Genomic DNA, 144,179 nt, shown 5'->3' with positions numbered 1-144,179 from the left:
GGAAAGAAAATGTCTTTCTGTTTCACCTTGAAAACACAACTAGCATGATTATAATAAGTGACAGTTAGGCCAATTTATTCTTTTGGACGGGGATATTTTATTTGGATGATGGGTTATTTTTTAGATATCTCAGTCGTCTAGTGGTTTTTAGATTCCTTAGTTCAGTGTTTTCATACTTTTGTAAAGACAAAACAAAACTCTGCATTAACCCTAACTTTATGGAATTTTATTTTTGGAAATTATATTTAATCAAAAGGAAAACATCTGCTAGTCTTATGAATTAGTAAAGATTGAATGATAATGCTCTCTGATGAACTATTGTCTCTTTTACTCAAGAGATGTTTTTGTTTGAAACTAATCTTTAAGGATTTAAGTGGTCTCTATAACTTTATTCCCCAACTTAACACATATCTTGGTTTTTATTCAGAATGGAATGTATCTTTAAAACATACAGGTTGGTTTAATTTAGCAGGGCTTTTTTATTATCTAGTGTTTACCCACACTTGTTGTTTCCTTTTTATTAGCATTTAAAAATTTAAGAGTTAATAATCTATTCTGTAACGTATCTCTGCAAGCCTTAATACCCCTTTTTGCTAACTGAGCATATAATTTAAGATGCCTGATGAAGTGTTAATCTAATTAATCTTTTTCAAGCCCAAAACAATCTATAAAATGATTTAAAATCTGCTTCCTGCTACATGGCATAGAGCTGAATATGTGGATTGTGCCCTATGTACCTGTTTAATACAATGCACACCTGAGAAATCTCTGCAAATCAGAAACTCCTTTTGTCCCCTGGAACTAAGCTTCACTGGATAACACCATTGCAGCTAGTGGCACCACCAGGTTAAAAGCACTCTACTCAACTATCGCTCTACCAGGTCCTAAACTATTTGTAATCTTTATAACACAAACAATAGGAATGCAGTATTTAGAAGTTCTAGAAACTAAACCCTCAGTTTTCTAATCTCTCTTTCCACTGTACAACAAAAGCAGGGCCCGTGTGTGTACTCTGGACAGAGATACATCCAGCAACATATCCTTCCATTCCAGGCCTTCAGAGTCTCCCCTTCCCCAGTATTTCCATACACAAAGAAGCTCAGAGAATAAGGGCCACTGCCAACATGAACCACATGGACCAACATAACTACAGTCTAGCTCATGGTACTTTCAAGTCCCACCAGAAATGACAGTTCAACAGACCTGCTCTGAACACCTGCCACTCATTACGGGATAGCTTATGGTCTTCCTTACCACTCCCTACAGCAGAGACAGAAGAGAATTATGAAAAGAACTCACAAACTGTCTGCCACTAGTACTCTTGATTGCTAACCCTTCCCAGAATCCCTCACTGGCAAGGGGCACCAAGCTGGGTCTCTCAATATTAGCAGCTCCTCTACAGGAGGATCAGAGATCAAATGACTCAGACAGCACAGGCCTTCCATGTCTGCCCTTCCAGCCCAGCAGACAGGGCCCCAGTTTAGACAGTTTGTATTTAGTACACATTTTCCCACTCTCCTAGAGCACATCCTCTTCCTCATCTAAAGCACAGGGTCCTCTGTGTGCACATTCTGTTACATAGTTACTTTCCAGTGCAGTCATTCATTGGCTCAGAGATGGGAAATCCTAAAGACACAGGTCACATTCATATAGTAACTACTGTTACTGTGTAACTATGGTTACTTTGTAATGGTTGTTAATGAAAAACAGATCAGGAATTATAAAACAATCCAGGCATATTAGGGCATGGAGACAGCAAGGAGAATGTAAATAGGATGTAGTTGTTATCACAAAAACTACTTTGAAAACTTAAAATAGACTTTATGGTCATGTACTCCAGAGACTAGGGATTTGTATTAGAGCACATTAAAAATTTCTCATGTATTTTCTCTAAAGATCAATGTCTTAATAGAGAAAAGTCCTGTTAAGCAGGGCCACAACTTCTATTTTATATCAACTACTATAAATATAACAATTAGGTTTAAAGATAAGGTCAGTCCCTTTCCCAGATTCCTTGTTGCGCTGGTCTGTGGACTGCAAACAATGGTCAATCAGGACACTGATAGAGCATCTACAATTAACTACCTGATTCCACATAGCTAACTTCAACTACTGTTGAAGGGGAAAAGTTTTTACCCTCAGTCCAGCCTCTCCTTTCTGCACTGTGTCTCCAGGAGCTTCAATAAACTCTTCCTCCTATTATGGTCTGAGGACAGATGTAATGCTCCATATGCAAATCCTTTCCCTGCAACTGCATTGCATAGTTAACTACATGATTCAAATGCATAATTTTAAAACTGTGTGGTGGTAATATCATTTTTTTTTAGAAATTTTGAAAGTGTAATGTACAGGAGAGCAAGATCATTGCCATGGACAGCAACAGAGCAAGGCCACTTGAGTCAACATAAGAGAACTTGTCTCAGAAACTATTTTTTTAACAGGATGGAAATACAACTGTTCTAGAATTAATATACCTTTCCATTGAGAAATCACTTCACACACTTAGGGTGCCAACCTGTAATGCCTCCTTGAAAGGCTTGCTTGAGGTTGTTTTTTGATATGGGGATGTGCCTGGTGTCTGGTTTCAAATCAGTGGTGGCTTCTTTGTAATGGTTTGGGGCCAAGTATCTGAACAATCCAGTTGAACAATGTGTACCCTAACATCCTAAACTCTAACAGCCCTGATTAAAATACATTTAACTTTTGGGTGATTTAGAGGCAGTCCTTCCTCAGCTAAATTCTACTTTGTGAGAATGAACTCTTTCCAAGGCATTGGCAAATCCTTTGTATCAGCAATTCTACTCTTCTATGTTGCAGCTTAGAAGTGCAGTGCTACCCAACAGGTGAGATGCCTTGATATCATCCACATAGTTAAAGATAAGTGGAGATTGTACGTAAGGTTAAATGCAAAGTGCTCAATATCGAGAAGTATATATAAACTTGTATAAACTAGACTTCTGCGACTTTGGCATATTGTAGTTGAGAAGAAAGACGTTTGTACACACAGCACCCTGCTCCCAATTCTCTAAACCGATTAAGCCAAAAGCGCAAAGTTATTCACAGGCCTGTCCCTAGGTCTAGGAATTAATAGGACCACAAGGGACTTAACAATGCAGGGAATCTGGCGGCACATGGATCCCAAAAGGACACAAAATCCTGTCTCCCGCACCTCACCCTCTGCTCCTCCCCATCTGGAGACAGCATTCCCCCCGCTCACCAAGCTGTGGTTCCTCATCTTGCCAAAACTCTCAGTTCATCATCTCCCTGCAGCAATAACTTCACAGCAGCACACGAAACCACTGGCGCCAACTCCTCTGCAAAGTCCGGTCTGAATGCGGAAGCCCGGAAGAGCCCTGCGTGACTTCTGACTGGCAGGTCACCTGGAGGGCCTGATTGGCTAGTGCGGCCTGAGTGACAAGAACAACTCCGCAGGGCTGAAGTCTAGTTAAAGAGACAGCACAGAGGTTTGACTCGTCCACCTGAGTCAAAGATCTTTTCTTGATTGGCCGAGATATGCATTTCAATAGCACTTGCCCCTGGCTATAAAGCAGAAGCCGTCAAAATCCTGCACTCCATAGGAACTTTCCCTTATTCTTCCAGGACACAACGTGGCCAGCTAGCTTGTACAGTGCTCTGTGCTGTGCTAGGTGGGTGCAGGGATTCCCAGTACCACAGGGGAAATGCCCAGAATATTAACAGTTAAAGACAACTTTGAGGTCACAAAAGGAGATGTTTGTGCTGTGGCTTCATGCTAAGGTCAGATGAACTGAAGGTACTTTTTACAAGGTTTTCACAGAGATTTCACACAACAGAAAAGAGAAAAGCAGGAGCCAGATCTCAAACAAGAATATTGGTCTTTCCTTCATCAGAAGGCTGGATGATGGCTCCTTTGCTTTGTGGGTTTTATTACTGAAATTCGAAGCAAACTTCAGGAAAATGAATAATAATAAAAAGAGTAGTGTTCATGGAAATGTGAATATGTAGAGATCATGGAGCTAGAAGGAATATCTTCATGAGCACTATTGTTAGCCAGCACATCTTTCTCCATGGTCAGGTGAATAAAACATACAACTGCAGTATTCAAGATTCTATACATGAACAGGAGAGGTAGAATGAATCTCAACATGTATGTAAAAAGTGGGCTTATTATTATGTCTCACAAGCTGTGTTTCAGGTTGTCTAAAAACATCTTCTTTTAAATGACAATTGAAGAATCCAGTAGATTGTTTCTCAGCCTTTTCCCAAAGATCAAGAGAAGAATCCAGTAGTTTTTCAGCTCACGAGGCTTGATGTCTCAGCTGGTTTTAAGTATTCACCAAAATTTCAAAGAAGTAGTCTCTAGTACTCATAAAGGAATGAGCTTGGTAGGCAGAGCAAGGTGACAAAAAAGAGACTTTTCTACTTCAATACACTTTATATGTAAGTGCTGCTGCCAGAAGGTAAGAAAATTAAAGTTAGATCATAGTCTTGTTTGATTCAGATTTTCTTGTTTTGGTGATTTCAAGACTGGATTATTCTGTGTAGTTGTGGAACTCATTCTGTCGGCCAGACTGGTCTCAAACTCAGAAAACCCCAGTGCCTCTTGTTTTGCCCAGATTATGATCCCCAGAGAGAGACCACTAGAGAGGCCCAGACTGTAATCAGCAAGGTTTAATCAGCATAATACAAACATGTTTGGAACTCATCTCCATCCCCCTTACAGCAAGGTAGAGAGGAGTTGTACATCCTCTTGGGGTAACCTTTAAAGACATAACAACAAAGAGAATCTTTGAAGCTGTTTTGGCATGGGTACAAGGACTTTTGCTCCCTCCCATTCTGTTCTTGAGTTAGGCCATCTTTATCAGCCTGTACCTGTACCAGGTGGCTGGCTGGGTTGAGCTAAGTGACCTTGAGATCGGAATCTCTTTGGTGGGAGAGGGGAAGGCCACTATCTTCCGGGAAAACATTCTGCTAAGAAATTTCTTCTTGCCCCTTTGAGAATAAGGGGTGAGGATTCCATACCTCTGGCTGTTGAGTCACAGTGTTAAAAGTGTGCATGTGCAGCTAAAGGTGGGTCCTATTATCTCAAACTATCCAGATTAATGGAGGATTTTCCCATTTCAAAACCTTTAAGTGAAATCTCTCTCAGGTATGCTTTGTGTATTAGTTAATCCCAGAGGTAGTCAGTCTGACTACCAAAAATAGCCATTTCAACAGCCAAGACAAAAGAAATGAGAAAAAATTATTGCTTGCAGGAGGCACGGAATGCATGGAAGAAATTTTCAAAGCAGTGTTTTCTGTAAACAAAGGAAGAATGGGATTTTACTTAGGGTGTCTGAACATGCGCATGCAATGTTTTCCCTTTTCTTAAGCATGCTCAGTTAACAAATCCACTTCTGATCATGGTCACAATATAAAAACAAAGATATTTAGGGACAAAGATATTAGGAACCTCAAAGTCATGTAGGAATATATGCAAATTACACAAATGATGGAAAGAAATGCCTCTGGCATGTCCACATTGTACCATAAGGTCTTAGTTGAAAATCAAGTAGATGACACTGTGAAAAACTGATTGTCAGTCTTGATGTTTGATCTAAAAGATAACTGTACCAACACCATATATCTCACAGACACAAAAGATAGAGAACACAAAACCAAAAAACTTCAAGAAAAAGTTATCTAACAGCCCTCTATACAGTGCTGCTGGATGAACAGTTATGATGATCTCTATTACTCTCAGAGCAAAGCTGGTTTTGCTCTGAGCAGGGTGACAAGGCAAAAGGCCACAGTTGCTTCCATGAAAGACAAGTAGGAGTCCATTTTAACTAGACCTGGCTTGCTGTCTGTCTCAGGTTCGGGACATCACTGAAGAGAATTTCATTCTTTTCTTTTTCTAACCTTAAAAAATCTTTAGTTATGTGGTGTTTTGCTTTCATGTGCCTATGCACAGTACCTACAGAGGGCAGAAGAAGGGATGAGAAACCTGGGACTGGAATTAGAACAGATGGTGAGTTAGCATGCAGGGTCCAGGAATGCAGTCAGCATCCTCTGTAAAAGCAACCAGTGCTCTAATTGCTGAGTCATCTATCTAGCCCCTCTTTTTAATTTGTAGTTAATCTTTTAAAATTGTTAATCAAAAGACAATACATCACTTTTTTATCTCTTTATTCCATCCCTGCCACAAATCCCTTCCAACTTTATCCTTGTTAAGTCTGGGTAAATAAATATGCTGAAATACATGCCCAAATCTGCGAAGTCTCCAAAAAGCTAACAAGGAGATCGAGTACTATATATAAAAGCAAAGAGCCTTTATTTTATGCAAGTTTGTAAACTGAGTCTCTCCGCATGCCCAGCATAACCTGAATAACCGGAGATGGGGATGAAGGCTTTCTGAGGTTCAGGACCCCTGATTGGCTGACATTTGCCTAGGGGTGTGCTGGTGAGTGTGTGCTGGCGAGTGTGTGCTGGCAGGTGATCCTATATACAGCTGTTGGAATGTTAAGCATTTCCTTTGGATGGTCTATTTTTGGGTGGTGCTCGGGTAATCTCAGTTTATATTGATATGAATTTTTGTATATTGATACAAATTTAGTTATTTTGTTAGAAAATTATATATAAATACATATAAATATGTTTCTAATCTTGATCAAAGCATTGTACCTATACAGCTTATTTAACAACTTAATGTAAATTTGTAGGCCTTGAAAGTTATTATTATCAACTAATTAGAATATCATGAAATATAAATCAGTAGTCATCAATTATAATTCATCTTGTAGTTATATTAGATATATTTTCAAGGTCAAGCTGAGATATATTTTAGATACACATGTTATCTTCAGACACTTCTGAGATCTGGGGAATATGACAGATGTTTTAATAAAATAGTTTCTCCTTTTATGACAATGAGACATGTTTTTTCATGTTAGCTCCAATTTACTTTGGAGAAGATGATAGTTATTGAAAGAACATCGTGGGGAATTTACTTTCTTTGTGACAAAAGTAAGCCAGTGGACAAGAAAGTACTCTTGTCTCTACTGCTGACAGTGTCGAAATTGGACAAGGAGGACACAAAAGATAGTGACTGCCAAAGCTTACCAAGACAAGATGAGACAGTCCTTCATTAATTTTGCTTCATGAAAATGTCTGCCAAATATTCTAGGCCTATAGGCAAAAGTGGACGTCCCAACAGTGGTGAGGAACCTTGGGTGACTGTCCATGCACCCAGCAATTTCCGTCATTTCTTACATGTTTTGGAAGTTGCATTCTTACACATCCTGTTTACTTAATTAACATTATTTCTTTCCTGGAACTCTGAGGGAGTTGAAGACTACACAGTTATTGTCATAGTTTACTATTTTTTTAAAACCAGACTCAGAAAAGAAAATTACTACAGTGGTATAAATTGTATAAGGTTTAAAGACATCACAGATTGTTTTCGATAGTAATGTTAGTTAACATATAAAGTGAATTAGGTATAAGACTTTGGATTCACCAAAGATAAGACAGATAGTACAATGTTTTCTCTGAATCTGTCAAACAAAAATGGACCAGACATTGTTGATTTACTTATTGTCTGTATATATTACACATTGTTATTTTACTTATATAGCTTTTTAATATTAGTTACAAACTCCTTTTTGCTATTTTAGGAAAAAAGGGAAATTTCGGGATTTTTTTTTGTGATCTAACAAGCAAACCTTGCCTGAAGATCAGAGTATGGTCCTAAACTACTAGTTGTCCATAGAATCCAGACATTGGTGGCACACACCTTTAATCCCAGAAATGGGGGTGTTAGAGGCAGGTGGATCTCTGTGTGTTCCAGGCTACCCTGGGCTACATGTTATTGATCCAGTCTAAAAGCAGAACATAGTCAGGTGGTGATGACTCACATTCTCATACCTTTAATCCCAGGATTTGGCAATCACACACACTTAATTCCAGCACAAGGAACATGGATACAAGAAGGGATATGACTTGGTAGAGTGAGGAATATATTGTGGGAGAGGACAGAAGCCCATGGCATTTAATCTGAGTATTCATGGAGACAGGAACTTGCCCATTTTATTCCGAGGATTTGATAGACATAAAAGATCTTTGTAGTGTTTGACTCCTTTATTTCTCTGATCTTTCAGCATTTATCCCAATATCTGACTCTGTCTTTTGATAATTAAGAACAATTAGACTTTGTGGTACAGTGATATGTAAAATAAATTTCATTAATTCATTTACTTATAAAAATCTCAAAATTTGCATATATTGTTTTTTATTTTTTATTTTATATTTTTAAGAGATTTATTTATTATTTATACTGTGTTCTGCCTGCATGTTATGACTGCAAGCCAAAAGAGGGTACCACATCTTTTTACAGATGGCTGTGAGCCATCATGTGGTTGTTGGGAATTGAACTCAGGACCACTGGAAGTGCACTCAGTGCTCTTAACTACTGGGCCATCTCTCCAATCCCATGTATATTGTTTCTTAGAGTCTAACATCATAATTAACACTTACTTTTAGAGCTTTTAAATTCCAATTTTATACATTTAGGTTTAGCAACTGAAGCATGCAAAAATACCTCTGAAAATCCATTAAGTTAGGATGATAATAGCACAAGATACCTCCAGTTTGAAGGTGATGTTGAATTTAATTCAGTATGTTAAATTTATTTATTTTTCTTTTATGTGCGTTTATGCTTTTCATTCATGTATATCTGTATGATAGTGTCATATCCTTTAGAACTAGAGCTACAGACAGTTGTGAGCTTCCATGCGGGTGCTGAGAATTGAACCAAGGTCCCCTAGAAGAGCAGTGAGTACTCTAAACCACAGTACCATCTCTCCAGCCCCATCATTCAACTACAATTCAAAACATGACTTTAGAACTGGAAACAGAGTTTAGTTTCTCATTCTTGGTGGTTGGAGCTTTGATGGTGGTATTTCTCTTTTAAGCATCAATTTACTTAATTTTTGAATTCTAATACACCTAAAGAACAAATGACTACAAGATAAAACTAGTAGAAAAATAGCTTTCCACTAATAAATACCTATCAACTTGAACAAAACAAATAACCAACTCTTACTGTTTTTATAAAATCTAAAGACTTTATTAATATTTCATCAGAAATAGCACTCAACACTATGCTTCACTGTTTCCCATATTATTTCTTATTACAGTATGAAAGATTATTGTCTTCAAATGTTTATAATGTGATATCAAAGTATTTGCAAAAAGTGATTCAGATGTATAGTTACAGTATAAATAGAAAAATTAGGAACTAAAAGTTTAAAATTTTAATTGAATGAAAAATCACACAATATTAGTCAGGGTCCTCTAGAGTCCACAGAAATTATGGATTAAATCCCTATCCATTTGTCCATGCATCTATCCCTCTATCCCTCTAACCATCTGTCTATCTATCTATCTATCTATCTATCTATCTATCTATCTATCTATCTTTTTATCTATCTGTGTTTATATGGGGATTTATTAGAATAGCTGTGGTCCAGGTAAATTAAGAATAGCTGCCTACCAATGGCAATTGAAGAATCCAATAGATTGCTACTCAGCCTTTTGTCTGAGTGAAGAATCACTCAGTGAAGAATCAAGTGAAGAATCCAGTAGTTGTTCAGCCCACAAGGCTTGAAGTCTAGGCTGGTTTTAAGTATTAACCAAAATTACAATGAAGTAGGCTCTAATGCTGGTAAAGGAATGATCTTGGCAGCCAGAGCTAGAGCAAAAAGAGACTTTTCTTCTTCAAAATACTTTATATGGATCTACTTTCATTTTTTTACAGGTTGACATCCAGTTATGCCAGCACCATTTGTTAAAGATGCTTTCCTTCTTCCATTGTATACCTTTAGCTCCCTTGTCGAAAATTAGGTGTTCATAAGTTTGTGGGTTAATATCTGGGTCTTCTATTCGATTCCATAGGTCGACTTCTCTGTTCTTATGCCAATACCAAGCTGTTTTCAATACTGTAGCTCTATAATAGAGTTTGAAGTCAGGGATGGTAATGCCTCCAAAAGTTCTTTTATTGTATAAGATTGTTTTGGCTATCCTGGGTTTTTTGTTTTTCCATATAAAGTTGATTATTGTTCTCTCAAGGTCTGTGAAGAAGTTTGATGGGATTTTGATGGGGATTGCATTGAATCTATAGATTGCTTTTGGTAGAATTGCCATTTTTACTATGTTGATTCTTCCAATCCAAGAGCAGGGGAGGTCTTTCCATTTTCTGGTATCCTCCTCAATTTCTTTCTTCAAAGACTTAAAGTTTTTGTCAAATAGGTCTTTCACTTCCTTGGTTAGAGTAACCCCAAGATATTTTATGCTATTTGTGGCTATCATGAAAGGTGATGCTTCTCTGATTTCCCTCTCTGCTTCTTTATCCTTTGTGTATAGGAGGGCCACTGATTTTTTGGAGTTGATCTTGTATCCTGCCACGTTACTAAAGGTGTTTATCAGCTGTAGGAGTTCTTTGGTAGAGTTTTTGGGGTCACTTATGTAAACTATCATATCGTCAGCAAATAATGAAAGTTTAACTTCATCCTTTCCAATACGAATCCCCTTGATCTCCTTATGTTGTCTTATTGCTATTGCTAGAACTTCAAGCACTATATTGAAGAGGTATGGAGAGAGTGGACAGCCTTGTCGCGTTCCTGATTTTAGTGGAAAGGCTTTGAGTTTCTCTCCATTCAGTTTGATGTTAGCTGTCGGCTTGCTGTATATTGCTTTTATTATATTTAGGTATGATCCTTGTATCCCCAGTCTCTCCAACACCTTTATCATAAATGGGTGTTGAATTTTGTCAAATGCTTTTTCAGCATCTAGTGAGATGATCATATGGTTTTTTTCTTTCAGTTTATTTATATGATGGATTACATTGATAGATTTGCGTATGTTGAACCAGCCCTGCATCTCTGGAATGAAGCCTACTTGATCATAATGGATAATTTTTCTAATGTGCTCTTGGATTCGGTTTGCCAGTATTTTATTGAGAATTTTCGCGTCGATGTTCATGAGTGAGATTGGCCTGTAATTCTCTTTCTTGGTTGTGTCTTTGTGTGGTTTTGGTATTAGGGTAACTGTAGCTTCATAAAAGGAGTTAGGCAATGACTCTTCTGTTTCTATATTGTGGAATACGTTAAGGAGTATAGGTATTAGCTCTTCCTGGAAGTTCTGGTAGAATTCTGCATTGAAACCATCTGGTCCTGGGCTTTTTTTGGTAGGGAGATTTTTGATAACAGCTTCTAATTCTTCGCGACTAACAGGTCTATTTAGATTGTTCACCTGTTCTTGGTTAAACTTTGGTATATGGTACTTATCTAAAAAAATGTCCATTTCTTTTACATTTTCCAACTTTGTGGCATATAAACTTTCATAGTAAGATCTAATGATTCTTTGAATTTCCTCTGTGTCTGTGGTTATGTCCCCCTTTTCATTTCTGATCTTATTAATTTGCATGTTCTCTCTCTGCCGTTTGATTAATTTGGATAGGGGTTTGTCAATCTTGTTGATTTTCTCCAAGAACCAGCTTTTTGATTCATTGATTCTTTGGATTGTTTTCTCTATTTATATTTTGTTGATTTCAGCCCTCAGTTTGATTATTTCCAGTCTTCTACTCCTCCTGGGTGAATCAGCTTCTTTTTTTTCTAGATCTTTCAAGTGTGCTGTTAAGTCTCCAATGTGTGCTTTCTCCGCTTTCTTTAAAGTAGATCCATATCTATCATCATGCACAAAAATCAAGTCCAAATGGATTAAAGACATCAACATTAATCCGTCCACTTTGAACCTGATAGAAGAAAAAGTGGGAAGTAGTCTACAAGATATAGGCACAGGAGGCCTCTTCCTAAGTAGGACCCCAGCAGCACAGACAATAAGAGAAACAATGAATAAATGGGATCTACTGAAACTGAGAAGCTTCTGTAAAGCAAAGGACACTGTCAGTAGGACAAAAAGGCTGCCTTCTGACTGGGAGAAGATCTTCACCAACCCCTCATCAGACAAAGGTCTGATCTCCAAAATATACAAAGAACTCAAGAAACTAGGCACTAAAACTCTAATTAACCCAATTTAAAAATGGGGTACTGAACTTAAAAGAGAATTCACAACAGATGAACTTCGAATGGCCAGAAGACACTTAAGGTCATGCTCAACCTCCTTAGCGATCCATTAGCGATCCATTAGCGATCCTTAGCGATCCATTGTTGGTGGGAATGCAAACTTGTGCAGCCACTGTGGAAATCAGTGTGGTGGTTTCTCAGGAAACTGGGAGTCAACCTCCCTCAGGACCCAGCAATTCCACTCTTGGGAATATACCCTAAAGATTCCCTAACATACTACAAAAGCTTTTGTTCTACTATGTTCATAGCAGCATTATTTGTAATAGCCAGAACCTGGAAACAGCCTAGGTGCCCCTCAATAGAAGAATGGTTAAAGAAGGTGTGGAACATATACACATTAGAGTTTTACTCAGCGGTAAAAAACAATGACATCTTGAATTTTGCATGCAAATGGATGGACATAGAAAACGCTTTACTGAGTGAGGTAAGCCAGACCCAAAAAGAGGAACACGGTATGTATTCACTCATTAGTGGATTCTAACCATATTTAAAGGTCTTTGAGCCTATTATTCGTGATCCTAGAGAAGCTAAATAAGAAGATGAACCTGATGAAGATTATTTAGCTATCCACCAGGAGGTAGGAAATAGACAAGAGTCCCAGGTAACCTCGGGTGCATGGGGGGGTGGGAGGGTTGATGGAAGGGGAGAGTGTTAGAGAGAAGGGAGTAGGGGAGGAACGGGGAATGCTCGGTGGCCTGGGATGGGGGGAGAGGGAGGAAGGATGAATATGGGATCAGGGAAGAATATATTTCAACTAAGGGAGTCATTTTAGGGTTTAAAAAAAGAAGAAGAAGAAAAAACAAAAAAAAACAAAAACAAAAAAAAAGAAAAAAAAGAAAAAAAAACAAAAAAAAAAGAAAATACTTTATATGTGACTGCTGCTACCAGAATGTAAGATGCTGATTAAAGTTGGCTCATAGTCATTGTTTGATTTAGATTTTTTTGGAGATTTCAAGACAGAATTTTTCTGTGTAGTTGTGGAACACATTTTGTAGGCCAGACTGGTCGCAACCTCAAAAAATCTCACATCTGCTTATTAGTGATGGTGTTATAAGTGTGCACAGACACCAAGCAGTATAAGATGGGTTCGATCATCTCAAATTATATAGGTTAATGGCGGATTTTCCCATTTCAAAACCTTTAAGTAAAATCTCTCTCAGGTATAAACAATTCTTTGTGTACTAGATGATCCCAGAGGTAGTCAGTTTTGACTACCAAAAATAGCCATTTCAACAGTCAAGGCAGAAGAATGAGAAAAAATTTCTTTCCTGCAGGAGATACAAAAAACATGGGAGTTGTTTTCAAAACAGTGTTTTACCTCAACAATGGAAGCATGGAGATTTTACATAGGGAGTCTGAACATGCTCATGCCATGTTCTCTCTTTCCATAAGCATGCTCAATTAACAAATTCACTTCTAACCACAATGACAATGTAAAAGCAGAGACATTTAGGGACATTCTCACCTCAAAATTATGTAGGAACAAATGTAAATTAGACAAATGTTGGAAAGAAATGCCCCTGGCATGTTTATATTGTACCATAAGGTCTTGCTTGAAAATCAAGTAGATGACACTGTGAAAAGTCAATTATCAAACTTGATGCTTATTCTAAAAGATAACTTTACCAGCAACATAATTTTCACAAACACTAAAGATAGAGAACACAAAACCAGAAAACTTCAAGGAAAAGTCACCTAACAGCCCTCTATACAGTGATTCTGGAGGAACAGTTATGATGATCTCTATTAATCTGAGACCAAGCTGCATTTCCTCTGAGCAGACTGACTAGGCTGAAAACCACAGCTGCCACATCGTCTACAAACAAAAAAAATCACAAAACTCAGAAAAATAAGAAACCTGAATAACATACCCAGACACAGGAAGACACAGGAAGAGTATCACATGTACTCACTCATAGGTGGTTTTAAAAATAAAGCAAAGAAAGCCAGCCTACAAACCACAATCCCAGATAACTTAGACAAAAACATGGATGCTATGAGAGACTTACATAGATATAATCTACATGGGAAGCAGAAAGTAGAAAAAGACAAGATCTCCTGAGTAAATTGGAAGCATGGGGACCTTGAGTGGAGGCTTGGTGGGGAAGGGGAGAGGCAGGAATGGGAGCAGAGAAAAATGTAGAGCTCAAAAATTATCAATATAAAAATATGCAAGCACATGCCATTAATTCAATTCACTGAGAAAAACTGAACATTTGACAGTGGGTCACTGAAATTACTTGGCACAAGAGACAAGTGTTAAGTCTGGAGCTTAGCCTCCAGCCCCTGGCATCCATCCCAGCCCCCTGTGCCTGGAAGTTGCATTAGCCTGGACTCCAAATACCAGCATGCCAGGTCCTGACCCGCCCTACAGTTTATTTAGGTGGGATCCTAGAGGAGAAACAGGTTGTTCTTGGTTTGCATGGGCTCCCTGATGTAGTGTCTCCCCCACATGGGATCTGCCACCAGAGAGTGCTCTACTTAATAAAATGATGAGCATTTTGGTTTTTTGATTTGGTTTGATTACACCTAATTGGACTTTGTTCTGGCAGAGCTGTGCCTTCTTGGGATTTCTTCTTAACAAGAAAGAAACACAGAACACACAACAAACAGTCTTAGGAGTTTATTAGAGGGGGTGTGCACTGGCCTGGGAGGTCAGTGTGCAGAGAAAAGGAGGAAGATGGCTCACCAAGCTTTTAAAAGCTGCCTATTGCATGCACACAGGGGTTGAAATGGTTGCATCATATGCAGATGGGGCGCATGCAAGCAGACAAGACCTTAGCTGAGTCATATGTGGATCATTCAGGAGGGCACCTTTAACATCTTCAGGTGCCTGAGTGTTTGTCTGCCCCTGCATGACCCCTAAAACCTAGGAGTATCAACCATATGTGCCTTAAATCATTACAGTCACCACCTTACAAATGATGTGAAATGCCCATCGTGAGGTGGGTATTACTGGATTTATCATGTTATAAAGTAGGACATTTACAGCTGCAACCTCTTATCAAATGGAAGTGGTATATTAGAGATCAGGACCAAGTAGGTCCTGAAGACACAAGGAAGTTACATGAAGAAATGGCCCACTTCCAATGGTTTCTGCTCCTGTTACAATGCCTTCTGCTGTCAAGCATACACCTATAGTCTATTCCCTATGGTTGGTTGAATGAAAAAGAGATGAGTAGGCCCTGGCTGTTGGTTCAATACATCATGCACGAACCACCTAGAATTAGGCAGCTGCAGGGTTACAATCCCTGTCTGGGACAACCCTGAAAAATGCTTGTGAAAGGAAATGCTCACAGTGGGCAAAAATTCAAACAATAAACATTTTAGTGTGGTTTATCTGGAAGGAGAAATGGCCTAATCTACAACTAGCAATGCACTGATTGATGAACTTTATCCTGTGGTTTGACTGGATGTTGAGGGACTAGTAAATGCCATGATTAGAAAATTGGTGAGATAAGACATCTGAGGTAGGAAAATGTGAATAATCTCTGTAAATGGGAAAAGAGTATAAAGATCCTTGTATTTCATGTAAATGCTGATCAAAAGGTGAATTCAGCTGAGGAGGAGTTCAGTACTCAAGTAGACAGGATGACTCTTCCATGTACAGTCAGCCTCTTTTCCCAGTTATTCATGTCAGTGTCCAATGGGCCCATGAGCAAAGTGGCCATATTGCCAAAACAGGAGATAGGCATGGGTACAACAACATGGAGTTGCTCTCATCATGGCTGACTTGGCTACAGCTTCTGCTGAGTTGCCATATCACCCACCAGCAGAGACCAAAACTTAGCCCCATATATGACACCATTACTAGAGTCACCAGCCACCAACCTACTGGCAGGTTGACTACATTGGAAAACTTCGTCGACTAAAAGGACATTTTCCAACAGACTAAAGAAAGAATAACAACCTTAGGCAGGGTGATATATCCAGATTATCATCGAGAAATTGAATAGTCTCTTCAGTATAGAGATAAGAAGGATAATACGTCTGGAATGCAGGGGATCTTTTAGGGCATCTGCTTGTAATAACAGGTCTTGCCATTAAGATAAATGAGAAACAAGAACAGTATAATCCAATAAGTATGACAAAGGTCACATATCCATCAGGAATGAAGGCATGGGTCACTTCTCTAGGAAAAGACCCAAGATCTTGTGAAGTGCTTACAAAGATTGTGAGAAATACAGAATGGGCAGCAGAGTATGGCAGTTCTAAATACCATCTAAGGCCACATGACTATTGCAGCAATGAGAACTCTAATGGATATGAGTGCTTCTGTTGTGTTTTATTGATAATCTGTTTATAAAGTTATTTCTATGCCCTTTAAATTTCCTCATCATATGTTGCAACATTGAGAGAATATTTGCAGTTATCAGAAGTGAGTTTGAGATACTAGAAAGATCCTCCAAGAAACGTTGCCAATATTCTAAATATACAATTATTTGTATTTGACATACTTATGTTATGTTTACTCATAATTGCCACCCGCTTATTGATTTTCATTTGGAAATTAATAAGGTGATATGATTGTATGCCAAGTTAACAATGAATTGATTATGATAGTTGCTCTTGGTTGTCAACTTTATTATATCAGGAGTGAACTATAATTCATAAATGGAGGGCACAGTTGTGATCTGGACCTTCAGGGAAGAGGACAACATGCCATTGATCCAAATAGTAAGGACGGGTGACACTAGACTTTGATCTAGACCTTGAAGCTAGAAAGCACAGCTTTAATTTGTGTCGCACCTTTTGCTGGAAGGACAATGGAAGAAAGATGGGGTATTTTTTTCTCTCTACCAGGGCACCTTGAGTACCAGCCTCGGTACCCCCAGTGTGCTCAAAATTGGACATCTACAGCAGGCAAGGATCTGAGTGTAAAAGTTAAAAAGTACATTACCCTTGCATCTTCTTTATTTTTCATGCAAGGGGAAAGAAATAAAGTGAAGGGTCACAGAGAAGAAGGAGGAGGGGAAGGGACTAAGAGGAAGAAAATGTAGAACAAAGGAGAGTAAGGGGAAGAAATAGAAGTAGTGAGAAGAAGAGAACTAACAATAAGGACTGATCTCCATGAGGTTTCTAGTTTTTCCAGACATAGTAGGAATATTCCACAGGCAAGGACAATGATAATAGGCAAATCAGAATGACAAAAACAGGCAAGTAGAACTTGACAAAGCAGTACTCCTGAAAAGGTGACCTGACCCAGGAAAAAGCCAGCATTCAAGGGGAAGTACCTGACATTCCAAACCATTAGAAAAAGTTAGTAAACACACCTGAGTCCTGGTTTCACCCATTCTCCTTATCTAATCTCTTTGTTATAACCAGTTTTAGGAATGTCAAGATTTGTTTTATAGGAAAGGTGGGGCATGCTGCCTTACTGCTCAGTGCCTGTTTTCTATAGAAATTTCTATGTGGTCTGTTAGAGGATAAATTTGTGAGATTGACAAATGTAAATTTGACTGTTAGAAAAAGAAATGTATGTTATCACTCTAAATCCCACTGGTGTTGGGAAGCAAGGCCACACCATTGCCCTGCAGAAGTCACACTGTTGAGGTGTTTTGGGAACAAATCCCTTTTCAAAGGGAAGAATCATGGCTTCACAAAGTTAACACAGGTACGACAGTGATTTTTCCAAAAGAGATATGTTCCCACAGTGGAGCAAAATGGGTTGCTCCATGTAGAGGTGGATGTATACACTTCCCATGGATCTGCCTAGTGCTCTATCAGCTGTGCATTCCCTGTATAGTCATGTGGGCTCTAACATTCTCGCATTTCTTCACCTTGTCAGCACAGGTATTCCTTCATTGTCATTGAACTCTGCTTCTTTGGGATTCCAGCATATATACAAAACAGCTGAGATACACAGTCTTGTGGGTCTGAGCTAGATTCTTGAACTTTCCATTCACTGACAGCCAGTTTTGGACTAGAGATAGATAGATTTGTAGATAACTAGCGAGAGAGAGAGAAAGAGAGAGAGAGAGAGGGAAGGGGGGGAGAAAGAGAGAGATACATACATACATACATACATACACTGATGAATGGAGAGAGATTTAGTTCATAAGTTCAATGACTCTAGAGAACCCAGAGTGTGATTTTCAGTCAATTAAAATTTTAAACTTTTAGTTTCTAATTTTTCAGCTAATACTCAAACTACACATCAGAAACACTTTAGCAAAAAGTTTAGTATCACATTACAAACATTTTAAGATAATAACCCTTTATACTGTAATAAGATAAAAATATGTGAAACAGTGAAGTAAAGGATTGAGTGCTACTTCTTACAAAAAATATAAAACAGTATGAGGCATTAGATCCATGGCAAGATTTGGTTATTTGTTTCAATCAAGTTGATGGGTACTTGTTAGCAGAAAGCTGTTTATCTATTAGTTTATTCTTGCAGTCACATATTCCTTAAGTCTATTAAAATTCAAAAATTAAGTAAATTGATGCTTAAAAGGAAAATACAACCATCAAAGCTCATACCACCAAAGAATGGGAAAATAAACTCTGTCTCCAGTTCTAAAGCCACATTTAGAATTGTACTTGAATGATGTCACTGGAGAGATGGTACTGTGGCTAAGAGCACTGCCTGCTCTTCTAGAGAAACTTGGCTCAATTCTCAGCACCCACCTGGAAGCTCACAACTGTCTATAGCTCCAGTTCTAGAGAACATAACACTGTCACACAGACATCCAAGAATGCAAATCAGGCATGTACATAACATAAAAATAAATACATTTAACATACAGAATGAAATACACCATTAGTTTCTAAATGGAGGTCTCATGCTAGTATCATCCATACTTAATGTACTTTCAGAGGTATGTGTGCATGCTTCACTTGATAAACCTGAAGGTATAAAATCGGAATAAAATGCTCTAAAAGTAAGTGTTAATAATGATGTAGACTCCAAAAAAAGAATATACACAAGAAACTTTGGTCGGATTTATGGAAATGAATCGTTTAATGAAATTTATTTTACATATCACTGCAGTACAAAGTCTAATTGTTCTTAATTATAAAAAGACAGAGTCAGATATTGAGATAAATTCTGAAAGTTCAGAGAAGGAAAAGAGTCAAACACTATAAAGATCTTTTATGCCTACTGAATCCTCAGATAAAAGTGGGCATAATCCTGTCTCAATGAATACTCAGATTGAATGCCATGGGCTCCTATCCCCTCCCACAATATATTCCTTGATCTACCAAGTCAATTTGAGCAGTATAGGTATTGACTCTTCTTTGAAATTCTGGGAGAATTCTGCTCTGAACTCATTCGGCCCTGGGTTTTTTTTTTTTTTTTTTTTTTTTTGGCAGGGGGACTGGAGACTCTGATTTTCAAATCACAGTAAAACATATGTATCTTTACATAGGCAGAGCTCAGTTACTCTAAATTTTATGTAAATCACAGACCTTGCTTACAGTACATGATGTATTAATTTATGTAATGGAATATAATTTTGAGATGTGCTACATGCATTTATGCTGTAAAATATTTGTTCAATGATATGAAGATGTATTGCATTAATTTTTTTAAGTTTGTTTAACACTATAAAGTTCTATGTGCCTGCCTAAAACACCTTATTAATCAAATATAGAGCTTAGTAGCCAATAGCTAGATAAGAGAGAAAAATATGTGGGTCTGGTGGGCAGAGAAAATAAAGAGGAATATTTTTCTAAAAAGGCAGAGGAGTGATAAATGAAGGAGAATAAGAATCCATGAGCAAGCTATTCAGCCTTCCAGTGAGCTACAGAGTCAGAAGGAAAGAGATATATTAAAAAAGTAAAAGTAAAACATCTCAGAGGTAAAATGTAGTTAAGAAGAAATGGGATAATTTAGTTTAGAAAATTTGCCTACTAACAAGCCAAGTTAAGGCTGGAAATACATATTAAAAAAAAGTCTCTGTGTATTTATTTGGGAACTGGGTGTGGGTCTTCAAAGAGTAAATAAAAACAAGTTTAAATTTATGCACATGAAAAATTCCAGATATAGTAATTATTTCAGGATTAAAACATAAAAAATCAGTGAATATTTATTAACAATAATAAATAATAGTATAAATAATATAAAACATAAATATAAATAATAAAACAATAACAAGCTTTGTTTGTGAGAGAGAACATAGTAGAGATTGTGTGTTGAAGATTTCTAAATTATTTTACATTTTCTAAGTAAAATAAGACAAAATTATATTTTCTTCATGATCTATGAAATAAAACTTGCCTGAAGATCAGTGTGTGAACAAAAGTCCAATAGACAAAGGTAAGACTTGGGATAGAAGAAAATGAAAATTTATGTATTATCTTATTGACACTAATTTTATGATTCTGATTTTATTTTAACTAGTTAAAGCAGTTCTTAAGGGATAAATATCTCAAAATTGATGAGACTAATGTACACACACACACACACATGTTTTAAACTTTTTGTCATAATATTAATGTTCATATTGAAGGCTAACCTATTCTAGGAAAACACTTCATCTGCCTTCCTCTTCATGATATCAAATTTTCTGCAGTGAATCATGTCCATGCCTAACAGTAAACTTAAAGTCTCCAAAAAGAAGGTGGGTCTCCACAATGATGATACCACCAGGACTAACACCACTAACCGGAAAAAAACACTACCTTAAGATAGGATTTGAAATGTAAATTGATCCGGAGGATTTCAAGGTGGCTAGCTGATATGACCCAGTCTCACAGATTACTCTAGCCAGAACATAAGATAAACCCTGCACTGTCCCATTACACAGAAAGTGAACAGCAAACAAAATAGCTCACTCTTCGGGATTTGACAATTTACCACATTTTTTTTTATTCAGGATTCTGTAAAGATGTTGTCACCACCAGATATCAGACAGTAAATTTAAGAACAAAACATTCACATTCCCAAGCAGTGAGGAAACATGGGATGTCCTTCTGTATGTGTTACTTTTATTGGTTGATGAATAAAGCTGTTTTGACCAAAGGTTTCACAGAGTAATTTCAAGCAGAAAAACTGAACAGAGATAGAGAGTGTAGGGAGAGTTAAGCAGACACCAGCCAGGAGCCAAGGAAACAAGACATGTAGAAAATGAAGTAACTCTGTGACCAAGTGGCAAAACATAGACTAATAAATAGGCTTATTTAAGATGTAAGAGCTATCCAAAAATATGCCTGACACATTGGCCAAAGAGTGTTATATTTAGTATACTTTCTGTGTGAATATTTAGTTCTTGGTGGCTAGAAAGATCTCTCTGTCTGCTTCTCTATCTCTTCTGTACAGGAAGTCTACTGATATTTTTGAGTTGATCTTGTATCCTGCCACATCACTGAAGGTATTTATTAGCTGTACAAGATCTTTGGTAGTGTTTTTGGCGTCACTATTATATCATCAGCAAATAACAAAAGTTTGACTTCTTCCTTTCCAATTCAAATCCCCTTGATCACCTTGTGTTGTCTTATTGATATTGCTAGAACTTCAAGCACTATGTTGAAGAGACATGGTGAGAGTGTACAGCCTTGTCTTGTTCCTGATTTTAGTGGAAGGACTTTGAGTTTCTCTCCATTTAATTTGATATTTGCTGTTGGCTTGCTGTATGTTGTTTTTATTATATTTAGATATGGTCCTTGTATCCCTAACCTCTCCAAGACCTTTATCATGAAGGGGTGTTGAATTTTGTCAAATGCTTTTTCAGCACCTAATGAAATGATTTTATGTTTTTTTTCTTTCAGTTTATTTATGTGATGGATTACATTGATAGATTTTCATATGTTGAACCAGTCCTGCATCTCTGGAATGAAGCCTACTTGATCTTAATGGATATTTTTTTATGGGTTCTTGAATTTGGCTTGCCAGTATTTTATTAAGGGTTTTTGCATCGATGTTCATGAGCAAGATTGGTCTGTAATTCTCTTTCTTGGTTGAGTCTTTGTTTGGCTTTGGTATCAGGATAACTTTAGCTTCATAAAAAAAGAGTTTGGCAATGACTCTTCCATTTCTATTATGTGAAACACATTAAGAAGTATAGGTATCATCTCTTCTTGGATGTTCTGGTAGAATTAAAACCATCTGATCCTCAGCTTGTTTTGGTTGGGAGGTTTTTTTATGACAGATGTTATTTCCTCATGATTTATAGGTCTATTTATATTGTTTACCTAGTCTTGACTCAATTTTGATATATGGCATTTATTTAAAAAAACAAGTCCATTTCTTTTATATTTTCCAACTTTGTGGCATATAGGCTTTTGTAGTAAGACCTAATGATTCTCTCAATTTCCTCAGTGTCTGTTGTTATGTCCCCCTTTCTTTTCTGATATTGTTAATTTGTGTGCTCTTTCTCTGCCTATTGATTAGTTTGGATAGGGGTTTGTCTGTCTTGTTGAATTTCTCAAAGAACCAGCTCTTTGTTTCATTGATTCTTTGGATTGTTTTTTGTGTTTCTATTTTGTTGATTTCAGCCCCCAGTTTGATTATTTCCAGTCTGCTACTCCTCCTGGGTGAGTCTGCTTCTTTTTTCCTAGAGCTTTCAGTTGTGCTGATAAGTCTCTAATGTGAGCTTTCTCTGTTTTTTTAATGTGGACACTTAGTACTATGAACTTTCCTCATAGCACTGCTTTCATAGTGCCCCATAGATTTGGGTATGTTGTGTCTTTATTTTCATTGAGTTCAAGAAAGACTTTAATTTCTTTCTTTATTTCTTCCCTGATCCAGGGATGATTCAGTAGTTGACTGATCAGTTTCCATGAGTTTGTAGGCTTTCTGGGGTTAGAATTGTTCTTAAATTCTAATTTTATTCCATGGTGATCTGATAAGACACCAGTGGTTACAAAATATTTTTTGTATCTGTGGGAGTTTGCTTTGTTACCAAGTATGTGATCAATTCTCTAGAAGGTTCCAGGAGATGTTGAGAAGAAGGTATATTATTTCCTATTGTCTTATCCCAGCAGGGAGACCTAGCCCCAGGGAAAAATGCAAGCTACAGGAATGCCTGAAGGCTGTTTTGGGTGTGGTCTTATGGGACATCAGGTCAACTGTCATCCTGATAAAAGAACAAGCCCTAGAACTAGAAAATAACCAGGAATGTGTAGGAGATGCAGGAGAGGAAAACATTAGACTAGTGAGTGCAGATCAAAAAGGGTTGATCTAGGAAATCTCCTTTTGGGAAATGGATTCAGGGGCCAGTCTCAGGCCCCATGACAAATTTATGGGGTAATCCAGCAATCTGCACCCTCACAAGGCAATCTATACAAGACCTTTTCATGGCCATACCAAGACCTCAGTTCAATCATATACATGGTTGTAACACCTGAGATGAAGATGCAAGCTCTCCTCCCAGGGTTATATGGGCCTTTACCAAAAGGCAGTGTACAATTACGGCTAGGGAGAAGCTCAGTTATGCAAAAGATCTGTGTGGCTCTGGGAGTCATATATGTCGAGTTTGAGGGAGAGATCAAAATGATGATTCATTCACCAAATGGAGTTTCTGTAGTTAAGGCATGTCAGAGGCTTGCAAAAATTAATCTTACTTCCAGCTGTGAAAACCAAAAATCAGAGGAAGAAAGAAAAGAGTGGGAAAGATGAATTTGGTTTGTCTGATGCATTTTGGGTACAGACAATAGGTCCTCAAAGATCAGAACTCAGTTTGTTTATAAATGGAAAAAGATTTTCTGGCCTTCTAGATACTGATGCAGATATTTCAGTTGTAACCGCCAGCCAGTGGCCTTCTAAGTGGCAAAAAACAGAGATTATTACTCAGCTACAAGGAATTGATCAGAATAGAAATCCTGAGCAGAGTAGTAATAAATTGCATTGAAAGATGAGGAAGGCCATAAAGAATCTTTTTTTAAAAAAGATTTATTTATTATGTATACAGTGCTCTGTCTGTCTGTATGCTTGCTGGCCAGAAGAGGGCACCAGATCTCATTATAGATGGCTGTGAGCCATGATGTGGTTGCTGGGAATTGAACTCAGGACCTCTGGAAGAGCAGTCAGTGCTCTTAACTGCTGAGCCATCTCCAGCCCCATAAAGAATCTTTTAAGCTGTATATTTATCCAGAATGAGAGTATATTTATATTCTTCAAGCACAGCTCTTACTAATCAGATGTTTCAACAAGGATTATTACCTAATCAAGGTCTATGCAAGGATAATAAGGGAAAGGTTAATCCTGTTTTACCAGACAGTAGACCTGCTAGAAGAGGATTATAGTATTTTTAGGAGAGATCACTGAAAGACCTTCCCTCCATGCAGACCCAATAATATGGAAAAGTGATGAGCCTGTATGGGTGAGTCTGTGGCCTCTAACACAAGAAAAACTGCAAGCTGTCCAGCAGTTAGTGCAGGAACATCTGGATAGTGGACATATTTCCACCATCTAATTCACCTTGGAACTTTCCACTTTGTGTTATTAAAAAAGAAATCAGTAAAGTGGAGATTAATTCAGGATTTAAGGGAGGTTAATGCAACCATGCATCCAATGGAAGCATGACAGCCAGGGCTCCCATCTTCAGTAGCCAAACCAAAGGGCACACGTAAAATTATCTTAGACTTGAAAGATTGTTTTTTACCATTCCTTTAGTGCCACAAGATTGACAAAGGCTTGCTTTTAGTATTCCTTCAGTTAATTTCAGAGAGCCAATGAGGAGATATCAATGGAATGTTTTATCCCAGGGCATGCTAAATAGTGACACTTTATGCCAGAAGTTTGTGACTCAAGCTATACAAAAAGTTAAAAATCAATTTCTACAGGTTTATGTTATTCATTACATGGATAACATTATGCTGGCTCATTAGAGATGAGGATATTTTACTAGAGACATATGGATTGTTAAAACAGAGCACAAGCCATGCAGGGTTAATTATTGCTCCTGAGAAATTACAGAGGCACCCACATTTTCAATATCTAGGTCATATGTTATACCCCAAAGAAATTAAGCCTCAGAAGATAGAAATTTGGAAGGATGACTTCAAAACTCTTAAAGACTTCCAAAGGTTGTTAAGAAATGTACAATGGCTAAGGCCTCATTCAAGGTTTGCTACTTGAGATCTTGAGTCTCCAAGTGAAATCCTTAAAGGAGATAGTAATCCAAATTCCAGCAGGTAGCTTTCAGAAGCTACCAGAGAGACAATCTCACAGATAGAAAAGGCTATTCAGTAACAGCAGATGTGCTATATCAATTACAGCCAAACATGGCAGGCATGTATTTTACATACAAGACTGGCTCCTACAGCAGTTTTATGGCAGATCAGACCCCTTCTGTGGCTGCACCTTCTTATAGCACCAGTTAAAGTATTAAACCCTTATTTTGAAACAGTAGCATGCTTAGCACAGAAGAGCAAAATAGAATCTAGGAATTATTTTGGCAAAGAACCAGCTGTATTCAATGTTTTTACACTAAGTAGCAAATTGAATGGTTATTTCAAAATAGTGATTCTTGGGCAATTGTGTTTGCTCAGTTTCAAGGTCAGATTAATAATCTTTTCTCAGATGATCAGTTACTGCAGTTTACTCAACAGCATTTATTCATTTTTCCTAAAACTATAACAAACAATCCCATAAAGAATGCTTTGTTGATTTTCACCGATGGCTCATCGAATGGAAAAGATGCTTATGTATTCAGTGGTGAAGGACACATGGTACAGATAGAACCAACTTCAGCTCAAATAGTTGAGCTGTGGGCAGTAGCTCTAGTGTTTGAGAATTTTGCTAATAAGGCTTTTAATCTATTTACTGATAGCCAGTATATTTATAATGCATTGCAAGTCTTAGAAAAAAGTGCCATATATAGGAACTAGCAATAAAAAAATTAAGATATTGTTTCAGCAGATTCAGGAAGCCATACAGTGTAAAAAGTTATCATGTTTTTGGGACATTAAAGTCTTCCTGGTCCATTAGCTGAAGGTAATGCTCTAGCTGACAAACTTACAACAATAATTGCTCTATCTCAGATTGAACTTGCACAGCAATCACATGCTTTGCAACATCAAAACAGTTTAAGTTTAAGAGAGCAATGTAAGCTAACAAAAGAAGTTGCTCATCAAATTGTTAAACAATATAAAAGATGCCCACAATATCTACCTGTGTCTCATTTGGGGGTAAATCCCCAAGGACTGCTTCCTAGTCACATATGACATATGGATGTACCTCATGTTACTACATTTGGAAAATTGAGATATGTGCATGTGACAGTTGATATGTATTCAGGATTCATGATGGCCACAGCATAAATTGGGGAAGTCACTGATCATGTGATAACTCAATGCTTGAAATACTTTTCATACATGGGAACCCCAAAAGTAATAAAGATGAACAATGGGTCCGGGAATGTTAACAAAGCTTTTCAAAGATTTTGTACTCAATGGAATATTGTTCATAAGACTGGTATTCCTTATAATTTTCAAGGGCAAGGAACTGTGGAGCATGCACATAGCTCCTTGAAAACACAACTCCAAAAATGAAAGACAGGGGAGTTGTATCCTCAGACAACACACAATGCATTAAATCATGCATTGTTTACATTAAACTTTCTAAATATGGATGTCCATGAGCTATCAGCAGTGGACAGATTGTGACATAATGGTACAAAAACCACATTTGCTAAAGCAAGGTGGAGGGTCCCTTGCCCTGGAATATGGAAGGGGCCAGATTCCATATTAATATTGGGTCCAGGGCATGTGGGTGTTTCCTCCCAGGATGAAAATCAAGCCTGATGGCTTCCAGAGAGACTGGTGCATTCAGCAGAAGAACAAAAGACCTGAGGACAGCTTTGCTGACTACAACCCAGCAGGAGAAACAGAATAAGAAGAGCTCCAGGAGGAAGCAGTAACCCAGCTTTCCCAGCCCCTACCAAGAGGAGAGCCTGGTTTGGACTGGCAGCTGCCAACATACTAGCCTGCAGGGTGCCATTCTGCTACCAGAGACTTTGGACAAAGAAACCCTGCTGAGATGAAGCTGACTACAATGTCTGCAGCTGGCTGTGGTTTGAACCTGTTTGCTCTAGACCTAAAATACAGACTGAACATTAGAGTGTTCTCAGTTCCTGGGACACAGGACTCATTTTGAATAAAATATTAAGCCTAAGAACTAAGACCTAAACTTTCCCCTCAGAGAAAGAAAGACTCAAAATAATGAATGACTAAAACCCCCCCAAGAGGGCAGACCAAGAGCTTAACAGCTGCTCAGAGACTGAAAATGGTATTTGATAACAGCAAATGGTATTATACTCTTACTGGTAATGACCTTATATTTATAACTGCATATAAGGTGATGAGAAAAGATTTGGTATTTACCAATGGTGCTAAATACATCAGTACTGACGGAAAAGAAATTTTAAAATTTCAGTCGGTACTGACCAAAAGAATATGATATTATGATACAAAAAAAGAGAGAATTGGAGATTCAGTGCTGACCGACAAAATATGAAACTAAGATATGGAAAAAGATAATTGGAGATTTGGTATTGAGTGATAATGTGAAAAAATTATGACTGTGACTTGTTGCTATTGGCAATTACTGAAAAGAGGTTGTGACATGGTGAATGTTGAGAGTTGATGCATATGCTAAGAGTGTTAGATCTAAGTGGTGCTCTGAACCCACGGAACATTTTCAACTTGGGTGATTCTATTTCTCCTTTAAAATAGGAGACTATAGATTTGAAAAAATGGTTATTCATAAATCATTATGATTTATCCTGACAAAAGGTGTGGCTATTGAGAGACAGGTCCTGAAAATATATTTCTTTCCAGTAATCTCTTTTCTTTACAGAGATCAGCTGTCAATGTTGGGTTTGAAGCTTCTCCTCCCCATTTGTCTAAGACAGGAACTTGTATATGACAATGCCTGTTTCCAAAGGTGGGAATATTTGGGTAATGGAAGAAGACTTTGCTCAAGGCAGGTGTGATCTATCTGTTCTGTTGCAGAAGCACAGGGATTATTAAAATTTCATAAGAGAGAGTGGATTGTGGGCCTATATTTCATACCAGGCAGCTGCAATCCTGACAAACAAGCAAGATAGCTACCTAACTGGTGCGGGAGAATTGTCTGTATTCTGTCAATCATGTTTTAAATAAATGCTGATTGGCCAGGCAGGAGGTGTAGGTGGGAAAACCAGACAGGAAGTGGAAATGATGCAAAGAGAGCAGGAGAATTCTGGGGAAGAGGAAGCTGATTACTCCCACTCCTGCCCAGACCACCGAAGCAGCAGGATGCAAGCTGCCCCACTGAAAAATGTACTGACCCACATGGCTAACATAGATCAGAAAAATGGGTTAATCAAGATGAGAGAGTTAGCTAATAAGTAGCCTGACCGAAAGGGCCAATCAGCTTTATAACTTACAGAGATTTCAATGCGATTTTTCTCTGGGACTAAATAGCTGGGGGGCCGGACAGGACAGAAAACCCCTAACAAGCAGGCTCCCCTCGTGTTACAGAATGGTGCCCACGTGGATAACTGAATCCACAGAAAGCCTGGGAATGCTTGGGAAAGATTAGAGTAAAGCATTTCAGTTTTCAGCTGTAGCAGGAAAAAAGCTGCACTGTTTTAAAATTCTGGCTTTCTGGGCTGTCCTGCCAGGGAAAACTCTGACTCTTTCAAGCAGGCAGTCCCGACTATGGACACAATGTTGCAGCTTGCTTCCTGGCAAGGTCCTTGAAAAGCCTTAAGAGTTTTTGAGTGTTGTTTTCTCCATATTCCTTAGCAAATTAAAGACCCATGTGGTCAGAAAAAGAGAGATATACAGTAAAGAGAGATTCAAAGAGTAAGAAAACCTCTAAATGGTTTACATTGTGTTAAAAATATATACAGGCTAAAGGTTAAAGTTCTCAGAAAAAAAAAAAGAGAAAGAACGAGTAGCCTGGGAGGCAGAGACAGATGGATCTCTGGGAGTTCAAAGATAGCCTGGTCTACAGAGGTATTCCAGGACAAAGATATGCAGAGAACCTGTCTCAAAAAGCCAAAAGTTAAAAGTAAAAATAAAAGAAATAGAGGTTAAAATAAAGCCTCATAAAGATGGAAAATACACGGAAAATCTTGATACTGTTTACTATTATGCTCTCTTTAAATTGTTTAAATGCTGAGGAAGGAACAGCAGCTGCTAAAAGATGTTTGCTTATAAATGCTGCAGAATCAATCCAAGAAAGGTATTTTGAAAATACCTTGGCTTCAAAATTGAAGTCAAAACATATGTTACTTTGGAGAAGAGATTTTGCTTTTGTTTCCACAGAAAACGAGAGGCTCTGGATTTATTCAGAGTTAAGAAAAATCATCTTTGACCAAGGGAGACCACCTGAGAAATCTCCGGTAGGAACAGATGGCCCAGATGTCTGAGTTCTTCATCCAGAACAGATTCAAGACTGCTGCCTTAGATGATCAAGACTCACAAGATACTTCAGTCAGGAGTTGATCATAACTCTAATTTTTCTTTAGGTCCCCATAAGATTCCAGCTTCCAACCAGCAGGAAGTAGCCTGGAATACTACGCCCACATTCCCAAAAAATGGACTATGGATATTTTCCTTTATTTTTTTTAAAAAAAGAGGGTGAAGTGGTGTGGGAGAATTGTCTGTATTTTGTCAATCATGTTTTAAACAAGTGCTGATTGGTCAGGCAGGAAGTGTAGGTGGGAAAACCAGACAGGAAGTGGAAATGATGCAAAGAGAGCAGGAGAATTCTGGGGAAGAGGAAGCTGATTACTCCCACTCCTGCCCAGACCACCGAAGCAGCAGGATGTAAGCTGCTCCACTGAAAAAGGTACTGAGCCACATGACTAACATAGATCAGAAAAATGGGTTAATCAAGATGAGAGAGTTAGTTAATAAGTAGCCTGACTGAAAGGGCCAATCAGCTTTATAACTTACAGAGATTTCAATGTGATTTTTCTCTGGGACTAAATAGCTGGGGGGCCGGACAGGACAGAAAACCCCCCAAAAGCAGGCTCCCCTCATGTTACACCTAACAAAGGTCAGAATGTATTGCTCCTTCTCCTTTGTTAAAAATGTAGATCACCTGGGAAGAAGTGTTTTCCAAAGCTGTTGACTCAAGTTGCATGTATTTCCCTAGCCCCATGTCCCCTGCAAAGAGAATATTAATGAGTATCCACTTTGGTTTACCTGGGGGATAAAAGGTGTTTTGGATAATAAACATGGGTAGATCTTCAGGGTGGAGGACGCCTGACATGCCCTTTTATGATGTAAAAAAAGAACTCTCTGTTTAAAAATGGAACCAAAATGGTTGTCAAAAATTTCCATATAAAGTCTGAGAATGCTTTAGAAAAGGATTCTAGAGAGAAAAGAACAAAGTCAAACATAATTTCTTGGTGGTAGCATATTTTATCATGACGACTCTGCTAGAGACAGAGGAAGATCTCCTTTAAGAGATGTTTCCTGACTCAGGATTAAAAGCAGAAAACTTGTAGCTCTTTTAAGAAGATCTACAAAGAAATATTTAAATTGTCTTTATAAGCAGTCAGCTGCAGACTTCTTGATGTCTGCATGGACCTAGAATCTCAAGAGTTGTGATAATAAGCATGTCTCTCTTCAGTACCTCCTCAATGAAGCTAGACTCTCAGAAATCTATGTAATGCAATGGAGCCAGCCAACAAAGATGCAGCTTTAAACCAAGCCACGCAGCTCAGCAGATTAAAAACTCGTATGCAGACCTCAGAGGAACTCTAAAGTATAGGCTGAGAAGACACACAGTGGAACAAGATGTGAGTGAGCTTCCAACCCACTAGGCACCCATTCATCAGACCCTTGGAACCAGGGCAAAACCCTGGTCCCTTCCCCCACCTGCATCACCTTCTCTAGTCAGCCAGCAGGTGAGATTCCTATAGGTATCTATATTGCACCCTGTAAGCTACCAGTCCCACTCCACCCCCAAACAATTACACATGTTTTTATATTATTTAAATAGTTACTTAAATAGTATTTCTCCTTAAAGGGAAGCAAGAGTATACTTTTGGAATTAAATGGGTTTATTTCCTACATGATTTAACCTTCACATTGCAGAATTTGTACAAAGATATTACATTTGGCAGTGGTGCATGTTTAAGAAACATATAAGTTTCAGCTGATTGCTTTTAAATCACCAGCAGTCATCTCCTAAGGAAGTTTTTTTATGCAGTCATTTCAGACTACCAACTGATTTGCAAGCCTTTGGGAGTTCTTGCTGTCTTACTTCAATCCCTTGCCTAAACTTAACGAATGTCTTTATATGTACAAGTACACTTTATGTCACATTGTGAAGACTAGTGAGATCATTTCTTTCATGTGCACATATTCTTGGATACATGCACTTATTCATTCATGTACCACACTAGGTTGTGGGTGGATTTAATTGGCTAGTCAGAACAGCCCCATTGTTTTCATTTATTGGTGGCACCACCTTGTGGCATCAGTAATCACTTTTGAAGGCTGACATATCAAAAATTTCTTTTATCCTGATTTTTATTTATAGACCATAATTAACCATCATGCATTTAACTAACTCACCATATTGAACTATCAATAAATTGGCCTCAAAATTAGAAGTGAAAGAAATACTATTCCACAGTAGAAGTCAGCAACCCTATCTTTGGCCCCAGAACTTTGTGGTAAATTTCAAATAGTTATACTGAATGTAACCAAGTAGGTCAGTGTACTGACTAAGGACATTTCTGGAAAGGATTTGAAGGTAATTCCCCATAATGGTGCCCAGAAAGTATTCAAGAGGCAGCTATATTGAACAAAAGACCAGAGAGGGGCAGCAGCCACATGTAAATTAATGGCCTTCACACCAGAGAGAGTCTGTCTTAGAGAATCAAATCAGACTCCACACATTCTTTCAATGACAGAAATACAGGGAGAGTGGCCAGCAGGATCATAGCCTAGTCCCTCAGGACAGGTGGAGAAAGAAGACACATAATCAGTAAACGTAGGATCTCTTAAAAGAGCTGCTCTATTTGTCACCAATGCTGAGACAGGAAGCATTCTGCTAAAGGAGGCAAGCCTCTGGTCACTGCTAGCAAGCATAGCCCACCAAAAAAAGGCACTTACAAAGAAACTGCATTTGACAAAGCTTTTTAGGTGTTTAGAATCTTTTTCCAAGTTAGTTCAGATTTTATATGAAAATTTTGCCTACACATTGAAGCATCATTTTTTATCTATTTTTATTGAGCTCTACATTTTTCTCTGCTCCTCTCCCCTTCAACTCTCTCCCAATATCCCCATACTCCCAAATTACTCAGGAGAACTTGTCTTTTTCTACTTCGCATATAGATTAGATTTATGTATATTTCTCTAATTGTTTTTGAGGCACTCTGGGATTATGATTTGTAGACTGGGTTTCTTTCTTTAATGCTCTAAAACCATTTATGAGTGAATGCATGTGATAACTTTATTTCTGGGTCTGGGTTACCACACTCAAAATGATGTTTTCTAGTTCCATGCTAAAATATCACACAAAGAGCTGGGAGGTGGGGACACACACCTTTAATCCCAGCACTCGGAGGCAGAGGCAGAGTTTGAGGCCTGCCTGGTCTATAAGAGCTAGTTCTAGTACAGGTAGGACTGTTACACAGGGAATCCCTGTCTTGCAAAAACAAAAACAACTACAAAAAATCAAACAAAAGACCTCAGGTTTAATGTTTTTATTGTGTTTATTTTCAACTGAAATCCTATGATCTCAGTACCCACTTTCTGCAATTACATTTTCATTTTCCTGGTCTTACAAAAACAGTTTTTTCTGACTCTCTCTTACTTTCTTTTTTAATTTCTCTTTCACTTGTTCCTTTGGTGTATAGGTATGAAAAATTGTAAAATACAGAAAAATAACTTGAGATAAATCTACAATAAATAGCTGTAGTTGTTAGATTCATTGACTATGACAAAGATACCAATGAGAACAATTCAAGGACAGAAAAAAATCAGAGGTTCATTAGGTCCAGTCAAAGATTCTGCTAATACAGAAACCCAACTCTACTGTGGAGGACTATCTTTGAACTTCATAGGAATTCTGTGCAGGGGTGACGTGAGGTTGAACTCTTGGTGACATGCTTGGCAGGCCAAGTAAGGAGGAAGCATACCCCCTTCATTAGTAGAATGCCCTGCCAATAGTCAGTCCTTGCGTACACAGAATTGCACTAGAATTCACTCGCTATGATTAGGTTATGCTTTTTCTCCTGATGAAATGTTTGTATATATTACAACTAAAGATATTCCCATGACAACAGGCTTCTTGTTTAGAATAACTAGGACACAAAACTCTTGAAATAATTTGTAACAAAGTTGGTAGTTTCTGTAACTCTTTCAAGTATTATGAGAACCTAGCTTGGACAGAGATTTGAGTATTATTAAAAAGCTCTGGCTTTGCAATAAAGTATGCAGTAGTATCTTCTACCCTGCATCCCTTATGTTCTGATTTCTGTGGCACTACCCAGAGTCATCCATAATGGAGGTAGTTGGGAGGGAAACCCAACTATTGGTGCCTGAAACAGGGACCCTGAAAGAATGTCAGGAGTGTTGGATAATAAGAAAAATAATTACAGAGTAATGGGACAAGGTAACTTTTCTCTGTTTCTGTCTATGCCTAAGCATCGGTTGGAAGTTCATGGCACCCATGTATCTATATCAGACTTAGAGATGTGTCTTGAAACTATCAAGGAATATAATCCTTGGTGTCCCTCAGATGATAATTTAATGGATATGGAAAATTGGGATTGGATTCAGATAAATATAGAAAGAAGGTTGCTAACTCAAGGACATGAATGACCTTGTGGTCAGATACTGACTGACCATTTGAGCTTTGCTTTGTTCTGTATTTAAGGAAGTTCTGAAATAAACCCTGGGCTGTTTGGCTGCTGCTTCAGCATGACTGGACACACCTCCCAATTCTATCCTGTCTTCTGTTTCTTCTGACTTTTCTTTGGCCACAAGAATCCCCTATCCAGGAACCCTAGCTCACCTTGTAGGATCAGCTCCTACATGTAACATCCAGCTGTGCAGCTTTCTGGGGAGGGGTGTCTACATAGGGACAACGCAAATTCCAATGGTGCTCTGAGGTGCAGTAAGAATATCCCGGGAGTATCAGCAGTTGTAAAGTGTAAATATAAAAAAGAGGTTAGCTGCACAGCATGAAAAAAAGTAAGGAGTAACTCGAGTATAACTGTAAAATAAGTAATAGTAAAATAAGAAGTATTTTGTATACAATTTTCAAAAAGTTAAATATAGGCCAAGAAAACAGCAAACAGCTGTTTGTGCATTACTTATAGATATTTTAAAGGTCAGAGGTACTAAGGAAGGACAACAATAATTGCTTCAGTTTTTGAAATGTATAAAATGTATGTGCTCCCATTTCCTCCAAAATGAAGTATACATCTAGACTTTAAAAATGTTGTGTGTGATTGAATGAATGAATGTTTCCTTGGTCTGTGTTTTGACTATTACTACATTGCTCTTTTATGTGATTATGTTTCTTAAAATGTTAAGTGGTACCAGTACCTGCTTGTCTATCATTACTGTACATTTTTGTGTATTCACCTTCTTTTTCTTCCTGAAAGAGATGAGGCAGGCAACCTCTGCATTTATGCTTCTAGAAATTTTTATTGGATCAGTTCCAGAACTATGGGTCCCAAAAGAAAAGCTTCTCTAAGGAGAGGCATGACCCTGACCACCTTCCTTCACTATTCTCTGGACCACAGCCTGCCGACAGTTCTGGAAAAGGAAAGGGGTGCATGCGCATGCTCACTTGGGCAGAGATTCTACAGAGAGACATGCTCATGCAAATGGGGCAGCAGCAAAGAATTGTCTGCTTACAGTTACGGAGCTGCAGGCATGTTAAACAAAAAATCTTTGACCGTGGCTAGAGAAGTCAAAAGTGATCCATCACATGTGGGATGAGCTCAATTCTCATAAGGGTTTCCAAACGAAAGTAACAATTGTATGTCAGCACAACTCAAGGAGCTTTTGAAGCATTCCAGTGAAAGAATGTAGTCACACAAATCTCCAATCCAGAGATTTATCTGAGAGGGAAGAAACCAAAACCATAAATACCCCTGCCAGTGTGGAATGGGGCAGCTGCATACTGAATTTGCATATGGCTCATATAGGGCTTCGTAAAACCAGGGGGCATCAAAGGAGATTTTGAAGGAGGGAATTTGAAAGACTTTAAATCTTGATCCTGAGGAAGATCAGAGATGGGATACATTTTATACTGAGAGATCACATACATTTGTGCTGACTTGGAGAAGTGTAGAGTGTGGGGCTTTTTGATTTTGTTGTGTTTTGACAGTGTGTTTCTTTCACTGGCACTTTTTAATGTTGGGCTGTTTTCAGGGAGATATTGTGTCTTTAGCCAGTTCTATATTCAGAGAAAAAGCACTTTCCTTTGGCTGTTTTCAGGTCTGATGTGTGTTTCATTGACAAGCCTTTTCTCCCACCCAGAGGCTCAAAAAATGATTTTATCCATTAGTTTTCTGGTTCAAACAAAATAAAGAGATATCATAGTGCATGAACAGATATTCACGCTATCCATTTTTTTCTACAAAATAATTGATGATGCTTAACTGACTGTACGTCTGTTGAATTAAGATCTTTAAAAAATAAGTTATAATAAGTCCTCGGTTTCTTCCACAGGCCCAAATGATTAGGGTAATATGTATATGCTTTATCAGATTGATTACACACAAAAGTCATACTCCTGTACGATGTACAAAACATTAAAACACTAAATTCACTTATAGTTTCACTATAGTATGATTTTTCATGGTTTTATGGAATACACACATTAAATTCATAGAGTTTTTTGTAAGATGGTTTATTTTATGTATTTGAAGATGATTGTGACGAAGGATTCACCACAGATTCCATTCACTGTTATCTCTCCAGTCTGTGTTCTTTTATGCATTTGAAGATGAATAAGATGTGAAAAGACTTTCTTACACACATATACATTCATAAAGTTTCACTACACGTTGTGTTCTTTTATTACCATGAAGAGTACAGTGGTCTCCAAACGCCTAACCACATTGACTACATTCATCATGGTTCTCTCTACTCTGTGATCTTTTGTATATTTGAAGATGACTCTGTTTTGCAAATGCCTTACCAAAATGATTACAATCATAGGGTTTCTCTCTAGAATGTGTTTTTTATGCAATTGAAGACAACTGCAACTTGCAATGGCCTTATCATAGTCATTACATTCATAGGGTTTTCTTCTCTCCAGTATGTTTTCTTTTATGCAATTGAAGACTAGTTCGATATACAAAGGTCTTACCACATTGATTACATTCATAGGGTTTCTCTCCAGTATGTGTTCTTTTACGCAATTGAAGATGACTGAGATGTGCAAAGCCCTTATCACACTGATTACATCCATGGGGTTTCTCTCCAGTATGTGTTCTTTTATGCCTTTTCAGATTACTGTGAGCTGCAAAGGCCTTACCACAATGATTACATTCATAGGGTCTCTCTCCAGTATGTGTTCTTTTATGCTTTTGAAGATTACTGTGCTGGGTAAAGGCCTTACCACAATGATTACATTCATAGGGTTTCTCTCCAGTATGTGTTCTTTTATGCCTTTTCAGATTACTGTGAGCTGCAAAGGCCTTACCACAATGATTACATTCATAGGGTCTCTCTTCAGAATGTGTTTTTTTGTGCTTTTGAAGATTGCTGGGCTGGGCAAAGGTTTTACCACATTGATTACATTCATAGATTTTCTCTCCAGGATGTGTTCTTTTATGCTTTTGAAGATTACTGTGCTGGGTAAAGGCCTTACCACAATGATTACATCCATAGGGTTTCTCTCCAGTATGTGTTCTTTGATGACTTTGAAGACTACACTGATGGGCAAAGGCCTTACCACAATGATTACATCCATAGGGTTTCTCTCCAGTATGTGTAATTTTATGCCTTTGAAGACTACACTGATGGGCAAAGGCCTTACCACAATGATTACATTCATAGGGTTTCTCTCCAGTATGTGTTCTTTGATGACTTTGAAGACTACACTGATGGGCAAAGGCCTTACCACATTTATTACACTCATAGGGTTTCGCTCCAGTATGTGTTTTTTGATGAGTTTGAAGATTACTGTGTTGTGAAAAGGCCTTACCACATTGATTACATTCATAGGGTTTCTCTCCAGTATGTGTTCTTTGATGACTTTGAAGACTACTCTGTTGGGAAAAGGCCTTACCACATTGATTACATTCATAGGGTTTCTCTCCAGTATGTGTTCTTTGATGACTTTGAAGACTACTGTGTCGTGAAAAGGCCTTACCACATTGATTACATTCATAGGGTTTCTCTCCAGTATGTGTTCTTTTATGCAATTGAAGTTTACTGTGCTGGGCAAAGGCCTTCCCACATTGATTACATTCATAGGGTTTCTCTCCAGTATGTGTTCTTTTATGCAATTGAAGTTTACTGTGCTGGGCAAAGGCCTTCCCACATTGATTACATTCATAGGGTTTCTCTCCAGTATGTGTTCTTTTATGCAATTGAAGTTTACTGTGCTGGGCAAAGGCCTTCCCACATTGATTACATTCATTTGGTTCCGCTCCGGTATGTGTTCTTTTATGCAATTGAAGACTACTGTGTTGGACAAAGGCCTTACCACACTGATTACATTCATAGGATTTTTCTCCAGTATGTGTTGTTTGATGACTTTGAAGATTACTGTGTTTTGAAAAAGCCTTACCACACTGATTACTTTCATAGGGTTTCTCTCCAGTATGTGTTCTTTTATGCTTTCGAAGATCACTGTTTTCATCAAAGGCCTTACCACATTGATTACATTCATAGGGTTTCTCTCCAGGATGTATTCTTTTATGACTTTGATGAGTTTCATAAAGAACAAAGTCTTTATCATCTTGACTGTATTCATAGGGTTTTTTCCCAGTGTGCTTGCTTTTAAGCACTTGATGATTACTGTGATAAGCAAAGGCTTTACCACACTGCTTACTTTTAGAGCATTTTTGCCCAATATGTGTTTTTTCATTCTGTAGAAGGTGAGTGTCATAAGACAAGGCTTTAACACAGTGAGGATACATGGAAAGTTTCTTCTCACCATTTGGATTCCTTTCAATCCTGCAACAATAAGTGGCACATTTAAAAGATTTACCTCATTCAAGGCACTTTGAACCATATATCTAAATGAATTAATTTTATAACTTGATCCAATTATAAAAGGAATTAGGTATTAAGATTTCATAACTCTGTTTAAAATCATGTTTGCTTTTTAATTAGGGGTCAGGTTGCATCTAGGAATATGAGTATAATGATAAATTCCTTTGTCAAAGTTTACCTTTTCACATTTACAAAAACATTTTACAATATATTATTCACACTTTTGAAGACAACTGAATACACTGAGAGATTTACCAACTTTACTGCATTCATAAATTTTACTATACTGTGAATCATATATATTTGCTAAGTGAACTAGGACATTCATAAGTATTTGCACAAACCTAGAACTCATGTGGCATTTTTGTAATGTTTATATATTAATAATGATGTAGAAAACCATCAGTATTGTATACTTGATTCAAATTCAACAAGTATACTCTACATGGGAATGATTGCTGATCTTCTTCTTTTTCTCAAGTAGATGTATGTTAAATCTTTCCACATCCCTATGCTCATAAGCTTATATACACATAGGAAAGAAAGAATAATTCACAGATATGAAATTGAGGTATATGGATTTATGAGGATTTAATATCCATCTATGTACTTAAAGCTGTGCTCATTGCATTGTTGCTTTTATTTAAAAGTTCTAGGAAAAATTACAATTTCATCAGAGGCATATTGTTATCAACTTGTACATGAAAATTACCTTGCATGTCTTCTAGAACATTGCCAATATTCTTCAGTGTTATGGTCTTCCCAACTATAATCTGAAATACAGGACCAGAATATATGTCATATCATTTAACAATGTTCAACATTTAGCTTATTATCTTAAGTACACCTAAGAAATATGACTGCTTTATTCACCTCATTCTTCTTTCTAAATCAAATTGCAGAACAACACCCTTAACCAAGGAAAAGTTGTTTCCATACTTTGAACATAAAGGAAATTCAATTTTACCTATAGAAATGAGGTTCCTGTAGGTCTCCAGCATTACATCTTTATAGAGATTCTTCTGGGAAGGATTCAGCAAATCCCACTCTTCCTGAGTAAAGTTGATATACACATCATCATAGGTCACTGCCTTCTAAAATATACCACACATGTTAAATTGGAAAGTATGACAGTGATAAAGTTGGAAATGCATACTTCTTTCAGAGTATAGACATATGATTCTGGTGTTTCTTATTCCATGACATAGACAGTCACTTATGAAGGAAATTGAAAAGCAAAGTAAACTCTGTCATTTCTGTACTCTTTATAAGGGATATCTCCTCTGAAGAGCAATGTCTATTGGCAGGAAGAGACAACAATAAAGATCAACAGTATACAGTATGCATGAGAAAATTGTATGAAGAGTTACAGACCACACAAAAAAGTAATATGGACACATTGGGTGTATTGTGTCTTTAACCACAACACTCAGAAAACAGAGGTGGATATATTTGTCTCTAAGTTGAATGTCAGTCAAGCCTATGCAATCAGGTCCAGGACAGGTAGAAGGACACATTAAGACACTGTCTCCATTGCAAAATCAGTGAAACAGACAAATGGAACAGAAAGAACTGAAAGACATTTATTGAAGTTCTTACATGTAATTTTGCATTCGTTCCAGTTCTATATTCATCTTCCAGCTATCTAAGTGCCATAATTTAAACTGTAATTCCAATAACATTTTGTAGAATGGAACTTCATTTAAAAAGCAGTTAAAATGGACAGATGAAAACACTAGAAATATAAACGTTGGTCATTAATAATCAACACAGGGCTGGTGAGAGGGTAGAGTATTTCAGAGTTCTTGCTGGTCTTGAATGGCGGTGAGCACATTTTCCAGTACTTACATGGGGATCACTAATTTCCATTGTGCCATGATCAGGAATTCTGAGATCTTTTGATCACCTTGATGACCAGGTACCCATGTAATGAATATCCATGCAGACATATAAAATTGTCATATTGATTTTACAAAAAAAATCAAGTCAAGAATAACAAGCCAGACGAATTTCATGTACTTGCAATTAAGTGACTCAGAATGCTCAGGCAGTATTAATGTCATAAATACGTGACATCCTGGGAATCAGAGTGAAACCCTCCTTGAAATTTTAAAATTCAAGATACAAATGAAGCTCAGCACAGCAGCATATATTTGTCATATAAATAACATGTATTCCATGGCTATCACCCTATAATATAAAAATGAATAGAGCCAGAAATGATGCAACGCTTTACTTTCAGGAATTTGGAACCACACAGTAAGGGTTACTTAGACAAGCAAACAAAATAATTAAAGTAGCAGGTTGCCAAACTCTGTAAAAGCAACTGTTTCTGTTACATCTTATCTTTACTTATAGAATATAGGTAAGATATAGAATATATAGTTCAAGCCTATTATGATAGCAAAATCATTTCAGTATAAGTAAAAAATTGTCAAATTAATCACAAACACAAAACAGTAGATATAAATGTCAGGAAATAGTTGAGGGTATTGAGACTCACCACATACAGTGAGAAATTTCATCTAGACAGGCTTCTCCTACTAAAGATTCACACTTGTCTGCATTTGTCTTTATTGCATACCTATAATTGTTTACTATCCAGGGATGCTTTTAAAATTTCTAAGCACTTCTTAAAAATGTAAGCTGCATCATTGCTAAGGGAAATACAGCAGAGCCTGCTTTCCCCACGGAGTCCAGCATGGCGGAGATGCTTGCTGCATATAAGCTGCATGCACTGCCTTACTTCCATGCACACAGCCAGTACATGCAACCAATATGCAAGCTTCAGCATGCTCCTCACAAACCCCATCCAAATACCTGGTCTCATGAAAGAGCTAGAATGCATACTAGCAGCACGACCCAGAAATTCTACATGTCAAAATGGTGCATCTTTTTTTCCTGCTGCTGCTGCTGAGTCAGGAAAACCTCTCTTAAAGGAGGTGTGGCATGCCATCAGCAAAGAGCAAAATGCTGTGTTAAACCTCTCTATGTTTTTTTTTTCCTGGAATTCCTTTTCAAGCCCTCTCAGGTTTTACATGGATTTAGTTGGCTATGTGGCTACCAATTTGTTTCAAAAGAAGGGCCACTTGTCCTTCCCAGCCACCCAGCTAGCTTAGATCCAAAAATAATTACAGAGAAACTATTAATTACAACACTGCTGGGCCCATTAGCTCTAACTTCTTATTGGCTAACACATACTAATATAACCCATCTCCATTAATCTGTATATCACCATGAGGTCATGGCCTACCAATAAATCATGTCTAGTAACTTTATCTAATGGTTTGGAAAGTCAGATATTTTTCCCTTGAATGCTGGCACTTTCCTGGGTCAAGTCACCTATTTTGGTGTACTGCCTTGTCAAGGTCTACCTGCCGCTTTTGTGATTTTGATATGCCTGTTATCATTTTCCTTGCCTATATGTTTTCCACCTAAGTCTGTAAAAACTAGAAACCTCACGGAGATCTGCCCTTACTCTTACTCTTCTTTTTCTTCTCCTCACTATTTCAACATCTTCCACTTACTCTCCTTTCTTCTGCTTACTCTCCTCCTTATTCTTTCTCTTCTATGTGCTCCCTTCATTTCATTTTTTCCTCTTGCATGAAAAATAAAGAAGACACAGAAGTAATGTACTTAAGTTTAATTTTACATTCAGATCCTCCCCTCCTGTAGATATCCATTTCGGGGCTCTATGGGGGTACTGAGGCTGGTAATCAAGGCCCCCTAATAGAGACAGAAATGACACCCCCACCTTTTTCTCTTCTATTGTCCTTCCAGCAGATGGTGTGACACAAATTAAAGGTGTGCCTTACAGCTTCAAGTTCTAAAAGAAGAGTCATCCTGTCTACTTGAGTTTTGAACTCCTCCTCAACTGAAGTCACCTTTTCATCATATTTGCATGGAATACAAGGATCTCTATACACTTTTCCCATTTCTAGAGATCATCCACATTCTTCTTCCTCAGATTTCTTGTCTCACTAATTTTCTAATCATGCCCTTTACTAATCCCTGACTATCCAGCCAACCCACTGGATAGAGTCCATCAGTCAGGGAATTGCTATTTGCACATTAGGTCAATACTCCTTCCAAATAAACTGTATGAAAATGTCTTCTTTTTGAACTTCTGCCGACTGTGACGATTTCCCTTTACAAGTATCTTTCAGTGTTGTCCCAGTAAGGGGTTGCAATCCTGCAGCTGTCTAATTCTGGTTGGTTCCAGCATGATGTATAGAGCCATCAGCCAGGCCCTAGGCTTCTCTTCCATATTCAGCCAATCATACGGAATAGGCTATAGGTGTGTGTTTAACAGCAGAAGGCATTGTAACAGGAGTAGAAATGATTGCCATCTGGCCACTTCTTCATGTAGCTTCCTTGTGCCCTTGCCTCTGCTTGGTTCTGATCTCTTATATACCACTTGCCTTTGATAAAAGATTGCAGCTGTACATGTCCTACTTTCTAACTTGATGGATCTGATAATACCCAGCTCATGATGGGCATTATAGGTCACATGTTAAGGTGTTTACCCCTGTCAAATATTCAGTTTCTCCCAGAGACTGGAATTAATGGCATGTGCTCATGTTTGCCTATATTTATTTTTGAAAGTGATTATTTGGGCGGCAGTAGCAGACACTTGCAATGCATTTAAGAGATCCTTTATTGTTCCAGTTTTCCAGTGATCCTTTTCTTGTAACTCAGTTTTCTTCTTTTCCTGTGTGTGTGTGTGTATGTGTGTGTATGTATGTATGTATGTAGACTATGGATCAAAGACCATAAATTGCAGTGATCTTCCTGCCTCTGTGTCAAGATTACTGGTACTAAAAGAATGTACTACCACAATGTCCAAGGATGCCTAGTCAGGGTCAGAAACCTAATTTTGATTAAAAAGTAGATTTCTCCTCCATTTGACAGAATTAGTCTTAGGAAGAGATCAGCTCCCTAACGGTTTATCCAATGAAAAGTAGTCAGTCCATTATTCTTACATATACAACCAACAAAAATGGAAGCAGTGAATTGTATTCATATATCAGCATACTTATTCACCCACACATAACAAGGATGAAGTTGTAAGAGATTTGTGGCAAGGATGAAATGAACAAATAAACCCCAAAAGTAATGTAACTTTATTTTTAATTTTTTTTATTTTTTTGTAACTTCTTTTAATTAACATTTTTGGGGCTTAATTTAAATTAAAAAGAGCAGCTAGATAGTTGGCTCAGCAATTAGAGAACTGGGTGCTATTACAGAGGACCCTGATTGCATTCCTAGACCCTGCAGGCTAGCTCACCATCTGTTCTAAATCCAGTCCCAGGTATCTCATCCCTTCTTCTGCTCTCTATAGGTACTGTGCACAGGCATATTCATGAAAGACACCATATAACTAAATAATTTTAAGGTTAGAAAAAATAAAGCATGAAATTCTCTACAGTAATGTCACAACCCTGAGGAAAGTAACAAGCCAGGTCTAGTTAAAATGGACTCCTTGTCTTCTATGGAAGCAGCTGGGGCCTTCTGCATTGCCACCCTGCACAGAGCAAAAGCAGCTTTGTTCTGAGATTAATAGAGATCACCATAACCATTCTTTCAGAAGCACTGTAGAGAGGGCTGTTAGGTGAGTGACTTTTACTTGAAGTTTTCTGACTTTGTGTTCTCCATCTTTTGTATCTGTGAGAATTATGGTTTTGGTACAGTTATCTTTTAGATCAAACATCAAGATTAACAATCAACTTTTCACAGTGTCATCTACTTGATTTTCAACTAAGACCTTATGGTATCATATGAATGTGCCAGAGGCATTTCTTTCCATCATTCATCTAACTCACATATGTTCCTACAATACTTTGAGGTAAGAATGTCCCTATTATCTGTTTTTACATTGTATTCACGTTCGGTAGTGGATTTATTAACTGAGCATGCTTAAGAAAAAGGAAAACATTCTCTGAGGAAGTTCAGACATCCTAAGTAAAATCCCCATTATTCCTTTGTTAACAAAAACACACTGGTTTGAAAATTACTGCTGTGCACTTTGTGCCTCCTGCAAGCAATAATTTTTGTCTCGGCTGTTGAGATGCTATTTTTGGTAGTCAAACTGACTACCTCTGGCATTAACTAATACACAATTAATTAATTATATCTGAGAGAGATTTTACTTAAATGTTTTGAAATGGGAAAATCCTCATGGTGGCATACAGATTAGTAGGTATGGGTTAGTCAAGATGTGAGAGTTAGCCAATAAGAGGCTAGAACTAATGGGCCAGGCACTGTTTAAATGAATACAGTTTCCATGTAATTATTTTGGGTGCAAACTAGCCAGGGAGCCACCAGGAACACAGCCCACCATTCCTTTTTGCAACAGCTTTCTAGACAAAAAGGCAGAAATGTTACTGAAGTTCTTAGCAATTCCATCATTGACAGGAGACCAAAAACATCAAAAATACTTTAGGAGCTATGACCTTTGTTGCTAAGTGATTCTGGGGTCCTTAGGAAGCAGGAAAGTTTAAAGTGGTACTGATGGCCTGTAAGGAGAAAAGAACCCTTCATTAATCTCTATTCTAGGTGCAGACCTATCATTTCAATGCGGCTATGTCAAACCCCTGGCAAAGGAATCTAGTCTGTGGAGATCAAGAAATGGCAACTTTTCTATTAGAAATAATTGTTAAACTAATTTCACATTAGCAACCACAACTAGAAACAAGCTAGAAAATTTTAAGCTTCCTTTCTACCCCTGCTTTCTAAACTGTGATTATGATTTCTTGAAATATGTGGACAGTAAATTCTGGGCCCCTCAATATTAGCAGCTACTCTATAGGAGGATCAGAGATCAAACGACTCAGACAGCACAATGCCTCCAGTTCTGCCATCCCAGTCCAGCACACAGGGCCCTAGTTTAGAAAATTTGTATTTAGTACACATTATTCCACTCTCCTAGAGCACACCCTGTTCCTCATCCAAAGTACAGGGTCCTTTGCATGCACATTCCATTGCACACTCACTTTCCAGTGCAGCCATCCCATTGCACCAGAGATGGGAAATCCTAAAGACACAGGTCACATTCATAATGTAATCACTGTTCCTGTGTAACTGTGGTTACTTTGTAACTGTTGATAAAGAAAAACAGACCATGAATTAGAAAACAATCAAGATCATGTTAGGGCTTGGAGGGAGCAAAGACAACGTGAATATGATGTAGTTTTAATCTCAAAAATTATTTTGAAAAATTGAAACAGGCTTTATGGCCATGTGCTCCAGAGACTAAGGATTTGTAGTAGAGCACAATTAATACTTCTCACGTATTTTCCCTAAAGATGAATATCTTAATCCAGAAAAGTAACAGTCCTGTTAAGCAGGGCCACATTTTACCCAGATCATCTAGTTTGGATGAACTATTGTAAATACAGCAATTGGGTTTGAAGATAAGGTCAGACCCATACCCAGATTGGCATTGTCTTTGGACTGAAAAAAAAAAAGGTCAATCAGGACAGTCATACAGCATCACAATTGACTGCTGATTCCACATAAGTAATTTCAGTTGAAGGAGGAAAGCTCTCACCCTCAGGCCAACCTCTCACTTCCTGCACTGTATCTCCACCAACTTCAAAGTTGGTCAATGAGTTCAATTCCTATACCAATCCCTCTTCATTTCCAAGTCCCCAACAAAAGCCAGAAAGACCTGCAGACACTTATTTACTGCTCTATTTTTCTTTCTCACTGACTAGTAAAGGACAAACCTGGAAGGAGTTGGAGGACTCTCTTTGCACAACAGAGCAACAGAGGCAGGATTAGGTGTTCAAAATAATTCTCAATTACGTAGCATGAGGCAAGCCTAAAGTATAGGAGACATTGCTCTACATAGGAATCAATATAATTTGAAAGAAATGAAATGAAACTATCAATGACTTAGAGACATTGAAGAACAGAAACAAATAAAGATAAGAGCAATACACTTAAAGAAAGTATTTGAAACTGATACCAAAATGTGATTTTTAAAGTGATGATAATAATGCAGTTTTAGCTGGGCAGTGGTAGCACACGCCTTTAATCCCAGCACTTGGGAGGCAAAAGCAGGTGGATCTTTGTGAAGTTTGAGGCCAGCCTGATCTAGAAGAGCTAGTTCCAGAACAGGCTCCAAAGCTACAGAGAAACCCTGTCTCAAGACACCAAAAAAATGCACTTGTAAGATTAAATAAAATTTTCTATATTGACTTTAAGGAAGAGTAGGCCCTTCCCTAGGAGAGGGGATGTAATTAACAAGAGATAGATTGATGGTGCCCATATATATATATGTTGACTGCTGAGATCTGTAACCTAACACATAGAGTTAGTCAATGCCCTGTTTATCAAATCTCTGAGCTGACATAACTCTGTCAAGCAAGATCAATCATATGTCTTACCAAAAGCAATCTACAGATTCAATACAATGCCTATCAAAGTCCCATCAAAATTCTTCAAAGACTTTGAAAGAATAGTACTCAAATTCATATGCAAAAACCATAAAACCCAAGATAGTCAAAACAATCCGACACAATAAAAGAACTTCTGGAAGCGTCACAATTCCTGACTTCAACTTTTACTACAGAGCTACAGTACTGAAAACAGCCTGGTATTGGCATAAGAACAGACAGGAGGACCAATGGAAGGGAAAAGATGACCCAGATATCAATCCACATATCTTTGAATATCTGATATTTGACAAGGAAGCAAAAAGTTTCAAATGGAAAAAAGAAAGCATATTAAACTAATCGTGCTGGCATAACTGGATATCAACAATTAGAAATATTAAAATAGACTGATATCTATCACCATGCACAAAACTCAAGTCCAAATTGATCAAAAACCTCAACATAAAGCCAGCCACAGTGAAACTTATAGAATAGAAAGTGGGAAGCATACTTGAAGTCATTATCACAGGAGACCACTTCCTAAATATAACCCCAGCAGCACAGACACTGAGAGATACAATCAATAAATGGTACCTCCTGAAACTAAAAAGTTTCTGTAAAGCAAAAGAAAAACAATAACCTATAGAATAGTAGAAGATCATTACTAACCCCACATTAGACAGAGGTCTGATCTCCAAAATATACAAAGAACTCAAGAAATTGGACATCAAAAGAACACATAATCCAATAAAAAAATGGAATAAAGACCTAATCAGAGAACTCTCAAGAGGAATCTAAACAGGCTGAAAGACACTTAAGGAAATGTTCAATATCCTTAGTTGTCAGAAAAATGCAAATCAAAACAACTCTGAGATTCCATCTAACACCTGAAAGAATGGCCAAGGTCAAAAACACTGAAGACAACTTATGCTGGAGAGGTTGTGGGGAAAGGAGAACACTCCTCATTGCTGGTGGGAAAGCAAGCTGGTACAGTCGCTTTGGATGTCAGTGTGGCAATTTCTAAGAAAATTAGGAAACAACCTTTCTTAAGACCCAGTAATACTACTTTTGGGTATATAACCAAAGGATGCTCAATCGTGACACAAGGACATGTGCTCAACTATGTTCATAGCAGCTTTGTTTGTCATAGTGAGAACCTGGGAATAACCTAAATGCCACTCAACTGAAGAATGGATAAGAAAAATGTGGTACATTTACACAATGGAGTGCTACACACCAGAAAAAATAATGACATCTTGAATTTTGCAGGACAATGGGTGGAATTAAAAAACACTATTTTAAGTGAGGTAACCCAGACACGGAAAGATAATTATCACATGTACTCACTCATAGGTGGTTTTTAAGCATAAAGCAAACAAAGCCAGCCTACAAACCACAATTCCAGATCTTAGACAAAAATGAAGATGCTAAGAGGGACTTAAGAGTTCTAATCTACATGTGAAGTAGAAAGTATAAAAAGACAAGATCTTCTGAGCAAATTGGGTGCATGGGGACCTTGGGAGAGTGTTGAAGAGGGGAGTGGAGAGGCAGGGAGTGAAGCAAAGAAAATTGTAGAGCTCAGTAAATATCAAAAAAAAAAAAGATTGATCATATCTACAGAGGATAGTTGCCTAATTGCAAATTCAATGTTCCTTGACTCAAGATAACCTTCCTAATCTGGACACCCACACAATCTGGTCTGTGTTCATTCACATGACATTAATTTACACATGCTGGGCAATAACAAACCACTCCTGCTACCACAATCAGGCCATTTTCATAGCGGTGGCTCCAACAGCTGATTGCATATGCTGTGCCCCTTGTCTGAGGACAGAAGAAATGCTCTATATGCAAATCCTTTTCCTTCAACTGCATTGGGCAGTCAATTACATGGCTCAAATGCATTATTTTATATTATTTTATTTCATTTTTTTGAGACAGGGATTCTCTGTAGCTTTGGTGCCTGTCCTGGAACTAGCTCTTGTAGACCAGGCTGGCTTCATACTCACAGAGATCTGCCTACCTCTGCCTCTCAAGTGCTTGGATTAAAGGCATGCACCACCACTGCCCGCAAATACATAATTTTAAAACTGTGAATTGGTACAGTCGTTTAAGAACTTTGAAGGTGTAATATAGAGGACACGCAAGGTCACTGTCCAGAAAAGCAACTGACAGGGACCAAGGCCACGTGAGTCAACAGAAGTTGTCTCAGACACAATACTTCTATCAGGATGGAAATGCAGCTCTTCTAGAATTAAAATGCCTTTCCACTGAGAAATCACAACACACACTTAGAGGATTAATAAAGAAAAGTCTCTTTAATGATGTCATGAATTGATCTCTGTCCAATGCTCAAGGCGAGCTAGGTTAGATAGGTTTTGCATTCAATATATGCTGTTATCGATAAGTATCCCGTAGGATAATGGTCCAGATTATACTTTGAACAATTGAAATAGAAACAGGCAACTTACCATTCTAAATATTTAGGACAAAACATTCTCAGAATACTTTCTTAGGTATGCCAGTGACCTGTTACAGCAAGTTGTTCTTCACTGACAGGGTTCTAAGGTGAAGATCACAAGGGAGGAGAAAGGCTGGACTGGACAAGTACAAGGTAAAGAAGATAGGGTGGGGAGGTGTGGCAGAAGATAAGTCCCATGCCTAGTAAGCTTCATAAGGAAAATAGCTTCTTAGCCTAGCACTGGTGGGGCATGCCTTTAATCCCCACCAGCAGATTTCTGTAAATTCAAGGCCGGCCTTGTCTACCAGAGCTAGTTCCAGGACAGGCTCCAATGCTACAGAGAAACCCTGTCTTGAAAAACCAAAGAAAAAAAAAGGAAAAAGAAAAAAAGCATCTTGTCAGGTGATGGTGGCATATGCCTTTAATCCCAAGACACAGGGAGAAAAGCCCTTTGCCTCTCTGTGAGTTCAAGGCCAGCCTGGTCTACTACTTCCTATGGGGGAAATGAAAGAATTATATGAAGTCATCAGAAACTATCATACAATGAGGCAAATATAGAATGAGGATAGACTAACAATTCTATGCAAAGGGTATATAGGGTATTTCAAAATCTTTACTATGTACAGAGCGGCCTTGGTACTGATAACCATAGCTCCATATGGTGGGAAGGAATGGGTTGTCAAGATCTGAAGCAACCCCTCCACAAAAGCCTGGCCACCAGATCATTATGGGCTCTCCAATACATATTCCTGATTTTAAAGAAGGAGCTCTGTTTTATTATCAATACATCAGGTACTTAGGGAAACTCACAAGGCTTAGGTCCCAGGCTGTTACTAGGTCTGCAGGAGTATCCCTCCTCCCTGCCTGAAGTCCTAAATGAAAGTCTTGATTGATCAGGTGAGTCTGTCCACAACAGTGTTTTACATTTCCAATATATGTCACCTGCTGTTCATATTGCTCATCTGACAGAACTATGCTTTTCTCAAAAAAAAAAATGAAACTTTATGGCATGCCAGGCCTTAAGGTTGGTTGTGACCCTGTAATGCCTCTTTTAGAGGCTTGTTAAGAGGTGTGTTCATTGATATTTCAATGGGCCTAGTGATTTTTTTTTTTTGAGACAGGATTTCTCTGTAGCTTTGTGGCCTGTCCTGGAACTCACTTTTGAGATCAGGCTGGCCTTGAGCTCACAGAAATCCACCTGCCTCTTCCTCAACTGTGCTGGAATTAAAGGCGTGCACCACCACCACTTAGCAGTGAGTTTTTATTTTTAAATCAGTGATGGCTTCTTTGAAATGGTTTACAGTCAAATATCTGGACAATCCTGGCCTGGGCATTCTAATCTCTACCAGCCCTAATTAGCATATGCTTACATTTTGAGTGTTTTAGACGCAGTTCTCCCTCTGCTAAATTCTACTTTGTGAGGCTGAATTATTTTTTAAGCATTGGTAAATGTATTGTATTACCAATTCTACTCTTCTACATTATAGTACAGTAGTGGAGAGCTATACGACATGTGAGATGCCTTTGACAACCTGCACGAATTAAAATATCAATTCAGATTATATTTATAGCTTAAATGCAAAGTGCTAGATATCGAGAAGATATTGGAGAAACTTAGCTTCTCTGAGTTTGGCAACTCGTTTCCATGAATACATCAACCCTGGTGAAGTTGACTAGGAAGGTGTTTGTACACACAGCTTCCTGCTCCCAATACTCCAAGCAGATGAAGCCACAGAACAAAGTTATTCAGAGGCCTGCCCCTAGGCCCATGAGATAGCAGTGACCATGAGGGAATTCACAGGGAATTCACAATGCGGGGAATATGGCGGCAGGATCCCACCCAGACCCATGGAGGTAAAACCATGGTGTCTTCGGCACCTCGCTCTCTGCTCCTCCCCATCAGGAGGCAGCATTCCCTTACTCACCATGTTGTGGTTCTCCATTTTTCCAAAGTTCTAGCTCATCGTCTCTCTGCAACAGCAACTGCACCTGAGAACAGGAATCCACTGGTGCCAACTCCTCTTCAAAGTCAAGACTGAAGGTGGCTGCCCGGAAGAGACCTGCACTACTTCTGACTGGCAGGTCACCTGGAGTGCATGATTGGCTAGTGAGTCCTGAGTGGCAAGAGCACCTACCATAGGGCTATAGTGTGCTTAAAGAGACAGAATACTGGTTCCTGTCTATTCCATTCGCCCCAAACAGAGAACTTCTCCAGATCTGAGAATATATACATTTCAATAGCACTTGGCCCTGGCTACAAAAGCAATCAATATCATCTTCTTGCGCTCCGTAGGAATTTTCCCTTTTTCTTCCAGCACACCATATGACTTGTGGGGTGCACTGTGCTAGGTGGGTGGAGTAATTTTCCTGTCCCACAGATGTAAGGATGCCTAGAATACTAACTAAGGAGAGTTTTAAAGTTACAAATGAAATATTTGTTCTGTGGCTTCACTCTGAGGTCAGATGAACTGAAGGAACATTTTACATGGTTTTCACAGGGATTTTACACAACAGGAAAGAGAAAAGCAGGAGCCAGGTCTCAATGAAATGATTGGTCTTTCCTCTATCAGAAAGCTGGATGATGGCTCCATTGTTTTATGGGTTTGGTTCCTTAAATTTGAAGCAAACTCCAGGCAAGGAATAATAATAAAAAGAATAGTGTTCATGGAAATTTGAATATGTAGAGAATAATGGAGCTTGAAAGAATGTCTTCATGAGCACTATTGTTAGCCAGCACATCTTCCTCCGTAGTCAGGTGAATAAAATATACAGCTGCAGTATTCAAGATTCTCTACATGAACACGACTGGTAGAATGAATCTTACCATGGATGTAAAAAGTTGGCTTATTAGAATGTTTCACAAGCTGTGGTCTAGGTAATTTAAGACTAGCTAACAACCAATGGAAATTGAAGAATCCAATAGCTTGCTTCTCAGCCTTCTGTCTAAGGTCTAGTGAAGAATCCAGTAGTCGTTCTGCCAACAAGGCTCTGTGACTCAGCTGGTTTTAAGTATACACCAAAATTACAATGAAGTAGGCTCTAATGCTAGTAAAGCAATGATCTCGGTAGCCAGAGCCAGAGCACAGAGGCAGAAAAAGTCTGCTATTCTTCAAAATACTTTATATGTGACTGCTGCTCCCAGAATGTAAGATGCTGATTAAAGTTGGGTTATGGTCTTTGTTTGATTCAGGATTTTTTTTTTTTTTTGGTGACTTCAAGACAGGAATTTTCTGTATAGTTGTAGAACTCATTTTGTAGGCCAGACTGGTCTCAAACACAGAAAATTCCACAACATCTGCTCATGAGTAATGGTGTTAAGACTGTGCACAGACATGGGCTGTAGAGAAGGCTCACTGGTTAAGTGTGCACAAACAGCAAGCAGTTTAAGGTGGGTCCTATCATCTCAAATTATACAGATTAATGGAGAATTTTCCCATTTCAAAACCTTTAAGTAAAATCTCTCTCAGGTGTAACCAATTCTTTGTGTATCAGATGATCTCAGAGGTAGTCAGTTTTATCTATTAAAAATAGCCAGCCATTTCAACAGCCAAAACAGAAGAAATGAGAAAAAATTCTTGCCTGCAGGAGGCACAAAAAGCGTGAGAGTTGTTTTCAATACAGTGTTTTTTCTCAACAAATGAAGCATGGAGATTTTACATAGGGAGTTGAACATGTTCATGCAATGTTCTCCCTTTCCTTAAGCATACCCAGTTAACAAATTCACTTCTAACCACAATTACAATGTAAAAGCAGAGACATTTAGGGACATTCTCACTTCAAAATCATGTGGAAACTAATGTAAATTAGACAAATGGTGGAAAGAAATGCCGCTGTCATGTTCATACTATATGATAAAGTCTTGCTTGAAAATCAAGTAGATGACACTGTGAACATTTGATTAATAGTCTTGATGCTGATTCTAAAAGACATGCTTACCTACAGCATAATTTTCACAAACACAAAAAAATAGAGAACACAAAACCAGAAAATTTCAAGGAAAAGTCACCTAACAGCCCTATGGAATTACCTACAGTGCTTCTGGAGGAAGAGTTATGATGATCTCTATTAATCTCAGAGAAAGTTGTTTTTGGTCTGAACAGTCTGACTAGGCAGAAGGCCACAGCTGCTACATAGTCTACAAACCAAACAATCACACAACCCAATATTTGTAATTATCAGAAGTTTTAGATACCAGAAAGATATCCTCCAAGGGACATTGCCACTATTCTAAATATATAATTATTTTTATTTGACATAATTATGTTATGTTTAGTCATAATTAGAACCCAATTACTGATTTTAATTTGGAAATTAATAAGTTGATATGATTGTATGTCAAGTTGACAATGGATCGATCATGATAGTTGTTCTTCGTTGTCAACTTTATTATATTAGGAATGAACTACAATGCAAAAATGGAGTGCAGAGTTGTGAGCTGTTCCTTAAGGGAAGAAAACAACAGGCCAATGATCCAAATAGTAAGGATGGATGACACTCAACTTTGATCTAGACCTTGAAGCTAGAAGGCACAGCTTTAATTTGTGTCACACTTTCTGCTGAATGGACAATGGAAGAAGAAAGATGGGGTATTATTTCTCTCTACCAGGGGGATTGAGTATCAGCCTCAGTACCTGCAGAGTGCTTAGAATTGGATGTGTACAGCAGGCAAGGATCTGAGTGTAAAAGTTAACCTTAAGTATATTACCTCTGCATCTTCTTATTTTTCGTGCAAGGGGAAAGAAATGAAGTGAAGGGTCACAGAGAAGAAGAAGAAGAAAAAGAAGAAGGAGGAGGAGGAGAAGGAGGAGAATGGGAAGAGGAAGGGCAAGAGAAAGGGCAAGGGGAAGGGCAAGAGAAAGGGGAAAGGACTAAGAGGAAGGAAAAGGAGAAGAAGGGAGAGTAAGGGGAAGAAGTAGAAATAGTGAGGAGAAGAAGTGTAAGTGTAAGGGCTGACCACCACAAGGTTTCTAGTTTTTACAGAGCTGGAATATTCCACAGGAAAAGACAATGATAATAGGCATGTCAGAATGACAAAATCAGGCAGGTAGAACCTGACAAAGCAGTACTCCTGAATAGGTGACCTGACCCAGGAAAGAGCCAGAATCCAAGGGGAAGTACCTGACAGTCCAAACCATTAGATAAAGTCAATAAACAGGCCTGAATCCTTGATTCACCCATTCTCCTTATCTAATCTCATTGTGATAACTAGTTTTGGGAAGGCCCAGATTTGTTTATTTAGGAAAGGTGGGGCATGCTGCCTTACTGCTCAGTGCCTGTCTTCTATAGAAATTTCTAGGTGGGATTGACTAATGTAAATTTGACTGTTAGACAAAGGAATGAATAGTATCACTCTAAAGCCCCCTGATGTGGGGAAGCAAGGTCACACCATTGCCCTGCAGAAGTCACACAGCCAAGGTGTTTTGGGAAAAAAATCCCATTTCAAAGGGAAGAATCATGGCTTCCAAAGTTAACACAGGTACAACAGTGACTTTTCCAAAAGAGAAGTGTTCCCACAGCTCAGCACAATGGGTTGCTCCATGTGGAGGTAGATGTGTACACTTCCTGTGGATATGCCTAATCATCTGTCATAAGTTCATTCCCTGTATAGTCCTGTGTGCTCTAACATCTCTGAATTCCCACACCTTGTCAACAGGGGTATTCCTTCACTGTCATTAAAGTCTACATTGGGATTCCAGCATATACACTAAACAGCTGAGACTCCCAGTCCTGTGGCTCTGAGCTAGATTCTTGAATCTTCCATTCACTGAAAGCCATTTTTGGACTGCACTCTGAAAGCTATTCTAAAAAATTCCCATATGATCACAGATATATATATATATATATATATATATATATATATATATATATATGAATGAAGAGAGATTTAGTCCATAAGTTCTATGACTCTAAAGAACCCTGAATAATAAACTGTGATGTTTCAGTCAATTAAATTTTTAAACTTTCAGTTTATAATTTTTCTATTTTTACTCTAAATACATATCAGAAACACTTTTAGCAAAAAGTTTAATATCACATTATAAATATTTTAAGACAATAATCATTTATACTGTAATAAGGTAAAATAATATGTGAAATAGTGTAGCAAAGGATTGAGTGCTATTTCTGACAAAAAAATACAAAACAGTATGAAGCATTTGATCTTTGCCAAGATTTAGTTATTTGTTTTAATCAAGGTGATAGGTACTTGCAAGTGGAAAATTATTTCTCTATTAGTTTATATTTGCATTTATGTGTTTCTCACGTCTATTAAAATTGAAAAACTAAGTAAATTGATGATTACAAGGAAAATCAAAGCTTGTACCACCAAAGCATGGGAAAGTAAACTCTGCCTCCATTTCTAAAGACACATTTAGAATTGAACTTGAATGATGGAGCAGGAGAGATGGTACTGTGGTTAAGAGCACTGCCTGCTCTTCTAGAGGAACTTGGTTCAATTCTCAGCACCCACATGGAAGCTCACAGCTGTCTATAGCTCCAGTTCTAGAGGACATGACACTGTCACACAGACTTCCATGAATGCAAAGCATGAGTGCACATAACATAAAAATAAATGAATTTAACATACTGAATGAAATTCACCATTACCTTTTTTTGGTTCATGGTTTTATTTTTTTATTAATTTATAAAAGTTTCCACTTTCACCCCTCCTCCCAATACCCAACCACTCCCCCCACTCCCTCTCCTCCTCCCTCTCCAGTCCTCAGAGCAGTCAGGGTTTCCTGCCCTGTGGGAAGTTCAAATTCCTCCCCTCTACCTCCAGGTGTAGGAAGGTGAGCATCCAACCAGACTAGGATCCCCAAAAAAGCCAGTACATGCAGAAGAAAAAAGTACGAGAGCCATTATCAATGGCTTCTCAGACAGTCCCCGTGTCAGCCACATTCAGAGAATCCGGTTTGATCACATGCTCGTTCAGTCCCAGTACAGCTGGCCTTGGTGAGCTCTCATTAGATCAGTCCCCTTGTATCAGTGGATGAGCTCACCCCTCACGGTCCTGATTCCCTTGTTCATGTTCTCCCTCCTTCTGCTCCTCATTTGAACCTTGGGGGCTCAGTCCAGTGCTTCATTGTGGGTCTCTGTCTCAATCTCCATCCATCATCAGCTGAGGGTTCCCTCTGATCCTGACTTCCTTGCTTACATTGTCCCTCCTTTTGCTTCTCATTTGGACCTAGGGAGTTAAGTCCAGTGTTACAGTGTGGGTCTCTGTCTCTATCTCCATCCATTGCCAGAGGAGGATTCATATTCCTCTTTTTGAGTCTGGGTTACCTCACTCAGTAAAGCGTTTTCTATTTCCATCCATTTCCATGAAAAATTCAAGATGTCATTTTTTTTAACTGCTGAGTAAAACTCTAATGTATATATGTTCCACACCTTCTTTAACCATTCTTCTATTGAGGGGCACCTATGCTGTTTCCAGGTTATGGCTATTACAAATTGTGCTACAATGAACATAGTAGAACAAATGCTTTTGTGGTATGATAGGGCACCTCTTGGGGATATTCCCAAGAGTGGAATTGCTGGGTCCTGAGGGAGGTTGACTCCCAGTTTTCTGAGAAACCACCACCGCCACACTGATTTCCACAGTGGCTGCACAAGTTTGCATTCCCACCAACAATGGATGAGTGTTTCCCTCACTCTACAACCTCTCCAGCATAGGCTATCATTGACGTTTTTGAGTTTAGCTAATCTGACCAGTGTAAAATGGTATCTCAACGTTGTTTTAATTTGCATTTTCCTGATCGCTAAGGAGGTTGAGCATAACCTTAGGTGTCTTTTGGCCATTCGAAGTTCTTCTGTTAAGAATTCTCTGTCCAGATCAGTACCCCATTTTTTAAATAGATTACTTAGAGTTTTAGTGTCTAGTTTCTTGAGTTCTTTGCATATTTTGGAGATCAGACCTTTGTCTAATGAGGGGTTGGTGAAGATCTTCTCCCAGTCGGAAGGTAGCCTTTTTGTCTTACTGACAGTGTCCTTTGCTTTACAGAAAAGAAGCTTCTCAGTTTCAGGAGGTCCCATTTATTCATTGATTCTCTTGTCTATGCTACTGGGGTTCCACCTAGGGAGTGGTCTCCTGTGCCTATGTCTTGTAGAATACTTCCCACTTTCTCTTCTATCAGGTTCAAAGTGGACAGATTAATGTTGAGGTCTTTAATCCATTTGGACTTGATTTTTGTGCATGGTGATAGATATGGATCTACTTTCATTCTTCTACAGGTTGACATCCAGTTATACCAGTACCATTTGTTAAAGATGCTATCCTTCTTCCATTGTATACCTTTAGCTCCCTAGTCGAAAATCAGGTGTTCATAGGTTTGTGGGTTAATATCCGGGTCTTCTATTCGATTCCATAGGTTGACTTCTATTTTCTTATGCCAATACCAAACTGTTTTCAATACCGTAGCTCTGTAATAGAGTTTGACGTCAGGGATGGTAATGCCTCCAGAAGTTCCTTTATTGTATAAGATTGTTTTGGCTATCCTGGGTTTTTGTTTTTCCATATAAAATTGATTATTGTTCTCTCAAGGTCTGTGAAGAATTTTGATGGGATTTTGATGGGGATTGCATTGAATCTATAGATTGCTTTTGGTAGAATTGCCATTTTTACTATGTTGATTCTCCCAGTCCAAGAGAAAGGGAGGTCTTTCCATTTTCTGGTATCCTCCTCAATTTCGTTCTTCAAAGACTTAAAGTTCTTGTCAAATAGGTCTTTCACTTCCTTGGTTAGAGTTATCCCGAGATATTTTATGGTATTTGTGGCTATCGTGAAAGGTGAAGTTTCTCTGATTTCCTTCCCTGCTACTTTATCCTTTGTGTACAGGAGGGCAACTAATTTTTTGGAGTTGATCTTTTACCCTGTCACATTACTAAAGGTGTTTATCAGCTGTAGGAGATTTTTGGTAGAGTTTTTGGTGTCACTAATGTACACTATCATATCATCTGCAAATAACGAGAATTTAACTTCTTCCTTTCCAATTTGCATCCCCTTGATCCCCTTATGTTGTCTTATTGCTATTGTCAGAATGTCAATCACTATATTGAAGAGGTATGGTGAGAATGGACAGCCTTGTCGTGTTCCTGATTTTAGTGGAATGGCTTTGAGTTTCTCTCCATTCAATTTGATGTTAGCTGCCGGCTTGCTGTAAATAGCTTTTATTATATTTAGGTATGGTCATTGTATCCCCAATCTCTCCAACACCTTTATCATAAAGGGGTGTTGAATTTTGCCAAATGCTTTTCCAGCATCTAATGAAAGGATCATATGGTTTTTTTCTTTGTTTATTTATATGATGGATTACATTGATAGATTTGCGTATGTTAAACCAGCCCTGCATCTCTGGGATGAAGCCTAGTTTATCATAGTGGATAATTTTTCTAATGTGTTCTTGGATTTGGTTTGCCAGTATTTTGTTGAGGATTTTCGTGTCGATGTTCATGAGTGAGATTGGCCTGTAATTCTCTTTCTTGGATGTGTCTTTGTGTGGTTTTGGTATCAGGGTAACTGTAGCTTAATGAAAAGAATTTGGCAATGACTCTCTTGTTTCTATATTGTGAAATACATTAAGGAGTATAGGTATTAGCTCTTCTTGGAAGTTCTGGTAGAATTCTGCATTGAAACCATCTGGTCCTGGGCTTTTTTTGGTAAGGAGGTTGTTGATAAAAGCTTCTATTTCTTCGCTACTAGCAGGTCTATTTAGATTGTTCACCTGTTCTTCATTTAACTTTGGTAAATGGTACTTATCTAAAAACAAGTCCATTTCTTGTACATTTTCCAACTTTGTGGCATATAGGCTTTTTTAGTAAGATCTAACGATTCTCTGAATTTCCTCTGTGTCTGTGGTTATATCCCCTTTTCATTTCTGATCTTATTAATTTGTGTGTTCTCTCTCTGCCATTTGATTAATTTGGATAGGGGTTTGTCAATCTTGTTGATTTTCTCCAAGAACCAACTTCTTGTTTCATTGATTCTTTGGATTGTTTTCTGTGTTTCCATTTTGTTGACTTCAGTCCTCAGTTTGATTATTTCCAGTCTTCTATTCCTCCTGGGTGAGTCTGCTTCTTTTTTTTCCAGAGCATTCAGGTGTGCTGTTATATTTCCAATGTGTGCTTTCTACATTTGTAGAGTCACCATTATGAAATTTGGTATGATTTAGATGGTTATGGGATTTTGTCTTTTCCCAACACGTATAGATCCATGCCATGTAATGAAGTCAGGCTACATTTCTGTATATAATGTGGGAAGATTAATTGAACCAAGTAATATGTAATTTCCAAGACGGTGCTCTCATATACACATATTTTCTAGCTTGCTCTCGTTGTTTTATCCATTAGCTACAACTGCATATTTCAGGTGACAGGTCTCAGCAACTAACATAACATATATGCACTGGGTAAAGTTCTATATTATTAATGCCATTCCCTCTGCCAGGGAATGATTTTCTCTTTTGCAAAGTCAGTTTAGCTATGTGCTTTTTTTTCAGTTATATTTGTTCTTTTTTTAAAAACAATTATGAGTTTCAGTTTTTAAATTTGAAGTCCTTTAAATTTATCCTTGTTCTAATTTCTTATTTCTTTCTGTTCCCCATTGCTTCCAGGTCATTAAAATTTTCTTGTTTGCTTAAGTTATCCTGATTATTTATTTCTGTTTAGAGCAGTGTCTCCTGCTTGCCTTATACTAAACAGTTTGAGAATTCCATTGAACTCACAATCCTGCTTCTGCTGTCCAGTGCCAGAAAGAAAGACCTGCAACAGCTTCAAGGCTGGGCCTTATCTGGGCAGTGAGAAGGAAAAATAGACCTGTAAATGAGTGACGTCCTGTGTAAGAGTGGAGTTCAATGGCCAAATTTAAAGCATATTTAGTCCCACCAAAAAAAGTATAGACAAGGAGTATAAAAAACTTCCCTCTTTTAAAAGTAGTGCATATTAGAAATAAGTAGTTAAATTGATTGATTGAAGTGTAATCTCAATTAGTATTATTAGTAAAATTCTAGAGTCAGATATTGGAGTAAAACTGACATAACACAGAAGTAACCAAGCAGCCACAATAAAAATAAGGAGTTAAGTTCATTGATTGAAGCATGATCCTAATTAGTATTACTAATAAAATTCCAGAGTCAAATATCAGGGGAAATCTGACAGAATGACAAGCAATCCAGCAGCCAAATTCACTTGTTAGCTCTCCAAATCCTTGGACCAAATGGGAGATGAGATCCTGTCCCCACCCATCTTATCTTCCTGTGTTCATCAACCAAATGCTGGAATTAAAGGCATGAAAAACTTCCTGCCAGATCCTCTGGTCCGCTAGTGGTTACTCCTACCTCTAATCTCCAGGCAAGCTTTATTTGTTTGAAAAAACACAACTTATCATGTAGTAATTGATAAATGTCCTGACTGTTCATTTCTTGAATCCTCAGACCAGGAAATCTAGATCCAGGAAAAAGAGTAGAACTTATTTTATGGAACCAAATTACTGTAGATACACTAATTTGAACAAATATAACTGGATAAAATGGTATCACTCTACCTAAAAGAACTTTTATTTTACAGGTTTAAGATGAACATCCCAAGAGAAAATGACTGAAACTTGGTGTGCTCTATTATAAATCTTTCAACTTAGCACTATATGGCCATAAAGCCTATTTCAACTTTTTAAAATAATAGTTGGGGATAACAATTGCCTAATTTCCATCTTCTTTATTCTTCTAAGCCTTTCCATAGACTCTGTATTGTTTCCTAATTCATGGCCTCTTTTTACTCTTAAAGTAATCACTGTTGAAATGTGACCTTTCTTTGGCAGCAGAATTTATGAGTTGTGATGCAGAGACTTGCCTGCTCTGGACATTGGGCGTGTAATGAAATATGCACTCAAGAGGCACTGTATCTTGGAGAGGAACAGGAAGTGTACTGAGAGACTGAAAGAGTTCCTATTGAAATACAAATTTACTTGATGACAGTCTTGTCTTCCTCTAGGGTGAAAGGCCATAGCTGGGAAGGCCTTTGCAGTCTAATCTTTGATCTCTGCCCATCTAGTAGGGGGACTGCTATTATCCCAAGGCCCAGCTGGGTGATTTTATGGGGCAAAATTGGGAGGTTGGGAGGTATATTTTGGGATTTTTCTAGATTTCTCCTCTTAGGATGCTCTGGGGAAGTGTGAGGGAGATCATAAGTCATTCCATGGGAAGTGGAGGTACATTGCCTTCTGAATAGCAGGAGAAGGTTTGCTGAGTTGTCAGATATTCTGGGAGTTTGGTGGACCATATCATAGACAATGGTTCTGCTCATTAATGTGTTGACCTAGGCCATTCACCCAGGACTCTAAACATTCTTGAGTGTGTATTTGGAAAATGTAAAGAGACATAGAAAGAAGACTGCAGTATAGTATAGTATAGTATAGTATAGTATAGTATAGTATAGTATAGTACAGTATAGTATAGTGACAAAGAATACATTGTTATTTTCACCTAAAACATTTAACACTTGGTATGATTTAAATGAGAAAACAAACAATGAAAATAATGAATGATCCATAATTTAACAGGGAACCTGAGTGTGACATGAGATTGTGTAGTATCATGGGAAATAAATTCTGATATCAGTGAATTGGGATTACCCACAGATATCAACTAAAATTTAATAACAGCATATTGCATTGTTAGAGTTGATGTAAAATTACACATATTTAGTGTATTTATTTTGATACATTTGGATATTACCCCCAGGGGCCAGCACCATTACAACAGGGGGCACAGTAAATTGTAACGCCCAGAAGTTCTCTTTATACCCAGGTGTTTATGTGTCTTCACAATATACAGAGTAGTACTCATGAAATGACATAAATTACTATAGATCCCAGCAATCACTTAAGTATATTTTCCATATTATTAAAATTAGAATTAAGAAGTATTGGATTCTCATGCTTATGGCAGTTATATTCATGGTGTTCTAAATATAAAAACAACCTAAATGTTCACTTCTAGGAAAAAAAGTGTTGTCTCATGAGGTCACTGTGCTAAAAAAATAAATGAGGACAATAACAATGGTCAAAAGCTCAGAAACTCATAAGGACTGTCACAGTTAGTACTGTGTCCATCATAAATAAAATGTAATTGCAGCTTAGGGTATGTCAACCCATCTATTTCTACCATCCGTTTCTAGTCACAACTGTGCTCTCATAAATCATGTGGAAGTGAGAGCTTCAGCAATAAAAAATGAGAATCTAAGGTAACAATAAAAAATGAAGGACAAAGAATGAATCTAGGTGAGGCAATCACTGTTAAAGGATTATTTTAAAGTTCATTAAGTTGGTATGTGGAGGAAAAAAATATCAAACTTTTTAAAGCAAGAATTGTTATGAGATGCAAATGTACTATTATAGCATAAAAATGCCAAAAAATTGCTTTATTTTGTTAGTCTGAGAACTTTTGTCAATAGTCATACTACACCAAAAGTAAAATTAAAGTGAAGAAATAGACTGCCTTGTTGTGTTTCAATTTAAATAATGACAATACATGGTAGTTTCCAATAGTTTATGCCCAGATGAATAAGCCTTCATTATTTCTAATCTGAACTATTTAGGAACTCTTTGTACAACAACAAATTGGTGACCATAAGGCTAGATTCCTCACTATTGCTGGGTCTCTCCAGACCCCTATCTAGTGAACAGTTATGTTTCCCTAACTGACAGCTCAAAATTACCACACAGGAGCTTTTATGATTTTAAGAATTGAAAATACTTAACCAAAAGATCATAGTTATTACTAACCTGCTCTTACATTTATGTTAACCCATATTTCTTATTTAGTATCTCCCATTGGTAGAACATTCATCAGCACGGCACATTCATGTTGTGATCCCTCAGCCTCATGCCCAGCTTCTGGCCAGTCAGTGCTTTAATAAACTAATTTAAATGACTAATCATTTGAATATAAAAGAGAATTTTTCCAACACAGACGTTACTTGGAAATGGGATTTGGCTTACCAAATATTCAAAACCTGGGTACTCATGAAACTGTGACAGCATTTTAATGTAAACCCTACTCAATAGCTGGGAATTTCCAGGTTACAAATATAAATAGGTGTAAATAAACATTTAGAAAGCTATACAAGCAAAGTATTTGTATGTATATCTGTTTGTATGCTCCAGTGCATATCTGTGTGTGTATGTTTGTGCATGAGTGTCTATACATATTTGTGGAGATATATGTATGTGTGTGATTTTGTGTTTGTCTGTGTGTGTGTATACCTGTGGAAGACAGAGAAGAAACTCTGATGTTATTCCTCTGATTTTCTCAAACTTATTTGTTATTTCTTTTGAAATATGGTCTGTGATTGCTCTGTAACTTTCCAAGTAGGCTAGGTTATCTGGCCAATAAGCCCTAGGTACCCAATATTCTGTGTCATAGTGCTATGTTAAACGTCCCTGTGACCATATTTGTTTTTCTTTTTCTTTTCAGCATGAATTCTGGGCCTTGAATTGAGTTCCTTAAGCTCACAAAACAAGCTCTGCTGTCTTCTCAGCCACACTCAATTCCAGGTTTTTTGTTCTCAGTGTTTGGTTTTAGTTTAATTTTTGAGAAAATACCATGTAACCTAGAGACTGGGCCCCCAAATGCTGTATAACATGTATATGTGAAGTCCAGAGTTGATATGAAGGGTCTGCCTCAATCCGTCTCTCTCTCTCTCTCTCTCTCTCTCTCTCTCTCTCTCTCTCTCTCCCTCTCTCACTGTCTGCTCTGACTCTCTCCCCTTTCTCTCTCTATATATACTGTTTTGAGACAGAATTCAGCACTGAAGCTTTTTGATTCTCCTACTCTGGCCAATCAACAAATCCCAGGGATCCTCTTTTCTACACCTTATCTTAGCTGGGATCACAGGCCTAGCCATCCATAACTACATTTTATTTGGCTACTGGGAATACAAAATCAAGTACCCAATTTTTGCACACAAGACTTTAACACTCAAAGTCCCAAAGACATTTTCTAAAAAGCAGGTTATAGGAATATTGTTCTTTAGGTTGGGAAAGTTTTCTTCTTTAATTTTGTTGAATATATTTTCTGGGCCTTTGATTTGCAGTTCTTCTCCTTCTTCAATCCCTATTATTCTTAGATTTGGTTTTTTTATTGTGTCCCAGATTTCCTGAATGTTTTGTGAAGACAATTTGTTGGATTTGCCGTTTTCTTTGACCAGAGCATTTATTTTCTCTATGGTATCTTCAGAATCTGAGATTCGTTCTTCTATCTCTTGTATTCTATTGGTTATGCTTGATTCTGTAAACCGTTAATTTACCTAGGTTTTCCATATCCAGCCGGTTCTCGGTTTGAGTTTTCTTCATTGCCTCCATAGCTATAACACTTGTATGTATATCTGAACTTCCCAAAAAGTTTGGATACTTCCCCCAGAGTTGTAACACTTTGAAGTATAGCCTGACTTTCTGAAAAGTCAGGAACCCTTTACCTCTGGAGCTGTAATATTTGTAGTGCACATACATCAGTATTATCACATACACACAATCACACTCATGATTTTCTTTAGGTCCCCATAAGATAACAGCCCTCAACCAGTAGGAAGAAGTCTGAAATATTACGCCCACATTCCCCACCAAAAATGGACTATGGATATTTTTCTTTGTTTAAAAAAAATAGAGGGAAATGGTGTGGGAGAATTGTCTGTATTCTGTCAATCATATATTTTAAAAATGGTGATTGACCAGGCAGGAAGTAGAGGCAGGGCAATGAGAATAGGAGAAGGCTAGGGAGGAGGAAGCTGCCTCCATCACTCCTGCCCAGATCACTGAAGCAGCAAGATGTGAGCTGCCTTGCTGAAAAAGGTCCTGAGCCTGTGGCTAAAATAGACCAGAAAAATGGATTAATCAAGATGTGAGCATTAGCTAATAAGTAGCCTGACCTAATGGGCCAATCAGCAGTATAACTTATAGAGATCTCCTGTGTGATTGATTTCATTTGGGGCTTTTGGACTGTGGGGAACTGGGCAGGACAAAAAGCCCAACAAGCAGGGCCCCTCATGTTACAGATGGACACACTCAAACTCACCCAGAAAAAAAAGTACAAATTCTGAGTAGACTTTTGTTCTGATTATTTGTCCATCCACTTGACCCTAGCTAGAATTATTTGGGAAGAGAAACCTAACTGAGAAAACACCTGCATCAGATGGACTATGGACAATTCCAAATGGCATTTTCTTGACTATAAGACCCAACAAAGATTTAAATCACCATCAATGAAAACAAGATATTCCATGAGAAACCCAGATTTAAATGATTCTTATTTACAAATCCTGCCATACAGAAAGTAATAAAAGGAAAACTCCAACCCAAGGAAGTGAATTATACCAATAGATAACCTCATACCAACAAACCCCAAAGAAGGGAAACCCAAGAACTACTACCAAAAATAACAGGAATTAGTAATCACTACTCATTAATGTCTTCTAATATCAATGAACTCAATTCACCTAAAAAACACACAGTCTAAGAGAACAAAAACAAAAGCAGAATACATCCTTCTGCTATATACAAGAAACACACCTCAACCTCAAATACAGGCATTCCCTCAGAGTAAAGGGTTAGGGAAAGATTTTCAATAAAATGAACCTGAGAAACAAGCAGGTGTAGCTAACAAAATTGACTGCAAACTAAAATCAATCAGAATAGATGGGGAAGTACACTTCATACTCATCACAGGAAAAATCCATCAAGATGAAGTCTCAATCCTGAACATCTATGCCACTAATATAAAAGCACGCGCATATGTAAAAGAAACATTGCTAAAGCTTAAATCATACATAAAACTCCACACATTAATAGTAGGAGACTTAAACATCCCACTCTTTCCAATGGACAAGTCAAACAGACTGAAACTTAACAGAGAATTAAGACAACTACAGATGTTATGACTCAAATGGACTTAACACACATCTACAGAATATTCCACCCAAAAGCAAAAGGTTCTTTTCAGCACCTCAGGGACCTTTCCCAAAATTGACTCCATATGTGGTAACAACGCAAATTTCAACAGACACAAAGAAACTGGAATCACCCCAAGTCTTATCAAATTATCATGTTTTAAAGTTAGACTTCAATAACACCAATCACAGAAAGTTTACAAAATCTTGGAAAGTAAACAGTGCTCAGTTGTATCACAGTGGGTCAAAGAAGAAAGAAAGAAAGAAAGAAAGAAAGAAAGAAAGAAAGAAAGAAAGAAAGAGAAAGGAGAGGGAGGGAAGGAGGGAGGAAAGAAAGAATTAAACACTTTCTATAATTCAACAATAATGAAGCACAACATACTCAAACCTATGGGACACTGTGAAAGCAGTGCTGTGAAGATAATTCATAGCACTAAGTGCCTAAATAAATAAAGTGGAGAAATCTCACACTAGTAACTTAAGAGAACACCCGAAAGCTCCAGATCAAAAGAAGAAGTCTCACTCAAGATGAGTAGATGAAAAGAAATAATCAAATTTAGGGCTGAAATCAATAACATATAAATAAGGAAACAATACAAAGACTCGATGTAACAAAGAATGGTTCTTTGAAAAAATAAAGAAGATAGACAAATCCTTATCCAAGTTAACCAAAAAGCAGAGAGAGAACATCTACATTAACAAAATCCTAAATGAAAAGATAGACTGTTTGCAGAGGTTTCTGTCCTTCCTGGTTCCTGCAGTCTTTAAGTCCCAAAGAAATCACAAAATGATATACATTAATTATAAACTGATTGACCCAGTATCTAAGGTTTCTTATTAACTCTTATAACATGTATTAGCCCACAATTCTTGTCTGTGTTAGTCATGTGATTTGGTACAATTTTCAGCAAGGCAGTCACATCTTGCTTGCTCTGGGTCTGGCTTCTTCTCTGTCTTGCGTAATGACTGCCAACTTCTTCCAGAATTCTCGTTGCCCTGGCTATACTTCCTGCCTGGCTACTGGCCATTCAGCATTCATTTTAAAATAGAGGTTACAGGGTACAGACCATTGTCCCACACCAGTAGACATAACCTAAGACTCTGAGGAAATCCAGAGAATCTTTATGTTATACCTCAAAACCTGTATTCCACAAAATTGGAAAATGTAATGTAAATAAACAATTGTCTGGATAGGTACCACATACAAAAATTAAATCAGGACCAGGAAAACAATTTAGATAGACCTATAACCTGCAAGGTATTAGAGCAGACATCAAAAGCTCCCCCCCCAAAAAAAAACTCCAGGGTTGAATGGTTTCAGTGAAGAATTCTAGCAGAACTGCAAAAAAGAGTTAACACCTACATTCTTCAATTTTTTTTTTTACAGAAAATACAATGAAAAAGAAGATTTCCAAACTCTTTTTATGAAGTTACAGTTACCCTGATAATAAAACCACAAAGAGACTCAATCAAGAAAGAAAATTACAGACCAATCTCCCTCATGATCACTGGTGTAAAAATAGTAAAATACTTGCAAACCAAATCTAAGAACACATCCAAAAATTTATTCACCATGGTGAAGTCAGCTTCATCCCAGAGATGCAGGATGGTTTAACATATGAAACTCTGTCAATATAATCCACCATATAAATAAATTAAAAAATATCTATGATCATCTCATTAGATTCTGAAAAAGCAGTTGACAAAATCCAACACCCCTTCATGATAAAGGTCTTGGAGTGATGAGGGATACAAGCAGGGTATCTTAACATAATAAAAGAAAGAAACAAAAGGAAATAGTACACATCAAATTAAATGGAGAGAATCACTAAAATGAGGAACAAAACAAGGCTGTCTTCTCTCAACATACCTATTAAACATAGTTCTTGAAGTTCTAGTTAGAGTAAAATGACAACAAAAGAAGACCAAGGGAATCCAAATTAGTAAGGAAGAAGTCAAACTTTTGCTATTTGCAGATGACATGATATTATACATAAGTGACCCACAAAACTCTATCAGGGAACTCCTACAGCTCATAAATACCTTCAGTAATGTGTCAGGATATAAGATCAACTAAAAAAGTCAGTAATCCTACTATATACAAATGATAAAGAAGATTAGAAAGAAATCAGAGGAGCATCACCATTCAAAATAGGCACAAATAATATAAAATATCTTCGGGTAACACTAACTAAAGAAGGAAAAGACGTTTGTCTTTAATGAAAGAAATTGAAGAAAATACCAGAAAATCGAACATTGCTCTTAGATAGGTAGGATCAACGTAATAACAAAGGCAACCCTATCAAAAACAATCTATAGATGTAACGCAATCATCTTCAAAATCCCAACATGATTCATCACAGACCTTGAAAGCACACTACTCAAATTCATAGGGGAAAACAAGACACCAAGGAAAGCCCAAAATGCTGTACAGTAGTAGAACTTCTGGAAGTATTACCACCTCAGCTTATAGAACTATAGTGATGAAAGCCAATTGGTATTGGTATAAAAATAGACATGTTAACTAATGGAATCGAAACAAAGACTCAGATATGAATCTACATACCTATAAAAACCTGATTTTTGACAAAGAAGCTAAAATTATATAATGGAAAAAAGAAAGCATCTTCGACAAATGGTGCAGGCATAACTAGATATCAACATGTAGAAGAATGCAAATGATCTGTATCTATTCCCAGACTCAACTATTTGCACAAATTCAAATGCAAATAGATTAAACACTTCAATGTAAACCTGGGCACACTTAAATAGGTAGAGAAAAATGTAGGAAGTAGCTTTCAATGCATGGGCACAAAAGACCACTTCCTAAATATAGCACCAGTAGCCAAACACTGAGAGCAAAAATAAGTAAATGGGAATTTCTGAAACTGAGGAACTTTTGTAAAGCAAAGGTCACAGTCAATAAGATAAAAAGGCATCCCACTGAAAGGGTAAAGTTCTTCCCAACACCAGATCAGACAAAGGACTGATCTCGAAAATATATAAACTACTCAAGAAATCAAACATCAAATTCCAAATATTCCAAATAAAAGTGAGATACAGATCTAAATAGAGAACTTTTAACGGAAGCATCTCAAATGTCTGAAAGATACTTAAGGAAATGTTCAGCATTCTTAGCAATCACAGAAATACAAATCAAAATGACTCTGAGATAGCATCTTTCACCAGTTAGAATGGCTAAGATTAAAACCACCAATGATAACTTATGGTGGAGAGGATGTGGAGTAAAGGGAACACTCCTCAAATGCTGGTGAGAATGTAAACTTGTACAACCCCTTTGGAAATCATTATGGTGGTTTCTCAGAAAATTGGAAATGAACCTATCTCAAAACCCAGCAGTACTACTCTTAGGCATATACCCAAATGATGCTCAATCATAGTATAAGGACATCTGTTCAACTATGTTCATAGAAACATTATTTGCAATAGGCAGAGCTTGGAAATAACCTAGATGATTCTCAATGAAAGAATGGATAAAGAAAATATGGTACATTTACACAATCGTACACTCAAAAAAAAAACCCATAAAAAAAAAACAGAAAACAGGGTGGGAGGTAATAGCACATGCCTTTAATCCCAGCACTCAGAAAGTAGAGGCAGGTGGATCTCTGTATGATCGAGTCTAAACTGGTCTACAAGAGCTGGTTCCAGGATAGATTTGAAAGCTAAAGAGAAACCCTGTCTCGAAAAACCAAACCAAACCAAACCAAAACAAAACAAAACAAAAGCCACACACAATCGAGTACTATTTAGTGGTAAAAAAAAAATCTTGGAAATTACATGCAAATAGATGGAATAGGAAAATACATCCCAAATGAGGTAACCTGGACACAGAAAGATGAACATAGTATATGTACTCACTCATAAGTAGATATTAGCTCTAAAGCAAAGGATAAGGAGCCTACTGTCCACAATCACAGAGAAGATGAATAACAAGGAGAACCCAAAGAGAAACCTATGTAGATCCCCCAGGGAATGGAAATATCATTTTGAGAAATTTGGGAGTATGAGGGTGGGGGAAAGGAGTAGGGCAGAAGGAGAGAAGGAGATGACAATGTGAGAGGTGTGGAGAAGTGAAGGGAACAGGAAAGGTGAGATGAGAAAAGGAGAGAGATGGAGAGCTAGGAAAGAGTTATCTTGATTGAGGGAGCCATTATGGGAATAGCAAGAAACTTGACATGAGAGAAATTCCCAGAAAGCCAGAAAGATGACCCCCCCCAAGACCTAGGACTGTCTTCAAGAGACAGTGCCTAAACTGATTTTTTATGTATTCAGATTGATGACTATCTGAAACAGAAGCTTCCTCCAGCAACTGATGGAAGCAGAGACAGCAGACCACTAGACTGGCTGAAGAGTGGGAAAGGTAGGGATGTGACTGAGCTGAGGCACACCGCTGGGAGATTCTGCAGGATCTGCAGCCCAAAGCATCTGATTGGTGAACTCTTCAACTCTTCGATTTTTTTTTTAAAATGGCCTTCAATAAAACTACATTGCAAAAAAATAGGAAACAAACAGAACTGAAAGAGTAGAAAAGTGGAAAAGGCAGAGCCAGAAGAATTTGTGGTAGAAAAATACTGGACCTGTGTGTAGTGAATGGAAAGGTGGAGTTTTTCCTCAAGTAGAGAGGGTTCACAGATGCTGATAAGCCTTGAGAACCAGAAGAAAATTTAGATTGTCCAGAATTAATTGAAGCATTTCTTACTTCACCAAAAGCTGATCAAGAAAAGGATGGTGCAAAAATGAAATCTTTATCTGACAGTGAATCTGATGATACAAATCAAAGTAAAAAAAGAGATGCCACTGACAAACCAAGGGGTTTTGCCAGAGGTCTTGATCCTGAATGAATAATTGGTGCCACAGGCAGCAGTGAAGAAATAATGTTTCTTATGAAATGGAAGGACTCAGATGAGGCGGACTTGGTGTGGCAAAGGAGGCAAATATAAAGTGTCCTCAGATTGTCATCACCTTTTATGAAGAAAGGCTGACTTGGCATTCTTGTCCAGAAAATGAGGCACAATAATTGTTTGCATATATATATATACATATATATATGTATGTGTATATATATATATATATATATATATATATATATATATATATAAATCTGCATCTTAAATTTTGAATTACTAGTGTGGAAAAAATAGTGTTCTAATGAAAATCGAGTTTGATACGCTGGTTTTGAAAGTACTGACAGTAGTTGAGATATTTTTGGGTTTTGTTCTGCATCAAAAGGCACTGATTCCTTTGAGCAAATAAAAGTTTTCTATAGTTGCTTCTTTAAACAGTAGAATATTTGATACCATGTTGTACTTTCTCAACTTTGAAGAACAGCTTTTCTTAAATGCCGGGGAGACTTTACAGTCATTACTCAATCAGTACTTATTTTTAACTGGGACACAGAAGGACCATTCTGGGTTTTTTGTTTGTAAGCTTGTGTGTGCATAAGACCCTTTTGAAACTGTTTTTCATTTTGTCTTGTTTTTAATATTTAAAAACTGTAGATGAAAACACATGTTGAGATTCCTCCCTTGTGAACATTTTCCTGAAACCATAACATTTCATATCAAGTAAACAGTTGTGTACTTTACTAGATAGTTTTAAATCAACCACAACAGAATTTATCTATTATCACATACAGTAGTTTGTTTACAAAATTTTGTCTTTACAAACTACCCCTTCAGAAAATGGAATTAGACAAAGTAGCAGTATGACTTAATAATAACAAGACTTAATGCTGGGTGTGGTGGCATATGTCTTTAATCCCAGCCCTTTGGAGGCAGATGGTTCTCTGATTTAGACTAGATCAGCTGGGTCAATTGATTTTCTGGTTAGCCAGAGATATACAGAGAATCCCTGTCTCGAAAAACTAAGCAAAAAGACAACTGGGCATATAAGCTTCCTCTGGTGAACCATTCCTTTGTAGAAAGTTGAAATCTACTAAAAGGTTATGATGTGTGGAATATCTGTTTGCTGTGGAAATAGAATAATGGTTAGAGATGATGTTGGCAATTTCAGACCTGCTGACATAAATGAACAAAATTTGGTAATATAAACTAATGACTTGCACGCTTTGTCCTTACCCTGTCTCATTCCTTATTGATAGGATCAATCTTTTCAGTATTTGGGTTCTGGTTCAATGAGCCAGAAAAGTAACTATGTAGTATCAGAATGTCTTCCAACTGTGTAACATGAGGGCCAGCTTGTTGGGGTTTCTGTCCTGCCCAGTACCCCAGCAAGCCAGCAAGTCCCAAGGAAAATCACATGGAGTCTACATCAGGTTATAAACTGATTGGCTCATTAGGTCAGGCTTCTTGTTAACTCTTATAACTTATATTAACCCATTATTCTCATCTATGTTAGCCATAATGGCTCCATACCTTTTTCAGCTGGGCAGGTTACATGCTGTCTCTTCGGTGGTCTGCACAGGATTGGCTGAGGAACCTTTCTCCTCCCTAGCCTTATCCTATTCTCATTACTCTGCCTCTACTTCCTGTCTGATTGACCCGCCTATACTTCCTGTCTGGCCAATCAGCATTTTATTAAAATACATGATTGACAGAATACAGATAATTCTCCCACACCATTTCCCTCTTTTTTTTTAAACAAAGGAAAATACCCATAGTTCATTTGTTGGGAATGTGGGCGTAGTATTTCAGGCTACTTCCTGCTGGTTGGGGGTGCTGATAATCTTATGGGGACCTAAAGAAAATTTAGAGTTATAATCAAGTCCTGACTGAAGTATCCTGTGAGTCTTGATCATCTCAGGCAGCAGTCTTGAACCTGTTCTGGATGAAGAACTCAGACATCTGGGCCATCTATTCCTGTTCAGGTGGCCTCCCTTAGTCAAAGGTGATTTTCTTAACTCTGAATAAATCCAAAGCCTCTCGTTTTCTGTGGAAACAAAAGCAGAATCTCTTCTCCAAAGTAGCATACCTTTTGACTTCAATTTTGAAGCCAAGGTATTTTCAAAATACCTTTCTTGGTTTAGCTCAGCAGCATTTATAAACAACAGTCCTTTAGCAGCTGTTGCTCCTTCCTCAGCATTCAAATAATTCAAAGAGAGCATAATGGCATACAGTATCAAGATTCTTTTTGTATTTTCCATCTTTATTTTAACCTCTATTTCTTTTATTTTTACTTTTATCTTTTGGCTTTTTGAGACAGGTTCTCTGTATATATCTTTGTCCTGGAATAACTCTGTAGACCAGGCTGTCCTTGAACTCACAGAGATCCTTCTGTCTCTGCCTCCCCAGTACTGGGCTCAAAGGTGTTTGCTACCACACCTTGAACTCACAGAGATCCATGTGTCTCTGCTTCCCCAGTGCTAGGATTAAAGGTGTGTGCTACCACACCTTGAACTCGGAGATCTGTCTGTCTCTTCCTCCCAGGCAATGGGATTAAAGGTGTGTGCTACCACACCTTGAAGTCACAGAGGTCAACTACCTCTGCCCCTTAAAGTCTCAGAGGTCAATGTGCCTCTGCCTCCCAGGCATTGGGATTAAAACTGTGTACCACCACACCCTATATCTCCCTTTCTTTCTTTTTTATTTTTAATGACTTTAACCTTTTAGCCTGCATATATTTTTAACACACTGTAAACCATTTAGAGGTTTTCTTCATCTTTGAATCTCTCTTTACTGTATATCTCTCTTTTTCTGACCACATGAGCCTTTAAGGAGAGGACTAAAACTGTGGCTTTTATGGCTGGAATTAGCCCATACCTTAGCTTTCCACCCTCATGGCTGAGGTACCAGCCAGAGCTGTGTACACTGCCACAACTCTATGGTGTTTCAAGGTCCTTGCTAGCAAGCAAGTTGCAGCATTCTGCTCAGAGACCACACTCAGTCAGACTGCCTGCCTGAAAGAGTCAGAGTTTGCCCTGGCAGGACAGCCCAGAAAGCCGACATTTTAAAACAGCACAACTTTTTTTCCTGCTACAGCTTAAAACCGAAAAGCATGCATTCAGCTTTTCGTCAACACCATTTAAGTGTTTTGTGGCATGACCTCTTAAAAGAGCCGCAGGGTTTTGCAGCTAAAGCTGAGTCAGGAAGCCTCTCTTAGATGAGAGCCTTGCTTGCCTCTACCAAGCAAAGTAGACTCGAGAAATTGCTGCTACCAAGAAGACATGCTTTACTCTATTGTTTCCCAAGCTTTCTCAAGCTTTCTGTGGATTCAGTTATCCACGTCTGGGTGCCATATGTAACATGAGGGCCAGCTTGTTGGGGTTTCTGTCCCACCCAGTACCCCAACAAGCCAGCAAGTCCCAAGGAAAATCACACGGAGTTTACATCAGGTTATAAACTGATTGGCTCATTAGGTCAGGCTTCTTTTTAACTCTTATAACTTATATTAACCCATTATTCTCATCTATGTTAGCCATAATGGCTCCATACCTTTTTCAGCTGGGCAGGTTACATGCTGTCTCTTCGGTGGTCTGCACAGGAATGGCTGAGGAACCTTTCTCCTCCCTAGCCTTGTCCTATTCTCATTACTCCGCCTCTACTTCCTGTCTGGTTGACCCGCCTATACTTCCTGTCTGGCCAATCAGCGTTTTATTAAAATACATGATTGACAGAATGCAGATAATTCTCCCGCACCACAACTGTATATTTATTTTATTGTAAATAGTGGTGAAGAGTGGTCAATAAATAGTTTTATATTCCTTTAAAAAAAGAGTGGGAAAAGTCAGAATATGGGCAACAAGGTCAAGACTATGATGGGGATACCCACTGAAACAGTTAACCTGACATAATTGGAGACCACCAACTTCAGACTGATGGGGAAGGAACAAGCATAGGATGAAACCCAACTGTCTGAATGTGGATGACAGTTATATAACTGGAATAAACTGCAGGGCCACTCACTGTGGGACCAGGATTAGTTCCTACTGCTTGTAGTGGATTTTAGGAACCCATTCTCTTTGGATGGATACATTGCTCTGCCTGGATGTAGTAGGGAGGGCCTTGGTCCTTCTTCAATCAATATGGTAGACCTTATTGACTCCCAACATGGGAATCTTTACCTTCTTTGAGGAGTGGGTGAGATGTGTGGAGCAGAGGTAAGGGAACTGGATGAGAGGAGGGAGTAGGAACTGGGATTGGATTGTAAAATGTGAAAAACAAATTTAAAGTAAAGTAAAGAAATGCACAAAAGAAAAAATACTTAATATGCTTCAAAAAAGACAAACATCTATGGCAAAGCCAGATTCAGATGGAAATACATATGGTCCAAATTGTTAAAAAGTTTTTTAAAAAATACATGCAGGCTTGGGAGAAAAGAGAAAAAGGAAAAGAAAGTCCTTTAAACCAAATAGATTAGTCAGGTGTGGTGGCACATGCCTTTAATCCCAGTAGTTGGGAGTCAGAGGCAGGAGGATCTCTGTGAGTTCAGTGACAGTCTGGGCGACAGAGTTTGCTCCAGGACAACCAAAGGTACATGGAGAAACTCTGTCTCAAAAAACAAAAAATGAAGAAAATAAATGTAAAAAATAGAGTAAAAAAACCAGCAAAATAAAGGCAGAAGTCTGGGTTATGTATATTATTGTGTTTTCTATGAATTTGTGAACTGTGCATGAGCTAATTATACAAAGACATTTTATTGTATGGGCTCCTAAGCTAAACCAACACATATATTTAAAGGTATCTTGACTTCAAAATTTGAGTCTAATGATATGTAACTTGGAAAATATGTTCTGCTTTTGTTTCCACAGATGATGAAAAACTATAGATTAATTTCAGGCTAATGGGATTTGATGAAACAAGATCCCTGGAAAAGTCTCTATGAACCCTAAAAATACTTTGCCCCCCAAAAACAGAAAGCAATTTGAAGAAAATAATGCTCAAATCTCTAAAATGATTATTTATAAATGTTTATTTCCATTTAAATTGGGTTGATTATAAAGGATTAATGGTCAGAGCCAATGACTCTCTACTAGAGAAAAAAGGTGGATATAATATTGAGATAAATACATTAGTATGACTTTGATCTATTGAAAAAAATTCAAGGTCGATTGTATTACACCATATGTGTGTGTGTGTGTGTCTCTGTGTGTGTGTGTGTATGTATGTATACATACACTCTATAGTCAATATATTATATTCTATATCTATTATATTATATATTCTATATATATATATATGTTTCTACTCTTTTTTAAAGTAATCATCTTTATTTTATTTAATTTTTTTGGTGGTGTTAGGAATTGAACTTACTTGTTGACACAGTAGCAACTTCTACCATTTTTCTTTCCTCAAAGCTGTCTTTATAAATAATAGTTGTTATTTTCTGTTTCATGGTCTGGAGTGTAAGGTTGAAGTCCTATGTATTACTAGACTGTTGTCAAGGCTCTGATGGCTGCCACTTACTGAGTGCTGGGTAGAGTCCTGAGACCACTTTCTTAGGTAAATTAGACATTAGCGTCTAGAATTTTAAATTTTTAGGTCCAAAACTTCAGAAACTTAAAAGCAAATAAATACACTGTTTTTTGAGATTTTAAAGATCATTTCCTTTTCTCATTGACATAATTTTTGAAGCTATTTGCCTTTCCTGACTCAGCATTTACTTATAGTAAACTTAAAGTTCAAGAACATTTATTCTTGCTTCATTATTTGTACTAATTTTACATGTGGTTACATTAACAACCAGGTATGAGAGTAAGCTCAGTGGAGTCTCTCTAAACTACAATATCCTTGGTGGGAGCCACAACTCAGGGCAACCAAAAAACAGGCTGTTAACAGGATCTGATATTATCTGACTTTCACTGTGGCAAAGGTTTGCTCTGTTAGGATTGCAGAATAGTCTGTTCATTTCTGTAGAAGTCTGTTAACTTACTGTTTTGTTTTGGATCTAACATTTGTTATACCATTTTAGAAAAATTTCATGTTTTATTCACAAGACATAAATTCCTTTGAGTATATCTTAAATACATATTTAAAAACATGTTCTTTGTTTTATTAGATGAATGCATATGTGCTGATTATTTCAGTATTTATAGAATTAGAGTCTTACTAAAATTTGCTAAATGTCCTCATTTAGTGGATTTGCTCATTTAGTGCTAGCATCCTAAACAGCAAAATACAATCTAGGCCATGTTTTTTAGATGTCACCACAACTGACAGAAACCCCACTCAATAATTTTGTAAGCTTTGTAATTCAGTATAGAAAAGTTTGACGTTATAATAAAAATTTTTGTATGTATAGTCTTTTAAGTAGCCCTATCCCTTTTAAAATAAACTGAGTAAAATTACCTTGAACAGATCTGTCATTTGAAACCAAATAAAATAAAAAAAATTCATTTAAAAAATAAAAAAATATCAAGTCCAAATGGATCAAAGACCACAGCATAAAGCCAGGGACACTGAACCCTATAGAAGAGAAAGCAGGAAGTATGCTTGAATGCATTGGCACAGGGAACCACTTCCAAAATAGAACCCCAGCTGTACAGAAACTGAGGAAAACAATTAATAAATGGAACCGTTTAAAACTGAAAAGCTTCTGTAAAGCAAAGGACATGGTCAACAACACAAAAAGACTGCATACAGAATGGAAAAAGATCTTCACTAACAGCACAACAGACAGAGGTCTGATCTCTAAAATATACAAAGAACTCAAGAAATTGAACACCAAAAGACCACATAATCCAATAAAAAAGTGGAGTACAGACCTAAACAGAAAATTCTCCATAGAGGAATCTAAAATGGCTGAAAGACACTTAAGGAAATGTACAACATCCCTAGTCATCAGAGAAATGCAAATCAAAACAACTCTGAGATTTCATCTTACACATGTAAGAATAGCCAAGATCAAAAACACTGATGACAAATTCTGCTGGAGTGGTTATGGGAAAAGGGAACACTTTTGCATTGCTGGTGGGAATGCAAGCTGGTACAACCCCTTTGGAAGTCAGGGTGGCAATTTCTCAAAAAAAATGGAAACAACCTTCCTCAAGACTCAATAATAGCACTTTTAGGCATATATCCAAAAGATGCTCAATTATGCCACAAAGACATGTGCTCAACTATGTTCATAACAGCTTTGTTTGTCATAGCCAGAACCTGGAAACAACCTAAATGCCCCTTGATAAAATGAATAAAAAAAAATCAAACCCTGTGGTACATTTAAACAATGGAGTACTAAACAACAGAAAGAAATAACAACAGCTTGAATTTTGCAGTAAAATGGATGAAATTAGAAAATATTATTTTGAGTGAGATAACCCAGACACAGAAAGGCAATTATCACATGTACTCACTCATGGGTGGTTTTTAAACATAAAGCAAAGAAAGCCAACCTACAATCCACACTCCCAGAGAACTTAGACAACAATGCAGACACTAAGAGTAACTTACATTGATCTAACCTACATCGAAAGTAGAAAGTATAAATAGACAAGACCTCCTGAATAAATTGGGAGCATGGGGACATTGGGGGAGGGTTGAAGGGAAGATGGGTGATGGGAGCAGAGAAAAATGTAGAGCTTAATAAATATCAATTAAAAAAGGAGAAAAGAAAAAAATAAATAATAAAAAAGTAAAATGAGGTAACTCCATGACAGCTGGGAATTGAACTCAGGACCTTTGGAAGAGCAGGCAATGCTCTTAACCTCTAAGCCATCTCTCCAGCCCCTGTGGATAGTTTTTGTTCATTTATTTTTTCCCCAAGAGAGAGTTTCTCTGTGTAGCCACTCTGGCTGTCCCAAAACTTTCTTTGTAGAATAGTTTGGCCTCAAAGAAATAACTAATAAGTTTGGGAAAATCAGAGGAATAACACCAGAGTTTCTCCTGTATTCCACACATATATACATGCATATTGTGAATTAGCTCGATATAGGAAATAACCAGGCCACCTTAAGGATAACAATTATGTTTTTAATGGTTACAATGGGAAACTCACACCGCAAGAATGGGAAGTCCAACATTCTCCGTGTCGTCAAGAATTACGCAGAGAGAGCAATCACCTGGTAAGTCCCAGTTTTCTTCCTGGGTTCCAGGTAGCCATGCCTTAACTAGGCATGATTGGTTATTAGAGCTTCCACATCATATGCACATACACAATCATATGCATACATACATCTTCACACAAATATACAATTGCAGCTACAAACATAAATACAAATCAATACTAACTTTGCTTGTGTAGTTTTCTAAATGTTTATGTATGCCTATTTATATTTCTAACACGAACATTGCCAGCTATTGAGTAGGTTTTACATAAAAATGAAGTCACTGTTCCATGAGTACCAAGGTTTTTGGTAAACTAAATCCCATTTCTAAGTAACGTCTATGTTGAAATTATTCTCTTATGTACTCTAAAGATTTGTTACTCAAATGGGTTCAATAAAACTCTGACTGGCCATAAGCTGCGCATGAGACAGAGGGAGGAAGACATAAATGTGCCATGCTGATAAATGTTCTACCAATAGAAGATACTAAATAAGGAATATAGGTTAATTTAAAATGTAAGAGCAGGTTAGTAATAACTATGATCTTTTGGGTAAGTATTTTCAGTTCTTAAAATCATAAAAGCTTCTGTGTGGTAATCATGTGCTGGCAGTTAGGAAAGTTGTCAAACTCTCTTGACAAATGGCATTCCAATGTGTAGCCAAAATTTTCACATAAAATCTAAAATAACTTGGAAAAAATTCTAAACAACTGAAAACATAGACAAATGCAGCGTCTTTGTAACTGCCTTCTCTTTGGTGGGTTATGCTTGCTAGCAGTGACCAGAGGCTTGCTTCCTTTAACACAGGACTTCATGACTCAGTTTGAAACTGAGGTGCTACACTCATTTAGTTTAAGATTTTTGAAGGTGTCATACAGCACAACAATGTCATTGCCCTGGAGAGGAAAAGACTGGGACCAAAGTCACTTATGTCAGGGTAAGATAGCTAGTCTCAGAAAGGAATTTCTAAAAGCCTGAAAATATGACTGTCTAGAACTGATAGGACTTCCCCAGAGAGAATTCACTCTACACATTTGAGAGATTAATAAAGAAAATCTCTTTAATTATATGTTACACCCATCTCTGGCTACAGCTCAAAGAGCAGCCAGGCTAGAAGAGATTCTGCATTCCACGTGTTGTCATCCTTGCATCTTTTAGGTTCAGGCTCCATGCTCTGAACACTTTAAATAGGGACAGAAGACTGCGAGTCTACCCACTTAGGCAGAAGGGAGACTTGCAAGGTAAAATATTCCTGGAAATATTTCCTACATACACTGGTGACCTTAACCAGCAGAACTGTCCTCAGTGACAGGATTGAGAGACAGAGGTCCACAGGATGAGGAAAATAAGAAAAATATAAGGTAGAAAAGAAATCAAAACTTTTTTGGAGAGTCTTGCAGAAACTATGTCTCATTCCAAGTAATTTTCTTAAGAAGAGTAACACTGGGCTGGAATGATGGCTCAGTGGTTAACTTCAATGGCTGTTCTTTGAGAGCACCTGAGTTGACTTCCAGCATGCACATTGCAGCTCACAACTGCATGTAAATTCAGTTCCAGAGGATCTGATACCTGCACACCAACAAATATGAAATAAAGTTGAATAAATCATGAAAATAGTTTAAAAATAAAAATGAGACCACCTTGTATACTACCTTCCAGGAAGGAAATGGGGGACCTCTATAAAGTCAGCAGAGAGTATCATATAATGCCCAAAACTCAGGACGAGGGTAATCAAGCAAAGCTGTATAAGGGGAACACAGGTATTTTCAAGAACATTACAGGGCTGGAGAGATGGCTCAGCCATTAGAGGCTAGGCTCACAACCAAAAATATAAGAACATTACTGACTAAGCCCATAGTTGTCAGTGGGACTGATACATGTAGCCCCATTAGGTAGGAAGAATTTGATTTTCAAGATCTGAAACAATCCCTGCACAAACATGCTGGGCCGGAACAGAGAGAGACAGAGAGAGAGAGAGAGACAGACAGAGAGACAGAGAGACAGAGACAGAGAGATCTTTTATATTCTCACACCTCAGGCTCTAAGTGAAGTGGTGGCTCCCAAGGCTCAAGTTCCAGGCTACTTCTGTCTCTGCCAAGGATATCTTTTTTCCTTGTGTGAGGGTCTAAAGTGAAAATCTTCTTGATAGGGCCATTCCTCAACATAACAATGTTTTCCTTTACAAATACTTGTTACCTTGCCCATCTATCAGTACTCTGCTTTTCTCAAAAAGAAAAGTGAATCTATGGTGCACCAGGCTTGAATGTTGGTTTTGACCCTGTAATGCCTCCATGAGCAGCTTGATAGAGGCTGGTTCTTTAATATGGAGATGGACCTTGTGGGCAGTTGTAAACCAATAATGCCTCCTTTGAAATGGTTTGAGCCATATGTCTAGATGATCCTAGATAACCAACATGCATCCTAGCAACTTAATCTCTAGTAGGCCTTGTTAGCAAATACTTATCTTTGGGGTATTGCTGTGGTATAATCCTCTTGTACACTGTAAAAAAAATTGCCATTTGAACTGGTTTGATAAAACACTGATTTAGGCACAGACTGTGCAGAAAGTCAGGCTGGAAATTCCAACTGAGGATGCTAGGGAGGAGAAGGTGGAGTCAGGTGCATGTGGAGAATGCCATACTGAGAGAAGTTAACAAACTACATGGATAAACATAAATAATAATTAGAGGTAAATTTCAGTTCAAGAGCTAGTTAGTAATAAGCCTAAGCTACTATTTGTAACTAATATTAAGCTCCTGGGTCAGTTGTTTGTGAAGCAGCTGCTACATGCTTGTGAATTTCTGGTGGGGCAGAAACATCCGCCTACAAAAGGCCCCCAAAGAAATGATAGGATAAACGTGTAGATTATTGAATCTACTTTACAAAGAATAAAGGAGGTCAAAGATATTATAAGATAAAAGGGGAGATTGTTGAATCAACTTTTAAAAAACAACTACTTATTTTAAATATTTTACATTGATATGGATGTTTATAGTTGATAAAAACTTGAGATTATTTTTGTTGAAACACGCTGTCCATACATTTATATTCTTGTCCAAGATATTTTACCAAATACAACTCACTTTACAATGTAATGAGAATTTCTAGTCCTTGAAAGTTACTATTACCAACTAATTAGGACATACAGAAATGAATGTTAGTAGTTAGTCCCCTATTTCCATTGAAATTATACTCATGTTAGGTATGTTTTCAAGGTCATACAGAATGTTGTGAGCTGATTCAAATGTACATACTTTAGAGGAAATGTTTGATGAAGTAAGAAATTTTTGCCTCATTGGGGATTACAGGTTACTTTTGAAAAAAGTGCAAATACAAAGAGGAGATTCTATTAATAATCTAGGATATAAAATACTTCTACCTTCAGGTGTTCACTGTAATTAGTGTCCTCTCTGCAGGTGTTTCAAGTCTGTTTAAAGGTCATCAGTGCTCCATGAACCCTTAAATCTTGGATTGTCCATGAAAACCCCAAGGCAGAAGAATCCCCAGCAAACTCCCGGAGAGTTTGTGTTCTAACCAGATAGCAAGCAAGGGTAGTTCCTATTTTTTCAACCTGATTGTTGTTGATTCTACTATTAACATAATCATACTGTATCCACAGTCCAGAGGCAGAGAATGATAAATGGCCCTGGTCCTTATTACAAAATCCAGTACCTATTTAATGTACTAGTGCTATCAATCCTGGAAGGAATAAGGGACTTCTCATCTCAAGGAACTTAATATACAAGCTAATCTCTCATAAGCACACCCCAGAGAATAACATGATCTAGGTAAGCCCTCAAAGGTGGGCCTAGAAGAGTCACCCTTGCCTGAATCTAGGTCTTATCATGTTGAAAATCAGTATCAACCATCAAACAAAATTAATAAAATTTTCTGAACAGACAGAAAGAAAACCTTGCTTTTTTAGTGATATTTCAAATATCAATGAGCCAGGTTAATCAAAGCAGAGGTCCTGAAATTCAGACTATGTCTCTTTTACTAATTTTGGGTGTCATCAATTGATCCCTGTGAAAATAGCTGAATATGGCAGTAAAGCAAAGAAAATCTCATTGAATTCAAGTCAGTGTACACAACTACTGCCTGATTTCTAGGGCAAACTAGTGGGGTTATGGGGAAAAAAGGTGTGTGCCACCACTACATGGTGAGTATGGCTGATCAGTGCAACTGCTTTACTCTCTGATCTTCAGGCAAGTTTTATTTATTAAAATACAGATGATCTATCAGCACATCTATTAACTAAATGATAGTTGCTTAAACTGGAAATTTTACAAAAAGCTGACAGGAAAGTACTGGAAATGTGACAGTGGGCTGATTTTCAGAAGTATTACTACAAAATTAAGATTCAAACAGGAGTGGGAAACTACAAAAGCATGACAGCATGAATAATGACACGAGTTTTTGAAATATTTTGTATTCCTTCAAAGGAATTCATTTAAGAGCCTCTAACATTCACTCAAATAAAAACTAATTCATTTGTCACTAAGGACAGGTCTAACTACTGAAATCAGTGAACTCAATGAAAATATGATGAAATAGAAGACAACTTGGTTTACCATGTTTCAATGAAAAGACAACATAATAGGTGCTGTAGATGAAGCTTGCCAAGTTGGTGGAGAATTTGCCCTGCATTCACATCACCAAAAACATGTGTAGCAGCTGTGGTAGTGGTGTACACTTTGAATCCCAGCAATTCTGGAAACTTAGAAGGATCAGAAGTTCAAGGATTCACAGGAGGTCACAATTAGTCTGGGCTACCTGAGAGCCTGTCTCAAAATACTAAACTAAACAAACAATAGCAATAATATCATCACAGACAAGATGAAACAAATCTGTGACAGGCAAAATATTGAGGAAGAGGAGCAAAATCCCAACAATAAAGAGCACTGATTCCTTTTCTAAGGGGTGTGGAATAATTTCCAATATCCACATAGAAACCAACAACCATCTTTAATTCCATTTGCAGGGATTCACTCACTAGGTAAGAGAAATGCAAGTGGTACACAGACATACATGTAGGCAACAGGATTCCATAAATAGCTACTGAAATATAGACAAGGAAACCCCAGGATTTCTGGCTATGTTTAATCTTGTGTACACCTCATTTTTAGCCCAGGGTCCCTGAATCCATGGCAAACACCAAACTGATCCTAAAAACCAAGCTGGCTAAGCAAGTCTAATGTTGTGAAAACACAAGGCACTAGATTTTCCCTACATGGACAACAATGTGTTCTCAGGGGCCTAGAAGAACCTACTCCAGAACTGCAACAAAATTGTATTCCCTAATTTGCAATGGTCTTGATCTTCTTGGTACATTATAGCTGTTATAGAATAGTAATAATAGCTTCACTTAAATACAGGTAATGTCTTCATGCTTTCATAGGTCTGAAAATGTATCTTGAATTAAACTAATCTGAACTCAAAAAATCTATCTTCCAACTGAAGAATAGGAAACATCCTTCCTAATGACTGTCTAGTTGTAAGCAAGAGCTACATTTCTTAACAGATTTCACATCTGTTACAATAAACAATCATTTATTTAGACATATACAAGGTAAGAAATAACTGGAAGAAAAATGATATTTTCCAGGTACTGATGTATAATCCCAGCTCTTAGAAGTTAGCAAGATTTCCCCAAGTTTCAGAATAGCTGGGGTTACAAAAATGAATTCCAGGAATGTTACTGAGAAAAGTTAACTCAAATATAGCAGTTACTTTATTCAATAGAAGTTTAACAACAATGTAAATATTATTTAGCTAAGATATTTTGTTGACTTTGTGACAAAAAGTAATATATTTTCTTAAGTACAGACATGATAGCATCCATAAGAAAAGCTTCAGTCTTTATTGAAAGGTAAGATACATGAATAAAAAACCTTAAAAATTAAGAAATGAAGTAATCTAAAAAGACAACTACCCTACTGTGAGAAAAGCCACAGTGAACTAAAAAACAATACAAATAATTTTTAAGCAAACACTTGATCTATTTACTGAAACAATAGTGAAGAAAACACATTTTCCAGTATTACACAAGTATTTCTAATTTTGTTGTGGTTGTTATGGCATTTGCTCCCCCCATTTTTATTATATTTTTATTGATTCTTTTTAAAAATATTTATTTATTTATTAAGTATACAATATTCTGCCTGTGTGCATGTCTTCAGGCCAGAAAAGGGCACCAGACGTAATTGCAGATGGTTGTGAGCCATCATGTGGTTACCAGGAATTGAATTCAGAACCTTTGGAAGAGCAGGCAATGCTCTCAACCACTGAGCCATCTTTCCAGCCCCTAAACAAGTATTTCTAGGGAGGGAGCAGCTCAGTGGTAGAAGAACTGCTAGCAGAAGCCCTGCTGGGTTTCACTCCCAGTGCAAAAATTACCTAGAATAATGGAAAATAAAAGATATCCCAAAATCATTGTTGTAAAAGCAAATAAAATTTTCAAAAGGAAAGTCAAGTAATAATGATGACTTAGTACTATTTTCTGTAGATGTGGGCCATGAAGGACCAAAAACAAGCAGAAATCACATAGATCTAAGGAAAATCAAGAGCATCCTTCAACTCTGAATCTAAACCAATGCAGTATGAAAAAAGATGCAACACTGTCACATTTTACATATAGAAATCATGAGCTGGACAGTGATTGTGTGAGGATAAGAGCATCAAGACAGGGTCATCCTTGGGTGCATATGGAAGTCAAGGCCACCCACCCCTACTAAAGACTAGGGAGCAAAATAAGTAATTATGACAAAAAATTTTTAGACCACACGTTATTCTATTTTTTCATAGCACAACAAGCATTGATATTTAGTGGTCATACTAAAATGATCTCAGTCAGATGTGGCAGATCATACGATAATCCCAGGGTTATGGAATCAGAGGCAGGCAAATCTCTGAGTTTGAAGCCAGCCTGTTCCTCTCAACAATGCCAGGCCCTCCAACGTTACATATCACCACTAATTCAAAGAACCTAAAACAAAGGATAAGCATGCTGGTTCTTGCCCTCATTACCAGCACTTGGCATTAGGATCTGTCTGTGAGTTCAAGGCCAGGTTGAACTACATGCAATTTCCATGACAGACTGGACTACAAAGAATGTATCCAAAAATCAAATCAAAGTCTATTTTAATTACATCAAAACATTAAAAATCTTTATAATTTATGTCTGAGTCTTTAAAATATCATAGTCTTCAACTGTTACAATATATTATGGTATTGATAAAGGCTCAAAATGATTCAAAATGATTCTGCTGAGTCATAGTCTGCAAATTTTTATTTTATTTATCCAGTCGACCAGAACAGACTAGTTCTAGGAGGTCAGAACTTTTCAGAACATGCTGCTAGCTCATACAAATAAAATATAACAAATGGAAGAAAAAATCCAGTCCTGTGTAAATATATTCACCATACATATACTGAGTGTTCTTTAAAGGCTAACACTGGTTTGGAAAGTTTCTTTGTGGAAGTATATGTGTGTGTATGTGTGTGTGTTTGTGTGTAGGTATGTGTATTTGTGATGAGTGTGTATATGTTGTATGTCCTTATGTTTGTTTATATTTGTGTACATGTGTGAGTATGTATATATGCTATATGATTACGCTTGTGTGTGTTTCTCTTTGAGTAATGTTTGTGATTTAGTGTGTGGTGAATGTTTATGGGTATTCTGTATATGTGTTAGTAATGTGCATCTGAGAGAGAAGTGTATGTATGAGATTTGTGTGTGTATTTGATGTGTGAATCCTGGAATATGCTATACCTCATATGTAAAGGCCAATGTACAGGTTTTAAGAAATGATTCTCTCTACCATTGGAACAAATTTATTGTACATGTATGTCAGTGTGCATTGATGGGATGAATCATCTCAAGAGCTCACAAATACATGTAGTCAAAGTATTAAAAACAATTACTGGCACATCAAGTCAGTGCAAATATACTTGGATGATTGCTTTCCAAACATGCAAAAGCTAACTCAGGTTTATTACCAAAATATTTTAGGTCAACTTTATAAATGGCAAGATTTTAGTATTAAAATTAAACCCAGGGGATGGAGAGATGGCTCAGAGGTAGGGAGCACTGCCGGGTCTTCCAGAGAACCCAGGTTCAATTCCTAGCACTCACATGGCAGCTCACAACTGTCTGTAAATCCAGTTCCAGGAAATATGACACCTTCGCACAGACACACATACAGAAACACCAATGCACATAAAATAAAAATAAATAAATCATTTTTAAAAAAGAAAATAAATCCAAAGAAACAGTGGCTAGAATCACCAAAATTTAGTATATTCACTGGTGTATACATTTGCTAACATCAGTATGATACTTCTTTAGTACAAAACATTAACTAGAGGCCTTTGCCACAGGACAAAGATGCAGTTTAAAATGCATAAAAGCTATAATACAATCTATTAGCATGAGCAGGTGATGGGGAAATCCTCACATTTTAAAAAGAATACAGAACGCATATACTAATATGAGAAATTTTTACATGATGCCTAGTAAAGAGGTCCTGCTTCTGTGAAACTTTCTGGAGCTGCAAATTACAAATACCTACATTAAATCTTTTTCTTTTAGTATTCCATTTGCTAGGCTCTGACTGCTATCTGTTATTATTCAAAGTAATGTGGATATCATTCAGTAAGCTGTAGTAAGCTCTTCTTGCAATCCTAACAAGGAGCCATGTTTGGTTACCATTATTCCACACATGTTGAACTTTAAAAAAAAATATAACCCATTTCAATACCCCAAACATGTGCATGGCACAATTGATGTCATCAAATGTCCTCAGTCTCTGCAGAACTTGTCACATACCTTTCATTGGCTGAAACACATTTCTTACTAACCCTAAAAGGAGTAAACACAGCTCTTAGATTCTGAATCTAACATAAGAATTCAGAAAAGTACGTGGCATATAACCACATCTCTCAGAAGCTGGCAGGAAAACTACCATGAATATTGGCCTGCTGAGCTAGAAAACAAAATAAAAACAAAAAAGTCCATTCAGGGTAGTAAGAGCAGTCCTAGGAATTTCAAGTCACAGTCCCTGAAGGACTCTTATACCTTAGAATAGCATGAACTGAGCAATACTTTAAGTGCTTCACTCTGGTTCCTGTTTGGGAAATAAATTCTACAGCTTATACAGCTATTATAAAAATCAAAATGGCAGTTCATCAGAAAATTGAGAATAGATCTACCTCGAGATACTGCTATACCACTCTTGGGCATATGCACAAAAGATGCTTCATCATTTAGTTCGTTTTTTTTTTAATCTTTGGCACTTTAAGAGGCCTACCACTAGATTTCTAAATAAATCACATGGAGGTTTATTCTTACCTATGAATGCCAAGCCTTAGCTTGGATTCTTTTTACATGGCTTTTGTCAACTTAAATTGTACCATCTATCTTTTGCCTCTGGGCTTTTATCTTTCTTTATTCTATATACCTTTATTTACTTATTAATCTGCATAACTGGGTGACTAGACCCTGATGTCTGTCTCTCCTTGTCTTGTTCCTGGATACTTCTCTCTTTCGCTTTCTACTTATTCTTGCTGAACAACAGCCACACCTATCCCAATTTTACATATCGATAGGCTATTCAGATATTTATTAGACCAATCAAGTATTTTCAACAGGTAAAGTCACACAGCTACACAGAGTTAAACAAATGCAAAATAAAGGAATTCAAGAAAATCTCTCATACAAATATTCCACAGCATACACAAACACAACACATCTAATATTCCACAACAATTCCACATTGTGCCTAAACTAAAATGAAAGGTTTGGACTTTTTCACTTAACTACATACAACAATCCATTTATCAAGATACTTAATCATATTTAAAATATTCATTACTTTTGTATTTAGCAAGTTTAGAGAAAATACTCTATTACCTACCCTATTTTAGTAATTCAAAACTTTTTCACCTAATTTACTTTCCATCATAAGTAAGGAAAACTATAAATCTAATTGGTCAGTCTTCTGCTCCATCACAGATCCCAGAAGGATGTAATATTACCTGACATCAGAGAATTCTGACTGCCTGGACAGTCACTGGAATTTTCTCGGCAACCATGGGCCATCAATCTTTAACCTACAGGCCTAGAGTATCTGATAGACTTGTCAGTGAAGCAGGAAATTTGAAGGACTGTCCCAGCTTGTACTGGCAAATTTTATCAGTTACTTTCCTCTGTGACTTTCAGAAAGTCTTGCAGACTCTCTGGTGTAGCAGGAACCTTGAAGACCATCCTGGTGTGGGAGAATTATCTGTATTCTGTCAATCATATTTTAATAAAACGCTGATTGGCCAGGCAGGCTGTATAGGCAGGAAAGCCAGACAGGAAGTAGGGGTGGAGCAAAGAGACTGGGAGTATTCTGGAAGCAGAACCTCCCTAGCCACTCCTGCGCAGACCACCGAAGAGGCAACATGTAAGCTGTCACACTGAGAAAGGTACTGAGCCCATGTGGCTAACATAGATAAGGATAATGGGGTAATATATGTTATAAGTGTTAACAAGAAGCCTGACCTAATGAGCCAATCAGCTTTATAACCTTATGGAGTCTTGTGCGTGATTTTCTTTGGGGCCTGCCTGCTGTGGGGTACTGGGCAGGACAGATACCCCAACAAGCCAGCCACACATGTTACACCATCCCACCATGCTTTGACAAATGAAAGCCTACCTGGTGTAGGAGGGTCTCCTGTCTGTATTACTTTTATTGGTTAGAGAGACTGCCTTGGCCTAGTTGATAGGGCAAACTCAGGTAGGTGGGGAAGACAGAACAGAATTCTGAAAGGAAGAAAGCAGAGTCAGAGAGTGCCACCTGCCATGAAGCTGCTAGGTCAGACATGCTGAATCTTTCCCGGTAAGCCATGAGCTCATGGTGACATACAGCTTATTAGAAATGGGTTGAATCAAGATGTGAGAGTTACACAATAAGAGGCTAGAACTAATGGGCCAGGCAGTGATTTAATAAATACAGATTTCTGTGTGGTTTTTTTGGGTATAAGCTAGCCGGGCCAGGGATGCAGCCTACACTCCACTACATCACCTACCTGCTCCTTATTCTGACACACTCATCTTTGGTGATAACAATTTTTTCCTAGACACCTGCCTCTCACCACCCCCAAGGAACAGATGCCTGACATCTCTGGGATGAAAGTACTTGGGATGCCTCTCCAGCCATACCTTTTGCTGAATGTGGACACCTAGCTCTCCCCATTCTCATGATGCCCTGTGCCCACAGGAAGTAGCCAGATTTGAGTCTACATCCCCCAAATCCCAGCTGGCCAGGTCCAGAGTGCTAACTCTCTGGGTCAGGGGGCTAGAATAGATGCAAGGGCTGGGGCATAAGCTCCCAACGTAACATCTTAGACACTTTGGATATAGGGGTGACAGAAAATTGAAGTGGTAAATATGAAAAACATTTAGGTTCTCTTTGGAAAAAAGGATGTAGACTCAAATCTGGCTACTTTCTGTGGAGTGCGCAGAACTACTTCCACAGAATATTTAAGTGAACTCCCAAAAGTGGAAAATGTGTTCTCTTTCCCTTCCTCCCAGTGGTCACGTTCCTGACCGCTTGGGACCAACTGACAGTGCAGAACTCCTATTAAACCTGGAGTTATTTTTTAATTTGGCTTGTTTTGATTTGAGTTGATTGGAATTTTGCATCAGCAGAGAGCTCACATTAGGAATATACTCCTAACAACTTTGATGGTCTCTATATCTTTATTCCCCAATTTAACACATATCCTGCTTTTTTATACTGAGCTCAACATATCTTTAAAGCAAAGAGGTTGATTTAACTCAGCAGGGTTTTTTATTATCCAGTGTCTCCCCACAGCTGTTTCCTTTCCATTAGCATTAAAAAATTTAAAGTTACTAATCCATTCTGTAACCAATATTTGGGTTTCTTAATTACCCAATTCTGTTAACTGAGCATATTTTTAAGATGCCTGATGAAGCAATAATCTAATTAATCCTAAAGACACAGGTCACATTCATAAAGTAGCTACTGTTACTGTGTAACTATGGTTACTTTGTAACTGTTGTTAAAGAAAGACAGACCAGGAATTATAAAACAATCCAGGCATATTAGGGCTTGGAGGAAGCAAGGAGAATGCAAGTATGATGTAGTTGTCAACTGTAAAACTATTTTTTAAACTTGAGACAGACTTTATGGTCATGTACTCCAGAGACTAGGGATTTGTTGCCCTGGTCAGCAGCAGGCTAAGGCCACTTGAGTCAACATAAGAGAACTTGTCTCAGAAATAATTTTTCTAACAGGATGGAAATGCAGCCGTTCTAGAAATAATATGCCTTTCCATTGAGAAATGACTTCACACACGTAGGGTACCAACCTTTAATGCCTCTTTGAAAGGTTTAATAGAGGTTGTTCTTTGATATGGTGATGTGCCTAGTGTCTGGTTTTAAATAAGTGGTGGCTTCTTTGTAATGGTTTGGAGCCAAGTATCTGGACAATCCAATTAAATAATGTGTACCCTAGCATTCTAATCTCTAACAGCTCTGATTAAAACACATTTATCTTTTGTGTGTTTTAGAGGCAGTCCTCCCTCAGCTAAATTCTACTTTGAGAGACTGAACTATGTCCAAGGCATTGGCAAATCCTTTGTATCAGCAATTCTACTCTTCTACGTTGCAGCTTAGAAGTGCAGTGCTACCCAACAGGTGAGATGTCTTGATGTCGTCCACATAGTTAAATTTAACATAAGGTTAAATGCAAAGTGCTCAATATCGAGAAGATACTGGAGAAAATAGGCTTCTCCGACTTTTGCATACTGAAGTTGACAAGAAAAATGTTTGTAGACACAGCACCCTGCTCCCAATTCTCTAAGCGGATTAAGCCAAAAGCACAAAGTTGTTCAGAGTTCTGTCCCTAGGTCTAAGAATTAACAGGACCGCATGGGACATCACAAGGCAGCGAATCTGGCGGCACGTTCCCACACACGGATCCCGGAAGAACACAACATCCTGTCTCCCGCACCTCACCCTCTGCTCCTCCCCATTTGGAGACAGCATTCCTCCGCTCACCATGCTGTCATTTCTCAGCTCGCCAAAGCTCTCAGTTCATCATCTCCCAGCAGTAGCAACTTCACCGCAACACAGGAAACCACCGGTGCCAGCTCCTTGGCAAAATCGAGACAGAATGCGGATGCCCGGAAGAGGCCGGCACGAGTTCTGACTGGCAGGTCACCTGGAGGTCCTGATTGGCTAGTGCGTCCTGAGTGACAAGAACACCTCCCACAGGGCTGAAGTGTACTTAAAGAGACAGCACAGAGGTTTCTGGTCATTCCATCCACCTGAGTCAAAGATCTTTTCTTGACTGGCAGTGATATGCTTTTCAATAGCACTTGCCCCTGGCTATAAAAGCAGATGCCTTCAAAATCTTGCACTCCTGAGGAACTTACCCTTTTTCCTCCAGGACACAACGTGGCTAGCTGGCTTGTACTGTGTACTGTGCTGTGCTAGGTGAGTGCAGGGATTCCCTGTCCCACAGGGGGAAGAATGCCCAGAATATTAACAGCTAAAGAGAATTTTAAGGTCACAAAAGGAGATGATTGTTCATGCTTCTTGCTGAGGTCGGATGAACTGAAGATACTTTTACAAGGTTTACACAGATATTTCACACAACAGAAAAAAGAAAAGCAGGAACCAGATCTGAAACAAATTATAGCTTTTTCCCCCATCAAAAGGCTGGATGATGGCTCCTTTACTTTACCAGTTTTATTACTGAAACTCGACGCAAACTTCAGGAAAATGTATAATAATGAAAAGATCAGTGTTCATGGAAATGTGAATACGTAAGAATAATGGAGCTAGAAGGAATGTCTTCATGAGCACCATTTTTTAGCCTACCAAGCTCATTCCTTTTCTAGCATTAGAGTCCACTTCTTTGGAATTTTGGTGTATGCTGAAAACCAACTTAGACATTGAGCCTCATGGACAGAAAACAACTGAATTCGTCACTTGATCTTAGACAAGAGGCTGAGTAGTAATCTACAGGATTCTTCAATTGCCATTGGTAGGCAGCTATTTTTAGGTGACCAGGACTACAGCTTGTGAGACATTCTAATAAGCCCACTTCCTACTTAAATGATGCGATTCATTCTACCAACCCTGTTCATGTAGAAAATCTTGAAAACTGCAGTTGTATATTTTATTCACCTGACCTTGGAGGGAGACATGCTAGCTAACAATAGTGCTCATGAAGACATCTTTCCTAGCTCCATTATTCTCTATGTATTCAGATTTTCAGGAATACTACCCTCTTTATTATTATTCATTTGCCTGGAGGTTGCTTTGAATTTTAGGGAAAAAAAAAACCCATAAAGCAATGTAGCCATCATCCATCTTTACAATGTGGGAAAGACCTATCTTTTTTTTTTTGAGACAGGGTTTCTCTATAGCTTTGAAACCTGCCCTGGAACTAGCTCTTGTAGAACAGGCTGGCCTCCAACTCACGAAGATCTGCCTGCATCTGCCTCCTTCTTACCTCCCCACTGAGAACTTTCATTAAAGGCATGCACCACCACCACCTGGCAAGACCTATCACCTTGTTTGTGATCTGGTTCCTGCTTTTCTTTTTTCTATTGAAAATCCCTGTGAAAGCTGTGTTAAAAGTACGTTCATTTCATCTGACCTCAGCATGAATCCACAGAACAAGCATCTTCTTTTGTAACTTTAAAACTCTCTCTAGTTGTTAATATTCTGGGCATCCTTTCCCCTGTGGGACAGGAAGTTACTCTATCCAGCTATCTTGGTAAACTGTACAAACTAGCTAGCTACTTTGCATCCAGGAGGAAAAGGAGATGTTGGTTCCAGGGGGTTCGCGCATAGATGAGAACACCACCAAGTCTAGTAAACCAGAAGCAAACTTATTTCCTAGGATCAGAAACCAGATCCTAGGAAAACCAGAAGCAAACTTGAAAATAAAAAATAAAAATAAAACACTGCGGGGCACAGAAGCTTATCAGCTAGCTGAGACCACAGCCAGAGATGGTGTTTGTTAGGCTGTGGCAAAAGGCCGGTTTCTGAACCCACTTTTTACAGTAGGGGCACCAGGCATTTTCTCTGAACAAGAGAAGTTTTACAACCTTGCCCTGACCCTTGGTTTGGTAAGCGGAGACCCTAAAGAGGGGAGTGAGTGCTAATGTCAGTGAGTAATTAGGCACCCATCCTGAAATATGTTTCAGGGGAGATTACTAATGAAAGTCACTAATTGCGAGAAAACAGATATCTTTAGCAATTAGTCAGAAAAGGGGCTGCTTGTAATATTAGAAGGTTAATAAATTAGGATTAACTGGTTCTTGGGCTGAGAACTTAGAAGAACAGCCTTTCACACTATTTTCAGGTAAATCTTCAGATACTGACTGCCATACTTTACAACCTTCATTATCAGAGCTCATTAATTAAACCTTTGTATTTATCCATTGTCTCCTGGTACCTCCGGGTGTAAACCGGTGTCTTATGCCTCTCCTCTGGTGGTGCCAGTTTCCCATAACAGAGACAATGTCTACCCCAGAGGTCACATATCTCTGTCGCCTAAAGGTTAACTCAGTTTACATCTGCCATTTATCAAGGATGGTCAGAACACTGTTCTCAATTTGCAGATAGACATTCTGGCCTTGTAAATATAACAGCCAGTTGTAAAATGACCTATGCTTCCCAAGCATCTGAGAAAATAACTCCTTGTGAATGAATGATCCTTGATCTGCTGAGAAAGCTGCTGATAGGCTGTTCTCATTCTCCTAGACTTATAACTTTATATTTTTTTAATTCTACATTTTTATTTTTGGAATCTACATTTTTATTTTATTTTATTTTTTGCCTGGACTCTTCAGGGGAAAGTTCCTAGGGAGTGCAAGAAGATGACAGTGACTGCTTTTGTAGACAGGGGCAAGTGCATGCATATGTTCTCAGATCTGGAAAAGGATTTTTGATGGGGTGGGAGGAATGGCCAGGAACCAATGTGCTGCCTCTTTAAGCACACTATAACCCTAAGTGAGGTGTTTCCTCCACTCAGGCCTCACTAGCCAATCATACCGTCCAGGTGACCTGCCAGTCAAAGCAGGGCAGGTCTCTTCCAGGCAGTGGCCTCCAGGCTTGACTTTGAGGAGGAGCTGGCGGCAGTGGTTTCCTGTGCTGTGGAGCAGTTGCTTTTGCTGGGCAATGATGAAATGAGAGCTTTGGCGACCCAGAGAACGACAACATGGTGAGCGGGGGGAATGCTGTCTCCAAGTGGGGACAAGCAGAGGGTGAGGTACGGGAGACACTATGGTGCATTCTCCCGGGATCTGGGTGGGAACCTGCCGCCATATTCCCTGTATTGTTAAGTCCCACGTGGTCCCTGCTAACTCTGTGACTTAATCTGCTTAAAGTATTGGGAACAGGAAGCTGTGTGTACAAACACCTTTCTAGTCAACTTCTACAGGATTGTTGCATCCACAAAAAACAAGTTGTCAAACTCAGAGAAGCCTAGATTCTCCATTATCTTTTCAATATTGAGCACTTTGCATTTAGCCTTTAAATATAATTGTTTAGGAGAAGCCCCGCCGGTGCAAGAAATCCAATTATATCAAATCAAACTAAATCAAAATGCCCATTGTTTTATTAAGTAAGACGATCTCAGGTGGCCGACCACATTGTGGGGAGACAGGACAGCAAGGAGCTCATGTTGACCCCAAAAACCATGTGTTCCTCCTCTAGGAGGCCCCTTAAATATCCTGGAATTTGGAGTCCAGAGCGAAGCAACTCCCAGGCCAGGAGCTGGGGCTATGCCCCTTGTCGTGAACCTTACTGAGTGGGCCTTCTGGCCTCACTTAGAGGTCTGCAAGTGAATGACACTCAGAATAGCAGTTCTCTGCTTTATCTGAACTAAGTTTATTGTACAGGCACTTCAAAATCTTATAATTGATCTGGCACAGCAGATAAGCAAGTGTCAATATCGCAAACAAATATACATTATGACACAAGTGTATATTCATTCCACTTCTATCTTATCATATATTTCTAAATCCTAGGTAGGGCATTACTATATTCTATCTAATAAGGCATTGGGGTGTACAACCTGATGATGGTTCGTGGCTCTCGACGTAGATCTCGGGATATCAGCAAGTCTTGATCCGCAAGTAAGAGCTAGTTCTCTGGCTCTTGGAAGATCTCTGGTCCAATGTCTCATTGATTGATTGATTGATTGATTCTCGATGCTGCAGAGTTTCTCTGATGCCTCTCCGACAGAGTCTCTGGCAGATCATCTTGAGAAGGCCTTGTGGTCTTTTTGTCTCAGTTTATATACTATTCTTCAGCAATACCTCCCTCTTTCCTGCGTCACACTCCAGATTAACACTCCTGTCTGCCTGTAGGTCACTCTTATCACTGCACACATTTTCTGCTAGTGCCATTTTCTCCTGGACTTGCACCAGACTTGTCCTTTACAGACTCATCTAGGTTTTGTCCTTACAGACTCATAACAGCCCCCAACTTAATAATAATGTGAATTTAGATTGAAATTTGTGGAGGTTATCAAAGGCATCTCACGTGCTGAGTATCACTTCAGTACTATACTGTAATGTAGAAGAGGAGAATTGGTGATACAAAGGACTTACCAATGCTTAGTGAGTAACTAAGTCTCACAAAGTAGAATTTAGTAGAGGGAGGGCTGTTTCTAAAACACACAAAAGCTAAGAATATGCTAATCAGGGCTGGTAGAGATTAGAATGCTTGGGTACACATTGATCACCAGGATTGCCCAGATACTTGGCTCCAAACCATTTCAAAGAAGCCATCACTGATTTAAAAAAATTCACTAGGCCCATCCAAATATCAAATAACAGACCTCTTACCAAGCTGCTCAAGGAGGCATTACAGAATCACAACCAACCTTTAGGCCTGGTGTGCCTTAAAGTTCTAGTTTTCTTTTTGAGAAAAGCACAGTTCTGCCAAATGGGCAATATGACACCAGGTGACTTCTATTTGAAATGTAAAACACTGTTGTGTGAAGGACTCGTCTGATCAATCAAGCATCAATTTAGGACCTCAGGCAGGGAGAAGGGATGCTCTTGGAAGATCTAGAAACAGCATGGGACCTAAGCCTTGTGAGTTTCCATAAGGACCTGTGTATTGATAATCAAACATAGATACTTCTCTACAAGCAGAAATATGCTTTGGAGCTGGTAATGGTCTGGTGCCAAGGCCTTTGTGGAGGGGTTGCCTCAGCTCTGGAGACCCCAAAAGAGCTCTGGATATCAGTCCCAAGGCCACTCTGCACTAAACAAAGTTTTTGAAATACCCTGTGTTCCCTTTGTGTAGAATTGTTGGATTAGCCTCCTCCTAAATTTGTCTCATTGGATGATAGTTTCTACTGACTTCATATAATTTTTTTCATTTTTCCTCTGGAAGTAGTGTATAAAATGCTAGCTGATGTCTTCTATTTTTTGATTTTCTGAGACAGATCCTCTGGGACAGTTCTGAATATCCTGGAACTCTGTAGACCAGGCTAGCCTTGAACTCACAGAGAAGCTCATGGCTATTTCCCCTGTGTTTTGGGATTAAAGGTGTGTGCCGCTGCCACCTGGCAAAATGTTATTTTTCTTCAGATGCTTACTAGGCATGGGACATATCTTCTGCAACACTTCCCCACCCTATGTTTTTTACCTTTTAGTTGTCCTATCTTTCTCATACCCTGTGACCTTCATTGTCAGTGAAGAACGACCTGATGTAACAGGTCACTGGAGTACTTAAAATATTCTGGGAATATTTTTGCTGTGTATTTCTGCCATCTCCCTAAATGTCTAAACTGGAAAGTTGCCTGTTTGTATTTCAATTGTTCAAAGTGTAATCTTGACCACGAACCTAAGGGATACTTAAGGATATGTTTAACATTTCCTTAAGTGTCTTTCAGTCATTTTAGATTTCTCTGTTGAAAGTTCTCTGTCTAGGTCTGTACTCCATTTTGTTATTAGATTATGTGATCTTTTGGTGTTTGTGGGGTTAGTGAAGATCTCTTCCCATTCTGTAGACTGTTGTTTTGTCTTGTTGACTATGTCCTTTGCTTTAACAGAAGTTTTTCAGTTTCAGGAGGTCCCATTTATTAATTATTTCTCTAAGTTTCTGTGATGTTGGGGTTATAATTAGGAAGTGGTTCCCCATGCCAATGCATTCAGGTGTACTTCCCACTTTCTCTTCTATAAGGTTCAGTGTGGTTGACTTTATGTTGAGATCTTTGATCCGTTTGGATTTGAGTTTTGTGCATGGTGATAGATATGGGTCTATTTTCATTTTTCTACATGTTGATATCCAGTTATGCCAGCATCATTTGGCAAATGTGCTTTCTTTTTTCCATTTGATAGTTTTTGATTCTTTAGGAAAAATCAGGTGTTCGAGGTTGTGTGGATTAATATCTGGGTCTTCTATTCAGTTCCATTTGTCCTCCTGTCTGTTCTTATGCCAGTACCAGGCTGTTTTCAGTACTGTAGCTCTATAGTAGAGTTTGAAGTCAAGGACTGTGATGCCTCCAGAAGTCCTTTTTTCGTATAATTTTGCTTTGCCTATCCTGGGTTTTTGCTTTTCCAAATGAAGTTGAGTACCGTTCTTTTGAGGTCTTTGAAGAATTTTGCTGGGATTTTGATAAGCCATATATTTTTTTTTAAAAAAATATCTCTTCCATCAAGGTTATGTTATGTTTTTCTTTCTTTTATTTTTTCTCTTCTTTCCTCTTTTTTTCCTCTCTCTCCTTCTAATTCTTTTTTTAGTAAGTGTAATACCATGTTGCTCTAGCCTAGCCCCTGAAGACTTGGTCCCAGGGCCTGCCATTAAAACCACTGTGGACTCGAGACAGGGAGCTGTTGTAATTGGTAGTCTGGGCATGGTATTGGGCACATGAAAAACCCCTGTCTGTTGTGCTGATGGGAATCATATTTATTTGTCTTGCTCTAAACAGGGACTCACCTAAAGCCAGAGAAGTCCTCACTGACTCCTTATCTAAGAATTCTATATATGCAAACCTTTGGCAAGGCCACTGAATTTGTCACAGACTGTAGTAACATGTTTGACTGAACCACAGCCATGAAAGTGAGCTTCTAGCTCTTCTGCTGTTGCACCATAGTCCACATTGTCAATATAGATGGAACTGGCATCAGCCTGCATCTTATCCTCAAGAGACGTGATCATTGAGCCAGCATTGCCTAGGGTTGTACTCTTATTCATCGCCTTCTCTACCTCATTTTGTAGCTCCTTTAACTTCTCAGCCTCTTCCTCTATCTCCCTGACTCCCTGAAGCTTTGATCACTTCTATCTCTGGGCCCTCAATGATGCTGTCCCCGGGATACACCTTAAGAAGTCCTGGCTCTTCCTCCTCCTCCTGGCAGCCAGGGGACTCTTCAGGTGGGCACAGAGCCTGTAGTGGGGGTCCTGGGAATGTGGGGGTGGCACAAGACTGGGGCTCTTTCGGGAGACTATTCCAATAGTCCCCTGCACCACATGGTCTCCCTCCCAGCCTCTCCAAAGGCCCCAGGCCCAGTGCTCAGGAACGAATCTCCAATCACCTGCTTCCCCCACTGCTCCTTAAATCCTTTTTGTAGGTTGTTTGGGATTGGGCATCAGAGGAGCAGCATTTATTTGAAACCAGAAGAAAGCATAAGGGGATGGGGAGCCATCACAAGAGATCTCCTTTTTTGCTAAGAGAGCATCAGTATCATGAGACTTCTGTCTTCGGAAGACAGATCAGTAACTGGAGATCAGAAACAACAGATTAAAGTCCACTTCGAGATAACTGTGAAAGGTGTGCAGTTTGTGTTTATTTAATTTCTGTAAACATAATCAGAGGTTGCTGGGTGACATTGGTCAAGATCACACTTTTCCTTGCTTAAGTTTTCTTTGGTCTTTGACTAAAAGTTGACTATATATTTCTGCCTCTCCTTCTGACTTTCTATTTCCTTCCCCTTAATTCTTTCACAAATATTGTGCACATTCTTGATTTATGTATCACTGTGAAAAGTATAGAAGTCATATTACATGAATTTGTATACCATCTTTTCTGTAATCATACTTTAATTTAAATATATTATTGGTTATCTTTAAAATGGTGGACCTTCATCAATTTTATTCAGAAAATTGCTAATGTTATCAGGTCATTATTGTTTTTTGGAAAGTTTCTGTTGAAAGACTGCTTTTTACTTCTTAGATGGCTGACTCTTTCCTGACACATCTGTGTTTTCCAGTTGTTGCTATCTTCATATTTGAATCTTTGCTACTTAAGTGTTGGTATTATCAATACATAATCCCTTGAGCCATCTGAGTGTTTCCACTGTGAGTATTAGTTTGTTATCAGCTGTCCAGTTATAAATTGTTGTGCAAAGCTATTTGTATTCATTTAATGGTAGACATTTACCATACATAAAATCATAATTTTTATGGATCATCTTCCTAAGGATCATTCTTTTCTTTTTTATGCTTTGTTTTTCTTGTTTTTATTAATCTGAGAAAGACTTGACTTATTGGATAAAAGGTTTTATGTGACTGGGCAGGTGGTCAGCACATATTCTTTTTGTGGATGACCTGAGTTCAGACACATACACACAAGTTGGGAGATTAATAAATCTCTACTATTCCCAATCCAGCAGATCTGACAACTTCCTTTTCTGTATGACAGACAAACACACACACACACACACACACACACACACACACACACGTATGATATTTTCTGTCATGCACAAGCATAAACAAAAAATAGCAGTAACTTGTTTTCAAAAGTGTTTGTGACTTACAAAGCAGTCGGGGTAAAGCAAGTTGCTTTCCATGTACACTGATTTTTTAAAATTCTGTTCTCCTGTAATTTCATTTTAAAAGTTTTCATTTCCTCACTGTGATGCAGACTTGGATTCAATCACCAATTGTTGGCATTAGCATGGTAAATGATCCTATCAGACATCATTTTCCTCATCATAAGGGAATGAGATGCTTTCAGTAATCAATACTATTTTCTGTAAAGTAAAAGCATCATAAGACTTCAAGTGAATATTATAAATTTTGGTGAAACAGTAATTCTCACCAAACCCATTTTCTATTATTGGTAAAGGAGAGAACAGGAGTGTACAGGATGTGTGATGGCTAGTGATTTTTTGGAAATTGATTTTGATTAGAATCTTGTAGTTCTCCTTTAAGAAACAATAATATACATACATACGTACACACACACACACACACACACACACACACACACACACATATATATGTATTTGTAGATTAGTGTTTGTGTATTGTTTTGTCAATAGTGTCATCTTTATTGCTGATTTTGTGAACTATAATTTAATTATATCATTCATTGTTTTTGAATATGATGGACCTTCACCAATTTGTACCCAGAATATTTCTTATACTCTTTGGTGATAAACAGTTTTACATTTGTCTTCTTGATCCCAGATGCTTGCTTCTAATTATTTTATTTTATTTTTTCATTTATATTTTAACAATAAAGCTTGCCTGAAGATCATAAAGTAAAACAGATGCCATGGCCAGCCTTACACCCCAGGCAGTACTGACACACACCTTTAATCCCAGTAGTCACACTACTTTGTTTAGTGTCAAGTGCTGGTGCTTCATATCTTTAATCCCATCACTAAGGAGTTGCAGATAGGAAGTGGCATGCCTGAGCAGAGAGGGAAATACAAGGTGGTAAGAGAGAGGAGCTGAGGATTGAGTGTTTTGTAGAAACAGCATTCAGTTTGAGGATGTATACAGACAGGATACCCCATTTGGTCCGTCTAGCAAAATTTCATCTATGGGTTCCCTTAGAGGGATTGCTGAGGCTGAGAAAAAGTTAGTTTAAGTGAAATGAAGACAGAATCATAGGTTAGACTAGAGGGTGAAGGTCAATAGAAAACAGCCCAAGTTATTTCTCAGCCAGTATATACTAAATACAGACAAAAGGCAGATCAAAAAGACGTACAGTCAGCTCACCACCTCCTTGCCCTGTGCTTGGAGGCAGCTCAAACCTGTGCATTATCTGATTCAGCTAAGCAGCTTCTAATCACTAACAAGGAGTGCCCCTGGCTGGCCTACACCAGCCCAACTCTTAATAGAAAAAAATGGGCTCTTTCAAACGGGCAAAATGCTTTTTCTTTTGGCTAACACAGATGTTACTCATGGCCCTCAAGGTTACTGGAGGAAGCACCGCAGGCATGCTTGACCTCAAAGGGCTTCTTCTAAGTCAGAAATGACTCCAGATGGAAACTGAGTCACATGTGGGCTCCCACATTGGACTGAGAATTTTATAGAGCTAAGAACTAGTGGCTAGATGCTGTGCTTCTCTGATCTTTCAGCTTTCAGTCCTACTATCTGGCTACAGCGTTTATGAATAAGATCAATTTGCACTACATCTAAAAACAAATTTACAAAAAAAAGGCTTCTTAATTCCTGTTCATGATGTTGAGTCTTAATCTCTATCAAGTAACTTAAAATTAAGTTTTTGAATTCTGTATGTAAATAACAAACTCTGCTCCTTTAACCTCTTTGAGCTTTACTACATACAGCCCTTAAAAGGTTTTCTACAGTAAACCATGATCGTTCTCAACAGTGATCTTTAAAATCCTAAACAACGGCTTAGGACCCCACAACACTGATTCCTCCTAGAGTGTGGTAATGCCACTAAACTGACTACCTCCCCAAAGGTCAGCTTTGGGCTATAAATTATTCAGAACAATTCCAAAATTACTATCTAAGATGGTCCTCATGCACTACACTAGCCAGAACTTGAGATAATTTCTCCACATACCCATTACACAAAGACTGGACAAGAGATAATATAGGTAATTCTCCCATGAATTGAAATTATCCGAGGTTTATTTCAGGGACCCTTATAGATGTCATTGCCCACAGACAACAAAAAATAATTTAAAATACATGGTTCCCATATTCCCAAGAGTTGGGGTAAGCAGTTTGGTCATTCGTTAGGTCATAATTTATGTCATCATTGAGGTGGAGGTGGTAACAAGGTACTATGGGTAATGGTAAAAAATATAAAAAAAAGAGATAATATTCAGTTATCTTGTTCTGAAGAGAAAAAGGAAAGATATATAAATTATAGGATAAATGATAGATTACTAAATTGACTTTAAATAAAAACAACTATTTGTATTAAATATTTTACATTAGTATGGATTTTGTATATTAATACATATTTGAGATTATTTTTGTTATACTATATATGTTTCTAATCTTGTTTAACATATTTTTGTATGTTCATGGAAATTCAAGGTTATTTTTGATAAAACATACTGTACGTACATTTCTACTCTTATGTAAGGTTTTGTGCCCAGTAAGCCACTTAAAAATGTAAAATAATCTCTAGTCCTTAAAAATTAGTATTATAAACTATTTAAATTAATAGAAACATGTGCTAGTTGTTATATATTGAAATCATACTTATAGTCATGTTAGGTATGTTTTCAATGTGAAACAAAAAGACAGTTCTTTTCCATTTTTTTTTTCATGATAGGGTTTTTTTGTGTTGCTCTGGTTGTCTTGAAAATCACTTTGTAGACCAGACTGGCCTTGAACATACTGAGATTGACCTGCTTCTGCCACACAAGTGCTGGGACTAAAGATATGCACCCTCCCTCCCTCGCCAAAAATATATTTTAAATAGACATTTTAAGTAAGTCATCAAACCATTCCTATTCAAGATATGGCATTTAAGATGTTGTGATAATATAGGGCTTTTATGACAATATATATATCTGCTTCTAACAACACCAATCTACATCAGAGAAATGATGGATCTCATAGAAATGATTATATGGAGTTAATTTTCTTGCTGGCAAGACTTAGGCACTGGCAAGAAACTGACTTTGACTTACATACTGACAGTATACTTTCCAAGTTAGATAGGCAGGATACAAAAGAAAGTGTCAGCTGAGCATTGCCATGGCAAAACAGGACAATCTTTTAAAATTCCTGCTTGACAGAAACTTGGTCAGATCTTCTTGGTGTATAGGACAAAGTTAAAAGTTCCAACAGTACAGTGTAATCTTGGGTGAAATATTGTGTGACTATCCAGACAGTCAGTTGTTTCTGTTATTTCTTAGTTTTTTTAATTGTTTTTATTGAAGTATATATTTTCCCCTGCTTTCCACCCTTCTTCCCTCTTCTACCTTCTCCCGTGATCCCCATGTTCCCACTTAGTTCAGGAGATTTTGTCTTTTTTTACTTTCCATGTAGATTAGATCCTTTTATGTCTCTCTTCAATTCCTCTTTGTTATCTAGGTTCTCTGGGGTTGTGTATTGTAGACTTGTTTTCTTTGCTTTATGTCTAAAAGCCACTTATGAGTGAGAACATAGTATATTTGTCTTTCTGGGTTTGGGTTACCTCACTCAGTATGATGCTTTCTGGATCCATCAATTTGCCTGCAGTTTAACGATGTCAGTACTTTTTTCTGCTGTGTGGTACTCCATTGTGTAAATGTACCACATTTTTCTCATCCATTATTTGGTCAAGGAGCATTTAGCTTATTATCAGGTTCTGGCTAATATGAATAGTGCTGATATGAATATAGCTGGATATATGCCCTTGGGGCATGATTGAGCATCCACTGTGTATATACCCAAAAGTGGTATTGCTTGGTCTTGAGGTAGGTTGTGTTGTAATTTTCTGAGAAATCACCATACTGATTTCTGAATTCTAAAGTGACTGTACCAGTTTGCATGCCCACCAGCAGTGGAGTTTTCCCTTCCCCCATATCCTCTCCAGCATAACCTGTCCTCAGTGTTTTTAATCTTGGTCATTCTTACAGGTAAAAGGTGGAATCTCAGAGTTGTTTACATTTATATTTCTCCAATGGCTAAGGATGTTGAAGATTTTCATTAGTGTCTTTCAGTCATTTTATACTCATCTATTGAGTTCTCTGCTTAGGTCTGTACATATTTTTTTCTATTGGGTTGTTTGTTCTTCTGATGACCAGTTCCTTGAGTTCTTTATATATTTTGGGTGTCACCCCTCTGTTTGGTGTGGGGTTGGGGAAGATCTTTTCCCATTCTGTAGGCTGTTGTTTTATTGAACATTTCCTCTGCTTAACAGAAACTTCTCAGTTTCAGGAGGTCCCGTCTATTAATTGTTGCTATTAGTGTTAGCGCTGCTGGGGTTATATTTAGAAAGTGGTCTCCTGTACTAATGTGTTCAAGTGTGCGTCCCACTTTCACTTCTATGACGTTCAATGTGGTTGGTTTTATGTTGAGGTCTTTGAACGATTTGGACTTGAGATTTCTTCATGGTGATAGATAAACTCTATACTTTCTGTTCACTCAGGTAATATTACATCCTTCTCAGGCCTCTAATGCAGTTAACTACTAGATAATTGTAGTTCCCTCTGTTACAAAATTGGAAAAACAACTCATAAATTAGTAAGAAATGTATAAGGTTAAGAGACATAAAAAGTTTATTTTAGTTTGGTAATACAAGTTAGGATAAAAAGTTAGGTACACACTTTGGACTTACCTAGATAGGATAGGTAATAAAGTATTTTCTCAAAATTTACCAAATACAAATGGATTGGTCATTGCTTCCTATATATATATATATATATATATATATATATATATATATATATATATACATATACATAGTTGTTGTATATTTTTATATAGCTTTACTGTGTTAGTTAAATCCTTCACATTTTATTTAGTAAGAAAGGGGAAATTTTGACATTTTAATTATGTTCTCATAACCATAACCTGACTGAACATTACCATAGAGATTTGAAGAACTTTGGCCAGATAAGAGTCAGGATTATTAATGCAGGCATGAGAGAAGTTATGGGCATTTTCTTGAATGGAGATATTGAAGTGGTAGTAGTCACAAGTGCCTGATAATTGGTTTTCTGATCTTTCAAGTTCTTACCCTACTATCTGACTCTTGAGTTTTTATTTTATTTTATTTTAGTTCTTCTGAGACAGGGTTTCTCTGTGGCTTTTGAGTCTGTCACTTTTGTAAACCAAGCTGGCATCAAACTCACATAGATCTGCCTGCTTCTGCCTACTGAGTGCTAGGATTAGAGTTGTGCACCAAAACTGCCTGGTCTGAGTTTTTATTGATAAATATCAATTAGATTAATGCTTCAAAAGGGATAGAGCTAATTAATTAAGCTCTTTGCAAATGAAGCCCCACCAGTCATTGGTTGTACAAACCTTTAATTTCAGAACTTGGGAGAAAGAGGCAGGTAGATTTCTGTGCATTCAAGGCCAGTCTGGTCTACAAGAGCTAGTTCCAAGAAAGGCTTCAAAGCTAAAGAGAAACCCTGTCTCAAAAAAACACAAAAACAAAAAGAAAAAAAAAACCTAAAAATTTAGCCCCATGTACCTGAGAGAGAACCACAGGATTTGACATTTGCTCTGCTGAATTTTCATCTTTCCTTGACCCAATCTTCCCTGATTTGTCCTCATTCCTCTCTCTCATTTGTCTTTTGTTTCTCTTCTTTTTACCCTGACTGCAGTGCTTCCTTCCACCATGCATCCCAGTCCCAACCTTCTTCAAAATCTCTCTTCTTTGTTTACCTTTAGAAAGAGCAGGTCTCTCATACATATCAACAAAACATGGTATCTTCTTTTAATTAGGGATCTGCTCTTGTGATGAAACACCATGACCAAAAAGCAAGATTAGGTGAATAGGATTTATTTGGCTTACACTTCCATATTGCTGTTCACTATTAAAGCATACCAGGGAAGGAACTCAAGGAGGGCAGGATCCTTGAGTTAAGAATTGATGCAAATCTGATGGGGCATGCTTCTAACTTTCTTACTTCACAGGAATTACTCATCCTCTCTTCTTATAGAACCCAGGACCAGCCCAGGGATGGCTCAGCTCTCAATGGGCTGTGCCTTCAGCCATTGATCAACAATTGAGAGAATGCCTCATTTCTGAATCTCATGGAGGGATTTTTTTCTAAGGCTCCCTAATCTCTGATGTCTCTAGGACATTGTCAAGTAGACATGGAAAACCAGCCCACATACATGGTACAACAAGTTAAATTAAGACGATACAGAATCCATATAAATCCTGGATATAGAAACCCAGTATGAGGAAAGGGGTCTCAAAAGCTGTCAAATGAGCTAAAGTACACCCCACATATACACACCCAGTCCTAGGAGTCCCACAAAACACCAAAGTATGAACTGATAACATATATGCAAAGCATTTAGCACAGGCCCTTATTGGATCATGATAGTCTCGGTTAGCACCAATAATAGCTCCTGCTTAGTTGATTCTGTGTGCTGTGTTATCCTAGGGTCCTCAACCAAGGTGGGAGGTGGTTGCTATGGTACTTCCTCCCCATGGCCAGCAGGGTCTCCTTAGCTTCTTTTATTGCTTGACTGCCTGTGTCTGCTCCTGCTGCTTTCAGTCCCTGGATTAAGTCAGACTGATAACAATTGGATGAGGTACCATTCTATGAGTATAGCAGAATATCATTAGAAACCATTTCATGGACTTTTTTTCTATCTTGTTTGGTTCTATTATAGACCTGTAGTGTAGTGAGCTTCAGGTTCTTGGTCATCCAATTAGGATGGGCATGGTCTCCCTTTACTGTAATGGGCCTTAATTTTTATGAGTTATTTGTTGTTTACTCCTACAAGTTCTGGGGAACAAATAACTTAACATATCTTGCAAGCAGGACTAGATATAGATTGAAGGTACTGTTGCTGGGTTGGTGTCCCAGTCCCAACATTGAAAACTTTGCCTGGTTAGAGACGACTCCACAGGATTCTTATCCCCCTTTCCTAAAAGTCCTTGCTAGGGCCATTTTCATACAATCTAATGAGTATTTACTGTACTAGGTACCATACCAACTCCCAAATGTGCCCCAATTTCTGTAGTCTTTCCTCATTCTCCCTACATCGAAGCACCCTGATCCTGCTTTCTCCTGTTCCCATCCCCACCTACCCCTCATTCAATCCAGAAGACCTATTCTAGTTTCCCTTTTGAAAGAGATTGATGTATCTCCCCTAGAGCCTTTGTTGTTCACTAACTCTCTCTGTGTCTGTATTATAGCATGCTTATCCTTTACTTTACAACTAATATTAATGTATAAGGAAGTTCATACCATTGTCATTTGTGTCTCGGTTACCTCACTCAGAATGATTTTTTTATTAATAAATTTTATTAATAAAATTCCTTTTATTCAGGAAATTTTATAATGTCCCTGTCTAAATAACTGATTAATAATTTATTTTGTAAATGAACCACATATTCCTATCCTTGTTTTTTTTTGATTGAGAGACCTTGATGTCTTGGCTGTTTCCAGTTGCTGGCTATTAGGAATAAAGCTGCTATCAGCACAGTTGAACAGGTGTTCTTGTGGTAGGATGACAGCAAACATCAATCAACATCGATTCTTTAGGTCTCTCTTAACTTTAAAAAAGAAGTAAAAATGCAATTTGTCAAGTGGAAATAAAAAATGCTTTGGAAAAGAGGTTCTGTTTTTGTTTCCATGGGAAACAAGAGACTGTAGATTTGTTCCAGGTTGATATGGATCAGGGTTGATTCTTGACAGGTGATATATATCAACAAGATTTATAGCTGGTCACTCCTGGTCTTGGCCATTTTCTCACTTTCTCAGTGACCCATAAAAAATGCCTTGATCCACAGACAACAGAAATTATAGAAAAAATGACATCCACATTCCCACGAGTCATGGTATGGAATGCTTTTGGTTATTTGTAGGATCATGGGTGTTTCTTATAAGTTAAGGGGAATATAGGATAAAAATACAATTATTAATCTCATATATTTTGCATTGGCCTAGATTTTGATATATCAAAACCAATTTAAAGTTACTTTTCTTACACCGTATGCTTCTACTCTTATTTGAGGTATTGTCTTTATGTAGTTGATTTATAAATGCAATAGATAAGAAATAAAGTTACTAGTTAATCTCTAATAATCAAACTTGTAAACACATTAGCTTTCTTTTCTTGCTTACCCTGATATATTTTAGATAGATGATTTGAAAACACTTCAAAGACTTACAAAATATGACATCAAGGTATTTAATAGTCTTAAGGTTTTCCCTGACACTGAGACATATCTGTTCCTGGTAGCATCACTTTACTTCAAAAAGAATGACAGTCATCAAAGGAATGCCGTTAGAGTTCCTTTCATTGTGGCCAGGTTAACTATTTGGGTAAGAAACTGTTTTTTCTTGACTGCTTGATAGGATGTTGTTTAAACAGGATAAGCAGGACTGACAGGATAATGAATGCTGAATTTCACCAAAACAAAGTTGGATAGTTGTTAAGTTTCCTACATCACTGGGGTGTCTGCAAGATATTTTCCCAGACAGAGTGAAAAGTGATTGAAGAACTTTGCCAATACAAGTGGAGCTTTCCTTCAAATTTCCTGCTTCACTGAAAAAAGTCTGTCAGATATTCTCGGCCTGCAGTTTGAAGATGAATGGTCCTGTGTTGCAGAGTAACTTTGGTTGACTGTCCAGGCAGCCAGATTGCTCTAATATTAGATAATATTAAATCCTGCTGGGATCTTTGGAGCTAAAGAAAAATTAATTAGTGTTAGTTTTTCTTACTTATGATAGAAAGTAAATTACTTATAAAATTTTGAATACTAAGATAGGATAGATAATGGAGTATTTTCTCTAAATTTGCTAAATAAAAATGTACTGAATGTTGCAAATATCATTCTTCCTGATACCTGTTTTGTTGTATGTAGTTTAACGATGTTAAAGTTAAATCTTTTAATTTTTTAATAGTCAAAATTTTAGTAAAATCTTCCATCAGAAACTCTAAACGTGACAATATTCAATCACTGGACACAAGTCCCACACAGGAACTTAAGACAAATTCATTCTTACATCAGGGTATTTAATCCTTGTAAATGGCTATATCTCTGTGTATTTACCAAATGTTGTATAGAGTTGGAACATGTGGTGTCTCAATTAGAAATGCATGAAGTACATGGACACATGTAGGCTGTAATGCTTAAATTACAGCAGTCAGATGTACTTATAGAAAATTAGGAAATTGCATTCCACACTCATTCTACAAAAGAAAATCTTCAGCAGCTGTAAATCAGTAACTACCATTTAGTTCTGTCTTTCATTCCATGAAGATTAAAGACAACATTCTCTAGGATTTTATCATGAAAGCATGAAGAATTTTGCCACAGATGTGTTCTGCATCTATTGAAATGATTGTGAGATATTTGTATTTAAATCTAGGGTTTATTATATTTATTGATTTGCTTGTGTTGAACCATCCCTGTATTTTAGGGATAAAGTCAACTTGCTCATAGTGGAAAATCTTTTTGATGTATCCTCTGTCCTTTTTGGTACTATTTTTTTGAATATTTTGAATTTACATTCATCAGGGATATTTGCCTGCAGTTTTCTTTTTTGTTGTTGAGTATTATGGTGTATTATGGTGATACTGGCTTCATAGAAGGAGGTCTAGTGTTACATGAGGAAGGGGCCTCCTGTTTGTCCCAGCTTCCAGGCTAGCTTATACCCAAAAGAATCACACTGAAACTGTATTCATTAAGGCTGTGCTTGGCCATTAGCTCTAACTTCTTATTGGCTAACTCTTACTTGTTAGTTTAACCCATCTCCATTAATCTGTGCATCGCCACATGGCAGTGATTTACTGGAGATTCTTACTGGCATCAGTTGCAGGCAGGCAGAGGATCCATGACTTATTTCTGACTCTGCTTTCTTAGCACTCAGTTCTGTCTTCTTTGCCTACCTAAGTCCTGCCCTTTGAGGCACAAAGCAGTTTCTTTATTAATTAACCAATGAAAGCAACACATAAACAGAAGAACCTCCTACACCAGGCTAGTAATGTTCCTTCTGTTTATACTTTTTGAAATATAGAGAAAGAAGCCATGGTTGCAGATCATCATTGAAATTCTAATAATATTCTCCTGTGTATCCATCGACCCCAGAACATTTATTGATTTATATTTGTAACTGAATGACTTTTTATTTATTAAACATGTTTTCTTCCTTTTCTCTTTTATAAAGAAAACAAACGATTTTTCTCATTTTACATACCAAACCCAGTTCCCACTCTATCCCCTCCTCCCATTTCTTTCTTCCACCCTACCCCCATCCATGTCTTAGAGAGGGTAAGGCATATTATTTTGTGGAAGATCTAAGGCCTTCCCTATTATATCTAGACTGAGCAAGTCATCCATTCAAAGAGAATAGGTTCCTAAACACCCAGTATAAGAAGTAGCGATAAATCCTGGTCCCACTCCAGTGGTGTCTTAGTCAGCCCCAGCTGTTCAAGTGTCACCCACATTCAGAAGAATGAGTTTGGACCTATGCTCTTTCCTTTTCTGTCCAGTTGGATTTGGTGAGCTCCCATCAGCTCAGGTAAACTATTTCAGTGTGTGTCCCTATCATGGTCTTGGCATCTTTGTTCATACTCCTACTCTTCCCACTCTTCGACTGGATTTTGGGAGCTCACCCAGTGGTCCATTGTTACTCACTGCCTGTTTCCAACAGTTGCTAGTTGAAGGTTCTATAGTGATATTTAGGATATTAGTCAGTCTGACTACAGGGCAAGGTCAGAATGGGCACCCTTTCCTCTATTGCTTAAGGTCTTACTGGGGTCATCATTATGGCTTCCTGGAAATTTCTGTAGTGCCAGCTTTCTTGCTTGCCCCAAAGCTAGCTTGCTCCCTCAATCAAAATACCACTTTCCTTATTCTCAGACCTATATTTCCTCCATCTTGAATATCCTGTCCCCTTAAGTTCTCCTCCCCTCCCCGTCTTCTCTCCTCTTCCCCTTGTTCCCTCCTTTTTTCCAATTTGGTCAGGTGATCTTACCCATTTCCCCTTTCTACCTGAATCTATGTTTATTTTTCTAAGGGTTAAACTTGTTACTTAACTTCTCTAGGATCATGAAATATAGGCACCATATTCCTTGCTTTAAACAGTTAGTAACCACTTATGAGAGTGAGTATACCATGTTAATCTTTCTTAGTCTGGTTTACCTCACTCAGTATGGTTTTATCTACTTTCCTCCATTTGCACTCAAACTTCAAGATGTCATTGATTTTTTTTTACAGCTGAGTGCCATTGTAATGTGTAAATGTGTCACATTTTCTTTATCTATTCTTTGGTTGGGGAGCATTTAGGTTGTTTCCAGGTTCAGTCTCTTACAAATAATGCTGCTAAGAACATAGCTGAACAAATGTCCTTGTAGAATTTTTTGGTTGATGAGTTGTATTGCTGGATCTTGAGATAGGTTGAATCCCAAATTTTTGAGAAACTGCCATGCTGCTTTCCTGAGTACTTGTACAAGTTTGCATTTCTACCAGAAATGGATGAGTCTTCCCCTTATTCTCACATCCTGTCCAGCATAAGCAGTCATTGGTATTTTTGATCTTAGCCATTCTGACAGGTGTAAAATGGAATTGCAGAGTCATTTTGATTTGCATTTCCCTGATGGCTATGGATGTTGAATAGTTCCTTAAGTGTCATTGGCCATTTGAGACTATTCTATAGAAAATTTTCTCTTTAGTTCTGTGCTCTGTTTTTTAATTGAATTATTAGAAATTTTGATGTTTAATTTCTTGAGTTTTTTATATATTTTGGAGATCAGTCCTCTATTTTATATGAAATTGGGAATTTACTTTCCCATTTAATAGGCTGACTTATAGTGTTATTGACTGTGTCCTTTGTTTTTCAGAAGGTTCTCAGTTTCAGAAGGTCCCATTTATTTATTGTCCCTCTCAGACTGTGTGTTACAGATGTTATGTTTAGGAAGTGGTCTCCTGTTCCATGCTTGGAAGGGTACTTCCCATTTTCTCTTCTATCACTTCCAGTTGGTCAGATTTATAGGTCTTTATCCCCTTTGGACTTGACTATTGTGCATGGGAATGATATGGATCTATTTGCATTCCTTTACATGTTGATATCCAGCTATGCCATAACCATTTGTTGCAGATGATTTATTTTTCCATTGTCTAATTTTAGCTTCTTTTCCAAAAATCAGGTGTTCATAAGTGTGTGGATTAATATCTGGGTCTTTGATTCAATTCCATTGGTCAACCTGTCTGGTTTTTTTTGCCCATTATCCCTTTCTCAAACCTCCAAAATGAACTTTTTACTTAATTAAAACATATGTTCTCAGCAGTCACAATCATCTCAATGTACCACTTTGATATTGTCCCGAGTAGTTTGTAGTTCAAACCTGATATTTAGATGGTGAAGCATTAACATAGTGCAGTTAAAACCTTCCTAGTGTGACTCACACTTCTTTTGAAGACTTCAAAGATCAGTGTAAAGCATGCTCATACTTCATTGCAGAAAACTTATGCATTTTAAATCTCATATGCAGAAGATCTGTAAGAAGTTAAAGGATGAGTATTATGTAAATTCAGAATTCACAATTTAATGCCTAGATTCCTGATAGAGACTCAAACCCAAAATTAAATACAAGAAGCTAGATGAAACCTTTTCCTAGAATTAGTTACTTCTCTATATGATCACTAATATTATGGTAAAAGAAATATTTGTTGTTAATCTCTCCCAAGAAATTACTGCAAGCTCTTTGCCAATATTCACTTCCTGTCTGTAATGATTAAATTTCAACATTAGTAAAACATGCTACAATTTAACCTTGGTCAATTCTTGCTAATTGATGAAGTTTCAATTTTCATTTTAAAATCATCTCAGATTTTTTTCTACATAAGTTTATAGATTTTTAGTCTGTTTCTATAACAAAAAATTGATTTTAAGATATCTTTCCTCTGCAGTAAAATGTTTATGGGGAATGCATAGAGGATAAAATGTTCAGAATGAACGACATGAAGTGGTGGCTCATTCATTTAATCCCAGTACTTGGGAGGCAGAGGTTGTTGGATTTCGATGCCAGCCTGGTCTACAAGAGCTAGTTCCAGTATATGTTTCAAAGATACAAAGAAATCCTGTATTGAAAAAATGTCTTGAATTATTCAAGACAATTTTCCAAGCTTCAGATCCAAACAATCCATATATACCTCCTTTAATTTTATTTCCACTCAACTAATTTCCACCCAAACAATTTTTTCTTTGCTTTTGATGACAATTCTCTTTGGCTATTTAATCCTTGTTACCTTTTATGGACTGGTCCAAATTATTCTTTTCTTTTCTATTTTTTGTTAAATTTCCTTCTTTATTTATAAAAATTTCCACTTCCTCCCCTCCTCCCAATACCCCCCCCCCCCCCCGCTCCCCCACTAGCTCTCCTCCTCCCTCTCCAGTCCCAAGAGCAGTCAGGGTTTCCAGCCCTGTGGGAAGTCCAAGGTCTTCCCCCTCCCTCCAGGTCCAGGGAGGTGAGCGTCCAACAAGACCAGGATCCCAAAAAGCCAGTACATGCAGACAAAACAAGACCCAATGCTCATGGCCCTGACTTCCTTTTTCATGTTCTCCCTCCTTCTGCTTCTCATTTGGACCTTGGGGGCTCAGTCCAGTGTACCAATGTGGATCTCCGTCTCTATCTCCATCCATCGTCGGATGAAGGTTCCCTCTGGTTCTGCCATCCTTGCTCACGTTCTCCCTCCCTATGCTTCTCATTTGGACTTAGGGAGTTAAGTCCAGTGTTCCAATATGTGTCTCTGTCTCTATCTCCATCCATCGCCAGATGAAGATTGTATGTTGACATGCGAAATAATTCATCAGTATGGTTATGGGCCAAGGCCAGTTCAGGCACCCTCTCCTCTGCTGCCCAGGGAACAATCTGGGGACCTCTCCTTGGACCTGGGAACCCCTCTAGAATCAAGTCTCTTGCAAACCCTAAAATGGCTCCCTTAGTTGAGACATATATCTCCCTGCTCCCATATCCATCCTTCTTCCCTCCCCCCATCCCATTCCCCCAAGCCATCCCCAATCCTCCCCCTCTCCCTAACCATCTCGCTTTACTTCCACCCCCCAACCCCCGGTGCACCCAAGTTTGCCGGGCATTCTTGTCTACTTCCAATATCCAGGAGGATAACTGTATGATTTTCTTCAGGTCCACCTTCTTATTTAGCTTCTCTAAGATCACGAATTATTGGCTCAAAGACCTTTAACTATGACTAGAATCCACTTATGAGTGAGTACATACCATATTCCTATTTTTGGGTCTGGGTTTCCTCACTCAGTAAAGCGTTTTCTATTTCCATCCATTTGCATGCAAAATTCAAGATGTCATTCTTTTTTACTGCTGAGTAATACTCTAATGTGTATATGTTCCACACCTTCTTTAACCATTCTTCTATTGAGGGGTACCTAGGCTGTTTCCAGGTTCTGGCTATTACAAATAGTGCAGCTATGAACATAGTTGAACAAATGCTTTTGTAGTATGTTATGGCATCTCTTGGGTATATTCCCAAGAGTGGAATTGCTGGGTCCTGAGGTAGGTTGACTCCCAGTTTCCTGAGAAACCGCCACACTGATTTCCACAGTGACTGCAAAAGTTTGCATTCCCACCAAAAATGGATGAGTGTTCCCCTCACTCCACATCCTCTCCAGCATAGGCTATCATTGGTGTTTTTCAGTTTAGCTATTCTGAAAGGTGTAAGATGCTATCTCAAAGTTGTTTTGATTTGCATTTCCCGGATCGCTAAGGAGGTTGAGCATGACCTTAAGTGTCTTTTGGCCATTTGAAGTTCATCAGTTGTAAATTCTCTGTTCAGTTCAGTACCCCATTTTTAATTGGGCTAATTAGAGTTTTAGTATCTAGTTTCTTGAGTTCTTTGTATATTTTGGAGATCAGACCTTTGTCTGATGAGGGGTTGGTGAAGATCTTCTCCTAGTCCGAAGGTAGCCTTTTTGTCTTACTGACAGTATCCTTTGCTTTACAGAATCTTCTCAGTTTCAGGAGGTTCCATTTATTCATTGATTCTCTTATTGTCTGTGCTACTGGGGTTCTACTTAAGAAGTGGTCTCCTGTGCCTATATCTTGTAGACTACATCCCACTTTCTCTTCTTTCAGGTTTAACTGGTCAGACTAATGTTGATGTCTTTAATCCATTTGGACTTGATTTTTGTGCATGGTGATAGATGTGGATCTACTTTCATTCTTCTTACAGGTTGGCATCCAGTTATGCCAGCCCCATTTGTTAAAGATGCTTTCCTTCTTCCATTGTATACCTGTACCTCCCTTGTCGAAAATCAGGTTTTCATAGGTTTGTGGGTTAATATCTGCATCTTCAATTCGATTCCATAGGTCGACTTCTCTGTTCTTATGCCAATACCAAGCTGTTTTCATTACTGTAGCTCTGTAATAGAGTTTAAAGTCAGGAATGGTAATGCCTCCAGAAGTTCCTTTATTGTATAAGATTGTTTTGGCTATCCTGGGTTTTTTGTTTTGCCATGTAAACATGATTATTGTTCTCTCAAGATCTGTAAAGAAGTTTGATGGGATTTTGATGGGGATTGCATTGAATCTATAGATTGCTTTTGATAGAATTGCCATTTTTACTATGTTGATTCTCCCAATCCAAGAGCAAGGGAGATCTTTCCATTTTCTGGTATCCTCTTCAATTTCTTTCTTCAAAGACTTAAAGTTCTTGTTAAATAGGTCTTTCACTTCCTTGGTTAGAGTTACCCCGAGATATTTTATGATATTTGTGGCTATTGTGAAAGGTGATGTTTTTCTGATTTCCCTCTCTGCTTCTTTATTCTTTGTATATAGGAGGGCAACCAATTTTTTAGAGTTGATCTTGTATCCTGCCACATTACTAAAGGTGTTTATCAACTATAGGAGTTCTTTGGTAGAGTTTTTGGGGTCGCTTATGTACACTATCATATCGTCTGCAAATGACGAAAGTTTAACTTCATCCTTTCCAATTCAAATCCCCTTGATCCCCTTATGTTGACTTATTGCTATTGCTAGAAATTCAAGCACTGTATTGAAGAGGTATGGAGAGAGTGGACAGCCTTGTGTTCCTGATTTTAGTGGAATGGCTTTGGGTTTCTCTCCATTCAATTTGGTGTTAGCTGTCGGCTTGCTGTATATTGCTTTTATTATATTTAGGTATGATCCTTGTATCTCCAATCTCTCCAACACCTTTATCATAAATGCATGTTGAATTTTGTCAAATGCTTTTTCAGCATCCAATGAAATGATCATATGGTTTTTTTCTTTCAGTTTATTTATATGATGGATTACATTGATAGACTTGTGTATGCTGAACCAGCCCTGCATATCTGGGATGAAATCCACTTGATCATAATGGATGATTTTTCTAAAGTGTTTTTGGATTCAGTTTGCCAGTATTTTATTGAGAAGTTTTGCTTCGATGTTCATGAGTGAGATTGGCCTGTAATTCTCTTTCTTGGTTGTGTCTTTGTGTGGTTTTGGTATCAGGGTAATTGTAGCTTCATAAAAAGAGTTTGTCAATGACTCTTCTGTTTCTATATTGTGAAATATATTAAGGAGTGTAGGTATTAGCTCTTCTTGGAAGTTCTGGTATTATTCTGCATTGAAACCATCTGGCCCTGGGGTTTTTTTGGTAGGGAGATTTTTAATAACAGCTTCTAATTCTTCTAATCATGACTGACGGGTCTATTTAGATTGTTCACCTGGTCTTGGTTCAACCTTGGTATATGGTATTTATCTAAAAAAAGTCCTTTTCTTTTACATTTTCCAATTTTGTGGCATACAGGCTTTTGTAGTAAGATCTAGTGATTCTCTGAATTTCCTATGTGTCTGTGGTTATGTCCCCCTTTTCATTTCTGATCTTATTAATTTGCATGTTCTCTCTCTGCTGTTTGATTAGTTTGGATAAGGGTTTATCAATCTTGTTGATTTTTCTCCAAGAACCAGCTGTTTGTTTCATTGATTCTTTGGATTGTTTTTTGTGTTTCTATTTTGTTGATTTCAGCCCTCAGTTTGAATATTTCCAATGTTTTACTCTTTCTGCGTAAATCAGCTTCTTTTTTTTCTAGAGCTTTCAAGTGTGCTGTTAATTCTCCAATTTGCACTTTCTCCATTTTCTTTAATTGAGCACTTACTGCTATCAACTTTCCATTTAGCACTGCTTTCATAGTGTCCCATAGGTTTGAGTATGTTGTGTCTTTATTCTCATTAAATTCAATGAAGACTTTCATTTCTTTCTTTATTTCTTCCTTGACCCAGGGGTGATTTAGTAGTTGACTCTTCAACTTCCATGAGTTTGTTGGCTTCCTGGGGGTAGCATTGTTGTTGAATTCTAACTTTAATCCATGGTGATCTGACAAGACACAGGTGGTTACTAATATTTTTTTGTATCTGTGGAAGTTTGCTTTGTTACCAAGTATGTGGTCAATTTTCGAGAAGGTTCCATGAGCTGCAGAGAAGAAGGTATAATCTTTCCTATTTGGGTGGAGTGTTCTATAGATGTTTGTTAAGTCCATTTGATTCAGTACCTCCAATATATCTCTTATTTCTCTGTTAGGTTTCTGTCTGATTGATCTGTCCATTGGTGAGAGAGGAGTGTTGAAGTCTCCTACTATTAGTGTGTGTGGTTTGATGACTGCCTTGAGTTCTAGAAGAGTTTCTTTTACATATTTGGGTGCCTTTATATTAGGGACATAGATATTCAGGATTGAGACTTCTTCCTGATGAATTGTTCCATTTATGAGTATAAAATGTCCATCTCCATCTCTTTTGACTGATTTTAGTTTGAAGTCGATTTTGTTAGATATTAGAATGGCCACATCCGCTTGTTTCTTAGGCCAATTTGCTTGGAAAACCTTTTCCCAACCCTTTACTCTGAGTAGATATCTGTCATTGTGGTTGAGGTGTGCTTCTTGTAAACAACAGAATATTGGATCCTGTTTTCGTATCCAATCTCTAAGTTTGTGCCTTTTTATAGGTGAATTGAGTCCATTGATATTAAGTGATATTAATGACCAATGGTTTTTGACTCCGGTTATTTTTTTTTTTGAGTAGTAGAGCGTATGTGTTTCTCTTCTTTGAGTTGTGCTTGTGAAGAGTCGCTAGATGTCTGAGTTATTGTAGCCGGTGTTGGGAATGTTGGATTCCTTGGCTTGTGATTTTCCATCTAATACTTTCCGTAAGGCTGGATTTGTAGCTATGTGTTGTTTAAATTTATTTTTATCCTGGAATATTTTGTTTTTTCCGTTGATAGTGAACGATAGCTTGGCTGGGTATAGTAGTCTGGGCTTGCATCCATGGTCCCTTAGTTTCTGCAGTACCTCTTTTCAGGACCTTCTGGCTTTCATGGTTTCCATAGAGAAGTCTGGTGTAAGTCTTATAGGTTTACCTTTATAAGTTACTTGACCTTTTTCCTTTGCAGCTCTTAATATTCTTTCTTTAATCTGAATGCTTTGTGTTTTGATATTTATACGGTGAGGGGATGTTTTTTTTTTCTGATCCAGTCTATTCGGTGTTCTGTATGCTTCTTGAACCTTCATAGGAATATCGTTCTTTAGGTTGGGAAAGTTTTCTTCTATAATTTTGTTGAATATATTTTCTGGACCTTTGATCTGCAATTCTTCTCCTTCTTCTACCCCTATTATTCTTAGATTTGGTTTTTTTTAATTATTTCCCAGATTTCCTGAATGTTTTGTGATGAGAATTTGTAGTATTTGCTATTTTCTTTGGTCAGGCCATTTATTTTCTCTATGGTGTCTTCATAATCTGAGATTTGTTCTTCTATCTCTTGTATTCTATTGGTTATGCTTGTTTCTGAAGTCTCTGTTTACCTAGATTTTCCATATCCAGCCAGCCCTCGGTTTGTGTTTTCTTCATTGCCTCCATATCAATTTTCAATTCTTGAACTGTTTCCATTATCTGTTTGATTGTTTTTTGTTGGTTTCTCAGGGTGTCGTTTACGAATTTACTCATTTCTTCAAACATTTTGTTATACTTCTCTTCCATTTCTTTAACTGAGTTATTCATATCCTGTTTAAGCGACTCTATTGCTTTCATAATGACACTGTTTTTCACTTCTTCCAGAATAGGCTGTTCAAATCCTTCTGTAGTAAGATTGCTGGGATCTGGTGTTTTCATGTTGTTTTTCTGATTGTTGGAGAAATTCTTGCCTTGGTGCTTGCCCATCTCTTCCTTCAGATGCTCTCCAATGGCTCTTCCCTCCACTAGATCTTCTGCTATAGGATCAGTGCCTCTTGCTGGCCAGGAATCTCCCTGCCTTCAGTCCTACCTTGCTGCCGGCAGGGTATTAAAACAAAGAAACTCCCTCCTGCCATGTTGCACTTACCACCCTGTACTGGCACCCACACAGGCTGGGTTGGGGGATTTTATGAGGGAGGGAAGGGGTTCCTGGCTGAAAGCAGGGATGGGGTAGGAGGAGAGAGGGCTTAGCTGGGGGAAGCCGCTCCTTCGGGATAACCAGGGAGATAACGATGACGGGAAAATTGTGTGTTCCCTTACCAGGCTTCTGTAGCAGGTCAGGAGCACACTTACCCCTCCATTGTATCTTCTGCTACAGGATCAGTGCCAGAAATCTCCCTGCCTGCAGTCCTACCTTGCTGCAGGCAGGCCATTAAAACAAAGGAACTCCTTCCTGCCGTGTTGCACTCACTGCCCTGTCCTGGCATCCACACAGGCTGGGTTGGGGGATTTTTATGCCCCGAAAAAGGGAGGGAGGGAGGGAAGGGGTTCCTGGCTGAAAGCAGGGATGGAGTAGGAGGAGAGAGGGCTTAGCTGGGGAAAGCCACCTCTTCAGAATACCCAGGGAGATGAGGGTGGCAGGAAAATTGTGTGTTCCCTTACCGGGCTATTGTGGCGGGTCAGGAGCACACTTACCCCTCCATTGTATCTTCTGCTACGGGATCAGTTCCAGAAATCTCCTTGCCTGCCCAAATTATTCTTTTCAATTCTTTACTCCAATAGTGGGATATAGATGGTCAATGTCTTGACACAATTGAAAATCATTAAGATTCCACAAATGATCTTTCCTAATTTCTTACTTTTGGGCTCAAATTTTATACAAGTATTTTATATGCTGAATAATTAATACAATCTCCATTTTGTATATTTTGTATATTTTTCAGAAGTAATTTGTAATCCCCAATGAGACAAAGTTTGCTTCACTTCAGCAAACATTTTCTCTAAAGGATGTACATTTGAATCTGATAATAAAATTCTGTATAATGTTGAAAACATATCTAACTTGAGTATAATTTCAATTGTAATATGTAAAAAACTACTAACATGCAGTATTTTATATCCTAATTATTTGATAATAATAACTTTCAAGGACTAGATATTTTCATTACATGTTTAAGTGAGTTGTATTAGATAGAATATCTTGAGTAAGAATTTAAAATCGTAGATAGTATGCTTTAACAAAAATAATGTTGAATTAGTATCAAAAGGAAGCATCCATATATATTTCAATGTAAAATATGTAAGTAGATACTTTTTAAAATTAATTTTAATGATCTACCCTTTTATCTCATCATACATATATATGCCCCTTTATTCTTTTTAGAGCAGATTCAATAATCTACACTCTTATCCTATCATTATTGGGTGCCTTTTGTAGTTGGATGTATATTTATGAATCTATAGAACTGGCTTTGGATTTGGACACTGGCTCTGTCCCTCTATAAATCCACGTATGTTGATAAAATAAAAATTCAGTTTCTGTCTCACATCAGGACAGAAAGTATGAGACGCACCCCTTGACCAGCAAGCGGGAATGACCACGAAATCGAGAATTCTTCCCAAATCACAACTTTATTGGAGCACTCGGTTGAAGGGGGAATGGGGGACAAGAAAGAGAGAGAAGCCAAGCAGCAGCTGCTTTTTTAGGGTGGAGAGGCTCGGATACTGATTGGTTAATACCATTCCGCTGAAGCCCGGGGTTTCAAGATAGGCTAGGGAACCAAGGCTCAGTTATGCAAAATACAAGCCCAAGGCGCTCTGGCCAGCACGGCAACATCAAAAGGATCTGTTTACCTCCAAGTTGTAAGACCACTGGCACCATTTCGCCATGGCAACGTCCTGGTGGCCCCTTACAAGAAAGTATAAAGAATTTAGAAAAAATTTACTTTTATTTATATCTATTTTGTCTCTATTGTACATGTCATTGGGCACATATGTCTATATATGTATATATAAATAATGTTTAAGTCTTCCACAATGAACAATGAATTTTCCTGCAGTAATTTTTGAAGTATCCAGGAAGAAGATGGGTCCCCACAACATCATCTCAACCTGGTTGATATTTTATTATGATGATGATACCAGCTCCTCAAGATGGTTCCAACTTGGTTAGCTGAAATGGTGCCCTTTTTTACAATGTTCTAGACAGACCTTTTAATAGGAAGCTCAGAAAAACCTTACCGAATACTGAGACTATTTGCAATTATACCAGACAGTAATGTTGAAACTTAACCATCATTTTCTTTCACAAGATCCCATAGAAAAAATATTGCTCCCATGACAACTGGAAGCAATTCTAAAAGGCTACATCCCCTCTTCCAGCAAAATTTGTCCTCAGGGTTAGGGACATCATTTAGGGGTTGATTATAATTGGTATAGTGTTGCAGGTTGGAGGGGAAATTTTATAGGCTCAGAGATCTCTTTGAAATAAATTCAAAAATTGGATGGGATAATAGATAAGTGTGAGCTAACACATAATAATAATAATAATAGTGAGTAAAAGAGTGAATGATTGTGAGTTATAATTTATTGGCAATTACATTGGTATAGATTGTACATTGATATAATGTTAAATTGTATTGAATATTGTATGCATTGATGCTTCTCCCTCTGCTTAAAACATTTTTATATATTTATGTTTATCATATTGCAATGTACATTTCTGCCACTGAGCAAGATACCTATACATTGTTTACATTTTGAGGTCATTGTCCTCTTTTGTTGCACAGTTGTTTATTGTATAATATTCTAATATGAAGTCTTAGTCTTTAAATTATATAGGTTTTAAAAATTATAGATCAATAGTCATCTATGTTTGTCATACTTATAGTTAGAATAACCAGGTTCTTTAGATAAATAGAGATTATATGCTGCAATAGGTAGGTAAACTTCAACCACTTCAAAGAGCTGTAGAATATAGCATTTAAAAAATTTAGGGTTCTGTTGAAGTCAGACCCCAGAGAATATTGAACTCTGAAGACACTCGACTTGGAGCTTGTTTTCCTCTTGGCAAAACTGTCCTTCGTGCAAAGACATGTTCATGCCTCAACCACTGGCAAGATACATGGTATCTAAAAGTGGATAAGCAGGTCTGTTAAATCTTGCCATGACAGGGTAAGATTGTTTTGAAAAATTCCCTACCTCAGAAAATGGCCTTTAATTTACTCTAAGTCTTCTTTTTTCCTTAGTCTGTCTAAAGTTTATTCAGAAAAGATAGAGACTGGAGCTGTTTGATGCCAGATCCTCACATATGGCTGAGAAATTCAAATGACGTACATATTTCTTACCTCCCTCGTGAGATAAAGTAAATATGTTAAAGTTTCATTGAAAATGAAACTTACGAGGCTGGAGATATGGCCCAGTGAGTAAGAGTGCCTATTTGCTTTTTAACCAGTGAAGGCCTAGCTTTGAATTCCTAGCACCTAGGAGTGTGTCTATCCCCACAGCATTAGGGGATGGAGACAGGCAGATTCCTAAGGCTGACTGGAGAGGTAAACCTAGTTAAAATGGTGAACTTTGTTCAGTGAGAGACCATGTCTCCAGGCAAAATAGCATAGAATGAGGAAGACATCCAGCATCTTGCTCTGGCCTACACATACACACACATATGCACACGCACATAGACATACACCCAGAGAGAGAGAAAAAAAACTGTAACTCCTCCCACACAAGTAAGTGAAAGAAAAATGTAGTCTACTTAATGCACATAATGCATGCATGTGAAAGAGGTTTGAAACAGTTTGTGCCAACTCCTGTTTAAGAAAGATACTCATTCACATATTTGGAAATTTGTAATATACAGGATATATAATAGCCAGAGTGTTTTACTAGCCAGGACTAATTTATCAATTTTATTTCTAATAAGACTATGGAAAATTTTTACTTAGAAAACTCTGGGTTTGTGTTGTACTCTCCTTCTCACCTTATCTTTAAATCAAACTTTTTAGCAAAGCTAGTTTTGATGTTTAAGGAGGATGTCAAGCCTCCTTTCCTGACTTCAGAGAGAAAAAAGCATATTTTAGGGTTTCCCACTGTGCATTCTTCTCCCTCAAATTCCAGGCATCCTCTTCCCCTATTAATAATCATGTTCAGATTTCTCTTCTACCGTATGCTTCTGTTCAGCCCAACAGAATTTTGCTTGAGTTGTTTCCAGTTCCAGTTTACCCATAATTTCTGAACTTGCTTCCCATCTGCTGACACTTTTATATTCTTTGCAGTTCATACAGAATGGGTCTTAAAGTTAAGAGAAGAATTACCTCTATGGAAACTGTATCTAAGTCTTATTGAATGTTGGTTGCTTCAATATTGCAAATGAGACTTTGCATGATTGCCCACATTGCCAGTTGTCTCTGTAATTTTTTGTGTATTTTGAAAATTTCTTGATTGCCATTCCTGCTTACTCAAGTAATATTTCCCTTCTTGGTTGAACACCAGAGAGTTGTAGTTACTTTCCTCTCATCACTTCTCAAAACTATTTATTATACAAGATTTAAACTAGTTAGGATAGAATAATTATTGAGTATATTGTTCTTATTGTATATACAAAAGGGGGAGATGCTGTAGAAAGCCTTACAGCCAGTGGTTTCCCATCCATTGGGGCATGGCATCTTATACTATATATGCCAAGGTAGAGGATGAGTCAGCCCTCTTTTCTGGCTGCATAATTCAGATTCTGAACACCGTTCAAGCATAGGATTCTGATTTTTGAGTCTACCCTTATATAAACAAACATCTATTTTTCAATTCTGAGCTAGTGTTGAATTTCTTTTAAGCATCCTTATTCAAGTATCATTAAATGTGAATCAATGAAGTGACTAAATACATTTTTTCCATTGTTGACCATGAGCCAGTAGTGACTGGGTTCACAATGTACTTGACTGAATGAACAACCTCCCAGAAAGTATCATGTATTTGAACAAGTTTTTGTCCTTGGAGGTTTTCTTTCAATTTTCTGTGGCTCTTTAGTAGGAGAAGCCTTTCTAGATGAAATTCCTCATTGTATGCTATGAGTCTCAATACCCTCAAGTAATTTCCTGACATTTATATCTACTGTGTTGTGTGACATTAATCAGCCAACTTCCTACTTATACTGAAATGTTTTTACCATCATTATAGGATCGACCTCTAAATCACATAAGATATAGTAGAAACAGATGTTATTCAGTGCTAAGGAATTTGGTAATCTGCTGTTTTAATTGTTTTATTTGTTTATCTGAGTAACTCTGTGGCTCTAAACTCCTGAAAGTAAAGGGAGGCATTATTCCTGGCTCTAATTGTTTTTATTTTAATGGATGATGGCCCTGAAATGTAGATTTTTTTAAGTCAAGTATAAAATGCTGTTCTGAGCTTCATGCTTAACTTGAATTTTAAAATTTGACAGAGAATATCACTCTGATTCCCAGGATGCCATGTATTTATGACATATACTTCTATTGTTTTCATCTGTCCTCTTGTAACTGTTTTATATATACAGTGTTTTTCTATAAAATGTTATTGGTATTGCAGTTTATATTAGGGGACTTGAGGGGTCTGGAAGATGAATACAGACCTGGAGTGAGAACAACCCTTTGTGGGAACTTCAATAAAAGCCTTTCAGTTATTCTATTCCAGTGCTTGTTTCATTGAGGTTTTCAATGGAGACAGGGTCTTAATGTGTACTGCCACCTCTCCTGGGCCTGATTGCATAGACTTGACTGGCATTCAACTCAGAGACAATATACCCACTTGTTTTCTGAATATTGTGGTTAAAGGCACAACACATCAATAAATCTAGTTTGTACATCTTTTTTTCATTTCTGTAGTCAGTAATTTTTCATGCAATTTTCTCATGCATCTGATGTACTGTTGATCTTTAGTTTTCTTTCCCTGTTAATAGATATTGTTCTTATAAGGTGAAACCCCATTAAAAGTGTAGTGAAATGATAGAACTGACTCTTCTTTTCCATTTTCTTCTAAAGTGACTGTCTATGTCATGGAATAAGAATTTGTAACAGCAGAATCATACAAAAATACTTTCAAAGAAGTATGCATTTCCAATGATGTCACATTCATGCTTATGTTGTACACATTTATGGTATATTTTCGAAGGCAGTGACCTATGATGATGTGCATATCAGCTTCACTAAGGAAGAGTGGGATTTACTGAATCATTCCCAGAAGAATATGTACAAAGATGTGATGCTGGAGACCTACAGGAATCTAACTACTATAGGTAAAAATGAATTTCCTTCATGTTTAAAAATATGGAGACCACTTTTATTTTGGTTTATGATGTTGTTCTGTCATTTGATTTAGAAAGAAGTAGAATGAGGTGAATAACAGTCATAGTTCCTAGGTGTATTTAAGATAATAATCTAATTATTGTAAAGTGTTAAATAATATACAAATTTTGGTACTGTATTTTAGGATGCACTTGGGAAGACCGTAACACTGAAGAACATTGCCAATGTTCTACAAGACATGCAAGGTAATTTTCTTGTACAAATTCATAACAATGGGCCTCTGATGAGTTTATATGTCCTAGAAGTTTTAAGCAAAAAACAATAGTGTAAATAAGCACAGCTTTAAATGCATTGATGCTTATTAAATTCTCACAAATCCATATACCTCAGGCATTCATTTACAAAAAAGTCAAGGAAGCAATGCCTAAACAGATATCACCATTTGAGTCATAGCACCATAAGAGCTATGTAGTAGATCTGCCAATCCATTTGTTTCTTGCTACTCATGACAAAAATGTATACACATTTCAGTGATGATAAGTATAATTGCAAAGCTTTCTATTAAATCAATAGCACATAGCAAGACTTGTATTACTTATATACTTTTTGTGACTATGCTAAGTTTAGTGAAAGCAGCTGCTAGAGTTAAGGGTCCAATAGCAGATGTTATGCTGAAACCGTAGTATCTATACCACAAGTCTGTGAGGAACAGAAAGTCAAACCTTGAGGATTCAATGTGGAAATCCTTTATTCACTATATTTCCATATATATATATATATATATATATATATATATATATATCACTCTCGACACAGCGCATGAACATAGGGATATGGAAAGATTAGCATACCTATCTTTAAGAACAATTAAGAAGATGAAATGTAGTTCCTATGTAGAGTATACTTATTGAATTTGATCCAAGAATACAAAGTTAATTCATTTTCTACCATCATTATTTATACATAAACAAACTCATATTACAAAAAAAATAAGTTTCTTTGTCGGTCTGTACAAATATTTCCAGGTGTCTTAGTTCGTTTAGCAATTGTATAATGAGTCACAATATAGAAAAATTTATGAATGCATTAAAGTTGGTAAAACACTCAGTGTATGCAGTTCTCTTCAAAAATGAAAAAAATATCCTAGAAAGAATATAGCTATAGATGAAAAGATAAACCATGACACAAAGGAATTTATCATCACAAGTAATTTTCCAGATACAAAATAACCCCTGAGAGAACAAAACATGATTTTAAAAAAGGTTATGAAACTTCAATTTTCAATTTCTTTTTATAATTTAAACAAATTATGAAATTAATTCATACAGATATGATGTTCCATGGTGCATTGAATGTGGTAAAGCTTTTACATGTGTCATTTATTCTTGTAGGATTGAAAGAAATCAAACTGGAGAGAAGTTTTTAGTATATTCTCACAGTGCTAAAGCCTTGTCTTATAAAACTCACCTTCTAAGAAATGAAAAAACACATACCAGAGAAAAATGCTTTGAAATTAAACAATGTGGAAAAGCCTTTGCTTATCACAGTCATCATCGAATGCATAAAAGGACACACACTGTAGAGAAACCCTATGAATATAGTCAAGATGGTAAAGACTTTGTTCTTTGTGAAATGCAACAAACTCATAAAAGATCACATATTGGAGAGAAACCATATGCACATAATATGTGTGGTAAGGCCTTTGCATTTTATAGTAATCTTCAAAGGCATAAAAGAACACATACTGTAGAGAAACCCTATGAATGTAATCAGTGTGCTAAGACCTTTGCACAGCACAGTCATCTTCAAAGACATAAAAGAACACATACTGGAGAGAAGCCCTATGAATGCAATCAGTGTGGTAAGGCATTTGCTCAACGTGCTTATCTTCAAATGCATAAAAGAACACATACTGGAGAGAAGCCCTATGAATGCAATCAGTGTGGAAAGGCCTTTGCTCAACGTACTTATCTTCACATGCATAAAAGAACACATACCGGGGAGAAACCCTATGAATGTAATCAGTGTGGTAAGGCCTTTGCAATTCAGAGTAATCTTCAAAGCCATAAAAGAACGCATACTGGAGAGAAACCTTATAAATGTAATCAGTGTGGTAAGGCCTTTGCATTTTACAGTAATCTTCAAAGCCATAAAAGAACGCATACTGGAGAAAAACCTTATAAATGTAATCAGTGTGGTAAGGCCTTTGCACGTCCTTGTCCTCTTCGATTGCATAAAAGGATACATACTGGAGAAAAACCTTATGAATGCAATCAGTGTGGTAAGGTCTTTACTAGACACACTGCTCTTCAAACACATAAAAGAACACATACCGGGGAGAAACCCTATGAATGTAATTGGTGTGGTAAAACCTTTGCTAAAAATTGTGGTCTTCAAAATCATAAAAGACTGCACACTGGAGAAAAACCCTATGAATGTAATCAGTGTGGTAAGGCCTTTGCATTTCATAGTAACCTTCAAAACCATAAAAGAACACATACGGGAGAGAAACCCTATGAATGTGATCAGTGTGGTAAGGCCTTTGCTCAACACAGTACTCTTCAAATGCATAAAAGAACACATTCTGGAGAGAAACCTTATGAATGTAATCAGTGTGGGAAGGCTTTTGCAAGTCATCGTGTTCTTCGATTGCATAAAAGAACACATACTGGAGAGAAACCCTATGAATGTAATCAGTGTGGTAAGGCATTTGCATTTCACAATACTTTAAAACTGCATAGAAGAACACATACTGGGGAGAAGCCCTATGAGTGTAATCAGTGTGGTAAGGCCTTTGCACAGTCTGGTACTCTTCAATTGCATCAAAGAACACATACTGGAGAGAAACCCTATGAATGTAATCAGTGTGGGAAGGCCTTTGCACGTCGTGATCTTCTTCAATTGCATAAAAAAACACATACTGGAGAGAAACCCTATGAATGTAATCAGTGTGGTAAGGCCTTTGCTAGACAAAGTATTCTTCAAACACATAAAAGAACACATACTGGAGAGAAGCCCTATAAATGTAATCAGTGTGGTAAGGCCTTTACACGTCATCGTTATCTTCAAGCGCATATGAGTACACATACTGGGGAGAAACCCTATGAATGTGATCAGTGTGGTAAGTCCTTTGCATATAAAAATTCTCTTCAGATTCATAAAAGAATGCATACTAGAAAACAACCCTATGAATGAAATCAGTGTGGTAAGGCCTTTGCAGAGCCCTGTACTCTTCAAGGGCATAAAAGAACACATGCTGGAGAGATATCTCGGAATGGAATATGTGGTAAATCACATTTCACAATCATTTCCAAATATATAAACTAGGCCATCCTGTAGAGAAACTGAATTTAACATGTCTATTCTTAAAAAAAATGAGAAAAATTATACTGTAGGTAAACTGTATAAATGAATTCAGTGTCATAATGTATTGTGCTTCATATAATAGTAAGATTCTCTGTGTGTAATCAATCTGATAAAGCTTGTGCATATTACCATAATCTTTTTGACCTGAGGTAGAAACTGAGGGCTTATTGTAAATTTTTTTAAGTTGTTAAGCCAATTACAGTCAGTTAACCAACACAAGTTATTGTGTAGAAAAGTTAATTGATAGTGTCAACAATCTGTTCCAGCACCATGATACCTCTTTATTTTAGTTTGAACCAGCAAACTAATGGACAAAACCTTTTATGAAGTATCATGGGTTGGAGAAAGGGTATCCCAAAAAACATACATTGGTCCTTAGACCAGAGCCAAAGGAAAGCATTTTGTCTCTGAATCTAGAACTAGGTAAAGAAAGAACATCTCCCTGAAAACAGCCAAAACATTAAAAAGGGCCAGTGAAAGAAACACACTTTGGCTCTCAAACCAGAACCATAAAAATAAACTCTGCCCTTGTCCAACTTGGCACCAAATCAGGCAATCCTTCAGCATAAAATCAATCCTATCTCTTAGCTTTTTCTAGATGAGGGATTGAAATCCAGCAAATTCCCACCTTCACAATCTCGTATGGTGCCCTCTTGTACTAAGAAGCCCTTTATGAGCTCTATGCTCATTCAGTATGCAGCTGCCCCTTTCTATACTGGCTAAGGTGATCATACATATGTATTCTTCCCTCTCAAATCTCCTGATTGGAGATTTATGTGAATACCTCTTTCACTGGAATGGTTCAGAAACTCCTGGAATTGAGCCAAGATACAATTGATACCTCTGTTTGAAAAATTACTTAGCCAGAGCACAGAAGCAATAAACATCTTATGGAATATTCCCATAGGGGAGTGGAGGAGATCAGCACAAAAAATTTCTACAGCTAAACTTTCTTAGAACAATTAATTTCTTTCTACAAGTCTAACTTTCCTTTTTCTTTACAAACCAGTCCATAGTATAAATAAGCAGTAAGATGCCTCTCAGCTCTTTTTTTTTTTTACAGGAATTAATGTTTACAGGAGAAAGGTGTTCATGAAGGAAAGTACGTTTGTCATAAAAGTTGTTTTATCTTTAATTATGTCATGTATGTGTGTGTCTCTGTGTGTATTTGAATGTGCATTCTGTAACCACAGAAAGTAAATACCTTGGATCTTCTTGCAGAAGAAATTACAGGAAGCTGTCAGACATCTGACCGTAATCCTGTGAATGAACATTTTCAACTCTTCTCGCCATGACTCTAGTGCCTTGAATATTTTAAGTCTATTTATATCAGTTTGAAGTCTGGAAATCAGAAAAAAACTCATTAAAAAAAAGGTCCTATTAATGAAAACAATTGGTTAATGTCTTTAGACATCACACTTTTCTTTAGCTTTAAGTAAAATTACATTACACCCTTGGAAGAAGTAAATTACATACCATGTTCACTCAAGACTGGTGGAAATCATTGCATTTTGTTTTCAATTTTGAAATATTTGAGGCAAGTACTAAAGTGTGCTTTATGTGGCAAATCCATTTAGTGAATTTTATTTTGTAGTCCTTATACTTCTCCTTAAGTAAATGTGGTTGGTTGTTGTTTCTGGTTTTAATTTTTATCTTTTCAAAAATTCACTGGAGAATTTATTGTTTGTTATTAATCCTAGCTTCAGATGTCAGTAAAGATTCAGGGATAAGTATGAACTTGTGATACTCTTGTGTCTGCCTCCTGAATACAAGTCGAAGGGTAGATGATGAACTCTAAATGTGTATGATTTTTTCAATAGCATTTAACAATATTTATGTAAACGTGACTGACAAAGGAAATTTAAAAAACATTAAATACCTTTGTGTATTCAAAGAAGTATTTTCATTTATCTTTTATAGATGTAATAAAGTAGTATAATCAGCAATCAACTGTGTATCTGACACTATAATTTGATGTTCTTTTTAAATTTTTTTTTTTATCAATCTTTATTGAGTTCTACATTTTTTCTCTGTTCCCTTCCCTGTATTGCCCGTCCCCTTCAACCATCTCCTAAGGTCCCCATGCTCCCAATTTACTCAGGAGATCTTGTCTTTTTATACTTCCTGTGTATGTATGTTTCCTTAGTGTCCTCACTGTTGTCCAAGTTCTCTGGGATTGTGGTTTGTAAGCTGGTTTAATTTCTTTATGATTAAAACCCACTTATGACTGAGTACATGTGATCATTGTCTTTCTGAGTCTGGGTTACCTCACTCAAAATGATGTTTTCTAGCTCCATCCATTTTCCTGAAAAATTTGAGATGCAATCCAGGTTAGGATTCGAATCTTGCACATAACAGTCCTTTCCCACTGAGTCACCTCATTGGTACTCAAATTCAATTAGGAGAAATATTACAACAGTAAAGCCCTTTTCTATACAGATTGGAAATGCATTTCCATTCAAGAATTAAAAAAACATGGGACAGTTTGGAGAGTCAATCCTCTTTGCATGTGAAAATAGTCTCAGAAACAGATTTTTTTAAAAATCTTCACGCCGAGAAAAGGATGTGTTTGTAAAACTTTCTTAGAACCAAAAACATATGCCAGAGAATCGTATATTTAGTAAAGTTCATTCCTGCTAATTAAGATAATCTGACTTCTATATCTTGTTTCTCCTAATATTCTTATAATTTTTTTCATATTTGTTCAATTCAGCAGTTACTTATACACAGTCCTACATCAGCTCGTTCACAAATAATTTTAAACTCAAAGAAGTGTCTTTGAGGTTATTTGCAGCCAAATGACTATTTAGGTTTAAGCACTAAAACTTACAAAGTGAAGTAGGTCATAGACAACTGTGTGTAGGTACACAGGTCTTTCCCCTTTTCTTCCTGGCGATTCGCAGGGCCGTTTGACCTCTGGCTCCCTGGAGATTCTGCACTAGTACTGGCTTGAGGGTATAGTTTAGAAAGAACTTGGCTCTCTTTTGTTATGGTAATTCCACCTGTGAACAAGGTTCCAGCTGCGGGCCTTATATGCCTGCCACGCCTGGCTCCCCCAGCTGATTCTGCCTGAGGCGCTGGGCACCTGTAATCTTTTTCTACTGCTCCTGATGGGAGGGGGCCATGCCCTTTTGCCCCCATTGCCCACTAATATAAATACCCGACTTGAGTTTAACAAAGTGGCCATTTACTCTTTGGTGAATGAGCAGGTCTCTTGTGTCTGTGTGTTTAAACCCTTAGGACAATTGTCCATTCTCGTGGACTTGGTTCAGGAAAGTGTGCACCTGGATCGGGCCAGGGTATTCACAGAAAAGTGCGGAGGCTAACAACTGTGCGTTTTCCTGTTTGTGCTACATGGACAACCTGGCTCATGTGTATTCACAAAAACACATCACACATTTTTAAATGGATGGAGTTGCCAATGCAATAGAAATAACCCATTACTGTGAACATATGAAGTTAGTTGGTCATTTAAATTACAGAATTTCAAGAAATATTGTTATTCTTCAGAATAATGATGTTCCCTTCTAAGTCTTTCATTGTGCCTTTATGACTCAATAAGTCCTTTAAAAACACAGATTTCAGCTCAACTTAGAGGTGCATGGCTATAATCACACAACACAGAGTGTGAGTGGGTCTGATCTCAGTGAATTTGAGGTCAGCTTGTTCCACATAATGCATACCTGGCAGCAATGGCTACATGGACATAGCCCATCTCAAAAAGATCACAAAAGACAAAGACTATCCCAAATTATGGAAGTTTTCCTAATAAAATCTGTCTGGAGTCAGACTGATTTTAACCAACGTTTTAAATATTCCCTCATGGGGGCTAGAGAGATGGCTCAGTAGTTAAGAGCATTGCCTGCTCTTCCAAAGGTCCTGAGTTCAATTCCCAGCAACCACATGGTGGCTCACAACCATCTGTAATGAGGTCTGGTGCCCTCTGCTGACCTGCAAACATAATGCAGACAGAATATTGTACACATGATAAATAAATAAATAAATATTTTTAAAAAATGCCCTCACATAGAGAGAGCTGTCTTTAACAATGAAACTGAGCAATATGCCAATTCCATCCACTGTACCCTTTGCCAACCATCTATTGTGAAATTTATCCTTCATGTAATAAAAGAAGGAACAGTGTGACTTCTTTACCTTTAGCGTTATAATGACATGTTGGATCTGGAGAGTTGTCTTAGGCATACTGCTCCTCTTGGGTTGACAAGTTTGATTCATAGCATCATATCTGATTGGTCAGAACTCCCTGTAATGGGAGGTCCTGAAGATTGGGTGCATTCTTCTGGCCTCAAAGGGTACAAGATGTGCAAATTCTAAAAGACAGATCAGTATTTGATTCTATATTAAATAGATTTTCTTCAAGTGTCTATTACCTTAAAAAGAAATGAAATTCAATTTAGATATAGAAGTTTGACCAGTGAGCGTACCAAGTGTATGACCAGAAGACAGTGTCTAACCTCCTCTGACTGGAGGTACAGTCAGTTGTGAACTGTCTTGTGGGTGTGGGGTATCAAAGATTCTCTGGAGGAGTCACCAATGTTCTAAGTGCTGAGCTTTCTTTTCAGCCTCATGAACATGTCATTAATAACAGTAAGGTATAAAAGGCTGATCTAAGTTCATCCTTGGCCCAGAAGAAATAAATAACTGATAGTATTGGAAACTAACTTAGACTTTGTTCTTAAAGAATTTCTGAGCCCAAATCTTTCCCAAATGAGGGAAAAGTACAAAATAATTACTCAGGAAACAAGCAGATAATAAAAGTCTTTAAAAGATATTTGAATATTTAACCAAAGCAATTGGCCATAATTGGAACTTAAAACCTTATCAGATGTACCCTTGCTTGAGTTCATTTTACAAGTTGTGGGTGGTTCTTGGTTGGCCAGAAAGAGCAGTCATGTTTTCATTTATTGGCGGTACCTCCTACTAATGACAGTAAAAACATCACTTTTGTATTCACAGTTTAAAATTTTCTCTTTTCTTGTCTTTTGTTTGTAGACCACAATCAATCAACATGCGTTTAAGTAACTCAAAATTCTGAACTATCAAGAAATTGGACACAGAATCAAAAATGGGAAAATCAAAATTCCGCAGTAGAAGTCAGCAATCATATCTTTGAACACAGAACTTTATGGTAAATTTTTATATGATATAGTGCATAGTAACAAAGTAGATCAGTGTACTGACTAAGAAAGGACATTTCTGTGAAGGTGTTGAAGGTAATTCCCAATAATGCTGTCCAGAACTATTCAAGATGCAGTCATGTCAAATAAAAGACCAAAGGTGGGCTGCAGCCACCAACACATGACTGTGACACCTGAGCATGTCTGTCCTGGAGAATCAAGTCAGGGCTGCACATTCTTTGATTTGCAAAAATACAGTGGAAGTGACCAGCAGGTTCATAACTTAGGCTGTCAGGTCCACAAGAAAAAGAGGACACAGTACCAGTAAACTTAAGGGCTCTTAAAAGAACTGCCTATTTTCCAGGAAATGCTTATTCAAAAAGCCGTCTGTTAAAGGAGGCAAGCCACTGATCACTAGCATAGCCCACCAAAAAAAGAGGCAGTTACTGAGAAGCTGCATCTGACTATGTAGTTTTCTGTTTAGATTTCTTTTCCAAGCTATTTCAGATTTTATGTGAAAATTTTGGCCACACATTGGAATGCAATTTGTAAACTGAAGGCATAAGTAAGTCACAAACAATCCCACACCAGTTTGGAATTATAGTTAATAGAATGGTTATTTATTCAAAGGGGAAAAAACTAACAGATTACTGTCCTGGACAACAGACCCACTGCATGATCAGGAAAGGAGTCTAGGAGCCAGAAGCAGACCTGGAAGCCAGAGAGAGAATGCAGGACAGCCTCTGCTTTTTTAAAGAGAGAGAGAGACCACGCCCCAATGGGCTGGTATCTCAGCAGCAGAAGGAGATCCCGCAGCAGTAAACAGTTCTTTCCTACCTGCCAGTTCAAAGTAAAGACGTCGAGGTTTTTAATAACTGAAAATACTTGACCAATATATCAGGCTTATTACTTACTACCTCTGACATTTTTAAGTTAACACATTCTTTATTTACTATTTGCCACAAAGTTGAACCTTTATTAACAAGGCACATTCATGTCATGCTCCCTGTGCCTTATCCCTATTTACTGGCCAATCATTTCTTTATTAAAGCAAATGGAGTGACAGATCTTCAGAGTATTTAACAGAATAATGATTCCACTGCAGATTTTATTTGGAAGGATTTGGATTGTAAAATATTCAAAACCTTGGTACTCATGAGAATATGACCTCTTTTTTACCTAAAACCTACTAAATGACTAGGAATGCTCATGTTACAAATATAAACCGGCATAGATAAATATAGAAAGATACACAAGCAAAATAAGCAAGGAATTGTGTGTACAAATGATTGTATGTACTAGTGTTCATCTGTTCATGTAAATTTGTGCATGAGTGTGTGTATATACTTATGGAGATGTATATGTGTGAATGTATATGTGTGTGTATATATTTGGAAGAGAAATCAACCTCTGATGTCAGCCGTCTGATTTCACCAAACTAGATTTGGTGTTTAGAAGTGTATTGCCATTGTTAGAGTTTGAAAATGAAATAGTCCCACAGTTTATATGCTTATTGACTGGTTTCCCAGATGGTGGCACCATTTGGGGTTAGTGTGATCTTTATAGTATAGTTCGAGGAAGTAGGTCACTGGAGATATGCCTTGCAAGTTATATATTTCCCTGACTTTTCCTGTATTTCTTCTCTCTGTTTCCTAGTCCTTATGTCATAAAGAAACTTCTCAGTAACCTTTTCAGTCATTGTGAATTTCTACCTAGGGGCACAGGACTGAAAAAATATGAACAGTTGTTCCCAGTACAATAGCACACCTACTCTGGGCCTTCTGCAAGAATAACCAATTGATTCGAACTTCTGTCGTTGTGGAGAGGTTTGGATGATAGAGTTTCAGAGCATAATTATAGTTTACATTAGATTATCGTTAGTCCCTATAATATCCATTTGTTTTAGTGTTCTGTTTTCTGTAGAGAAACCAGATCATTGAGAACTCATATAAAAAGAAATATTTATGGGCAAAAGCTGGACCTAGAAAATGTCATAAAAGAGTGAGTAAACCCAGATGCAGAAAAAGAAATTACACACTTCTAAGTGGCGGTTAGATATAAAACAAAGGACAGCAAGCCTAAAATTAACAATGCTAGAGAACATAGACAAAATGGAGCCTAATAGAGACATTCATGAATATATTCTACATAGGACATAGAGAAAGACAAGATCTTAGTAAATTGGGAGCATATGGATAATGGGAGAAGGGAAGGGGAGAGTGAAAGTAGTGGAAAAAACATATACTTGATTAAAAAACAGCTTAAAAATTCTTACTACACAGAAGATTATGGGTTAATTATCAAAATTGATCGTAAGAATTTAATAGCTTAAATATGCAACTTTGCTTAATTTTGTAGCTGAATGAAATAATTCCTCAAGCTAAGGCAAATGATTTCTAACATTTAATTAAAAATAATTCACACATATTTTCCAACAAAAAATTGAAGATTCATACCATATCTCGCCATGTTCCCAAGTCTATAATCACACGCACACACGAGAAAGAAGTGTTTGATTTTACTTAATAAAGCTGCATTCATTCTAAATTCATTATTCAACACTGAGTTCATGTTTTTTATGATGTGTTGTGAAGGCTGTACAAGTCAGAGTGACAGACTCTGAAGCTAGAGGAGGACTAATTGAATCTTTGACTTTTGAAAATACCAAGTTAGAGTGTAAGAATATCTTGGGCTTTTAATGGTCAGATGAGCACCTACAAATGAATGGATCTTGTATACAATAAATCTAGCAGCCAGAATCAAGAACTGGAATCAAGAAAGCGACCACACACTTTACAGATTCATTTATAATGTAAGAGACCATGCCCAAGTGGATTGGTATCTTAAAGGCTATTGACTGAAGGAGCTTTCACAACGCCTACCCCTTTTGCTTAAATAAAAAATTCCAAACCCAATACAAAACTATGTACATAAGAAACATATATCATATAAAGTTAGAATTACAACAAGCATAAACAATATTTAAAAAGGAATACATTCTAATGTTTTTATAAACATCCTAGTCTAAGAAGTTTATGTCTTCTAGTAGAAATAGCTTGGCTAGATCATAGTAGGATGGTAAGTATGATTATCTCATCTTCAACACCGTCAAAGGCATGAGAAGAGTAATAATATTACTTGAGTAGGCAGGTAGGGAAGTCTAACAGCTTCCAAAAAGTGTAGTAGAACAGAGACAACTGACTGCCTGAGCAATCAATCAAAGTCTCATTACAATGTTGAAGAATAAAACTTCAATCAGAATATAAGACAATCTTTAAACAACTATGCATTAAAGCAGGACAATGACCTCAAAATGTAAACAATGTATAAATATCTTGATCAGAGGTAGAATTGTGTAATGCAGTATTATAAATATAAAATTGTATCAACAAACAAAATGTTTTAAACAGAGGTATAACCATGCATGTATACCATCTGACAAAATAACTGTGCATAGGTGTTACAAATATTCTAAACAAAAATAGAAACATTCTATATAATTTGAACTTGTATCAATATACAAAAGTCTATACCAATGTATATTATTCATAAATAATAGCTCACAATTATTCATTCTATTACTCACTATTATTGTTGGTGTGAGTAAGTAATCTACCTATTATCCCATTTAACTTTCCCTCTTTTTTGAGATCTCTGTGTGTACAAAATTTCACCCAGCCCCCAACCCTATATGAGTAGTAATCAACTCCTAAATGTTGTCCCTGACCATGAAGACAAACTTTCTTGGGAGAAGGGATGGCATCTTCTAGATTTGCTTCCAGATGTCATGGGGGGTATTCTTTCTATGGAATATTATAAAAGTAAAATAACGGTTGAATTTCAAGATTGCTGTTTTGTATAATTGCAAATGGTCTCTGAGTTTTTGAAAGGGTTGTTCTGAAGTTTTTATTTGGAATTCTGGCCAAAATATTGCAAGAAGGTACACCATATCCACAGCTTGTACCAATAAATCAGTCTCATAGTAGTGTTATCAGCATCATGCTGTTATATCAACCAGGTAGAGACATCGTGACCACACATCCCTGGTGCACCTCCTCTGTCCTCTGCTCAGTTATGTACCTGGTGACCCTGCTTGGAACACTGTCTTCATGGCAGTGTGCAGGTTGTATCCATGCCTATACATACCCATATACAGTTTCTAAGTAATATTTTCATTTAGAACATCTGCTCCACATCTACTTCTGTGCCTCTGATGCTGTTCCACCTACTCTCATCCCAGAAGAAGACCATCTTCTCTAATGGCTGTGATATCCAGATGCATTTGAGACTTACCAAAGGCTCCACAGAGAACTTGCTGCTTGATCTCCTTTTGGTGTCTTATTGCTCTAGCTAGGACCTCAAGAACTATATTGAATAGATATGGAGAGAGTGGACAATCTTTTTTTTGTTCTTGATTTCAGTGGAATTGCTGGGAGTTTCTCTCCATTTAGTTTGATGTTGGCTGTTGGCTTGTTGGATATTGTCTTTTTTATGTTTAGGTATATTCCTTGTATCCCTGTTCTATCCAAGACTATTATCATGAAGAGATATTGTATTTTGTCTAAAGCTTTTTAAACATCTAATGAGATGATCATGTGGTTTTTATTTTTCAGTTTGTTTATATGGTGGATTACGTTGACATAGTTTCATATGTTGCATCTCTGGGATGAAGCCGACTTTATCATGGTGGATGATGGTTCTGATGTATTATTGGATTTGATTTGCAAGTGTTTTATTTAGTATTTTTGCTTCAATGTTCATGAGTACGATTGGTTTTTAATTCTCTTTCCTTATAATGTCTTTCTGTGGTTTGAGTATCAGGGTAATTATAGCCTCATAAAAAGGATTTGGCCATTTTCCTTTTGTTTCTTTTGTGTGGAATAATTTGAGGAGTTTTGGTCTTAGTTCTTTGAAAGTCTTGTAGAATTCTGAGCTGAAACCATCTCGTCCTGGGCATTTTTGGTTGGGAGACTTTTCATGACTGTTTCTATTTCTTCAGCAGTTATAGGTCTGTGGAATTTGCTTATCTGGTCCTGATTTAATTTTGGTAAGTGATATTTATTCAGAAAGTTGCCTATTTCCTTTAAGTTTTCCAATTTTGTAAAGTACAAGTTTTTGAAACATGACCTGATGATTCTCTGTATTTCCTCCATGTTTGTTCTTATGTCCCCCTTTTCATTTCTGATTTCCTTAGTTTGCATATTCTCTCTCTGCCTTTTCATTAATATGGATAAAGGTTGGTTTATTTTGTTGATTTTCTAAAAGAACCTACTCTTTGTTTCGTTGATTATTTGTATTGTTTTCTTTGTTTCTATTCTGCTGATTTCAGCTCTCAATTTGATTATTTAGTGCCATCAAGATCTCCTAAGTAAGTTTTCTTCTTTTTGTTCCAAGTTTTTTAAATGTGCTGTTAATTACCTAGTATGGGATTTTTCCAGCTTCTTTATGTAGGCATTTAGTGCTATAAATTTTCCTCCTAACATTGCTTTGTCTCCCATAAATTTGGATATGTTGTGTGGTCATTTTCATTGTATTTTAGGAAGTCTCCCTTTATTTCTTCCTTGACCCATTGATGTTTCAGGTTGGCATTGCTTAATTTCCCTCTATTTGTGGGTTTTCTGGAATTAGTATTGTTGTTGACTTCTAGTTTTAAACCATGATGATCTGACGAGGTACATTGGGGTATTCCAATATTTTTATATTTGTTGAGGTTTGCTTTGTTACCACATATGTGGTCAATTTTTTAGTAGGTTCCATCTGGTGCTGAGAAGAAAGTATATTCTTTTATGTTTGAATGGAATATTCTATAGATGTCTGTTGAGTTCATTTGAGTCATAATATCTGTTAGTTTCCTTATTTCTCTGTTCAATTTTTGTTTGACTGACCTGACAGCTGGTCGGGGGGGGATGTTAAAGTTTTCCACTATTAGTGTGTGGGGTTTAGTGTATGTTTTAAGCTTTAGAAGTGTTTCATTTACATATCATTGCTCTTGTATTTGGGGCTTAGATGTTCAGTAATGAGATTTCTCTTGATGGATTTTTCCTGTGTCTAATGTGAAATGACCTTCTTTGTCTCTTTTGATTGTCTTTAGCTTGAAGTCCATTTTTTAGATATGAGGACAGCTACACCCACTTGTTCTGTAGGTTCCTTTGATTGGAATACTTCTTCCCAACCTTTTATTCTGAGACAATGTCTGTCTTTGGGGTTGAGATGTGTTTCTTGTGTGCAGAAGAAGGATGGATTCTGTATTTGTATCCAGTCTGTTAGCCTGTGTCTTTTTATGGGTGAGTTCAGTCCATTTACATTAAGGGATATTAATATGACCAGTGAATGCTATCTCCTGTAAATTTAGTATTCATTGTCGGTGATGTTAATTTGTGCATTTTTCCCTTCTTTGGGATTTACTGCTATGAGATCATCAATTGTCTGTGTATTTGTTAGTGAAGGCAACTTCTTTGGTTGGAATTTTCATTCTATTATTTTGTGTAGGGTTGACCTTGTAACGAGGTACTTGTTAAATCTAATTTTGTTATGGAATATTTTGTTTTGTCCTTCTATGATTATTGAAAGTTTTGTTGGGTATAATAGTCTGGGAGGACATCTGTGGTCTCTTAATGTCTGCATAATGCTTGACCATGACCTTCCGGCTTTCATTTTCTCCAATGAGAAGTCAGGTGTAATTCTGATAGGACTACCTTTATATGGTACTTGGCCTTTTCCCTTTACTGCTCTTAATATTCTTTCTTTTCTCTGTATGTTCAGTGTTTTGATTATTATGTGGTGAGGGGACTTTTTAATAGATCCAGTCTATTTGGTGTTCTGTAAGCTTCCTGTATCTTCAAAAGCATATCTTTCTTTAGGTTAGGAAAGTTTTCTTCTATAACATTATTAAATGTATTTTCTGTGCTTTTGAGTTGAGCTTCTTTTTCTCCTTCTACTCCTATTATTCTTAGATTTGGCCTTTTCATGGTGTCCCATATTTCCTGGATATTTTGGGTTAACCTTTTGTTACATTTAATGTTTTCTTCAACTGATGAGTTTATTTCCTCTATTGAATCTTCAATGCTTGATATTCTCTCTTCCATCTTTCATATTCTGTTGTTCATGATTGCGTTTGTGGTTCCTGATGATTTTCTCATAATTTCTTTTTCTATAATTCCCACAGCTTGTTTTTTTATTGTCTCTATTTCAGTTTTCAAGTCTTAAATAGTTTCTTTCATATGTTTGATTGCTTTTTCTTGTTTTCTTTTTAAAGGGATTTGAAGAGATCTTCCAATTTTTTGTTTGTCTTTTCCACCATTTCTTTGAGGGAAATTTTCATTTCCTCTTATGAGTTTCAAACATCCCTTTGAAGTTATTTTTAGATCATTTTCTTCTGCTTCATCTATATTTGGTTGTTCAAGTCTTGCTGTTCTTTAGGTTTTCTTGATGTTTATTGCTATTTGTGGTGTTGCTTGTGTTCTTATATTTTCTACTCCTTTATTCCTCTAATAGGTGTGGTTTGGGCTGTTTGAGATTCTGTTGATTAATCTTCTAGGTGCCCTTGAATCCAAAGCTCAAATGGTTGTTGCTCATGGTACAGTCAGTATCACAGTTCTAGTTACCCCATGGGTTTCCCTGTGTTCCTGGAGATAGCTCAGCATTCCTGGGCTTTGCTCTGCTCCCTTGGAGTTTGTTGTCTCAGGACTACTTTGGCCTAGGTTACCAGCTTTAACCTGTTTCTGTAAATTCTGGTCTGCATCCCCATTTGCAGAAGTCCCTGACCTAGAGTGGGTCCTGCAAAGGTCTTTGGCTCCAGTCTACTACCTCAGAGTTCCCAGGCTCATGTGTGCCCAGAACCGCAGAAGACTTGGCTCAGGCTTACTCCCTCAGACATCCTAGATTCATGCTTGCACCTGCAGAAGTTTCAGTTTCCTGTCTATTCCCTTTGAAGTCCCAGACCAATTCCTGAACTCACAGAGGTCCTGGGTCAGGATTTTTCCCTCTGAGGTACCAGACTCATGCTCAGCCCCAGAGAGATCTGTTTCCTGTCTACTCACTGGGGGCCCCAGATTCATGCCCAGACTGGCAGAGGTCTTGGCTCAGGTCTATTTCCTTGGGGGTCCTAGACTCATGCCCAGACCTGTGGGGGTCCTGGCTTAGGTATACTCCCTTGAAGGTCCCACATTTATGTCTGGACACTCAGTGATCTCTGGCTCTGGCTCACTCACTCAGTGGTTACTCCCCTGTATCTGATCCAGTGGAGTTTGCTGTCTTTATTCTACCTTTTGGTTTCTAATAGTATAGCAAGAGCAGGAAGCAAAAATCCTACTCTTCAAATATCTAGTCTGGCTCAATTCCAGAACTTGAATACCTTTATGTAATACATTTATGAGCATGAATATGTAGGGACATTCATGATAGCATGATGTTCTCCCCAAACTTGAACAGAGCTGGATAAATTTCTTACAGTTTAGGCAAGACTTAGACCTCTGGGAGATGTCGGCAGAAGTTGAAGTTAGGTCTGTTAAAAAGCACAAGAACCCAGACCTGTCTGGTCATAGGACAGCAAACACCCTGAACAACATTAAGCTGGGGTTCCTCCCCAACCCCACCCAACAACAACTGCATCTTTCAATATTCCTGATTCATCTGAGGGGGGTTTGCTCTAGCTGTCATTATGTTATCATTGTGCTCTCTGCATCTATCCTGGGTGGCTGCCCAACCTCCCTCCAGGGTCCCTTTCTGAGAGCTTATGAGCAGGTGGAGCTTCAGAGACACTGAGGATATGCACTCCCCATGTACACAGGCCTCAATGGTAGGCATGATTGATTTGGGATTCCCTTCTGTATGGTAGGAATATGTTTTATTACCATTGTTTAATTAAAAATCTTCTTTGGCTTATGGCAGGGCAGACTATAGCAAGTTTGGAAAACTAAATTGATTGGAGGCAGAAAGTAGGCAGAGCCATGCAGATGCCATGTAGCCACCGAGAATCATGATATGAAGTAAAAAAACCATGAGCCTCACAGTAAAATATAAAATAACAGAAATGGGTTAATTTAAGATGTAAGAACTATATAGCAATATGCCTGAGCTGTTGACAAATTAGTGTAATTAAGATAGTTTTGTGTGGTTATTCAGCTCTCTGTATTCAAGAACAAAAGTGCAATCTCTATTTACATGTCATCCACACCATAGTGAGTGAGGTCTGACCTCCAGCAGTGGTCTGCTGTTGTGGAATATTATTTTCACTGTGTAAAGTTGTGTTACATTTTTTGAACCTTTTTTTAATGATGCAAACAGGTTTTACATTGTTTGAATAAATAAAATTAGCCTTTGGGCAACTGGCTACCTCAGCAACCATCTGATAGGAATATGTAGGGAGAAACTAAGTGAAGTGAGAGTTTTTAAG

The 144,179-nt window shown here is 37.6% G+C and overlaps 3 protein-coding genes and 2 pseudogenes across 5 annotated transcripts; 3 read left to right on the top strand and 2 right to left on the bottom strand.

Moving 5' to 3' along the window:
* Window positions 1–32,689: 32,689 nt before the first annotated feature.
* Window positions 32,690–92,116, bottom strand: LOC148117668 (uncharacterized). Of its 3 annotated transcripts, none has more exons than XM_087902256.1 (4): window positions 91,987–92,116; window positions 39,154–39,280; window positions 38,899–38,959; window positions 32,690–38,147 (listed from the first exon to the last, which is right to left on the bottom strand). In XM_087902256.1, exons 1-4 carry the CDS (start codon window positions 91,987–91,989, stop codon window positions 36,257–36,259), a joined length of 2,082 nt encoding a protein of 693 aa, XP_087758382.1. In that variant the 5' UTR covers window positions 91,990–92,116; the 3' UTR covers window positions 32,690–36,256. The 3 variants fall into 3 exon arrangements, with proteins under 3 accessions (XP_087758382.1, XP_087758380.1, XP_087758381.1); XM_087902254.1 differs by having other exon boundaries at window positions 91,945–92,110; XM_087902255.1 differs by lacking the exon at window positions 91,987–92,116 and adding an exon at window positions 50,951–51,415.
* LOC148117669 (chromobox protein homolog 3 pseudogene) lies at window positions 70,451–71,001 on the top strand (annotated as a pseudogene).
* A 6,585-nt stretch (window positions 92,117–98,701) lies between the features above and the next one.
* On the bottom strand, window positions 98,702–121,890 carry LOC125401755 (polyadenylate-binding protein 2 pseudogene; annotated as a pseudogene).
* Window positions 121,891–123,515: 1,625 nt separating this feature from the next.
* On the top strand, window positions 123,516–130,427 carry LOC125400984 (zinc finger protein 431-like). Its single transcript, XM_087902363.1, has 5 exons — window positions 123,516–123,551; window positions 126,148–126,271; window positions 126,466–126,526; window positions 128,093–128,142; window positions 130,372–130,427. Exons 1-5 carry the CDS (start codon window positions 123,516–123,518, stop codon window positions 130,425–130,427), a joined length of 327 nt encoding a protein of 108 aa, XP_087758489.1.
* Window positions 128,160–129,531, top strand: LOC148117667 (uncharacterized). Its single transcript, XM_087902262.1, has one exon. It carries the CDS (start codon window positions 128,175–128,177, stop codon window positions 129,474–129,476), a length of 1,302 nt encoding a protein of 433 aa, XP_087758388.1. The 5' UTR covers window positions 128,160–128,174; the 3' UTR covers window positions 129,477–129,531.
* Window positions 130,428–144,179: the final 13,752 nt, after the last annotated feature.

The sequence above is a fragment of the Myodes glareolus genome, chromosome 27 (assembly GCF_982192425.1).
Source record: "Myodes glareolus chromosome 27, mMyoGla1.1, whole genome shotgun sequence".
In the NCBI taxonomy this organism is placed as follows: domain Eukaryota; kingdom Metazoa; phylum Chordata; class Mammalia; order Rodentia; family Cricetidae; genus Myodes; species Myodes glareolus.
This window is presented reverse-complemented; position numbering and strand designations above follow the sequence as displayed.

What these genes read in the sequence shown, in the direction of transcription:
- LOC148117668 (XM_087902254.1), bottom strand. Translation starts at nt 91,989, where the DNA reads ATGGTGAGCGGAGGAATGCTGTCTCCAAATGGGGAGGAGCAGAGG. An exon ending in CAGGAACCTCATTTCTATAG is followed by an intron (nt 38,960 to 39,153) that starts GTAAAATTGAAT and finishes CCTGTATTTCAG; the next exon opens with ATTATAGTTGGGAAGACCAT. An exon ending in TGTTCTAGAAGACATGCAAG is followed by an intron (nt 38,148 to 38,898) that starts GTAATTTTCATG and finishes TTATTGTTGCAG; the next exon opens with GATTGAAAGGAATCCAAATG.
- LOC125400984 (XM_087902363.1), top strand. Translation starts at nt 123,516, where the DNA reads ATGGAGACAGGCAGATTCCTAAGGCTGACTGGAGAG. An exon ending in TCCTAAGGCTGACTGGAGAG is followed by an intron (nt 123,552 to 126,147) that starts GTAAACCTAGTT and finishes ATATTTTCGAAG; the next exon opens with GCAGTGACCTATGATGATGT. An exon ending in CAGGAATCTAACTACTATAG is followed by an intron (nt 126,272 to 126,465) that starts GTAAAAATGAAT and finishes ACTGTATTTTAG; the next exon opens with GATGCACTTGGGAAGACCGT.
- LOC148117667 (XM_087902262.1), top strand. Translation starts at nt 128,175, where the DNA reads ATGCATAAAAGAACACATACTGGAGAGAAGCCCTATGAATGCAATCAG.